Source organism: Mytilus edulis, chromosome 10 (genome assembly GCF_963676685.1).
Source record: "Mytilus edulis chromosome 10, xbMytEdul2.2, whole genome shotgun sequence".
In the NCBI taxonomy this organism is placed as follows: domain Eukaryota; kingdom Metazoa; phylum Mollusca; class Bivalvia; order Mytilida; family Mytilidae; genus Mytilus; species Mytilus edulis.
In genome coordinates this window covers 70,750,529-70,872,475 of record NC_092353.1, presented here as the reverse complement: position 1 = coordinate 70,872,475, position 121,947 = coordinate 70,750,529, and the positions used below count along the sequence as shown (strand labels likewise).

General features: G+C 32.8%; 3 protein-coding genes and 1 long non-coding RNA gene across 16 annotated transcripts; 2 read left to right on the top strand and 2 right to left on the bottom strand.

Annotated features, from left to right (window-relative positions):
• Positions 1-12,386: 12,386 nt before the first annotated feature.
• On the top strand, positions 12,387-24,771 carry LOC139492539 (uncharacterized). The gene is made up of 6 exons (XM_071280702.1): positions 12,387-12,937; positions 14,584-14,684; positions 19,435-19,561; positions 21,357-21,529; positions 23,713-23,794; positions 24,566-24,771. The coding sequence occupies exons 1-6, from the start codon at positions 12,469-12,471 to the stop codon at positions 24,583-24,585; spliced, it is 972 nt and encodes a 323-aa protein (XP_071136803.1). The 5' UTR covers positions 12,387-12,468; the 3' UTR covers positions 24,586-24,771.
• Positions 24,772-26,566: 1,795 nt separating this feature from the next.
• LOC139491792 (uncharacterized) lies at positions 26,567-30,072 on the bottom strand. Its single transcript, XR_011656640.1, has 3 exons — positions 30,001-30,072; positions 27,527-27,629; positions 26,567-27,014 (listed from the first exon to the last, which is right to left on the bottom strand). It is a non-coding gene; the product is annotated as an uncharacterized lncRNA (long non-coding RNA).
• A 14,369-nt stretch (positions 30,073-44,441) lies between these two features.
• On the bottom strand, positions 44,442-85,775 carry LOC139491788 (serine/threonine-protein phosphatase 6 regulatory subunit 3-like). 11 transcript variants are annotated; one of them, XM_071279652.1, is made up of 27 exons: positions 85,488-85,762; positions 82,642-82,709; positions 81,523-81,602; positions 80,787-80,873; positions 79,873-80,059; positions 79,142-79,279; positions 77,522-77,587; positions 73,861-73,955; positions 73,151-73,264; positions 72,540-72,669; positions 71,399-71,557; positions 70,866-70,991; positions 70,220-70,284; positions 68,909-69,027; positions 68,245-68,330; positions 67,712-67,801; positions 66,884-66,981; positions 66,027-66,087; positions 64,593-64,631; positions 63,161-63,309; positions 61,393-61,520; positions 56,154-56,349; positions 55,665-55,750; positions 54,671-54,869; positions 53,725-53,841; positions 49,768-49,893; positions 44,442-46,294 (listed from the first exon to the last, which is right to left on the bottom strand). In XM_071279652.1, the coding sequence occupies exons 2-27, from the start codon at positions 82,699-82,701 to the stop codon at positions 46,231-46,233; spliced, it is 2,865 nt and encodes a 954-aa protein (XP_071135753.1). In that variant the 5' UTR covers positions 82,702-82,709; positions 85,488-85,762; the 3' UTR covers positions 44,442-46,230. The 11 variants fall into 11 exon arrangements, with proteins under 11 accessions (XP_071135753.1, XP_071135755.1, XP_071135757.1 ...); XM_071279654.1 differs by having other exon boundaries at positions 53,725-53,838; XM_071279656.1 differs by having other exon boundaries at positions 63,167-63,309.
• Positions 85,776-85,903: 128 nt separating this feature from the next.
• Positions 85,904-105,936, top strand: LOC139491790 (SIN3-HDAC complex-associated factor-like). Of its 3 annotated transcripts, XR_011656639.1 has the most exons (6): positions 85,904-86,022; positions 87,027-87,287; positions 89,071-89,236; positions 93,761-93,914; positions 97,642-98,694; positions 98,838-104,243. XR_011656639.1 is itself a non-coding variant. In XM_071279664.1 (5 exons), exons 2-5 carry the CDS (start codon positions 87,060-87,062, stop codon positions 97,937-97,939), a joined length of 846 nt encoding a protein of 281 aa, XP_071135765.1. In that variant the 5' UTR covers positions 85,904-86,022; positions 87,027-87,059; the 3' UTR covers positions 97,940-105,936. The 3 variants fall into 3 exon arrangements, 2 of the variants coding, with proteins under 2 accessions (XP_071135765.1, XP_071135766.1); XM_071279664.1 differs by having other exon boundaries at positions 97,642-105,936; XM_071279665.1 differs by lacking the exon at positions 85,904-86,022 and adding an exon at positions 86,379-86,467 and having other exon boundaries at positions 97,642-105,936.
• The last annotated feature ends 16,011 nt before the right edge of the window (positions 105,937-121,947 follow it).

Here is a 121,947-nt window from a genome sequence, read left to right as displayed (position 1 = left end):
CCGGACACATTTTTTAAACTAGATAGCCCAAAGATGATTGTGGCCAAGTTTGGATTAATTTGGCCCAGTAGTTTCAGAGGAGAAGATATTTGTAAAAGATAGCTAAGATTTACGAAAAATGGTTAAAAATTGACTATAAAGGGCAATAACTCCTAAAGGAGTCATTTGACCATTTCGGTCATGTTGACTTATTTGTAAATCTTTCTTTGATGAACATTATTGCTGTTTACACTTTATCTCTATCTATAATAATATTCAAGATAATAACCAAAAACAGCAAAATTTCCTTAAAATTACCAATTCAGGGGCAGCAACCCAACAACGGGTTGTCCGATTCATCTGAAAATTTCAGGGCAGATAGATCTTGACCTGATAAACGTTTTTAGCCATGTCAGATTTGCACTAAATGCTTTGGTTTGTGAGTTATAAGCCAAAATCTACGTTTCACCCCTATGTACTATTTTTAGCCATGGCGGCCATCTTGGGTTGGTTGGCCAGGTCACCGGACACATTTTTTTAAACTACATACCCCAATGATGATTGTGGCCAAGTTTGGTTTAATTTGGCCCAATAGTTTCAGAGGAGAAGATTTTTGTAAAAGTTAACGACGACGGACGACGGACCCCGGACGACGGACGCAAAGTGATGGGAAAAGCTCACTTGGCCCTTGAGCTAAAATTGAACGAAAGACAAGTATGTAACACATAAAAAACGACATTCATTGAATTACATGACTTACCACAGGCACATACATACCGAATAAGGCAGTTGAACATGTAAGCGGGATCACCACCTCAACACAGATCTATTTAGTTCGATATTGGGTCCCGATGGCGTCACTGTTCATGAGTTTTTAGATGTGAAAAGTTGTGGTACGATGATACAAATGTCAACCCGGAGCCTTGAGATAGGAAAACTGCTAAATCTATTGTTTCCGTTCTTTAACTTTAATTTGCCTCAACCAAATGTTTTGAAACTTATTTACTATGCTTATGGTCACAAAACGGTCAAAATTACGCGTATCCTGCATCTATATGTGGAAGTTTACTCATTTTTAATTTTTCACAAGCAGGGGCATCGGTGGTTAATATACATATTCTACATTTATTTCAGTAATCAGCTTATTTACTTCTATTGAATTCTTCTTCAAATAGACTTAACTTGCACATTTTTTTCAGGATCACGGTGCAGTTTGGTAACAGACAGTGATATTTCAAGTTAAATGTGACCAACTTAACAAAGTGTTTCACTAGATTGAGCTCTCTGTCTAAGTGTACTTTAAAGGTTCTTAGCATTGAGTTCAGTTTATTGATATGCCTATACCTTCTGTGTGAATTTTTATGATGTAAAAGCAGACTATCCATACCTACATGTCCATGAAATGAAATCTAAGGTAAAATGACTGAAACATTTTGCATTATCTATCACAACTGGCAGCACACGATGCTACTGAAGCAGTAACTTTTCTTACTTGATATTCACGGAAATTAAAGGATTTAGTTTCATCTGAACCAAACATTCTTAAAAATTGAGAATGGAAATGTGGAATGTGTAAAAGAGACAGTAACCATGTCAAAAGAGCAGAAAGCAGTCAAAGGCCACTAATGGGTCCTCATAGCTGACTATGCGGTATGGGCTTTGCTCATTGTTGAAGGCCGTACGGTGACCTATAGTTGTTAATGTCTGTGTCATTTTGGTCTTTTGTGGATATTTGTTCCACTGGCAATCATACCACATCTTCTTTTTTATATCTTTAACAAAGCGAGAAAATCCCTCGCACAGAGGCGGGCTTCAGATGGCCCTTAACAAAACGTGTACCAGTTCAAACTCCAAATCATAAAATAAACTTACAATTAAAAACATACAAGACTAACAAAAACCAGAGACTCCTGACTTGACGTCAAGGTAATCATACCAAGAGACACATCCAATATGCAAAGGTCAAAAGTCAAAAAGTCATAGTCTGGTCAAGAGATCCTTGTTAAAAAAAACCACAAAGCGGATTTTGATAAAGGGGGATCGTGGTACACAAAACTAACAATATACGCCTGAGTCAGTGACAACTCTACAACAGATGTATCCATCGGATCGCCATCAATGATGGTGATACATGGCTGTGTACATGATGTATATACAACTCGTCTAAACATCAACCCAACAATGTTTGATCTGTAAATTTGCTTTCGCAAATTTTTGGTTCTTCCCTCGCCGGGATTCGAACCCATGCTACTGTGATATCGTGACAGATCTAACATTGTTGGGTTGATGTTTAGACGAGTTGTATATAATATATAAGTGCCTATATATATATATATATATATATATCTAAGAAGATGTGGTACGAGTGCCAATCAAACAGTTAATTCTCCATTTAATTCAAACAAAACATACAAGTTTTACATTGAGGGCAAAGGCATGAAAATACGGATTTTTTGTGTTATTAAATTTGCTGTTACAAAATGTTAAAAATTATTTTGAATTAAGGAATATATCTCCCTCATGCAAAGCTCTGATTTCTTTCACGGATTTGGCTATACTTTTTGGAAATTTTGGATTATAGCTCTACATCTTTTATATAAGCTTTGGATTTTACATATTTTAGCCACGAGCATCACTGAAGAGACATTATTTTTCGAAATGCGCATCTGGTGCAGAAAAATTGGTACCGTTAATGTTATTAAGCTCACATGAAGTTTCTCGTGCCAATAGACTCATCATCTTATGACAATACATCTACATGTCACATATTCAGAAGCAAGGTCAATTGGAAATTATAGTTTGAGGTCAAGGTAATATACCGAGGAACACACTGCAACATGATGACACACCCAACGTGCATACATGTAGGTCATGAGTCAAAAAGTCAAAGTCTGATCAAATGTTCCATGTAAAAGATACACACAACAGTCCTGCACGAAAGCTCATCATGGTACACGTAACAATGTCATGATGCACTACACATGCAAAATATAGAAAACCTAGGGCAGAGACAGAAACACAAGACATATAACTAAACTCAATTGAATGGTACTTGTATATAAGGTCACTACAATTGCCTTCAACAAAGAATATAAACTCTCGCAACAATGCAAAATTAAACCCGTCTTTCACTAAACTTTGAGCAGGATTCTTTGCAATGATTATCTTACCACATATAATTGAGAATCGAGTCGTGCAGTTATGTCAATAAATTAAAACGGTAAGAGTAGACATTAATACACTAAAAACTGGGGTTTACCATTAATTTTTACCCCAACCATATGATAGTACTATGGTAAACTTATGAAAACACATGATACAGTCATGAAATTGAATATTTGAAAAAGTACGACCAGAACAATACAAGACAGAGTTGTAAACAAAAAAAAGTAATGATACATATCGAATTTTTAATCCCAATGCACAAATTTGGAACCGTAGTTTGCATTCAATTTATTTATCTAAAATGTACGCTTGGGTTAAACAATGGAAATTAACACTGTATATTTATATAAACGATCAATCTTGTTAATTCATAAATAAATAAAATAAAATTGTAGTGAATGTATTTTCTTTTTTAATTATATGGTTGTTGACTTATCTATAGTATTAAACGACAAGACCTCATTTTGTGTGTCGCTTCTCTTCTTTCCACGATTAATAAATCACCATGCATCTGTGTTCTATAGGTAACAGGCATAGTCGCATTTGTCATCCATTCTTATGATTATTCAGATTGAGTTATTTTTGGAGAAAATCGACAAAAAAGGAGTCCGGATATTGATTCCGTCATCAGACTGACTTTAAGTCATAGATAAGACTTCCGGTTGAAAACAACCAATCGTATGATAGATAACAAAAATCGAAAAATAAATAAGCCATTCAGAGCGTTCTCCATATCATGGTGTTTATATCGCAAGAACCACAACTATTATATCTCCTTAGAGAGGACAATTATTTTATTCGTTTTATCTACATGTAAACTACGATATGCTACTTTAATATATACATAGGCGGGTTTAGGGGGGGCACAGGGGGCCCGGGCCCTCTTTTTGGGAAAAAATTTTGTTTGCTTATATAGGGAATCACTGAAGCGTGACTGGAGCGGGCCCCCTCTTAGGTCAGTCAAGGGGTCATACCAGTTGTATATATATTAAAATAAGTAAAACATGTGGAAACAATAATGTGTCCATAGTACACAGATGCCACCTCGGCACTATATTTACTAAGTTTCGAGTTGATTGGACTTCAACTTCATCAAAAAGTACCTCGACCAAAAACTTTAACCTGAAGCGGGACAGACGGACGGACGTCACGAACGAACGAACGCACGGATATACAGACTAGAAAACATATTGCACATAAATGGAGCATAAAAATTTATTGTTGAAAGTGAAAGTAGTGATTTTGCAACAATGAAAGTAGGGGAGAGACTTGAGGGAGGCAGGACCTTTTTCGGGACTTCGGGATCGGGTGTTTATAAGCTCGGGATCTGTGGATTAATCAATACGGGATCCGGGAACATATTTTTCGATTTCGGTATTTCGGGATATGAATTTCTTTAAATTCTGCATCTTGGGATTTCATGTTTTTTAGACCGGGATTTCGGGATCAGGACCCCTCCGACCACCCCTCAAATTAGCCTTAGTGTCGGTCTTAGTCATTTATACAAGATTCATATCCTACCATTCGCATGTTAATAAGTCTCTCAGAAGAAAAACCACTGATGGATCCGATCGTCCTAGAAGCATATTTTAGTAGACTAATAACGGTCGATATATAATTAGTTACATTTATTTCATGTTTGAAGCGGTGCAAATTTTTAATTTAATTTGACTTTTACCAAAAGATGCATTGTAGCAAAGGAGAATACTAATTGTGGTCTGAGGCCAGAAACACGAAAACAGTTGAATTTAACAGAAAGGAAACAAATATCGAAATTTGGAAAAAGGGAGAGGGCTTTTGATACCTTTTCTGAAATTCTCCATGATACATAATTATCTTTTACAAACATCATCCTACAACAGTTCACAAGCTGTATATGCCCGCGATTTCGCGGGTGTGTTCTAGTTCTGTTTAAAATAACAAAATGAATACATTTAATTGCGTATCATGTGATTTAAAACTGACAGATACCCGGAAGTCTAAGTTTAAAGTTATAAACCCGGGAATTTTTGAAATCTACATAGTTGACAGTCTACACAGTTATTACACTTTTCCACGTAAGTATGGCTATTTATTTAAGATGAAATGAATAATGGTGTACTCAAGTATATTTAGATTTAAAATAATTACTGATTTATATTTTTCTTCACATATTTTCTGTAAAAACGTCATTTGTTGGATGTCCGCATTTCACGGGGGGGGGGGGGGTCTTTTCCTATATAAAGGTATATACATATGTGCCGCTGGAATGGGTCCCTTTTTTGATCCGTCAAATATATCAATGGGGTGCAATTTTACCGAGGAAATATATCAATAGGTAGTAATTGACCGATTGTGATATATCAATGGGTGATAAATATATGAATGGGTTATGATTTCGCTGTGAAATATATGTATAGGTAGGGATTTCACAATTATTCAATATATGAATGGGGGTGTTTTTAAAATCCCAGCTGCACACCTGTACCCAAAATCCCATGTTGAGACCCCCCCCCCCCCCCCCCCCCCCCCCCCCCCCACCCGTGCCGCATTTGCACCACCCTTTTTTGGGGGGGTAGTTTAAATGCGGACACTAGAAAAGTAAATTTATACCTCATGGAAGTAGTTTCATATGATATGTATAGATGTCAACTTTATCAAATTCTTTACTCATTCAAAAATGTATATATCGTGAAAATAGATACAAACCTTGCACTGTTGATATTTACACTGCACAAATGAAATAAAATTTTCAAGTCAAATACGGAACAGGTTATCAAAAAAGTAATACAAATCCGTACAAATAAGAATGATGGTGATGATGTCACACTATCCATTATACACAATTCGAACCGTGGTGGTTGAATAAGATTGAAATACATTTTTTTTAAATGTACATTGTTGATTTTTTTCTTTCCAGAATGTCTACATGCTCAGAATTGTTCAAACGAGAAATAGGGATACAATCCAATTTGTCAACTTTAATAGCCCGTAACAAATTGAAAGAATGTGTCAAAAATGAATGTTTGTTTGACACTGACCAGACATTCTTACTATGCTTTAAACTGTTCGATTTATCGAGAAATAAATACATCGCAAAGCTTTTAATTGATATAATAGAAGAAGATAAAACCAATGATATCGGAAGTATTGTATGTGTGGCAAGAACACTGGTACGAAGAGGCACATGTTTAATCTCGCAAGCAGAAACAGACCAGTTACAATGTTATGTAGAGACTCTTTTGAAAGATTTATTTTAGAATTACACTTACTAAATGCTTCACTTAATTTATATGCAAGAAAATAAAGTGGCTTTCTATTATCTTTTGTTTTTGTTCTTTTTTTTCAGAATGTTAAGGGTGCAAAAAACTTAGTCAAAAGAATTGAAATATGATATAAGGAGTGTAAAATCGGGGGAAATGTCTGTAACTTTGGACTTTCACGTAAACAACTTCTTACCAGAACTGGAGCACTGGTAAAAAAATTAAAAATAAAAACACCGTTCAAGAACTCAACGCCCGGTTAAGACTGGTGGCAAAGCCTTAAAGAAAGACACCCAGATTTAACAATTAGGAAACCAGAAAAAACAGGTGCCCTACGGTGCCGAATGATGAACCGGAAAAAAGTTGAGGCCTACTTCCAAGACTTAGGATTAATCCTAACACAGAAAAATCTGTTAGAGAAACCAAAAATGATATAGAATATGGATGAGTGCGGAAAATCTTTCGAACACAACCCTGTGAAAGTAGTGGCAGAAAAGGGGGCAAAAAAATGTACCAGGACGCACAAGCGCTATCAGCACACATGTGATGATAGTTGCTTGTGTCAATGCTATGGGGGATAAGATGAGTCATTTGTTGGTTGTTAAAGGTAAAACAGAAAGATCGATATTTGGTTTCAATACACAAGAGGCTCCATCTGGGACCATGTGGGATTACCAGGAAAGTGGGTGGATGGATGATAGGATAGGAGAAAGGTGGTTTAAGGAAATATTTTTGAAACAATGTGGTAACGATCGGCCACAGATTCTAATTTTGGATGGGCACTCCTAACATGAATCATTGGCACTAATACAAGAGGGAATCAAAGAAGATGTAGTTATTTTGTCACTGCCGCCGCACACTACACACTATTTACAGCCACTCGACAGAACTGTATTTGGTCCTTTTAGCAAACAATATGACAGAGCGTGCTCGGCATTTCTATAACAAAATATACTGCACAAAGTGGATAAGTGGACTTTCCCAACTTTGTTCCATACAGCATGGAATTCTGCATTAACAAATGAAAACATCAAAAGCGGATTCCGAGCTTGCGGAATTTACCCCTTCAATCCGCTAGCAATTCCACAGTGTGCTTACCTACCAAGTGAGCCTTCACAATATACTGAACAAAGCAACTCGGTCATGAAATCGACCGAAGCTGAATTGCCGAGCACCTCTGCCTCTGCCTTGGGGACGTCAACGGAAATTGAAGCTATAGAAACAATGGTTCCATCTGGTGATGGACCGGTTTCAAATGTCAACTATAGCCAGATATTACCACTAATTGCCGATATTACTGATAGTCTACAACAGCCTGAAATAGACGACCCGCAACATCTACTAGAGTTAATATTACAAAACAAAATTGAGGTAGTGGCTACTGCAAATGAGGAGGGAGTTGCAGCAGTCTCTGATATGTGGAATGCAGAGGTTACCTCTTTATTTCTACCGTTCAGCAATGTAAGTGAGAATAAAAAACCAACTGAAGTCAAAAAGACAAAGACTGTGTCACACCAATCTCATCGTTTACTGACAAGTGAGGAGGTTGTACAAGAAAAACTGTTGCTTGCCAAAAAAAAAGAAGAAAAAGAAAACAAAAAACTTGAAAACAAACTAAAAAAAGCTGAAAGAGAAATGAAGAAAGTAGAACAAGTATTAAAAAAGAGCATCCAATGTAAAATTAGTAAATGCAAAAAACCCAAGTTGGAATAATTAATATTTGCAACTTACCTGATCAACAAACATTGGACAAAAAAGTTAATAAATGAATTTTTATCCTATACAATATTCTGAAAATGAATATTGTTATTCAAAGTCAATGTTGTTTTATTTTCTTCAAAATTTGGCTGTTTCTGATCGTCTTGTTTTTGTTGTAAAATTACTGATTTCATAGGTGTAAATTTCATTTGGCTGGTACCTTTACAGGTACAGTGATGAATTATTTCATCCATGTAAAGATTTAAAGTTATACTTGTACAAGTAAGGTTTTGATGATTTCAAATTAAGGCTTTTGTGTATTTAGTTAGTTAGACAAGATAGTAGCCTGCATATACCGAAATAAGTCATCATAGGAGCTTTATAGTATGAACTGTAATATTACATATTTTATTCCTGTTTTCGTTTTTGGATCAATATATCATGATAACCTTTTAGTTCATGCAGAAATACCGACAGTTAGTGTGCTAATACAGTGGAATAAATTAGAAAAACAAATTGGATACCGATATTTGTCCAGACAAACTGACAATTTTCAGTTAAAATTATATTCTTGAAGATATGACACTTTTCAAGGTCAAAATATTTTTTTGGGTGTAAAAACTGTCCAACATCATAATTTGAAAGAGACACGGAATTAATATACTACCTGTAAAGGGAATTAAGGCCAAACTATAAGTCGAAAAAAAACAATGCCATTACAAAAAAAAATACCGAAAAACAAACTAGGACAAGCAAGTTAGAACTCTTCAGAACAGCTTAAAAAAACCCACGAAACTCAACAGAAACGATGGGCTTCGATATGTAACATTTATTCTGCTCCACAGGTGACATCCATCGTGCTGTTCTATGTGTATATGAAGATGTGGTATGAGTGGTACTTTCCAAGTAACCCGTTATAAAAGTAAACAATTATAGGTCAAGGTACGGCCTTCAACATGGAGCCTTGTCTCACACCGAACAATAAACTATAAAGGACCCATAAAATACAAGTGTAAAACCATTCAAACGGGAATATATACATTCGGATAAGTTATATAAAGTGATTAGGTAATTGATATCACACATGAGATGATTCTTAATTGACCGTAGTATCTAACCAAAACGCAATACCACAAGGACGATTTTTTAGCCATTTGTATTCCTACAATAGATCATACTTCCCTATTCAAAAGTAGTAACGGTAAAAAAAAAATATAAGGGGGTTGTAACCAAACGACTCCTCCACTAGATCCTCCACTGCACCTCGTGTTCGAGGAACGTGTTTATCAGTACTTTTGAATATGTTGATATTACAATTTTGTCCTTGGAAACCGTTTTTATACGTAATCTCATATCAAAATTGCGTTAGGGCAGTCCCCAAAAAATACAAAAAATACAAAAATAATGAGATCTTTAGTTTATTATTTTATCTAAACTGCAATCGCCATGGATCATGATGAATTGCTGAGATGTGACATGTGGTACAGTAAGTAACAATTATTGCAAGTCACAATTTGCATTAAACTAAAGAATTAGTCATATTTCAGTGTTTATAACAGATGTCCGCATTTGACAGACATGCTGTCCGCATTTATACACCTACTGTCCGCATCAACACTACTCCACATGTTTGCGTTTCCTCACAATTATATACCAACCAATGAAATTAAACGAGCTTTAAATAGCGGAAAATCATCCATTTGCAACCCCTCTAGACTATAGATGCACTTGTACCATCTACATGTCCGCAATTAGCGTAATGGAACTCTCGGTTCTGGGGAATACAGAAACTGTCCGCAATTAGGCATATTTATCTTGTTATAACAACTTAGCTAACTTGTTTTAACGACTTAGCTTACTTGTTTAAACAACTTAGCTAACTCGTTTAAACAACTAAGCTAACTTGTTTAAACGACTTAGCTAACTTGTTTAAACAACTTAGCTAACTTGTTATAACAACTTAGCGAACCTATCTCGTTATAACAACTTAGCTAAGTTGTTTAAACAAGTTAGCTAATGTCGTTTTAACGAGATAGCTAAGTTGTTTAAACGAGTAAGTTAAGTTGTTAAAACAAGTTAGCTAAGTTGTTATAACGAGATAGATGCGCTAAGTTGTTATAACAAGTTAGCTAAGTTGTTATAACGAGTTAAATTAAAAGTCGTTATAAAACGTTAGCTAAGTTGTTTAAACGAGTAAGCTAAGTTGTTTAAACAAGTTAGCTAACGAGTTAGCTAAGTCGTTTAAACAAGTACGGAAGCGTATAGGGGCCTTATATTAGTTAGTTAACAATGCTTAAGAAAACTTAATTAATACAATCACTAACCGGCTTCCGTACTTTATCTATAGAAGAATAAAGTAAAGGTTTTAAGTAATTTGTGATATAACGTTCATTAAATTACAACACACAAAAGACACTAGCATAGCGAACGAGTTGTGATATACGAGTACCATAAGATGGTACCAAAGAATATCACCATCCCAAAAAGGAAAAGTAACAATAGGGAAAGGAAATTAAACCACTTTGTCGTAAATATTGATGTGGAGTTCGTGTAACTGAACATCTAAATCTAAATCGAAAGGACATTTATCATCGTTTCAATATGATTTACATAAAGAAAACTATTCTGGGTAAGTTTCGGCAGTATATTTAGAACAATAGAAAATGATAGTGCGAGTGGGGAATCCGTGTACTTGGGACACATTCTTGTTCTGTATCCTTTATGATAAACAAGAATTTGTCCATTGTACACGAATGTCCGACTCGCATTATCATTTTCTATGTTCAGTGAACCATTAAACTGGGGCCAAACTCTAATTTGGCATTGAAATTAGAAAGATCATATCATTTGGAACATGTGCACTAAGTTTCAAGTTGGTTGGACTTCAACTTCATTAAAAACTACCTTGACCAAAAACTTTAACCTGGAGCGGGACAGACAATCCGTAAAGGAGTAGCAATAAGGCCCTTATTATGCCCATATATAACTGCAAATTTAATCGATTAGGTCCGGTTAGGGCCGATTTTGGCCTCAGATTTCAGGTTCATCTAACGAAAGATTTTGGACACTTTTTAAACACTTAAGTGTCATTTACAATTGATTCGATTAATTTATGTGAAGGATTTCAACTGATTTAGTCATTAAAACCGCTCCGATTCAAGCTTAAATATGATAAATCCATCAAATATGCCAAAAAACGTCACTTTTCAGATGGTTTTTGTAAAAATGAAAGTGGCCGCATCCGTATTCATCCTCAACCTTTATATATGTTATGTATTATCATAAAATACAACTTACATTTCAATATTATGAATGAACACGAACGAATACGGCCACTTTCATTTAAAAACGGAAACCGTCTAAAATTTAACTAAAATGAAAATTTATGAAGATTTCGGTAATTAAGCATTATTTAACGATGCTAGTGCATTGTATTGTCACAAACAGCCCATCTTTATGTAGCAGAAGCATTTTTCTTTCCAATGAATAGCTAAAAGATTACATTTTCACAATTTTGTAAAACTGCTATCTTTTTGGGGCCAAAAAGGGGTCTCACTGAACCTACTCCTTTGTCACACACATTTATAAATTTGTCCAAACTAGACTAAGGGACAAGGTATTGTTCATGAAGTGTGACAATTTATGCACACAGTAATCAATTAAGTCAACGGATTTTCTCCCCAAGACGGGGATTGAAACGGGATCATTTGTGCTAGTAGTACGATGCGCTAATCACCGCTTTCATCGTATGTTTGACTTCTCTTCATTTTTTTGTGTCCATTTTTTTTCCCACTATGGCCCTTGGTTGCTTTGTCACTCAATTCTCCCTCTTTCGCAGTAATAATTACTAAAGCAAGCCAGTCTTTCAACGTCTGTACTTTTTGTTTTTAAAATTTTGTTTTTGATTTTTTTTTCAATTACCTTTTATATCTACATTGAATATTAAGTATTCACTGTAAATATCACTGTATACCAGTTAGAATTCATCAAATCTACAAAATTCAAATTGCAGCATTTAACCAATGTTTGCTTTCAAATAGGAAGTTTAAATATATATCATTAAAATACTTTGTATTTTTAGTGTTGTAGGTCAAAGTGATTAAAAGACACACGTCTCCTGAGGAGATGTCATTTAATAATTGTAATGTAATTTAAGATTTAGTAAGAGTTTATCATAAGAGCAGAATGAAGTTTCATCCAATGACATTATCTTCCTGTAAGATTAGATCAGGAACTTTTTATTCAACGTATTTTGTGCATTATTTTTATTTTGCATTTTTAACTTCTTAACATCATCTATCGTTCACCAGACACATTAAGATTTTTTTATTTTCTAGGTGTATGTAAATTTTAAAATACTAATTTGCATTTGGACGTTTATGAAATGAAAATGAGGATAGTAATGATATTTTCTTTATTAATGTACTTTGTCAACGTTAATGTGTTTGGTACCAATGCACAAAATTCGTTGAATAAGGATATGAAGGAAACGGAAATCGCAGATATACGACTGGACGTTAACGTTATGAAAGAAAACTATCATGACCTACTGAAAAGAGTAATAGATAACGAAAATACAATTGAATTATTAGAAAACGATAAGCAGTATCTCACGCATGAAGTAGAAAACTTAAAAAGACAATTATCATGCGAAACAGAAGTGTTGCATGATATTACTGGAGAGCATCAAAAGGAGCTGAATGAAACAAATTTTGAGTTAAACCACACTTGGTATTCATTCAACAAGATGGTTCATGAACTGAGCTGTAATGTTGATGTGATTGACAATAAGTTCTTGTGTTTGGTAGGGTCCACTTCTCCGCAATCATTTCTGAAATGCATAACAAAAACAGGTAGGTACTTCAGATGTAGTGTCTGAATATCTAAAATATGTGTTACTATAATTCTATGGAAAGTCACATACGGAATAGCTAAATCTAAGGAAACATGTATGTAAATTGACAATCTCACAAATTTATGACAATTTTGCACAGTATCTTTTTTAAAGTTTTTTCTTAGAACACGATATAACTGAAATAATAAAAACAAGACCCTGAAAGAAGGAAACAAAATGTATGGAGTAGACGTAAAAATTGCACACAAAGTTCAGAACGTAATACTTATAGATTATCGAGGGTTATTCGGATGGAATTGCTTTTCTGGGATAAAATCTCATCGTTGTAAAAGCCCTGAGATTATATGTTCTCGAAAAACATCCTCGATCTTTAAGAAGGGTAAATAAAGGCAACAGTAGTATACGGCTAGTTGAAATTTATAAATCGATAGAAAAAAATCCGGGTTACAGACTCAAAATGAGGGAAACGCATCAAATATAAGAGAACTACGACACAACAGAAACACAACATTGAAATGTAACACAAACAAAAACGAACTATAATATAACAATGGCCATTTTTCTGACCTGGTACAGGACATTTTAAGAAAACAAAATGGTGGGTTGAACCTTGTATTGTGGCTAGCCAAACCTCCCACTTTAATGTAGACCAGCTTCAATGTCTGAACATACACATAATGAAATATAAAAATCGATATTTGGGAAGAGATTCCTTAGGTTATGGCATAATAATAATAGAAACTAAATATTGAAATAAAGTTTGTAAAAGAATTTTACTGAAAACATATAGTTTATCTCTACAATCAACAATACAAGAAAATACGTCTTTTGAGAGAGAAAACAATGACTCATTGGATATTATGTTTAGAATACTAACAAATTACATTCGTCTTTCTTACTTTTAAAATTAAATTTATCAAATTTTAAACCTGGTACCTCTTGTTCGTTATTATTCGTATGTATCTCTGTCCTATATTTTCTCCCATTTATTTTTATTGTATTCCTGTCATGTAATGTTGTCATTTTAATGTTATATTTAACATTGCCACTAAAGCGGGAGACTTGGCATGCCACAATACAAGGTTCAACCCACCATTTGTTTTCTTAAAATGTCCTGTACCTAGTCAGAAAATCGCCATTTGTATATTATAGTTCGTTTCTGTGTGTGTTACAATTTAATGTTGTGTTGCTGTTGTGTAGTAGTTCTCTTTTATTTGATGCGTTTCCCTCAGTTTTTAGGTTGTAACACGGATTTGTTTATTTAATTAATCGATTTATGAAATTCTGACAGCTGTACACTACTGTTACTTCTTATATAAAATCTCACCAATCAAGACATCTTTTTTATCTCATGAATAGATTATCTTACCCGTATTTGGCATGACTTTCAACTTTGTTCTTGTTTGGATTTATAACTATTTTGATCTGGGCGTCACTGTTGAGTCTTATGTAGACGAAACGATAAGATAATCTCACCAATCAAAAAATTAATGGCTCGCAGCGTTGTAAGGTTTGTGGAAGAGAATGTCATAAAAACCCGTGTTTGATCAAGAAAATATTTTTTTGGTGAAATACTCCAACTTTATCATTTTATACTGGAATGAACATTTCACACATGCAAAAGTTAAGTTTTGTGTGTTACAGGAGTGGTCAGTGTTTGTACATTTGAAACTAAAGTGGAAGAAAACTGTTTATTCTATAATGATGAAACTGGACTGGACAAAAAGAACTGGAGACGACATTCGGTAAGTTCTGAATAAATCATATGGAAACATTTTAATTGTGTTGTGATGTACGCTATCCAAATAAGATAGCTTTACTCTGTTCAAACATACGAGTAATAAGAAAAACAATTATCTATTAATGACGAGTTCTATTTTTTGGGGGTTTGTTTTCTTTTTTCTATTTTGTAAATGTAAGAAGTTAAGCTAGATAGCTACCAACCCACCATTTTGTACAAAAAATGTCTGTATCAAGTCATGAATATAACATGTTTGTTTAACTCGATTTACGTGTTTGAGCTTTTGATTTTGCCATTTGGTAAAGGACATTCCGATTTAATTCTCCCTTGAGTTTGGAGTTCTTTGCTTATTAAAGCATCTTCCGGCTTATTCAATGTTTGATTTACAGATATATATGAAAAATTGATATTAAATGATCTGGTTGCAGATTTGTCTTATACACTTAGAATAGCTGGAATTCACGTGCTTTTTCGTTCAAACCAGCAACCCTCATCTTGCAACTCTTCACCTTAGACAAAAAGAGGACTACTGGATTCGGCAATTGGGAACTGAGACACCATATGGTTGCAATGACAAAGTTGATGGTATAGGTATCTATCTAGTCCTTCCTGTAACTCCATGAATGTGATGAACATTTTCAACTCTTCTACTCGAAGTATACGCATTCATAGCCGTAGTCATTATATATCACAAACTATCAATGATATCTCTATTAATGACTTGCTGTCATTTATACATTAGCCGTTAGGCATTCATATCACATTCCAACGAAGCTTTAATTCATTCTTTTCTCCTTTCAAAACTTCATTCTCTATTCAATGTATGTTTGGAATTAACTGATCATAGATACCAGGATTAAATTTTGTATTTACGCCAGACGCACGTTTTTTTCTTCAAAAGACCACTGTTAAAAATCCTTATTCAAACCAATACAAACTTACAGATATCATTTCGGACATTGCAAGTCACAGACTTTTCAAACTAGTTCGCATTTGAAAAGATGAAAGATCCTTTCCTAAACTTTCGTCGATTCTGTCAACTTAGGCAATATCCTTCATTATAAGTTAGTTCAGTCGAAAATACATCCCTATTCTAAAGATCAGTCTGTAGCACTCATTTCTTAAACATATACAAAAAATATATTTTCAATTGCAAACACGTTTTGCAGGATCTCAATAAACTTATTGTTTCTGTGTTAGTTCCTCATTCATTTACTATCCAAATGGCCACGTTATAACCGGTGATTTCAACATTGTCTATTTGCTGCGAAATGTGTTAAACAAATGTCTGAAATATTGTGAGCCTAAATCTATCAATTGAAAACACAACTAAAAAATAACTGATGGATTCATTCAATTATCCCAGGCAATGGTTTAACCTAGAAAAAGAAGAGGTAGATACTCTTTCCGAATGGATTAAGGCTGTGAGCTCGTTGATACCAATGAGAATTCAGAAACTGAATGGGTCTATCAATACACATGCTACGTCAATCTTCAAAGACCCAAATGTTACAAAACACTTGTCCTATCTCCATGACAAATATGTTGTTGTCCCCGCCGATAAATCCCCAAACAACATCATTTTTGTGTGTAAATAATTTACATAAACTGCTTGATAAATGAATCTAGTATTAAAATTCACTTGGAAACTCAACATATACTCCACGACACTGACTAAAGAGGATATCCTTGATAAACATAGGTCTGTTCTATGTTCCTTTTGAATTACAACAAAAGATGACGAACTGGATCTTCCATCATTGTATTGGAAACCTAATTTTTTTAGGTGACCTTATAAACAACGGTATATTGCTGAGTCTTCCAAGGGCTCCATGAAACCTCTTTCTAAATTATGAACATCAATTTCACCAGCAATCAAAGCCGGGATTCAAAGTTATTGTAAAACTGCCTATTCTGGAAGTGGCGTAAATCAGATGTGTATTCTTAAAAGTTCAAAAGATCTTTTAGACAACATACAATCTAAGACTCCTGTATTGCAATAGTATTAAAATTTTTACTTTATTACACTTTACAAGCATTCCCTTTTCCAAACTAAAAGACAAATTGAAAGAGTTGGTATTGCTTTGTTTCATAAAATAAAATGGCTAACATAGATACAAGTATCTTGTCGTAGGGAAGGAGAAATCCTACTTTGTAAAAAATCACTCTGATTCAGACTAAAAACATCTCTGAAACTGACATTATCAAGATGATTTCTTGATTGACAACATATTTGTTACGTTTGGAGGATGTGTTTTACCTCAAAATATCGGTATTCCCATTGGGAACAAACTGTGCCCTCCTCTTGCCAACTTCTATTATTATTATGAGGTTGACTTCATACAAGAACTTCTTAGGAAAAAAGAAACGAAGTTAGCAATTGCCTTTAACTTTACTTTTCGTTATATAGATGGTGTTCTCACACCTAATTATTTCAATTTTGCTGACTATGTTGAACGCGTCTATTTCATTGAACTAGAGATAAAGGATTCAACTTATCAGGGATTTCTATACTAATAGTATATAAAGTCCCTGAACAGATACAGATAATTCTACCTCATATCAACATTCCAAAAGCACCTACACACATAGTATATATATATATATATATATATATATATATATATATATATATATATATATATATATATATATATATAAATATCCCAATGGAAACGATATTCCCGGGCTTGTATGTTCTATCATGATTTCATTGATAAAGAGTTGCTGCTTACAAGGAAGCTATGAAACCAAGAGTTCCAAATGGTGAAGCAGATAACCTCTTCATAAATTTTACGGACGCAATCACGAGTTGGTTGAGCGTTACGGAATAGCCGTTTCACAAATGATATCGGATATGTTCCTTATGTCGTAACAACAATCCTGTTCCCTGTCCATGAATGTAACCTACCGAATCAGACTATTTGCCTGGTTTACAATAACATGAGCAACACGACGGAGGTCACATATGGAGCAGGATCTGCTTACCCTTTTGGAGCACATGAGATCACCCCCTGTTTTTCTATAGGGATCGTGTTGCTTAGGCTTTAGTTTTCTATGCTGTGTCGTGTGTTCTATTGTTTGTCTGTTTCTTTTTAGCCATGCGTTGTCAGTTATTCTCGATCTATGAGTTTGAATGTCCTTCTAGTATCTTTCACCCCCCTTCTTTGGACAAATGTTTTCATTAATTTTTCAACTAAGACTTCGATAGTCATCTTCTTATTTTAATTTATTATGAACCGCCTATAGCAGTTAAGGGGCATTCTGTTTTCTATTATATACGCGGCTGCTGCTGTGTCCGATCATCCGTTCGTCCCTTCGTACGTAGTTAAAGTTGTCGTTACAATATATACCAAGTTCATACACAAGTTCATTGTGATGTTACACTTAAAGATTAAATGCCAAACAACGTTTTCGATCCTTATTACACGGGGGGCGTTACATGAAATGGGAAAGCATATTGTCTCTTTGAAATATTTCCCATTTCTTTTCTCAATCTTTTATCAAGTACATTCTTGGGGCTAAGGTTTTTGATAAAGGTAGTTTTACTATGAAGTTGTGGTCTCATTAATTTAACAAGTAAAATTGAGAATGGAAATGGAAATGTGTCAAAGAGACAACAACCCGACCATAGAGCAGACAACCGCCGAAGGCCACCAAAGGGTCTTCAATGCATCGAGAAACTCCTACACCCTGGGGAGTCCTTCCACTGATCCCTAAACAAATATGTATACTAGTTCAGTGATAATGGATGTCGTACTAAACTCCGAATTATACACAAAAAACTAAAATCAAAAAGCATGCAAGACTAATAAAGGCCAGATGCACCTAACTTTGGACAGGCGCAAAATTGCAGAGGGGTTAAACATGTTGTTTTTTTTATATCTCAACACTCCCCCTTTACCTCTAGACAATGTAGAAAAAAACACAACAATACGCACAGTAAAATTCAATTTAAGAGAAGTCCGATGTCATAATATGTAACAAAAGTATCACTCTTATTCATTGGTGTGACAACTGTATGCCAAATTGCGGTTTTAAACTTGATTTTACAGTTCACTTTTTCAGGAAAATTATAGTTTAAAACGGGCATAATATCCTATGCAGGCTTTTATTATGCCATAAGAATTGTTTTATTTCAAATTGATCTTATATTTTTTTTCGCTTGACTATTTGAAAAACGATATTAGATCTAATTGTTTAGAAGGAGGTTTTTACTTTATTATAAAAGAATTATAAGATATATAATGATACAGGTTTAATGTTTCGGTTCATTAAGATGAAAACGATTCTGTAGTCTGAGATTATAACTATCATGAACACCGCCATTATAATTCATTTTGATTGTTGAACATTTCACAATTGTAATTTCAAATTTTCCTGCCGCTAAAAGTAGCACTGTAATTTGGAGCATATTTGCTGATCCTTCCGGAGCATCTGAAATCACCCCCGGTATTAGTGGGGTTCGTGTTGCTCAATTTTATGCTTTCTATGTTACCACGAGGCAAAAAAAAAACGACATGGTAAAAAAGAGAAAGACCAGTTACAAACAGCAGTATACAAAACACAACATACATAACTAAAGACTGAGCAACACGAACCCAATAAAAAAAACGGTGCTCTTGGAGGATGAGTAGATCCGGTTACCCATGTGTCATCCGTACTATTTACAAGGTGATTCCTCAAATTTTCTAATCAAACTTGATTGGGTATGTTTATTATTCTATTTATATCAGGTTGTGTTTGTTTTATAGGGCAGAACATCTTCACGTAATACAGGTCCAAGCAGAGCAAAGGCTGGGAATGACTACATGTATATTGAATCTGGAAGTATGGATTACTTAGAAAATGCTCTTCTTGTCTCAAACATTCTCAAACAAGGTGAGTTGAGTAAAAAAATAGTTAAATAAATAAAGTTCATACAATGCTCAGATCCTCGGTGTTTAATATTTGGGAACTAGAATTAGTTATGTAAACTGTTTGAATGATACTTAAGATTTTACTTAAATTGAGAACTATAGGTTAAAGCAATATCTCATGGTACCAACAATAGGAAAAAAACAATATTTTTTGGTGAATTTGCCTATCGAAATAATAAGTAACGCTTAGACATTTCAAGCAAAGATAGGGATAAAGGAATGTTGCAATCAGAGCTTCACATACAGATATTGCTCCAAGGTGTAGAGTTGCTAGGAAACCCATTTGAATCTATTCACACTACAAATTTGACTCAATGTCGTGGAGGACAAAAGCTTCAACTACAAGGGAGATTTTTGGATAAGGTCACCTTAGAAACAGCAGTGAAAACCCTATAAACGCTGCCTTTAGCATTCCTGAATAACGCGGCGCCATCTTAGTCGTAGGATTAGTAAATGACGTTTAGCTTTACTGGAATTTGTGCACAGAGGCTGAATCGGAGACCCATATGGACTTTGTCAAAAGGCAAGTCGTTATTAAAATGGCAGATTGTTTACGTATATTGTGCACTAATAAATCTTGCTTTTAAAGGAACTGATAGTTAAACATGACTGTTTTGATGACTGATGCATGAAGACTTATATGTGGGACTAAATCATGTCTAACCTACGGACAAATATATGGCTTTTGACGGAAATTTGAATTCTAGTGGTGCATGTGATGGTATGTTTCACTTACATACTGCACCGGCAAATAAGGACGTTCTATGCGCCTTCATTATATTTATTAGCGAAAAATCAATTTGGGATTGGTTAAACAGACAAGAGAGCCGAGCTGTAGTGGTTCATGCATCGGACTACTAACACAAAGGTTCCTGATTCGATCCCCGCTCCGGGAAGAAAATTTCCGGGACTGATTTTTCGGCTCTCCCTTGACACCATTTGCGAGTAGTCATCTCTCTTGCACGTAAAAGACACCTTTGTAGATTTCGAAAAAAAAACAGGCTAATGCTGCAACAAGGCACCACTCGCACCCGTAAAGTGGAAAGGGATTAAAAGACGACCTCATTAAACTGAAAAACTTCATCAGCTTTGTGCTTCATTTGAGGAGAGTAGCAAACAAGTACCACATAACAGAGGTGTATTCGTCCGATTTTGAGTTTTTGAACATTCGTTTTTGTGTGGGTTCTTTGACACTATATATTGCCTATCTAGCATGAAGACCTATATGAGAAATTTGAGTGACATGTTTCTTAGCCATGAGCATAACAAAGTGGGGCGAAAGATACTAGAGGGACATACAAACGCATAGATCGAAAATAAACTGATGACGCCATGGCTGAAAAAGACAGACACAACTTAGAAACTAGACTGAAAAACACGAACCCCATACAAAACTGGGGTGATCTCAGGTGCTCCGAAAGGGTGCTCCTCATGTGGCACTCGTCGTGTAGTACAAACCCGGTAAGAAGTTTAATTCTATAGGTCAAATTCGTGGCAAAGGGACGGGATTGTAGTTAAGACATGAGAATCATAACCGCTGTCATCTGTGAAACGGATATTCGCTAACAGTCAACCAAATCGTGATAGAGTACGTCTGTAGGACTTACTTCACAATAAACACTAGCTGTATCTTTGGTGAGTTTGATATGTATTAGCTTTATATTTCGTATATACAATATCAAAGTTTATTTAGTTTTAGAAAGGCACGAAAGAGGTTATGCCTAAATAAAATGAACTGTATATTTGTTTTGTTACAGATGTCAAGTTGTCTTTGTCTTTTTATTACCACATGTATGGGAGCAGCACAGGGACATTGGAGGTGATAGTTTCTTCTTCGGGAACTAATCAGACCATCTTCACAAGGTCAGGTGATCAAGGCAACCAATGGTATTATAAGAAGCTGTACATTCAGTCTGCAAGTAATTTACAGGTGGGTTGATTTACAAACTTTGATTGTTAATTGGATCGTATATATGTAGGATATCTGAAGAAAATATTGAACTTCTTGTCGGTATATATCATATTTACTTACAGTAAAACATGTGTCTGATCATGGTCATATCGTCTATTCAATTTCTGAAGCACAATGTATTTAAGCTGGTCCTAAAATTTGAGCATACGCTGTTGGTTTTGTTTTAGGAATGTTTGAATGTGAATAAATCACAAAACATAGCTGAATAAGATAACTAAAAATTGCATACTCTTTTAGTGCGATGTTGGTTTAACAGCTTATAAAACTATTCTATAGACTATGAAGAGAAAATTATATGATAAAGAAACAGGATGAGTTTCAATGTGTTAACATGATTTGAACAATTACAAAAAAAAAATAGGTTTTCTTATATGTTCTTATTTAATTGTTTTGATACCAGTTTTCTTCGATACCAATTTGTTTTGAATTTAGATAAAATGTCTATTCTTGGATACCTCATGTCAGTGTATTAACATATTCTGCATACAACATTTTAACATAGAATACTATCCACAAAAGTTCAAATAAAGGGGATGCTAAAATTATAGGTAATTATAGGCAACTGTTCGGTCTTCAACGATAAACACCCATACAGTATAGTCGTTATAAAAGGCCTGACATGAAAAATAAGAAACAATTCAATTTAGAAAACTTAAGACAAAGTCTATAGTTTTACACTTGTTGTTGACCTCTACCCACGAAATTCACGAAATCATTTTCCAAAGAAATAATCCACGGCATTCTAAAAAGTGAACGGAAATGAAGGGTATGAAGATAACAAAGACTGAAGACTCTATTTTATGTAGATAATCGGTTTGTCGTTGGATATATTACAGTTCAGTCAGGAGTCTACTTCGTCAAAATTATCTCCCCATTACGCCAGTTCATTTTCACAATTGTAGAAATGGAAGCCATTGTAGGGATGACGCGCTACCAATATTGCTCTTGGAAACCGATAAATTTATCCACATTGCACCATTACGATCCTTATATGTCAGTTGTATTTTAAAAGACAAATGTATCAACTAGCTAATGAACATCAGTTAATAATCTTGTCTGCATTTATTCAACTTAAAACTATTGTCTAATCGGTTGTCAGGTGGAATTTTCGAAAATTCATAAACATTTAAAAAAATTCTAATTAAATATTTCGTGGAAGGGCAGACTAGATTTTTTTAGTGTATGAAGACTATAAACCCTAGTAATCACACACAAAAAATTTGAATTTTTCGAAGATATGCATTTTCATCATCCAACTTGAAAGACTGTCGTCAAGTACTTTCAGTAAAAAAATAGCTATTCGAACACACCTTCTCTGTTTTTGTGACTCATTAGATAGGTATTTCACTTGACCCATATATTTCATCTTTTAGTACTGTGATTTTTTTGTGTTATAAAGTCAACCTGTAGCTTTAATATATAAAAATGATAGAATCTGAAGCGAGACGATGTATGAAATATGCTTATTTTGTACGATATCAAGACAAAATACTCAACTCAAACACGCCCTATCATAAAAAGGTGCACTCGATTTTCTCTTTTCGATACAATTTACCCATTTTTTTGGAATTTTTTCTTCAGTCACATAATGGAAGGGCAGACACGAAAATTACTGAACTAATAGATTGATATGTTTTCCGTCCGTGGTAATTTTTTCATAAAAATCGGAGGTTATGCATTTTCTTCATCCAACTTGAAAGATACCCATGTCGTCGACTTGATATCTAATTGTTCTGCTTAACTATGTACTAGATAAATTGAAAACTTATGCAAATGGTGTTTTTAAAATAAAACACCTCGTAATTGAGAAGAAAATTGCAATTTTGTTTGTTTCTATTAACTTTTTAAAGTTTTGTCACTATAGTAAACAATACAGTAAACATTTATCGCCTTCTCTAACAAAGAGCTTCGATTCTTTTGTTCTATTTCAACCTGGTTTCCGACTGAGTTGTTTTCCATCGATTGATCATTTATGAAATTTAGATTTTGCCATTTGACAAAGGAACTTCCGTTTGAATTTTCCTTAGAGTTTTGATTTTTTATTACTTTACTTTTTATGTACCATGTAAATATTTAGAATTAACTTTTACTTTGCAATGTTTTTTTAGAAAAAAACATAACCCACATTAGTTTTATTTCAGATTATGTTTAATGCTATTGATGGAAACAGTTCTTATGGAGACATTGCATTGGACAACATTATGTTGTTTGCAGATGAATGTGGTAAGTCAATGGTTGAAGGAATGGCAGGTCCAAACACATGACCTTGTTGATTTTTCTGGTGAAATATGACTAAGACTTCTTTTGAAATAAGTTAGGTATTTTAATCAAAATCATTGATGAGCTGAAATAGCTTTTATATTAAATTCAATGGCAAAGTCAAGTCAACCCATTTATTTACAGACTTTCGTTAGCCAATGAAGCTAATTGTCGACCCAAAATCGTACTATTCGTGTAATATTAGTAACACAGTGTACGTAATACGAGATATATATTGGGTCGGATTATTCCATGTGGTGTTGGAGCGAACCCATTCGGAATTTACTGACACTATATATATATTGTATTATATCACTAGCACACTGTGCAAAGAATTTATCTTACCGACTATCTTAACATGTGGCAATTAGGTTAGTGTCCTATCAAAGTTTTCAAGTCTTAACCATAAAGAACCTACTTCCATTGGCCTATACAAAAACTATTTTAATGTGTTTTCTGAATTTACTTATATCGTTCATCATCAATATCTTCGAACATTACTTTAGGTGTAGTTAATCATATCAAATGTCCAAGGTGAACACGTCAAATTCATGTTCCCGTTTGCATACGTTATCAATAAAAAAACGAAAATGGAAAATGTTGCTTTGTTGCATTTGTATTCATTCCCTTTTTATTGTTTTAGCAAACTGGCAATCCCGGTATAGCCGTGTTTAGTTGACTGCAAGCGACATGCCTTTATACTAATGCATTAATACAATTGATTTGTTTTTTTAGGACCACAAATAATCCCTTAACACTGATGGTGACAGTATTGGTGGAAATCAGAAAGATCTTACTTTATGCAGAAAATGAACAATTGTCTTGGAAACAATAACTTTAATTTTCCTATTGTTTTGAAACAAAATATGTGTTATCTTTAAAATATACTTATCATATTTATCATACTATTTTTTAAATAAATCATTCCCATGTTTACTGAAGCGACAGTTTTCAAAATTGATTATAGTGTCGGTTGTATGTCGCACTTTATATCCGATTCTCTTCCAAAACAAGAGACTTCATAATTCGCCTGTCTTTGAAATGGTTTCAGCATTCCTGATGAAAGTACATCCATAACAGTGCTTCGGATGTATGAATTTATATGCAGCGTTATTTTTGTTTACTATAGCACTGGGTCAATATTGCTGCTATTATCGGACAATATCACACCAGCAGCAATATTGACCCAGAGCTGATCAGTAGTCAGTACTTTCATTCGCAAGTTTTGGTTCTGTGTGATAGATAAGTAAGACATAGCCTCTGGCCTTTGTTAGTCTTGTATTATTTTAATTTTAGTTTCTTGTGTACAATTTGGAAATTAGTATGGCGTTCATTATCACTGGACTAGTATATATTTGTTCAGGGGCCAGCTGAAGGACGCCTCCGGGTGCGGGAATTTCTCGCTACATTGAAGACCTGTTGGTGACCCTCTGCTGTTGTTTTTTATTTGGTCGGGTTGTTGTCTCTTTGACACATTCCCCATTTCCATTCTCAATTTTATCATTTTTGTAAATCTGTGCTCACAAGATCACCTAATTCTTAAATTATTACAAAAAGAGTAGACATTGTGCATCTTTCGTATTTTGGTAGAGAATCGAGTTCTTTTAAACTAGTTGTTTATAAGAATGAAATGTCCTTGGAATTTTCGATTTTTATATACTACTTCAATCCCTTTTCGAATGTTTAGTTTATATGAAAGCGCAAAGTTCCTGTTGAACCTTTTTATTTCGTACCAACGCGAGACTTTTGTAAGTTAGAATAATTAGTTGTTAACATCTTTTTCCCCTCACAAGTATGCAAATCTAACTGACAATCATAAACAAAACTAGAAAAATATATCACTACCATTCAGGCCTAAATGTTATTGAATCTTGTCGTTCGTGGTATTAATACATCAGATATGCAGCGATTACTAGTAGTTGCATGAAGATTCCCACTGATTGTTGAATTATGATTTACGTACTCTCGTTTATAGTGTATGCATATATAAAAGGACGTGGCTACGTGTCTATACATCCAAGTGTTGTTTTCTTTCATAAATATTCAGTAGCATTCAGAATAAACAAATCAGTCGCACACACGACGGAGACAAGACAAAAACAGGAATTTAGAAATTCGGTAATATCCCCAAATTTGCAATGCGTGATCTGCTGAGAAATACTCAAGAGTAGGAGTTCAAATCATCCAAAAAAGTAATAAATCAAAAGGGAGCTGTCTTTCATCAGTTATAGCCGACAATAATGTAAAGTTAGGATGAAATCAATTCAGGAATACTGGAGTAAGTGCACGATTTGAGAAAAGTTGTCCCACGGTAACTCTGGAACGACAAACATGAAAATAAAGACAATAACAAGGAAGTATCCTATATACGTCAGTATGTAAAGTTTAGGGAGAAACCGTATCAGGAATACTTGAGCTAGTTCGCAAATAATCTCTATTCTTTAATTATTGTTTTTTTTCCCCAAATCTGCTCTACTCTATTTTTGGGTTATTTTTTTCGGTAGATTTGGCCCACTATTCTCTCTTCTGTTTAAAAACTCTACCACTGTGACCTATGCATGTTAAATGTCTCGTTCTTCAGATTTTGTTATCAGTTTTGTAATTTGTAATAACGTGTGTGTTGCTTTCTATTGTGTACATGAGACAGTATGTGTCAGTACTAGTGACATACCAGTTAATCACTTTTATCTAATGGCACCCCATCCCACCCCCTTTTTCTATGAAAAACAAAACTAGTTATATCATGAAATTTCGTTTAATAGTTTACTGTACAATATTCATGATCACATATCGGGATCTAAATTTTCATTCCAAGAACTGTTTTTATCTTTTTTATTTCTTGTCAAAATTTGACAAATATCCGCAAACTTGTGATAAAATTCTAAGTCACAGTCCTTAAACCAAAATGAATATAATGCTGAAATCAGTAACACTAATCTGAGGCATAAAGTATTAGTAGATAATAGAGTATTAGCTATCACGTTGCAATCCTATGTTGTCATTTTCCCCGAGTTTGCTATCTATCAAAATTTCGTTACTGTTTATGCCTTTATACTCCGATAATAGACAAAAGTCATCAGCAGAATAACCAAGAACACAGCAGAGAAACTAACACCAACAACAATACCCATCGCCATATCATAAAGTCTCTCTGCCTTTATATCAGGATGACCATAGTAATTCACTGAAATACAAATACATGGTTTATTAATTGATTTTTTTACAACAGGCGCGGATCCAGAGGGGGGGTTCCGGGGGTTGGAACCCCCCCTTTTTTTTGGACGATAAATGCATTTGAATGGGGATATGTAATTGGACCCCCCCCCCCTTTTTGTCCTGGGTTAGGAACCCCCCCCCCCCTTTTTTTAAATTGCTGGATCCGCCCCTGTACAAGGTCTTATATATGCCAGCAATTGATCAAAGATGTATTCTAAAATTAATATGGGAAACACTTGTATGATTACGAATAAGAACAATTCTTACTTTTATTTTGAAAAAGTTTCTTAAATCAATAGTATTGCAACAACGAACTGTTACCGGTCTAACTAACGGACTCGAAAAAACATTTCTCTGTGTATAAAATGGAAAAGAGCGTTTGCATAAATTTCGATGTTTCCTTTTAACTTTGAAACAAGTACATGTATATAGATGATAAGTATTAACACCTGATGATATGAAGAAAGAAAAAGCAATTACCTAATGTATCGTTTGCACATGCTATGTATTCTATCAATACAGAAAACACCAATACAATATATCTTAGCTGCGTGGAAAACTCCATGTTTGCTTCTTCGTCTGCCTGAAATATCGAATTCAAACATGTTATGTTCATTTAAATATAAAGTTGGTGACATTTAAAAAAATACATTGCATTTATGATTCATTATGATCCTTTATTTTGATTGGCTCACAGTAATCTCGCGTCCTTCTGAAATTAACATTCATTACACAATGAAATGTAACATTCATGATGACACGATGTTTCACAATAAAGTGCACGGTAAACTAACGAAAAACTGGAAGCATTCAAATTTTAAATAAAATAGCAACAGATCTAGACTGTAGATCTATAATCATAATGATGCAAGCATGTGTTATGTATATATGTTCCAGACCATATGAGTATTTGGACCGTACGCGTACGGACCGAACCGTATACGTATATTCGTACGGTCCGACCATACGCGTACGGTCCAGCTTAACATCCATGTTTATTAATTAGGGATCATATGGGTTAAATTTAAACAAACATTTATCACAATCTTTAGTTTTAGTTATACAAATTTGTATTATTACAATTAGATGTGTAAAGTGAATAAGCGAGCAAATGAAATTTAACATTTATTCAAGCCTAGTTAATATCACATTTCATATTAGTCTAGTCTTATCTACATGTATTTCATATCCTATTTATTTATTTTTTTTGCTTTTTCGGTGGTAGGTGTTAGTTTTTTTGTTAACCATGCACTATTATGTTTTCGTCATTATCGAATTATGTAAATTGATATTTTTGTAAGGACAGGAGGGGACGATACAAATTATGTCAATAGTTACTTCTGCACAAAGAAATATGTACTAAATAAATAATCTTTATTGCAAAATTACACGCATAAAGGTCAAGCAATACAAACAAACAACTATAGTACACATTTTAAATACAATGCAACACAATGTATTATTGTATGAGTCTTGTATAGCAATATAATATTTCCCACAGAAAGTAACCAAAAGTGAGCTTGCAATGAATTCGACAAAATTTTAGTTTAAACCAATTTTAACATTCAAACACTGTTTAGAGTATATGGTAGGTACTAGAAGGTGACCGTGTATTACTATATTAAACTGTTTCGGTGGTTCGTGATTGTAAATAGTACTAAGCAAGTGTGCACATGCTGAAATATCTCGCCTTCTTTACTAATCATTGATATTGTGTTGATAGTTCTTAATAAAAAGCTATATTACAACTGTTACATAAACTTAACATTAACCAAGAAAACTAAACATTGACCAATGAACCATGAAATTGAGGTCAAGGTCAGATGAACCATGCCTGGCAGGCATGTACTGCTAACAATTTTTCCATTTTCCACAAAGTATGAAGCATCCAGGTCTTCCATCTTCTAAAATATAAAGCTTTTAAGAAGTTAGCTAACGCCGCCGCCGCCGCCGAATCACTATCCATATGTCGAGCTTTCTGCGACAAAAGTCGCAGGCTCGACACGAACATGTTCGCTTATAAGAGTGTGGGGAGCCTCAGTTTAACAAAAACTTGAAAATTGGCATTTGCTGCTTCTTCGTTAAGCACACAGCTTTCCCGATTAGGAGCCGACTCATTCGGCAATCCTCGGTAGAATCCGCTAGATGAGGATACGGAATCGGCCGAGTTGAGACGAATGGGAGCCGACTGGCCAGTTCGGAGTCAGGACGTTTTCTTCCTATGTTTATGCAAATGGATCAGAAATGTTATTTTTTTATGTTTTGATTCAGATGTGAGGACATGTGACGTGTGCAGTAATTGTATAAATAAGAATATGTCAATACACAGGCACAGACGCATAAGACGTTCTGTTAATAGTAATATTTATATATTATATGGAAACTATTCTTCCCATTGCCAATGTTTTACTATTGACAGAAAGTTTAGTGCCTGTGGTCCAAAGTAAACGGATGCCCCACACGCACTATTCATTGTATATGTTTAGTTGACTGTGAAATTGTGTTCAAATCTCTAATTTGGCAATAAAATTAGAAGGATGATATCATAAGGAACATCATGTGTATCGTCTAAGTTGTTTGACTGCAACTAAATCTACCTTGATCAAAATGACAAAAACTTTAGCGGACAGACGGATATACGTACAAACGAACGAACGCACAGTTTCCCAGACCTAAAAACAAAATTTTCCTATGTGGGGCATAAAAATCTGAATAATCAATCCATATGATATGATGAACTTTATCGAAACTCTATTTGAAGAATCTTGTATGTGTATTTCATTTTGCAAATGGCGTGAATGACGGGATTGGAAAAATTAATGAATGGAGGCGAAAAAGAAGATAACGTTTGGTGCAGTCGTCAGGACGTTGAGACCGTATGTTTGGTGTGCCCCAGACTATACATAAATACAATCAGTATGCAGTTGTTGATGAACAGTTCTAATCGTACATACACTATCCTGATTTATCTGATAAAAGTTTTAACCTGGGTTGGAGCTCGTCTGTTTACGTTAATATGACGTCACAGTAAAGTTATTTAAGGTTTGTGTTGATTGTTCACCACTGAAACCAAAGAAAATTTAACCAATACCCAAAGTCAATTCAAGTACGCACTTTATTTTGAAACAGATGTATATTTTGAGTTACACAAAATATACACCACACTAAAAAAAAGCATTCTCTGGATCTTCAATTGAAAAAAAAATATCAGCTAATTTAAGAAATAATTCATGGAAGCTTAAACTCAATAATGAGCCAGTACTTGTGCGTTACGTAGGTGCTGGTAATGTCTATTTACAATAAAAGATAAAAGATGAAAAATAAAAAAAATCGGTGCATGCTGTACAATTGATGCAGGATAAAAACAAGATGTGTTAAAGTGACACGAATGGCCCCGTCTCAAAGTGTTGAAAAATGTGCAATTTCAATAACACATGTGGACCGCACAAACATAATGGTAATTTTACATATAAAAAATCAGCTCAAAATCTGGAGGCGTATAGAAAAAAGTCTTTATAACTGACTTTCAACAATTTTCAAAATTATAAACCCTTCATTTTAGAAAAAAATAAGTGGAGCAGAATGAAAATTAAACTTGATCTGTAACTCATCATGGTTAGCTCACATACCAAAAATCAGCCCAATATCTGAAGGCGTTTAGAAAAAAAGTCCGTATTTAACTGTGATTTTCAAAAAATTATCAAAGTCAAAAGCCCTAAATTACAGCAAAAATTATCGGAGCGAAACGAAACTTAACTTGATCTGTAACTCATCATGAGTAACTCACATATAAAAATTCAGCCCAATATCTGAAAGCGTTTAGAAAAAAAGTCCTTAAAACAGTGATTTTCAACAATTTGTCAAAGTCCATAGCCCGTAATTTTCGGCAAAAATTAGCGGAGCGGAACAAAACTTAAACTTGATCTGTAACTCGTCATGGTTAGCACACATACCAAAAATCAGCCCAATATCTGAAGGGGTTTAGAAACTGAAAACTCCGTATAATGGTATGTTGCGGAATGACGGAATGACGGAATTTCGGAATGACGGACAAGGGTAAACTATATGGCACCGACAACATCGTCAACAAGTATATGCATGACTTTTTTTTACATGTACATCTCTATTGTGCCTGTTATTCTCTATTAGTTATATTTAAGCAATACTTTAGTCTTATTCTCTATTCTTTATTTGTTTGGCTTATATTTTTTTCTACTTTTTTTAGCCCTTTAGTCTGCATGCCGCTCATTTTGCCCATTATTGTCAGTCTATTCCGTAATATATCATACATTTATTAATCTGAATCTGACAATACCAAGATGCTTGTTTTCTTGATTGACAACATATGTGTTACGTTCGGAGGACGTGTTTTTCAACAGACTGTCGGCATTCCAATGGGAACCAATTATATGTCCCTCTTCTTGCCGACTTGTTTATTTTTATTATTATGAGGCTGACTTCATACAGGAACTTCTTAGGACGAAAGATAAGAAGTTAGCATTATCCTTTAACTTTAATTTCCGCTATATAGATGATGTTCTCTCACTAAATAATTCAAAATTTGGTGACTATGTTGAACGCATCTATCCAATCGAACTAGAGATAAAGGATACAACAGATACAGTTCAGTCTGCCTCATATATTGACTTACATCTAGAAATTGACAATGAGGGTCGGTTGAAAACAAAACTTAACGACAAAAGAGATGATTTCAGCTTTCCAATTGTGAACTTTCCATTTCTATGTTACAACATCCCAGCAGCACCTGCATACGGGGTATATATATCTTCCAATTGATACATTATTCCCGTGCTTGTATTTCCTATCATGATTTTCTTGATAGAGAGTTGCTGCTCACAGAAGCTATTAAACCAAGAGTCAAAATGGTGAAGTTGAAATCATCCCTTCGTTAATTTTACGGACGCCATCACGAGTTGGTTGACATTTATGGAATAACCGTTTCACAGATGATATCGGATATGTTTCTGCACGTCCCCTTCCCTTTCATGAATGTGACCTACCGAGTTAGAGTATTTACCGGATTTGTTATAACATGAGCAACACGGCGAGTGCCACATGTGGAGCAAATTCTGCTTACCCTTTCGAAGCACCTGAGATCACCCCAAGTTTTTGGTGGGGGTTCGTGTTGCTTATTCTTTAGTTTTATATGTTTTTTCATGTGTACTATTGTTTGTATGTTTGACTTTTTCATTTTTAGCCATGGCGTTGTCAGTTTATTTTCGATTTATGAGTTTAACTGTCCCTCTGGTATCTTTCGTCCCTCTTTTATTAACAATTGCTAAAAGTAATTAGCCATCAAAGTGATTATTAAGTAATTGAAAATGAATAAGTACAAGCATAAAATCTTGGTATATCAACCAGTGGATAAAAAGGGATCGTAGGGTTTTCTAGACCCCTCCCCTTTTGCGGAAAATTTCGGTGATAATTTAGGGAGTCAATGAAGCATGACTGGAGCTGGCCCCTGCTTATGGAGTCAGTGGCCCCCCTCGTGAAAATTTCAGAATCCGCCACTGTGTTTTGATGCAGATACTATTTATTGATATCAGTGTGTTAATTTTCATTTTAATGTTTCTACTACCCTTTTATAGCTGACTGTGCGGTATGGGCTTTGCTCATTGTTAAAGGCCGTACGGTGACCTATAGTTGTTCATTTTCTTTCAGTAATTTTTGAAAGGTAGCTCAGTGAAAGTGTTTATGAGTGATTGTCTGAAAACTGGAAAGTCCCACCTTTTTAAGCATAAAAATCATAACACGGAAACATTAAATCTGAAATTTATAAAAATTGAAAGGGAGCATACGTCAATAGATATAAACAATTCAACAAAATCTCATTCAAGTTGATGGAAGCATTTTAGAGTTATTGTCCAAAAACGGGAAAATCCCCCCTTTTTAAGGATAAAGCTTCATAACATGGAAACGGGAACTTACGTCAATAGAAGGGAAATCAGCAACCTCAAACTGATTTCTTGTATCAAAGATCCGAGCAGGACTCCATGCTATATATAGCAAGGCGGTATCCTTCTTCATTCTTTTCGTGAATATTGACCATTAGTTTTTTGGGATCTCCGTTTCCAGGAACCAAGGATTTGTATAGTAAGATTATACAAATCCTTGCTGGAACCACTAGTGTTATTGGTTTGAGATATCATCTTTGAAGCTTTTAATTATTGATAATCTCTGAAATCATATTAGGGAATTTGTAGAATAATAATTAAAACAAGAAGTAATTGTAACAGGATGCTGTTACGAAGTCTCCCAAACAAAGCTCCGATAACTCCCCATTCATATGGTCCCATGTTCATTTGATTTGATTTTTTGTCCCATACAAGAATATATATGGCTTACGAGTAGGGATCTCCACCATTTACAAGTTTTCAAACAGGAGGGGGTGGTGGTGACCCCCAGGGACTTTACCTACATTTCATTTGATTTGTTTTATTGTCCCCTACAAGAAAATATATGGTTTAGGGGTGGGGATCTGGACGGTTTACAAGATAATAGTACATTCTCAAATTGAACGGGGTGGGGGTAACCCCCAGGAACTTCCATCTAATTTCATGTGATTCGTTTTATTGTCCCATACAAGAATATATATGGTTTAGGGGTGGGGATCTGGACCGTTTTCAAGTTTTCAAACAAGAGGGGTTGGGGTGACCCCCTAGGGACTTCCCTTTTATTTCATCTGATTTGTTTGGTTGTCCCCTACAAGAATATATATGGTTTAGGGGTGGGGATCTGGACCATTTACAAGTTTTCAAACAAGAGGGGGTGGGGTGACCCCCTATGGACTTCCCATTTATTTCATTTGATTTGTTTTATTGTCCCCTACAAGAATATATATGGTTTAGGGGTGGGGATCTGGACCATTTACAAGTTTTCAAACAAGAGGGGGTGGGGTGACCCCCTAGGGACTTCTCATTTATTTCATTTGATTTGTTTTATTGTCCCCTACAAGAATATATATGGTTTAGGGGTGGGGATCTGGACCGTTTACAAGTTTTCCAACAAGAGGGGGTGGGGTGACCCCCTAGGGACTTCCCTTTTATTTCATTTGATTTGTTTTATTGTCCCCTACAAGAATATATATGGTTTAGGGGTGGGGATCTGGACCGTTTACAAGATAATAGCACATTCTCAATTTGAAGGGGGTGGGAATGACCCCCCAGGGCATCCCCCTATATTTCATGTGATTTATTTTATTGTCCTATAATCATTTCTGAAGACTGCATGTATCTATCACTTATAGTTTTCAAGTTATATTCATTTAAAAAATTTTGAAAATAAAATCCCATAGGGTTCTATAGTAAAACCCTCCCTGCTTTCTACCCCCCAAAACACCCCTTAATAGACCCCAATGCACAAACGAAAGATTGATGGCTCACCTAGACATATTAGTCTACCATTTTATGAAATCCTAAGTCAATCTGACAAGCGGTTTTGGAGAAACGCTGCGGACAAGTTCATTTTTTAAAGCGGCGGAAGAAGAAGAAGAATAACTAGATTTGTAATTGCTAGCAATAACGGATGGCACCCTCGTCCCCCCCATTGCCAGGCGAGCGGCAGCCATTTTGGAAATTCCAAAGTCAAAGAGTGCATTTACACCTGCAAATTATCATTGTTGCAAAATTTCATTAAATTTGGACCATTTTGAAATTTTGGACAATTTTGCTGTTTCCATGGATACGGCGGCCATTTTGGAAATTCCAACTTCAAAATGCTACTCCGCACATGTCAGCTACTATTCCTGTAAAGTTTCATCCAGTTTGCAGCACTTAATTTTTTTTGGAAATTTTGAACATTTGTGCTGCAACCATGGTTACAGTAGATAATTCCAAAATTCTAAAAGCAGACATCTCATTGCCACATGTCATGTTATATATCAATACAGTTTCATTTACTTTGGTGCACTACTCTCTGAGAAAATGCTGATTTTATGCATTTTTCCATAGGGTCAATGCAAAACTTGGCCCCAGTTTCCATGACAACGGCGGCCATTTTGAACTATCCAAATATTGTCTTGACATCTTGGCATACTGGAGAACATTTTCATAAAGTTTCATCCAGTTGGATCTTATAACGAAAGAGTTAGAATTTTTGATATTTTAGCTGTTTCCATGGTAACGGCAGCCATTTTGAAAATTCCAAAGTGAAACTGGAAATCAGCACATGCCAGTTGACATTCCTGTGGAGTTTCTTCCAGTTTGGAACACTTTGATTTTTTTCGCATTTGTGCTGTTTCCATGGAAACGGCGGCCATTTTTTACCATTCCATAGCAAGGTGCACAACTTCACATGGGGGTCCTCATTATAGAAGAGTTTCATCAACATTGGTCCATTGGATTCCAAGAACTCGCGCGGACAAAATTTGTGCAAGAAAAATAATAAGAAAAAAAAGAAACGTAGAATAACAGTATGTCACCCCAACTCCGTTGAGGGTGCCATAACTAGATTTGTAATTGCTAGCAATAACGGATGGCACCCTCGTCCCCCCATTGCCAGGAATAAGGCAGCCATTTTGAAATTTCCAAAGTCAAAGAGCGTATCTACACATGGAAATTATGATTTTTGTAAAGTTTTATTAAGTTTGGAGCATTTTGAAATTTTTGACATTTTAGTCATTTCCATGGTTACGGCGGCCATTTTGAAATTTCTAACTCCAAAATGCAATTCTGCCCATGCCAGTTATCATTTCTGTAAAGTTTCATCTAGTTTGCAGCATTATGAATTTTTTGAAATTTTTTATATTTCTACTGTTTCCATGGTTACAGTAGATAATTCCAAAATTCTAAAAGCAGGCATCTCATTGCCATATGTCATGTTATATATCAATACAGTTTAATTGATCTCTATGCATTATTCTTAAAGAAAATGCAACTTTTATGTATTTGTCCATAGGCTCAATGTTAAACATTTGCCCTGTTTCCATGACAATGGCGGCCATTTTGGAATTTCTAAATATTGTCTTGACATCTAGGCATACCAAGGAACATTTCCATAAAGTTTCATCCAGCTAGGTCTTATAATGAAAGATTTAGAATTTTGAAATTTTTTCACTTTTTTGCAGTTTCCATGGAAACGGCGGCCATTTAAAAAAATTCCAGAGTCAGATGCACAACTTCACATGGGGGTCCTCATTATGTTATAGTTCCAACATTATTGGATCACTCAATTCTTAGAAACACGATGGACAAAATGTGTGGAAGAATAATAAAAATAAGAAAAAAAAGAAACGTAGAATAACAATACGTCACCCCAACTCCGTTGAGGGTGCCATAATAAAAATAATAAGAACTGAGCAAAAACAATAAGTCTCCAAACTTTGTTTGGGAGACTTAATTATCAGTGATTATATAAAATCACTGGTCATTTTCAGGGAATCTATATAATCACTAATGATTTTAGTGATTCTACATAATCCCTGAAAAATCAGGGATTCTACATAATCCCTGATTATACAAATTCACTGTAACATGTATAAGGTGTAGTCGATGTCAGTCTGATATGGATCATCTGATCTTAATTTCATGACATCTTTAGTGTGGCGTACATTTTGGCTTAACTAGTCGTTTGTTGATGTGTTACATATTTGTTTTTCGTTTATTTTTTGTACATAAATTAGGCCGTTAATTTTCTCCTTTGAATAGTTTTACATTTGTCATTTCGGGGCCTTTTACAGGTGACTTTGCGGTATGATATTTGCTCATTGTTGAAGGCCATACGGTGACCTATAGTTGTTAGTTTCTGTGTCTTTTGGTCTCTTGTGGAGAGTTGTCTCATTGGCAATCATACATTTTCTTTTTAATATAGTATACATATTTGTTTAGGGGCCAACTAAATCCCGACCATTCTCAATTTTTCCAATCTTTGCAGTTTTCTTGATTACTCCTAGACCCATTTCTCAGATAGAATGACTAACTTTTCCATCGATCTGGAATCATTTGGCAGTTGACGTGATTTATTTCACGGGTCAGTGATCAACTTTTTAGATTTTACCATTAGGTCTCTTTCTCTGCTACTATAAATAAAAAGTCAACTACTCTTTTATAATGACAAAATAAATGCACCACATTCATTAATTTCTTTTGAGTTAAAATTTCCATTGCATGCAACTTTTTTAAAAAATATTGAAATGAGTCACAATTTTTACACATTTAATCAAAGTCTGTGAAAATGAGATTTTTTTTTTATTTCAATTTTAGACATCTCAAAAACCCTTGATATTTTCTAAATCAAATTATTGTAAAATAAACTAATTTCACACGCCATTTACCACTGCAGTGAACATTCTCTGTAAACTATGCGTTGATTAAAATGCTATATAAGAATAAGATAAGATGTGGTGCTTTGTGTTATTAAGTATATACTTGGTTTATAGGAAGCTGTTCATATTGACTTGACATTATTTTCATGGTTTATTGTCAGCAGTTAATGATTAGATTTTTCCAGTACCATGAGTAATTAAACACATTTAAATGGTAGTCAGTTATGTGGGCTCTGCTCTGCAGTAAATAGCGTGTGGCATACAATTTGCATCTTTACTATAAGATATGGGGTTGTCAATGGATACAAAGTTTTTGACCTTGACATTTGACCTAGGAAGTTGTACATGTACTATGACACACCAACTGGTGTTGTTTAATATACATTTCAAGGTATTCAATATAAAGTGGACACAATCTTTACCATAAGATATGAGGTTGTCAACTGAAACAAAAGTTTCTGACCTCGACCTTTGACCTAGGAAGTTGTATACATTGACACACCCTCTGGTATTGGTGAATATACATGTCAAGTAAAATTTATAACGGTTCTTACAATATAGAGTGGACACAATCTTTACCATTTACCAATGTACAAACATTATGACACACCCTCTGGTGTTGGTCAATATACATGTCAAGTAGAAAGTATGAAATTATAACGGTTCTCTATATAAAATGTGGACACATTTGGTACGGACAAACAGACTGATCACTATAGCAAAACCAACCACTAGGTGGGGACCCTAACAAGTATACTATATGGGCTTATTGAAAGATTTTAAGATATACTTAACTGTTGGACAGGTTTCACCTGACCTTGACCTTGAGCTCATTTTTATTATTGAATGGTCATTGGTAAACAAACTTTAATGTTAGGTCTGTTTCTAAAATATCAATAGTTAACTATTAAGGTGGATATAATCATTGTTAGTTGTAGATGATTGCCTAACAATTAGTTCTTTTACTTCTATCAATATTAGTTATTGAAAAACCTTTTTGAGCAAGCTCACACACCTACAGCCCCACATTGTCACTGGGCAAACAGAAACAAAATTTTTTTTAGTGGTAATAAGCATATATACATTTGATTAAATTTAGTTGAGACCGACTTAAGTTAGAGAATGGAAACAAAAACAATCAGCAATTTTCCATTTGTAAAGGGGCATAACCCTAGCATGGTAATCAAAGTGCTTGTAAGCACTGAATGGTAAATATTGCTTTAATTTATCAGTGGAAAGTAAAATTGAATATTGCATTGTATCAAGCATTGTGAATTTTGGTTAAAGTTGATTCAACTACCATTCTGGACAAAGAAAGATAACTCTAATTTTAAAGAAGATTTTTAAAATGACATAAATTATATTTTTAGAACAGTTTTTTTTCCTTTTGTAAAAGGGTTGAAATGTAAAAGTGATGCTACCAAAATTCAAACTTGACCTGTGTTTTCTGGTAAAAAGCATTCTGTAGATTTTTTTAAATATTCGGTTGAGGCAAACTAAAGTTAGAAAACGGAAACCAATATTGGGACTACAGACAGACAGACAAGGGTAAAATTTAATGCTTCTTCTGCTACGACACCGGCATAAAAATTGATTCATAATTTCCTGTTGATTTGCACATCTACATACCAGTATTATTTACCAAGTTTCATGTAATTCTGTTGTGTGGTTTCAGAGGAGTTGCGATAACAACATGACTGAAGGACAGACTGGGGGGTCAACACATTATACCTTACCTATATTTATTGTGCCAGTTTACAGTGTGAAGTTTAAAATAAAGATGATCAAATTCACATGCCAATGTAGGTGAACTCTAGATTATACCTTTTCTCCAGTATTAAATAAATGGTTTCAAACATGCCAAAAGTTAGTATAACTTTCTCCTATTTTCAGCATGCAGGTTTTACATAATAAAAGAAGAATGTGATGAACACTCCCTCTCGAGCTTCAAACAAACCAAAATGGGTAGGGCGGACAGACAGATAGATGGTCAAGGGTAACACTTAATGTCCTGGGGTTGAAGTCATAAAACTTTGCTTAGTGCTTGGAGCACAAAAATCATGATTATGGAGTCTGAGTACAAATAAATGACTCGAAATATTTCTGACTTCAAGGCCTGGTCTCATACAGCAAGGGCATAAAAATACAACAAGACTTTGTTTTAAGTAATTCTTTTCATCAATTTTAATATAATATTTATATTACATATACAGTTTGATGGACCTCTCTATGATTGGGACATACTATATCTACACTCATTTAAAAACCTTGGAATTGCATATACCAAAGTGGGACCTGCTCCCGTATGTTAAAACATTAACAAATTAAAAACTGGCCCTATGTACATCATAAATTCCAAATTAGGAATGTCAACATAAAATTATTAAAAATTATATCATCTATTCAAATGCAGGGCAAGTGTTAATCCAAGTTGGCATAAGGAAAAGATTATCATCCATCAAAGGAACGATTGCATTGCAAACTTGAATTCAGAGAATACACTATTGAAATTCTTTTTACTTCATTAAAATTGAAAATTTCAAATCTGATCAATTTATTTTCAAACATTTTAATTTTTACAATCAACATTATTTTTTTACATTGAAGTATTTTTAATAAAAAACAGTGCATGGTTTTTATTTAACAAGTAAATTTTCACAATATTTGTTAATACACATGTTTCAATAAGTCATATACAAATAATTTTAAGATAGAGGATGTGTGGTTTTTTTTTAAAGATTAGATAGTTGAAAATCTTCCCCTTAAATTTAAATTGGTATTAACATTTACATTTTTATTCATTTCAACAACTAATCAACTCATACTTTGAAATAGAAAAATTTAACAAAATCGACAATTATTTGTTTAATATGAAATTTGATTATCTTTAAAAGCAGTTTCATAATTTGCATATATTTTTGTATACAAACATATTCTCTGAGGTACCTTTTTGTTATATTTTTTACCTGAATATATTTTCCAGCAAAGATAATAATTTAACAAAACATTTTGTCTCCTGTTCAAAAAAGGATAATCTTTTTTTTTATTTTTTTATCAATTATGAATAATCCTAAGAAAAATATTTTCCAATTCTAATTCCCTTTAACAAAATTACAGAGGAACAAATTGATTATCTCCCTTTAACACAATGGACCAAAGGGAGATAATTGTCTTAATTCATGTAAGTGAGGGAGTCCCTGTCTAATACATTTCAGTAAAATATTTATTTACAAAAAAAGAAAGAATGGTCTATATAAATCCAAGAAAATGAGACAGAATTTGAAGACTTTTAAAAACAAAGAGAGAAAGGTAAACATCTAGAAAAAGGTTGCCCACTTTTGAAGCAGTGGTGAGGTCTTGTGCATCATGTGAATATCAATGCTTTAACAGAATATAACATTTACTATAATGCTTGGCATATGGCATTCCGAACACAATGAACACCTTTTGTCATTATAAAAATACATAAAAATATGATTGGGTTGAAGAAATGTACAACTTAGTGTTGTGTAATACCCTGCCTGGTCAATAATATATATACAACAGACCACATAAAGAAATTTAAATCAAATTACTTAATTCATCGTGCATTTGTTCACACATTCTAGTTATGAACAACTGATATATGAAGATATGCTGTAGTGTCATTTGTAAGAGAACATTTTAGAATGGACATAAAGCGTTAGCTTCAAAGCAAAATTCAAGGTTTGAGGTAAATCAGTTATGTAATTTTTGTAGAAGTCAGTTTCATGATTGGTTTTAAAGCTTTAATGTGGTTTAGAATGAAAATAATCTGTGTTATTCAGAAGCTTAGAATATATTTATGAACATGGCCATCACAAGCGTACAAATGATTTCAAAAGATTATGTTTCTTATCACAAGTCACCTTTTTAAAAGCCTTTTCTTGCATGTTAAAATCAAATTTTGTATCAAAGAAGATACCAAGGAACAATCAAATATCAAAAGATGAATACATGGTGAAAACACTCTAACCAAGAAATAAGACATAAAAATAAAACAAAACTCTACACAAAAAACTAAAGATTTGAAATTTTATCTAAACAATTTTTTTCCAAATTCTTTGAATAATGACTATACATGGCACTATCAAAAACAAATATGAAATAAATGAAGAATGTGTTCATCGAACTTACATGATGCCCCAGCTTGCATATAATGGTATAACAGGACTTTATTCAAGAAAATTAAAAGTGATGCCAGCAAAGTTCTGACTTGATCTGAGTTTTGTGGTAATAAGCATTATGTGTAAGTTGACATTTAGTTGAAGCAAATTAAAGTTAGAGAAATCAAAATTTATTTCGGTAATAAGGACAGAGAAGGATTTCACTACATTTCCCCTCCATCACAACTGGGGTATAAAAAGACCAATCCAAATGATTTTCAGTTTTTCCTTTGTATTTTAGATGTGTGAAGTCCATTTAGTATTTGTATGACAAAACCAGAATTTCCTAATGACAAAACAACAGAAAATCAGGACATTAAATCCTGTCTTTATGTGGTCTGATATTAACAACAGAAAATCAGGACATTAAATCCTGTCTTTATGTCGTCTGATATTAACAACAGAAAATCAGGACATTAAATCCTGTCTTTATGTGGTCTGATATTAACAACAGAAAATCAGGACATTAAATCCTGTCTTTATGTCGTCTGATATTAACAACAGAAAATCAGGACATTAAATCCTGTCTTTATGTGGTCTGATATTAACAACAGAAAATCAGGACATTAAATCCTTTCTTTATGTGGTCTGATATTTTGTGTTTTCTACATGTATATTCTCAATCATAAATATATACAATTAATTCTCTTCATAGCACTATAAAATATCAAATATAAACACAATTTCACAATGTGATGCAACAAGCAACTCAATATGTGTTCAGATTTTCCACTCTAGTATACACTTTAAACAACATTACCATAACATAATCTTTACTAATCCCTTAATACCTCAAGGTAGCATTTTACCATTAAAATAATGTTCTAAATGTGCAGTAGAAATAACATTTAATAAAATGCTACTGTGATTTTTTTCAGGACAATATTAGTTTATTGAAATATGTTTCTTTTCTGAAATAGCCATTTTGGTACCAATACCAATGTCTGCATTTTAATATGCATTGATTTTATTTCAAGGAGATTGATTTCTTTTCTACAATAATTATTGATGTTCTGGTTAGTAATGGGGTGGGTGTCTGTTATTTTGATTCTTATGGACAAACATTGCAGAAAATTTGGTTCAAGCATTAATGCATTGGTGTTTTATACGTAAACTAAAGTAGAACTTTTGACAGAATTAACACAACTTTTATCTCAATCTCAGCTTCCAAGTTCTCTCCACATGTTTTTTTTTTATTCTCTCTCTCCTTTTCTGCTTGTTTAATTACCAAATAAATAATTGTTTTTAATGGTTGTATCATTTTTGCTGCTAATATTTGACACAAACAGCATAAACAATTAAGAAATTTTGTGAAATCACAATTCACCGGTTCTCCTAAAGGAATGATTTTATATCCAGACTAGTATCATATAAGAATGAGTGTTGCTATAGAAACGGTTAACATCTGAGATATAATACTGATAATATCTTAAATATTTTCGCTGGCAAACATACAGAGGCAAGACATTCTAATATCTCAATGTTTTCATTTGCTTCTCATTTCACAGAAATCTTACAATTAGAATTTTGTAATTTACACTGAAATACTTAGTAATAAACAGTATTTTCATTGTGTGAAAAGAGTCACGGATCTTTAATACCTTTATAAAACTAATCACAGTTTTTGTTATTGTTTTGTTTTATAATTGTCTACAATTTCAAAAAAGCCTGAGATTACACAAAAATTATATGAATATAAGTTATCCCATCATTTCATTTTTATCCCACTGAAAAAATATTCACAAATATCAATATAATCGAAAAAAACAAGAAAGCACATACAATAACCAATTGCCAAGAAGTATTTTTTTTTTTTTTGGTTCCAAAATTTCTAATATGTGTCATCAAGATATTTTTAAATCACATTGTAGACTTCCAAAGTGAGCACACTTAAATACGTTTAGCCATAGATTTAGAGTAGACAATACCAGATACGAAGTATTTAAATGCATTCAGGCTTAAATGTTTAAATGAAGAGTAACTGCTTCTATTTAAAGTCTTATTTCTTGACTGTACAATATTTAATTAAATATCTAATTCAAATGCAAATTATTTTTTACAAATTCTAAGAATCACAAAAGCCAGTAATCAATCAGTTTTTTTAAGTTATTTTCCTTTTGATCAAAGGGGGATAATTTGTTTCTGAAAATAATTATCTCCCTTTGATAACATAGGATTATATTTTTTCGTTCAAGACCTTGTTCTTTCCATCAACCAGAGTAATGACCTAGAAATTCATTATTTTAACCTTTGAACTTGAACATAATTTCCTATTTAAATATTGTCTGTTGTGAATTAAATTATTATGCACATACAAAAATATATAAGTTGTTCCTGCAAAAAATCATAGGGATACGATGCCTGCATTTTGTAATACATTGATGAATTGTCTGTTTACATAAATTGATTTAAATGGGGTATAAACACTTTCACACCAGTGTCCATTCTAGTTCATATTTCACACTAACTTTCTCAACAAAAAAATGGTCCAATAAATAAGAAATTATCATCCACACATCAAAATCAACAAAATTAACACAATTTCAACAAAACTGTTAACTTCTATATAATGTTTATAACTAAATTAAAAAGCTGTCAATTGAGAAAAAATGTAAAATATCACTTTCTGAGCAATATTGAAACCCAATGAAGTTAAACCTAATATTAGTTTTATTTCCTTAGATTTCAATTGCTGCAAATCACAATATACCATACAGGCATGAATTTATATCAAATATGGTTTTTAAGAATTTCCCTAGATTTTGAAAAAAATATATAAGAAAATACATTTATAGCAATATTCATCTCTTTTTCTGAGTCAAATGTCTGATATGAAAAAAAAAGAAACATTTAACCGTCAGCATCTCTTTAAACAGTTAAATGTGAATCTTTTCTTTAAGTTTTGTTTTTAAAAATAAAGTACAAACCAAACCGATATATTGTTTATTAGTTATAAAGTTATCACAGTTGCCAACACATCCTAATCCATCAGAGGATCAAATCCTGTACAAACAAACAAACAAACAACAGTGAAACCAAAATATTCTCACTCAAGGCTAGAAACATTTATTTCTTAGCTTTAATTATTTTCATGGCATACTATATTATAACTAAACCATTCTCCTTTTCAGTGGCGGATCCAGAAATTTTCATAAGTGGGGGCCCACTGACTGACCTAAGAGGGGGCCCGCTCCAGTCACGATTTAGTGATTCCCTATATAAGCAACCAAATTTTTTCCCAAAAAAGGGGCCCCCCCCCCCCCTAAATCCGCCTCTGCTTTTTAACCTAATTCAATATTTACTGACAGGTCTGTCATTAAATCAAAAAGGAAGAAACTATTGTTTGAACTCTAGTAAAAAGGAACATATATCACTATTTTGAAATGGCATGAAAACTGTCAACAACCAAAGCATGTTCATCATTACTGTAAACACAACACATTTGAATGTCATGACCTATCATTATAATTCTACAAGTTGGCAACTATGATATACATTTTGATAACAACATTTGAGAAAAATCACATTTTAGTCCACTTAGAAAACATTGAGCTAACACTTTTGATTTTAGCTGTATATGTCATACATGTATTCATCAGTAAAAAAATCTATTCTACAGACTAGCAGCTTTAAAAGATAGAAGTTTAAAGAACATCTCGCAATAGAGATTTCTTACAGAAAAATATAATTAAAACATTTTTTTTCTCTTATTTGAAATCCACTTTTTTTATTTTCCCTACCCTAAACCATGCATATGATATAGAAAAAATAAATCTGATTTTTTTTTTAAAAGAATGATCCCTCAACACAGAATTTAAGTAAATATGAAGTAGTTTCCTCAATAAAATTTTCACCTCTGCAATTTTTTTTTTTTCGTTCTCTTTAAAATGAACCGTTAAACATCTTTAGAACATACCATCTTGCGAGACACATGGTTCACAGATGATTTATTTATATAAAAAAAATTCATTACAGATAATCGTGAAAAAAGGTTGGACTAAAAACAAAATATACTCTAGTTTAAATCAGTTATTTACTAGAATTATAAAATTATTGCTGTACAATTAATGTTTCTAGTATTAACAACGACTTTTCACAGTACATGATTGTCCTAGCAGGGGCAAATGACTTCCAATTAAGTACTGAATAACTATTTTTTTAGTTTTCCCAGGACTTTTTGATATTAAAATGTTAATGACAGGCCAATTACACATTTCATTTTATTTTATTTATATAAGAAAGTAAAATTACCCCTGCAAAAAGGACCAAGTACTTATAACAAGATTGTGCTGCAAATTAAGTCGTGTGACCTCATTTGAATCTAAACAACAGTAAAACTGGAATAACAGTAACCTAATTTGCAGCTTAAAACAACAAAATATTCCAGTACACAGAGAGAAAACAAATCTCTCAATGGTGCATTCAACTTGCATATAAAAAATGACGTGAACTATTTAAAATTTCTCCATGCAGAGTGACAACAACCAATCATTAGTACTTGATAGTCAAAATAAATATATAAAATTGATAGTAATGATCGGCTGGCGTCATGGCAGGTCCCAGGGTTATCGCATCACAGTTTCTCACCATCGTTAGCAAGTTTTATTTTGGCGATGGACGTTTTCAGCACCACCTTTTAATGATGTAAAATACTGCAGGTTGCTGTCAGTTTTAAGGCTTAAGTTAATCACAGACAACGATTACACCAGAACGTATCCTCATACAGGTCCGTTCGCTACAGGATTAATTACACTATCAGTCTTTTCTTCTTTGGTATCAGAACTGAAATTGCAAAAAAACAAATTAAACCAATCATGAATTTAAACCCAGAAAGTAATATTGTCTTTGACAAGTATTAAAAGTTATCATCTACATTCAAATTTTATTTTTTTATTAAAAAAAATCACAATCATAACAATATTTATACAAGGATCAATAAACCCTTTAAATTTTTTAAAGTTGATCAGCAAAAACAGTTTATTTGATTTCAGGACAACCCTTGATACCAAAATGCCATTACTGATTGCTTTAATAGATTTTGAGACGGACCTTACTTAAGTGAAGGCCCTCTCATGCATCACAAGACTGTTGGTAGACAGACAGCTCACGTTTTAGTGTGTGCCATATCTACAAACTTCAAGAGACTGTTAGGTAGACTCGCCAATCCATATTTTAGTATGTGCCTTACCTATAATCTTCAAGACAGTTTGGTGGACTGTTGAGAAAGACTATATTTTAGTGTGTGTCGTTATGTTCCAGAAATTTAGGTGAACTTGACAGACTTTTTTATAGTGTGTGCCTTACCTACAATCTTCAAGGTAGTTTGGTAGACTAACAGACCACAGTTTAGTGTATGCCTTACCTACAATCTTCAAGGCAGTTTGGTAGACTAACAGACCACAGTTTAGTGTATGCCTTACCTACAATCTTCAAGTTCAGTTTAAACATATTTATCTATAGTGGATTGGGAAACAAGTTTTGCAACTTATATTAATCCCTTTCCACTTTGCGGGTGCAAGTGCTGCCTTGTAGCGGCATTAGCCTACTCTTTTTTGAAATCTACAAGGATATCTTTAACGTGCAAGAGATATGGCTCTCTCTTAACACAGGTCAGCCATTTATCGTCCCCTTCCGACAGACTATCATCGTTTCCTCAAGACCATACTCGCAAATGATGTCAAGGGAGAGCCGAAAATTGAGTTCCTGAAATTTTCATCCCAAACGGGAATCGAACCAGGAACCTTTGAGTTAGTAGTAAAATGCACAAACCAATACACCATGGCTCTCAAGACAGTTTGGTAGACTAACAGACCACATTTTAGTTTGTGCCTTACTAACAATTTTTAAAGACTATCAGGACCACATTTTAGTCTGTGCCTTACCTACAATCTTACAGACTGATAGACCACATTACAGTATGTGCCTTCATAGAATCTTCAAGCGACAGTTTGACTACATTTTAGTGTGTGCTTTACCAACAATCTTAAAGACTGACGGACAAGATTATAGTATGAACCCTACCTAGAATCTTCAAGAGACAGTTTGGTAGACTAACAGACCCCACTTTAGTGTGTGCCTTACTAACATTTTTAAAGACTATCAGGACCACATTTTAGTGTATACCTTACCTAGAATCTTCAAGAGACAGTTGGGTAGACTGACGGACCACATTTAAGTATGTACCCTACCTAGAATCTTCAAGAGACAGTTTGGTAGATTGACAGACCACATTTAAGTATGTACCCTACCTAGAATCTTCAAGAGACAGTTTGGTAGACTGACGGACAAGATTATAGTATGTACCCTACCTAGAATCTTCAAGAGACAGTTTGGTAGACTGACAGACCACATTTAAGTATTTACCCTACCTAGAATCTTCAAGAGACAGTTTGGTAGACTGACAGACCACATTTAAGTATGTACCCTACCTAGAATCTTCAAGAGACAGTTTGGTAGATTGACAGACCACATTTTAGTGTATACCCTACCTAGATTCTTCAAGAGACAGTTTGGTAGACTGACAGACCACATTTTAGTGTATACCCTACCTAGAATCTTCAAGAGACAGTTTGGTAGACTGACGGACAAGATTATAGTATGTACCCTACCTAGAATCTTCAAGAGACAGTTTGGTAGCCTGACAGACCACATTTAAGTATTTACCCTACCTAGAATCTTCAAGAGACAGTTTGGTAGACTGACAGACCACATTTAAGTACAGTCGACTCTCGTTATGTCGAAGTCAGCCGGACCAGAGAAATATTTCGAGATACACGTAGTTCGACTCAAACGAACACCGGATGTTCGACAATCTAAGGGACACAACTCTTGCTTAGCTTGGTAAAGCTAAAATAAATCCGGGTAAATATGTCAAGGGGATCGATATTCTAGTATCAGATCGATATATTTGTATGTCACAGTCTTTTATTATTATGATGATAATATGGCTTTTCCAAGAGAGTAATTTCCAATCGATAGTTTCGTTATTCGGGTCGGTTATAGCTGACAAAATTGTTTATTTTCGGATACAAGAGATTTAAGAAAATTTTGATTTCTATTCATTTTGTTTTATCTCACTCTTTCTTTTCAAAAGAAAATATAACAAGATTAAAGACGCCGTTTGAGTAGTTTTTAGGTGATCATCAACGGAAGCCATAATCCTCACTTTATACACATCCAAGCTCATTTATAGTGTAAATCACAAATTAATTGTTTTGTAAACATTTTAAATACCTTTTCATGAACATTAACAATGTATCACTAATTATTTGTCAAAATTCTTCAAAAGATAATCTTAAGTAAACACTCATGGAAATTGCATGTCATAAATCAATACAGTGGTCAGTGACCGGACATTTAATTACATGTGTATTGTCAGATTAACTATTCAATCCATTTAAATCCCGGAGGTCATGTTTTGACATATGTGTATTAGTTCGAGATAAAAAATGAATTTTGAATGCTTTTGTTAACCTTGGGACCGTTAATTTAGTTCGACTCAACCGAAATTTCGACTCATCCAATTTCGACTCATCAGGATCGAATTACATACTTTTGTATGGAATAAAGTTCGGGACCACGTGAAAACTTCGACTCATCCGAAATTTCGAGTCAACCGAGTTCGAGACAACGAGAGTTAACTGTATGTACCCTACCTAGAATCTTCAAGAGACAGTTTGGTAGACTGACGGACAAGATTATAGTATGTACCCTACCTAGAATCTTCAAGAGACAGTTTGGTAGACTGACAGACCACATTTAAGTATTTACCCTACCTAGAATCTTCAAGAGACAGTTTGGTAGACTGACAGACCACATTTAAGTATGTACCCTACCTAGAATCTTCAAGAGACAGTTTGGTAGATTGACAGACCACATTTTAGTGTATACCCTACCTAGAATCTTCAAGAGACAGTTTGGTAGACTGACGGACCACATTTTAGTGTATACCCTACCTAGAATCTTCAAGAGACAGTTTGGTAGACTGACGGACAAGATTATAGTATGTACCCTACCTAGAATCTTCAAGAGACAGTTTGGTAGATTGACAGACCACATTTAAGTATTTACCCTACCTAGAATCTTCAAGAGACAGTTTGGTAGACTGACAGACCACATTTAAGTATGTACCCTACCTAGAATCTTCAAGAGACAGTTTGGTAGATTGACAGACCACATTTTAGTGTATACCCTACCTAGAATCTTCAAGAGACAGTTTGGTAGACTGACGGACCACATTTTAGTGTATACCTTACCTAGAATCTTCAAGAGACAGTTTGGTAGACTCAGTTGATGGACCATTAACCTCTATCTCAACTACATGTTGAACACCATCTTCTATAACTTTGTCTGTCTTTAATAATCCTGATGATGCTAAAAAGCTACAATTACAAAATTTGAAATATTCTGTGATTTCTTAATATCAATTAGTTTTATACTATAATAAAAAGTTGAGTTAAAAATCTAATATGTCAAATTAATCTTGTCCCTTTCTGTTACAATGGCTTTTTTTTGGTGTAAGATTATTAATTCAAAATAAAGTGTCTGTATGTTAATATCATAGGCAATTTCTAACTACTGTCAGAGAAAATAAAAGATTAATAATACAAAACCTGTAAATTCTGTATAAAACAAGAGTGCTCAAGCTGAATTGTCTCGCAAGATAAAACATCAATTCATTTAAAAAATTCTCTTCATTTTAATACTGCAATGGTTATCAAATTTTTATGGTTTACAAAATGAATAGCTGATGAAGTTAAATATGTTGTTATTCTCAGCCTTACCGTCTTTTCTTTGATTTTGAATTTTTTATGAGGTTTGGTCAATAGCAAAATATTGGTTAATTTTCCTAGATTAGTTAAAAAATAACAGTGTTACAAATATCGAAAATAATTCTATTACATTGCAGAGATCATAAAATGTGAATTCAATGTTTTTGATGTCTACAAATTTTAGTGAATTTCTACAGTAAAGGTGAAACACAAATATTAACAAAATACAAATTTCCTACAAGCTTTCATATGCAATAATTTCAAAAACCTGAAAATTCTGAGTATTACAATATTTCTTAAATTCATTATATTGGATAGAAAACATAATAATTAGGAGATGACTGTATTGTATTTTAAGCTCCGACGGCATTAATTGGGGATTTGATGGTTGCAAATTAAGTTTACTGGCGCTGCAGTAGCGGAGACAGTAAACGGGTATTTGCGCCCATCAAATCCCCAATTGATGCCGCCGGAGATTAGAATACAATATTGTTATCTCCATTCTAATGAAACTGACAGAAAACAACATTAAAACATGTAATTAAAACCTGTCATATGCAGTCTGCGCCTACGCGTACGTCCCATAGCATCAATTGTCAATTGACGCCATGTAAAAAAGTGACATTATCCAATCAAAATGAACGTTACAAACGTTGTTGCATTAGAATCCACAGTAGTAGTTCTGAACCATTACGTTCCCTCATTTACATTGGTATTAAAGAAATACTGGATGAGGTTACTATAATAAAAGGTGATGGTAAATTTAATTCTATTCTCTGTTGATCCATATAAAACAAACCCAAGAATGGCAAGATTTTGAATCCATTAGACAATGTTAGATGCAACTTAAAAAAAAAGAGTGTGTTTATCCAATTCATTTATGTGTTGTATTTTGTTTTGAACTTAGAAATGTATCAGCACTGATGAAAGAAAGATGTGTAGACAAAGCCCACATCTAGTATACTAATATTTAACCTTGATGACTTTAAACATACAAATGGTCCATTTCTCAAGCTTCCCATGTATAGAGGAATCCAAAAGACATGTTTAAGTGTATAAATAAAAGGAAAATCTCCAAAACCAAGCTGTCCATCTAAAACTCCCAGTTCTATGCTAGCACAAACTTTTCATATTTCACACCTTTGAAAGTACTTTTTTGGCAAATAAAATCCTGTTAAGAATTGCAATACAAACTACATTGACACAAATGGCTCTTTTAACCATTAAAATCACATTTTGTATGCTTGATTCTACTAGGCATGTACCAGAGAGATTTTTTTTTATTTTTATTTTAAGACACAACTCACAATTAACAGATAGATGCAAGTGATAGCAGTAACTAACTATACACTATTTGGCCCAGGTGAATTAAAAGCTTGAAAAACAATTGTACAACAGCAAAAATAATATAACCTAAACTGAAAAATGAATGTTATATACATTCATTGTTTTTTGGCAGCAAAATGCTGTCAAGTAATTGACTGTGCTCACTTAAGCTGTCTGAAAATCATAAAATAATTTTAATATCTAATATGTAAATTCCGTTCACTGGTTTAGAAAGTTTCAGGTCACTTGTTTACAAGAGTTACAAATTGAAAGTTGTTGATGGTTTTGGATGGGTTATGAATATAAAGTCAGGTCACTGGTTTAGAAATATTTTATCTATACAAAACCTCCACTGGTTAAGGAGATATACATATAAAACATGTGGAACAAAAATAAACAAAACTACAATCACTATTCACCTTGCGTCACTAAATAAAAGTCTGACAACAAATATATTTATATACACATCAAACAAAATATATATGTATACGTATAAATAAAGCCATGCACCATGGATATGCCACAAGACTCACTTAAAGTTATCATTAAGTTCAGCCTCAACTTGAGTCGAATCACACCTTTAATTAGGAAATATAAAAAATTTCAAATGTTTTCAGCATTCTTACAGCAAGTACCAACCCAAATGTAAATTGTTTATTTTTGGTTGTTTAAATTCCTGATTTCAATTTCCAAAATGACTCCTGAGTTTTTTGTCGTCCTTGACCTAGATCTTCCATCACAAAATTAAATTTGAGAATGGGAACAAAGTAAGAATTTAAAATAAAATCAGTCTTACATTTTTGATGTGGTTCATCAGTGTTTCTAGTTTTTTTATATAGATTAGACTAGACTAGATTGGTTGTCCCATTTGAATGGTTTTACACTAGTCATTTTGAAGACTGTACTATTACCTATAATGGATTTTCTTTTACAAATTGTTACTTGGATGGAAGCAATAATTGAACTGAATGAAACAGTATTCATTATAATCATTGTGAAACACAATCTCCTTCAGGCTTTTGTGTTTTAGTAAACTTACCATATAAACAATCAGTTTTATTGTTTGAAGTATTCTTACAATGTTCCATTCCAAACTATGCACCAGATTACAGACAATTTCATTGAGTGTGTAGCCAAAGGTAATATCTTTGGTTCGCCTGCTTGTTAGCTGATCCGTGAAGTCATTGTTAGGTTAAATAAGTAAACTACCCTACTTTAAGAAGACTAGTCCAACAGAAAACCAATCTATCTGTCTGTTGGACTGTGCTAATTTCGAAAGGAGGTAGTATACCTTACCTAATAATGACTTCACGGTTCAGCTAACAAGCAATCTAACCAAAGATATTACCTTTCGCTACACACTCAATGAAATTGGCTGTAATTTGAAAGAACTTTTTGATGTTTCTAATTCATTTATTGCTGAAGGTTGTTAAAAGAACGTTATAAAAGTGTTCAAGACCAATAATCCTAATGGATGTCAAATCTTTCTTTTACTACTCTACTGTTTAAAATCGTGCATGATTTATCATAAAAAAAATAGTGTGCCCTATATGTGCACAGATGCAATTAGTCAAAAGCATTGGCAAGAAAATCTACATGTGATGCATTTGTGTTATAATTCTTGTTATAAATGTTAAAACTTGAATAAATAGTATATTTATGAATACGCTCTTAACTATAACTTTCCTTTACTCTAATCATGACTTTTAGCCATGTCAAATTATTTTTGTGTGGGAAATTACTTATTTTTCCAAGAAACAGAATAACCACCCTCTGTACTTTTAATGACAGTCCATTTTTTTTTACTGTTATATTTTCCTAAAGTTCTCTCTAACATTTTAACTCGAAAATTAAAAAGCTTTCAGTAAAATATGGTTATTCATTAGATTATAACTGGTGACAGATGAATTAAAAATAAAACAATTTTAAAGTTTTGAAACCAAAAGCTGATTGTCTCAAGAAAATGAAATGATTATTTTCTACATGAGCAATTTATCATAAGCTACAAGTTTTTCTAAGACTCATAAATGATTTCTGATGTACTGAAAAATTAAACTAGTGAAAAAAATTGAGTCAAACTTTTCTTAATGTTGAAGTCAACATATATATTCGTACCTATCATTTTTGCTGTCTGGATTACATGAACTAGATATTTCCTCTGTTGTTTTTTCTGTCGTTTCTGAGGTCGGTTCAGGAGGTGCTGTAGAACTTGATGGCTCTTCAGCTTCACTACTGTAAAAAAAAATATTGATTAATTTTTGGTGTTAAATACCCCCCCCCCAAGAACTATTGGTTTAATCTAAATATTTAATTTATTGGTGGAGAAAGCAAGAGTACACCAAGCATACAGAGGTTAACTAAAAATCCTGAGAGATAATCCTTTGTTTAAGTGTATTTCAAGTTTATAAACAAGAAGTTTATTATCCATGTTATATGGAACATTGTTGTTTGACCATGGTACTGTCTTCCTTCAAATTTCTGTTACTGATTGACTCAATGGTTCATGGTAGGCTATATCAACTCTCATACAATGATTTCTGGAATTATCCTCTCAAACAAAATCAAAACAATTTTTGTATATCAAATAAAAATTTAAAGCAATTTCTTGTATATCAAATAAAACTTTCACATTTGACCAAATTGAGAAACACTTTTGTCTATAGTATATTACAGTTTTTTTTACAATCACTGTAGTAATTGCAGCAATTTAAAACCTAATGTCAACAGTAACTTCATACATAATGTCAGTTGTCCCTTGTACAAAGGGTTTCCTTCATACACAGGTTTGACTTAAGTTGACATTATGACTTACAGAGTTACCTACCCTGATTTGGGGTTGCTATCCTCTGATTCCTGAGAGGATGAGGGAGTAGTATCAGATGATTCCTTACAGAGTTACCTACCCTGATTTGGGGTTGCTATCCTGTGATTCCTGAGAGGATGAGGGAGTAGTATCGGATGATACCTAACAGAGTTACCTACCCTGATTTGGGGATGCTATCCTGTGATTCCTGAGAGGATGAGAATGTAGTATCGGATGATACCTTACAGAGTTACCTACCCTGATTTGGGGTTGCTATCCTGTGATTCCTGAGAGGATGAGGGAGTAGTATCGGATGATATGGCGATTTCTTCAGATGTTGACGGACTGACGTCTTCTGAAGAGGATACTTCTTCCTGTTGTATGTCTTCTGACGATTTATCTCCCTCGACAGTGTCTATAGAGGTCAACAGAAGGTCAGCAGGAGAGGTCTTAGCCACTGTAAATAAAATCAATAATGCTTCAGGTAAAGTTGACCCTAGGACAGCTTTCGCTTTTTCTTTGACTCTACCGTTAAAAGATAATACATCAGATATTTAGTAAGAACCTCTTAAATACTGTTAGCCAAGTAAGAAGTAGATTTGATACGGTCACAACATGGCGCCCTATTTCTAGATATAATTTCAAATAAAGCTTTATTGACCATTTAGTATTATCACACTAAATCATCACTAAAATGATTACTGGATTGGAATAGTCTCTTTGTTAATAATTAACAAATTTCTGTGTTCTTTCACTGACTTCACACAGAACAACTTGTGATTTTTCTGCTAAGTTTTGGAGAGTGTTAGTTTAGTGCTGTGTTTTGGAGTGTTAGTTTAGTGCTGTGTTTTGGAGAGTGTTAGTTTAGTGCTGTGTTTTGGAGAGTGTTAGTTTAGTGCTGTGTTTTGGAGAGTGTTAGTTTAGTGCTGTGTTTTAGAGAGTGTTAGTTTAGTGCTGTGTTTTGGAGAGTGTTAGTTTAGTTTTGGAGAGTGTTAGTTTAGTGCTGTGTTTTGTACTGTTGTTTGTCTTTTGCTTGTTTTTGATTTTTTGCATTTAAATTGTCAGTTTGTCTGCAGCTTACGATTAAATTCCTTTCTTTGGGAGAGAAGAGCAAGCTTCCCGATCTTTTCCCAAGATAAAACAAATGCACAAAATTAAATTCTATCATTATCATGAATTACAATTAAATTGAAATACTTCAACTAAACAAAGCCTTGAAATTTATTTGTCTTCATTTTTTCTTCACACTTACAGTAAGCAGCTGTTCTTGAATTTGCTTCTGTCACGTCTGTTGTATCCATAGCAACAGGTGAACTACTTCTAGGCCCAGGATCCGTCCTACAATGGAGAAAATATTTTATATGAGGAGATGTAAATTTAGACGCAATATTTAACTTTATATGCATTCCATTTGAAATTTATCTTGAATTGGGGTACCCGAGCTATATCGTGTATAATTGTTAGACGGAAATGTATCAGAAATATTGTCCACCCCCTGCATATATTATTTAAAATTCTTTCCACAACATTGTTTCCCCTCATTTATGATGTATCTATCATTATTACAACTATTTATTTACACTACCACTCATTATTTCCGAATCTACACTTAATAAATATGAAAAGAACAATTATATTTTCAAACATGCAAGACTTGATCCTGACAATTGAAGCTTGACATCTTCATTATAACTAAATAGAAAATTATAAAATATTAAAAAAATTAATTGTCAATTCTAACCTGGCTAAATCTGAAATACTGCTAAAATCGGCCCATTTCTCTTCTTCTTCTTCGTTTGTTGGTACTTTCCCTGTAAAATCTGCCCACTTTTCTTGTTGGCTGTCAGCTGAACTTGTTTGAGTTGAACTCCAAGGTGAGGTATCCATAGCAACAGGTGTTCCCTCCATCGGAGCTTCCTCAAAGTTGGCTGTCCAAGCTTAAAAAAATAATAATTGGGGATGAAGCTGATAATTAAGAAATGGTAAATGCCAAAACAAGTTTTGCATCAAACAACAATGTATTGTCAACTGTAGGCAAAGAAGTTGATTCATAAAATCTAATAAAGTTTTCGATTTTAATAAACTAATGACACAGAAATATGTCTTGCCTGCATGAAATAATATGTCTTGCCTGTAAGAAATAATATGTCTTGCCTGTAAGAAATTTTGATAGCAAAAGGCAAATGTTGAAATTATAATATGTCTTGCCCGTCAGAAATTTTGATAGCAAAAGGCAAATGTTGAAATTAAAATAGCAATACTGTATTAAAACATGTATAATTTGCAAATATTCAAAGTCAATGAATCATGACTGAAGGTACAAATAATAACCCCTAAATTAAGACATGGAAATGAGAAATTCAAATGCTTAAACATCTGGATACCAAATACCAATGATTTATCATTACTTGTTCCACTTAAACAGAGATTATCGTTAACTTGAACATCTAAACTAAGTAAAGTTTTAAAGTCAATAGACCACATGACTTAGGGGATTGGGCCAAATAATCTTCATGGAAATGAGAAGTACCAGACACTGCTGATGTCACCAGAAACTACTTACCTAAGTGTTGTTTTTTTTAAATTTGTCAAGACAAGACAATAAAATAAGGACAATTTCATAAACATATCTGTGAAATAAAATTAGAATTGCTCGAACAATTTCAAGAATTTCATTTATCTAGGTCTTAAAAATTATACTACATCAAACATGTTTAAACTAATTTCTTACCAATAACTATCTTTGGAATCACTTAAATATCTTTAAATAGAACCTTACAATTCCATTAATAACAAAATAATTCTACCACAGAAGTATTATCTTGACCCTGATGTACAGTACTTTACAGAAATATTATCTTGACCCTGATGTACAGTACTTTACAGAAATATTTTCTTGACCCTGATGTACAGTATTTTACAGCAGTATTGTCTTGCCCTGATGTACAGTACTTTACAGAAATATTATCTTGACCCTGATGTACAGTACTTTACAGGAGTATTATCTTGACCCTGATGTACAGTACTTTACAGAAGTATTGTCTTGACCCTGATGTACAGTACTTTACAGGAGTATTATCTTGACCCTGATGTACAGTACTTTACAGAAGTATTGTCTTGACCCTGATGTACAGTACTTTACAGAAGTATTGTCTTGACCCTGATGTACAGTACTTTACAGAAGTATTATCTTGACCCTGATGTACAGTACTTTACAGGAGTATTATCTTGACCCTGATGTACAGTACTTTACAGAAGTATTGTCTTGACCCTGATGTACAGTACTTTACAGAAGTATTATCTTGACCCTGATGTACAGTACTTTACAGAAGTATTATCTTGACCCTGATGTACAGTACTTTAGAGAAGTATTGTCTTGACCCTGATGTACAGTACTTTACAGAAGTATTGTCTTGACCCTGATGTACAGTACTTTACAGGAGTATTATCTTGACCCTGATGTACAGTACTTTACAGAAGTATTATCTTGACCCTGATGTACAGTACTTTAGAGAAGTATTGTCTTGACCCTGATGTACAGTACTTTACAGAAGTATTGTCTTGACCCTGATGTACAGTACTTTACAGAAGTATTATCTTGACCCTGATGTACAGTACTTTAGAGAAGTATTATCTTGACCCTGATGTACAGTACTTTACAGAAGTATTATCTTGACCCTGATGTACAGTACTTTACAGAAGGATTGTCTTGACCCTGATGTACAGTACTTTACAGAAGTATTGTCTTGACCCTGATGTACAGTACTTTACAGAAGTATTATCTTGACCCTGATGTACAGTACTTTACAGAAGGATTGTCTTGACCCTGATGTACAGTATTTTACAGAAGTATTGTCTTGAATCTGATGTACAGTATTTTACAGAAGTATTATCTTGACCCTGATGTACAGTACTTTAGAGAAGTATTATCTTGACCCTGATGTACAGTATTTTACAGAAGTATTGTCTTGACCCTGATGTACAGTACTTTACAGAAGTATTGTCTTGACCCTGATGTACAGACTTTACAGAAGTATTATCTTGACCCTGATGTACAGTATTTTACAGAAGTATTGTCTTGACCCTGATGTACAGTACTTTACAGAAGTATTATCTTGACCCTGATGTACAGTACTTTACAGAAGTATTGTCTTGACCCTGATGTACAGTACTTTACAGAAATATTATCTTGACCCTGATGTACAGTACTTTACAGAAGTATTATCTTGACCCTGATGTACAGTACTTTACAGAAGTATTATCTTGACCCTGATGTACAGTACTTTACAGAAGTATTGTCTTGACCCTGATGTACAGTACTTTACAGAAGTATTGTCTTGACCCTGATGTACAGTACTTTACAGAAGTATTGTCTTGACCCTGATGTACAGTACTTTACAGAAGTATTGTGTTGACCCTGATGTACAGTATTTTACAGAAGTATTGTGTTGACCCTGATGTACAGTATTTTACAGAAGTATTATCTTGACCCTGATGTACAGTACTTTACAGAAGTATTGTCTTGACCCTGATGTACAGTACTTTACAGAAGTATTGTCTTGACCCTGATGTACAGTACTTTACAGAAGTGTTATCTTGACCCTGATGTACAGTATTTTACAGAAGTATTGTCTTGACCCTGATGTACAGTACTTTACAGAAGTATTATCTTGACCCTGATGTACAGTACTTTACAGGAGTATTATCTTGACCCTGATGTACAGTACTTTACAGAAGTATTGTCTTGACCCTGATGTACAGTACTTTACAGAAGTATTATCTTGACCCTGATGTACAGTACTTTACAGAAGTATTATCTTGACCCTGATGTACAGTACTTTAGAGAAGTATTGTCTTGACCCTGATGTACAGTACTTTACAGAAGTATTGTCTTGACCCTGATGTACAGTACTTTACAGGAGTATTATCTTGACCCTGATGTACAGTACTTTACAGAAGTATTATCTTGACCCTGATGTACAGTACTTTAGAGAAGTATTGTCTTGACCCTGATGTACAGTACTTTACAGAAGTATTGTCTTGACCCTGATGTACAGTACTTTACAGAAGTATTATCTTGACCCTGATGTACAGTACTTTAGAGAAGTATTATCTTGACCCTGATGTACAGTACTTTACAGAAGTATTATCTTGACCCTGATGTACAGTACTTTACAGAAGGATTGTCTTGACCCTGATGTACAGTACTTTACAGAAGTATTGTCTTGACCCTGATGTACAGTACTTTACAGAAGTATTATCTTGACCCTGATGTACAGTACTTTACAGAAGGATTGTCTTGACCCTGATGTACAGTATTTTACAGAAGTATTGTCTTGACCCTGATGTACAGTATTTTACAGAAGTATTATCTTGACCCTGATGTACAGTACTTTAGAGAAGTATTATCTTGACCCTGATGTACAGTATTTTACAGAAGTATTGTCTTGACCCTGATGTACAGTACTTTACAGAAGTATTGTCTTGACCCTGATGTACAGACTTTACAGAAGTATTATCTTGACCCTGATGTACAGTATTTTACAGAAGTATTGTCTTGACCCTGATGTACAGTACTTTACAGAAGTATTATCTTGACCCTGATGTACAGTACTTTACAGAAGTATTGTCTTGACCCTGATGTACAGTACTTTACAGAAATATTATCTTGACCCTGATGTACAGTACTTTACAGAAGTATTATCTTGACCCTGATGTACAGTACTTTACAGAAGTATTATCTTGACCCTGATGTACAGTACTTTACAGAAGTATTGTCTTGACCCTGATGTACAGTACTTTACAGAAGTATTGTCTTGACCCTGATGTACAGTACTTTACAGAAGTATTGTCTTGACCCTGATGTACAGTACTTTACAGAAGTATTGTGTTGACCCTGATGTACAGTATTTTACAGAAGTATTGTGTTGACCCTGATGTACAGTATTTTACAGAAGTATTATCTTGACCCTGATGTACAGTACTTTACAGAAGTATTGTCTTGACCCTGATGTACAGTACTTTACAGAAGTATTGTCTTGACCCTGATGTACAGTACTTTACAGAAGTGTTATCTTGACCCTGATGTACAGTATTTTACAGAAGTATTGTCTTGACCCTGATGTACAGTACTTTACAGAAGTATTATCTTGACCCTGATGTACAGTACTTTACAGAAGTGTTATCTTGACCCTGATGTACAGTACTTTACAGAAGTGTTATCTTGACCCTGATGTACAGTATTTTACAGAAGTATTGTCTTGACCCTGATGTACAGTACTTTACAGAAGTATTGTCTTGACCCTTTACAGAAGTATTATCTTGACCCTGATGTACAGTACTTTACAGAAGTATTGTCTTGACCCTGATGTACAGTATTTTACAGAAGTATTGTCTTGACCCTGATGTACAGTATTTTACAGAAGTATTATCTTGACCCTGATGTACAGTACTTTACAGGAGTATTATCTTGACCCTGATGTACAGTACTTTACAGAAGTATTATCTTGACCCTGATGTACAGTACTTTACAGAAGTGTTATCTTGACCCTGATGTACAGTATTTTACAGAAGTATTGTCTTGACCCTGATGTACAGTATTTTACAGAAGTATTATCTTGACCCTGATGTACAGTACTTTACAGGAGTATTATCTTGACCCTGATGTACAGTACTTTACAGAAGTATTATCTTGACCCTGATGTACAGTACTTTACAGGAGTATTATCTTGACCCTGATGTACAGTACTTTACAGGAGTATTATCTTGACCCTGATGTACAGTACTTTACAGAAGTATCACTTTAAACTTGCTGTACATTCTGTTCACAATTCTAATAGGGAAAAGTTCCTTCAAGTTTTCAGACAAGTCTACAACTTACAAGGGAACATTCCATCAAATTTTCACAGGTATTTCTACGAGGGAAATCTTCATTCATATTTCACTGATAATTTTGTTTACGATTTAACCATGACACTTACCATCATTAGCATCAACATCCATATTTTCACTGGTAGGTTGCTGTACAATTTTACGAGGAGAGTCCAGCTCTTCCTCACTGTCGGTACTGGTATCACTAGAATCATCCTCGACGGTCTCAGCCATTCTTCTGTTAATATTAAATAAGTCATTTCTATTTAACAGTTTTTCTTCAAATAAATCATTTCTCTTAAAGATTAAAAAAAAATGCTTCTTCTTTGAATCCTTCTAAACATTTCATTTGCTTGAGACAGGTCTTTCATTACAAAGCTTTTACTACTGAAGGATATTCACCTTTTTTCTTGGAACAAAAGTTCAACTTACACAGGGTCATTTAGATAAATTTCACTGTTATATGTTGCAGGTAGACTTTTATACAGCTGTTTAACATTTAAAAATAATCTTATGAAAATTTTCATAATTAAGTTTACTGTAAAAGGGTAAAATTATAAAATTATGGATGTAAAAATTATTCTGTATACAAAGGGTACAAAACAAGAATCACAAAAAAATCCTTTAAAGTTATGCCTTCACAACCTTCATTAAATATATTCTAGATTTCAAAATAACTGAAAGCCATTAATATACACAACATTATTGACTGATAAGCCTCTATGTTATATATGCGACAATTCCATTACAGTTTTAAATACTAATCGTCTAAATAAGATTTCATGCCTTTTTTCTACATATCTAGAAGCTAAAACACTAATCTTATCTCTTAAAGATAACGATATTTCACAACAAAGATTGATTGCTTGAACGTGTTTGTAAAATTAAATCCTTACTCTACCTCTCTCTTTCTCATGATAAATATATATAATAAATACTTTTTAAACTGAAATGCTCACTTAAATCTTTCAAAAGAGTTGATTTTAAAGATAGCATGTATTCAGTTATGTACATTTATCAACATAGAACAAATTTCTCATTTCCAATCACTGAATTTTTTTAATAACAAGCAGGGGAGGCTACTCATGCAGGTTTATCACAACTTGATATAAAGCACATCTAAGGTTATAAAATGCAGTGTAAATTGTTTTTAACCAGAGAAAGACCATCAAGAATATAATTCACATTGTGAATCAAATTATATTAATTGAATTGAAATATATATTTACAGCTCTCCTATAAAAGTATGCAAATCAAACCTTTGATCAACTTCCTTGCTGTTTGTTTTGATGTTTGTAAACAACAGGTAGGTAGTCTGTTTCAGTCTGTTTATTACCAATGTCATTTTAACTGATCGGGCGGAGCTTATGTTTTAATTTGCATAAGGACAGTCTATTTGAAGATATGTGTGATTAGGATGATTGCCATTATAATTATTACTGATTTCTAATCACCTATCAGTGTCATCAAAGGAATTTACAAAAGAATAACTGGACATTTCATTGATGAGTTTATCCTAAAACACCTATCTATAGATGGAATGGTTTATTATGAATGAAACGGTTATTCTCCGCCAAGTCAAGTGAAATAAATTGAGTAATACTATATACTGAAATTTGGACAGTTAACATTAACTTCATTTCAAGTTAATTTTTATTGTTCGATCAAATCCCAGTATATATAAAACAGACTGAAACTCTGCCTACCTATTGTTTGCAAACATTCAAGCAAACATAGCAAGCAAGTTGATCAACGGTTTGCTCCGTAATAAAACAAAGAAAGAATAAGCCATACAAATAATTACATAATTTGACGATAAAGTGACTGAGGTTAAAAACAATTACACGAAGCCACAAACCTGCTACGACATCAACTTACCCTGACCTTTTAGGTTGCTGTTGTTGTTGTTGAGCCTGCGGTGAAAACGTGATCTCTTTCTCCTCCCAGATATCCTCATCACTGTCATTATCGTCAAACTGCTGAATACGTTCATTGCATGCTTGTTCGAACATCGATACGCTCTGCTGCTGAAAAAAGTGACCATTTTAAACAAAGATATTGGAAAAAACACAATTTTTTCGAGATAATTGAAGTGTAATTGGCTGAATAAATCTAAAGCTGAATCCCAGACTTGTATGTCAAGTTTGTTAGTCAGCAGCCTAGTTTAAACACTAATAACTTCTTGAAAAATGTGTTTAAATCTAAAAATTCTAAGCCCAGCTATTTGTTTTTCTTTTCCTTTAATATCCACATTTTAGGACCACAAATTCCAATAGTGTGTATCACTCATGAATGTATCACTGTGATATCATTGGTTTCAAATCAGTTTCGTCAACATGGTCCATTAAAGTGTTAACCATGTGTGGAAATTCCAACAGACAAATCTTGTTCAAGTATTTGTAAATATGCAAAGCATATAATTAATTAAAAATGGACATGATGGATGGGCGTTGCAATACAATTTTAATTTTCATAAAAATCAATGATCGACAAATAATGAGGACCAATTTAAGATAAAAAAAATCTTTTCTGATGTAATTCTTAAAGACTTTTTAATGAAGAATCAAACATTAATTAACCTCTAACAAGTAAAATTATAACACCAAAACATGTGACATTGGAGACTTAAGTTATGATCATTTTTCACTGATTTTTTTATAATCAAAGATCACAAGATCTATCTTATTTTCAAAGTTATGCAGTTCTTTTTGTATTCTGTGAATGAAATAAGTGAAATAAATCCAAAAGAAATGCCATCTGTAACAGTGAGGAATACCAATACCAACACGACAAAATTTCTGTCAGATGAATTTCATTTTCAATGCAACTCCGTAACATAAGTTTCATCAATTTATTGATAAAATGTCTGTTTTAGGAATCATGCAAAATATATACAACCCTTTCATTCATGCAGAATTTCCAAAACCATTTAGAAAAGTTTTAGGTAGATAATTCAGTTATTTTAAAAATTGTACCTTGAATTTATTTATGTATTTTTGAACATCTGACATGTAACATGCAGTTTATAGTATTAAGAGAGAGAAAACATCACAACATCACCATTAAATAAGGATATCGCCCAGTGGAACCACTGACTAACAAACTTGCATAGTGACGCATAATGATATGATACAATCAATTTTGACAAGTGTCTTACACTTAAATGGGTAAATGTGAGACACTTGTTAGCAGTTCAAGGTTACACAGATCATTGTTTGTTTTTGTAGAATACTTCAAAATGAAATAAAAACTGAATAATCTATCTGAGAATGAACTATTAATGAAAATCAACATGAAAAGAACCTCTTACTTCATTTTCTTCAAATTTACCCATGACGTCTTCAAATGCCTTTAAAATACAATTAATTATTATTGCCTTTAAAATACAATTAATAAAAAATAATAATCTTCCTGCACAAAGAAATGCATATTATCAGATTTTATTCATGGAAATACTTTTTATCTTGATATACCACGTGAATATTTGTGTGCACACCTAAGTGTAAACTCTACATAATTATCTTGATCCCTATATATGTTGTGTGTGTCTCTACACTCATTTCAATACTGTGTATAATTTGAGTGCATGTGTAAATAATAATCTTACAGTCGCTATATTTTCTATTCTTGATCACTTGCCTGTATGTTGTGTGTGTGTATCTACATTCATTTCAATACTGTGTATGTTTTGAGTGCATGTGTAAATTATAATCTTACAGCCAATATATTTTATTTTCTTGATCACTAGCCTGTATGCTGTTAGTGTATCTAGATACATTTCAATACTGTGTATATTTTGAGTGCATGTGTAAATCATAATCTTTTAGCCTATATTTTTTTCTATTCTGTATAAGTGCATGTGTAGTTATACTCCCATTAGCCTGTATGTGAGAGATGTATTGCAATAATATTTACTTACAATGATATTAACAGCCTGTATACATAATTTTGTGTAAATAAATAAATGTTGAATAAAATTCTCCTTTGTTGTGATTGTACATGTATATATGAGTGTAATACTGCATTGTATCACTAGCCTGATTGTTTTTAATAGTGAACATATATAATCTACTTTTTTTCAAAACATTGTATGTGTACATGTGTGTGTCAGGGCACTAAGCTCTGTATCGTGCCTATATTTGTATTACTGACCTGTATGCTTTGTGTACATGTGTTTTTATATACATGTAGAAGTTAATTCAACATTCAGTTTTGAAGGCAAGGGAGTCTTTTTCAGCCCATAACCCTATTAAAATTTTATCTATATGATTTGTAGGGAAACCTCAAGTGAATCATGTTATTTTTAGAAATTCTGCATGATTTTAAATAATTTCTTTGGGAATGGAGCCTATATTGTCAGCCCAGAATTGCAATAATATTAATTCCTGACATGCTTCATATCTGTTGACTGTTTATTTGTGCGTCTATGATTACTGTACTGGACCGTAATCCCATTTATCCTGCAAGTCCATTCATTTAATTAATCACAAAATACACTTACAGCTGATTTCAACCAGTGTGTAGGCAAAGGTAAACTATCCTCCTTTAAGACTAGTCCGACAGATAACTAATCTATCTGTCTGTTGGACTAGGCTACTTTGAAAGGAGGGTAGTATACCTAACCTAATAATGACTTAAAGGTTCAGCTAAAAAGCAAGCTTTCCCAAAATATTACCTTTGGGTATGTTTTTGTGTACATTTGTGTATGTACATATATTTGTACGTTTCAGTATTGTGTACTTACATCTGTATCACTAGCCTGTATGTTGAAATCTATACTTGATATTCGTTCATTAAAAGAGGAACTGAAAATAGAATTACATCAAAAACTTTATTGAAATTCAGAAGAAAAAAAGTGAGAAAATGAAAAAAATGTTTAGCTTTAACATTAACTTCCAATTACTACATTGTACACTTGTCAAAGTCATATTTCACGGAAACCTACACATTATAATTTTCCATTGAGGGTTATTTCACAAGTTATCATAAGTAAGGGTTTGATGGTACTAAATCAATGTTCAATGCATAATCAGGCCATAAACAAGAATAGGTTTGTTTGCCCAAACCCTACCTACCCAGAAAAAAGCTGCCTACTCAAATTCTTTTATTGTCCTGATTTGAAGAAGTTTTTTTTATCAGATAGGCATGAAGACTAATGAACATCCAATACTTCAATTTCTTTAAAAAAAAAAAAAAGAAGAAGAAAATGCCTACCTACCTACCCACTGTCTCAACCTTGGGTAGGGTTTGGGCAAACCAAAATATTTTTAATTGTGGCCTCATGACAAGATAATTAAACAATAAATAAAAAAAGCTGAATTAAATTGAATGATGGTCAAGAAATTTGGATTGCTATGTAAAAAGAGGCCGTTAGAGAAAGCAGATGATTTGCATTAAGAAGTTTTACAACAAGAAATGGCCACCGTTCTATGCTAAATAATATATTCCCATTCATTCTTCCAGGTATCAGAAAACAAGAATTCTTTACCAGGGAACAAAGGCAGTCTTACTAGACTGCCGTTAGCTATTAAAAAATTGTTTGAAAAATCGTAGTGTCATGAATGTTGGATGTGTTCAAACTTAAATTGAATTGAAGCTTACTCTATCTTATCATCTTGTTCCACAAATTCTTCATCGTTAAAACCAAATGTATCTATAAAATTACTAGTCATTTGTTGTAGTTGATGTTCTGAGAATGCCTGAAAAATAGAGAAATAAGTATAAACAAACTGGTACAATTTCAAAGTCTTTCTTATAACCACAAGATGTAATATTTTAAGAAATCTGTCTATGTTTTTTTTTATTGAATCATTCTCCGCCTTTACTTCGTATTTTGTTCTTATGTTTTATATCTTATTTCATGTAACCCTATATATCTATGTATTATGCAACTCCAGAATATTTTGAACAAGTTCTTATTATTGGTGCATATAAAGTTATTATTATTTTGTCTATGAATCCTGTGTTAAGCTGTATTGCTCTTCGAACACTGATGACAATTTGTAACTGGGACTCACACCCATAGAAAATTATTAACATCCAGTGGTATTTCAAAACAAGAACACGTGATATTGAATGTGAAACTAGCATTGTACTAGAAAGACATTTTTTTTCCATTTTCGACAAACATACTAAAAGATTCAATTCCTATCTGCCATTTTTAGGTGACATGCAAAAAGCAGCCAAATGAAGGATTAATACATATATTCAAATACAGTTCCCAGAACATACAGAGAGACTGCAAATAGAAAGATCTTCACACATATCAATTATTTAAATACCTCTTTAAATCTCAATACATTTGAACAGTTGAGAGGGAATATGTATAAGGTTTGAATGTTTTTATGTTTCTATCAAATCTTAGCTCTGTACACTGTATAACTGTCTTACTACTTATCTTCTGATATATAAGGGCTAAGTTAATATTACCTGTTGTAATGCTGCATCAGCTGGGAATGGAAGGTCTCTAAAGTCAGCATCATCATCCTCACTACTGGAGGCTAAATTGTGACCACTTATCTGAAAAAATAATCCCAATAATCACCTTTATTGATTATGACTAATATATCTTCATGGGTTTATAACAGCAATAGAAATTAAAATCTTAAAGTGAATATTGAGCCAATATTTCTGGTAGCCAATTGTTATATGATTTAGCAACAAGAATGTGCCCACAGTACACGAATGCCCTACTCGCACTATCATTTACTATGTTCAGTTGACCAAGAAATTGGGGTCAAAAATCTAATTTGGCATTTGAATTAGAAAGAGCATATCATAGGGAACATGTCTACTAAGTTTCAAGTTGATTGGACTTCAACTTTATCAAAAACGACCTTGACCAAAAACTTTAACCTAAAACTCGCACTATCATTTTCAAAGTTCAGTATACAGTAAAAAAATCTAATTTGGCTTTTAAATTAAAAAGATCATATCATAGGGAACATGTTTTAAATACTCACCAATTCTACTGCATTCCTTTTGTTTATATCTAATAGAGCACCTGTTACAAAGGATTCCCATTTTTCTTTATATTCCTCTGGAGTTTCTACAACATACAAATTGTACGATTAGGGTCATGTTATGCTCCTTACTGATCAATATTGTTAATCTGTACTAAATAACTATTCAAACACTGGATATTTTGCTTCAATTGAACCAAGCTAAATTTATCAATACATGAAAAAGTATATGTATATTGCCATACAATGGTGATTTTGTTTTGCCTTCCCATTTCTACAATCCTCAAAGGTTTCAGACAGATATCTGCCACACCTTACATACTATTCAAACACTGGATATTTTGCTTCAATTGAACCAAGCTAAATTTATCAATACATGAAAAAGTATATGTATATTGCCATACAATGGTGATTTTGTTTTGCCTTCCCATTTCTACAATTCTCAAAGGTTTCGGACAGATATCTGTCACACCTTACACATATTTATATATATGCAGTAGGAAAATTAGCTATCATAATACTGTAACCAACACAAATATATAATCTTGAAATATTGACAGGCAATGATTAACATTGTTTATACAGAGAGACATGGATATATACTTAATTCTCTAATAACACTAAATACACTAAATACAAGAAAAACTATTACACATATACTCACCACTTATATATTCTTTAACTAGTTCACAATTTTCCCCCTTTTCCACAACAGCAACAATTTCATTGGCTATTTTAGTCAGATGACCCATGTAGCCTCGTCTTCTACCCTTGTCTCGACTTCTACAAAAGACAAGTAACATTTTTTATTCCTTAACAAACAAGGTCATTCTTTTATTTAAGGAATGATTTAATATTTTTTCTGTCTATGAAGAAATAACATAAAAAATGTGGTGCACACAGAATAACGTGTGTAGCGGGTTGTTTAACAGTGTGCACCACATTTTTTATGTTATTTCGAATAGACAGAAAAAATATTAGACATTTCTTATAAGGGCTATTCCAGAAAAAAATGTATGGGGGGGTTGGAAGGCACATCATATTAATAATACATGGGTGATGGGTATCAGAGCAACTTTTCACACTATAATGCACTATAAGTCTCAATTACAATTGTATGGGTGGCAGGTGCTGACAAAAAGTGCCTTCCAACCCCCCCACACATTTTTTTCTGGAATAGCCCTAATTTAATTCTATATTCCATTTTAAACTGTAGAAAATCATGAAAAACGTTGATGACGTCACGGTCACATGACTAAATTATGTCTATGGGCTCATAACAAAATAACGTCAGCCAATCAGAAGACGTGTTACATCCAAAATTAAATTATTTATCTATATCATTACAATACATCTTGTTCATGTGTGTATAATTTTGATATTAAATATACTGTATGGCAAATGCTAGTGAACACTGGGTGACTTTTTAGGAGTTACATTTTAAGGAATTACAGTACCTGATTCTACTATCAAGTTCAATAGCCATGTCTGGCAGTTAACCATAGAATAGATGTCCATTCATCGTGTTTACTTAATGCAGGTAGAATAAAATTACCAGCGGACATCATAATTGACATCATTGTTGAACTCATATGAAATGTTTTAATGTTATACTTCACCTTGGAGGATGAAAAAGACGACTTGTGAGTCTACATGTTTTATAAAGTCATAAAAAACTGTAGTTTTGTGTCTAAAACAGTATTAAAATGAGATAAGTTTCAAACATACAACTATGATAAAATTTTAAACAGGTAAATTTGGATCTGGAAGCAAGTCTTTTTTTTTCGTTATCCAGGAAATCCAAAGAAGGAGGGATTTATTTCACATGGCCTTAACATCACATTTCTGACACACTGTACATATATTCAAGAAAAAGTAATTAGTTTAATATTAATCTCTTTCCAATCTGACTACAGTATTATCCAATGCTTTTTCTCTCTCTCAATTTGACAAAATATTTTACAATAAAACTTACTGTTGCTGATCATTTTCTTCCCAAACATCTATTATTTTTTGTAATATATTAAATTCTGCAAATAACTGAAAACAAACAAAATAATTCAAATAATATTTTTTTCTCCATAATATTTTGACTCATGAAATGTCCCATTTTTTCGTCGATTTAAAAAAAAAGTTTTTCAAGTTCAAAATAAACAATTAAATTCGATTTTATTTCATTAAATATAAATACAATTTGCTGATTAAATGTCAGAGCTGACCTTAACTTTTCCACAGATTTTAATATGCAAATGACAATATCTAAGGCCATAAAAAAGAATAGGTTTGTTTGCCCAAACCCTACCTACCCAGAAAAAAGCTGCCTGCTCAAATTCTTTTATTGTCCTGATTTGAAGAAGTTTTTTTTATCAGATAGGCATGAAGACTAATGAACATCCAATACTTCAATTTCTTTAAAAAAAAAAAAAAAAAAAAAGGAAGAAGAAAATGCCTACCTACCTACCTACCCACTGTCTCAACCTTGGGTAGGGTTTGGGCAAACCAAAATATTTTTAATTGTGGCCTAAGTTTTAAAATACAAGTCTGAGTACTCAAAACATAAAAATTGCACATAACAAAAGTCCCATGACGAAAAGTCACATACATACTGAAGTGACACTTACTTGTGCTAATAAAGGGTGCTCTTTTTTACCCTCCACTTCCACAGGAGAATTATAGAGTATTGTATTTACACATTGTGTTACATGTACATGTACAAAATTATTCCAAACATACTGAAAAAATAAATCCTGAAAAGACAAAGAAGAAAAAGTTTACAAAAGACTTAAGTTTAAAAAAGAAATAACATGTTACACTTGAGTTAATAACGTTATGATTGGAAAACTTCAAAAAAATGTCAGTATATATTCCTGATACAACAGGGGTAAATTCAAAGTTGTTTTTTTTACCCAATTGGAACTTGAATAACATCAGTGAAAATTATCTGTATTACATAAAATGATTGTTTTGACAAATAGATGAAAGGATAAATTGACACATGAACAGAGGAGCAAGAGAATACAACAAAACACCCTTTCTATGTGTAGACGTATAACAAGTATTCCACTAAATTTACTGCTTTTGAGTTACATACAGATCTCTGAATTTTGTATTTTATTATAAACTTTAGAATACAATCTGAGTTAAAGATACTTACAAATAAAACACCAATGGTCCCTAAATTTGCTAATTCTATGTTGACAGAATGTGTATTGGTTAAAACTAAAGCTGAAACTAATCTGGCAATCTGTAACCGTGTGTTTCCTAAAGGAGGTTCTAAAGTGCCTATAGTTGTTGGCATTGAAGTGAAGCGTTGCTGAAATACATGTTATAATTTTTGCATATTATTAAGAAAATTTTACATAGGACAAAATTGAGTCTGAAAGAATTGTTATTATGAAAACAGTATTCACAACTATGTTTCGTCAGAAAATAGAACTTTTGTTAAATGGTGCCCTTTGACTTGAAATAATGTTACATTTGTTAAATCAAGCAATATCTGTCTGTTAGTAGGTGATATGGTAACTTTATTAAAGGCAAATTAAACTTGGCCTTTCGGCAAGGTTATTGCATTTACACTTTACATACTGTACACAACTAATTTCAGTGAGTTATTTATCTTTGAGATTTTCACAAGTAGAAACATAACACAAATTTAAATTGTTGCAAATATGTAAAACTTTGATCTTTCCTTATCAAATTAGGGCTTTTCCAGAAAAAAATGTATGGGGGTGTTGGAAGGCAGTGTTTGTCAGCACCCGCCACCCAGACAATTGTAATTGAGAATTATAGTGCATTATAGTGTGAAAAGTTGCTCTGATACCCATCACCCATGTATTATTAATATAATGTGCCTTCCAACCCCCCCATACATTTTTTTCTGGAATAGCCCTTACATCAAACAATTTGAAATTCACGAAATTAAATGGCTGCAAATTGGGCTAGTAAGGATTAAATGCAAAATAAAGTATCCACGGAAATAACTTGGTTTACAGTAAAAGCTTGGCTTCCAGACATGGGCTCAACATTTCTTTCCGAATAGTCTAGCCTTTTTCTTAGGGCTATTCCAGAAAAAAATGTATGGAGCGGTTGGAAGGCACATTATATTAATAATACATAGGTGATGGGTATCAGAGCAACTTTTCACACTATAATGCACTATAATTCTCAATTACAATTGTCTGGGTGGCGGGTGCTGACAAAAACTGCCTTCCAACCCCCCCATACATTTTTTTCTGGAATAGCCCTTGGTACAAAATAATCATAAATCTGCTAGATCTACTGCTAGCTTGACTAACCTGAGGAGGTTCCACCAATAAATTATGAAAATCTTTTAACCTAGGAGTGACTGCTAATAAAACATTGCTAACACCTTGTGCTAAACGATCTGTGTCTATGGAAGCAAGGTGCTCTTGTGAACCTTCAGGGCTGAAATTGAAACATGGAAATTAATTTCATGAAAACCGGAAGTACAAAATACAGCAACTGATTTAACGAATCAAAAAGTTATCAGATTCATCAAAAGCACAATCAAAATAATAACAATCAAAATAATATGAGAAGATGAAAAATTCATACGACGTTGCTATTTTGATCAGCTAAGGAATTATAAAGTTCTATGCAACATTTGGTGTTGATGACCGATCTTTGATGCTCTCAGTTGAATTTGTTCAGAATTTTCTATTTCTTTCTAATATAATTGAGTTCTTTTAACTCTGTAAGACAACTTCATCTATTTTTTGTGAGCTTGTAGTTATAGGCTTCTGTCTCATTAAATTTGACCAAAATCTCAAATTACTTTGTTTTTTTTCGTTACAATAAATGTCCCAACAGGAACTTAAGCATGGCCAACAAAAACTAACGTCTTCCTTATTCTTACTAACATGACTGACAGATCTGTTAAACTCACCTTTGTTTCCTAAATTCTAACAGTGTTTGTATCACAGAAAGACCATTAACTATAACAGATTCGTTCTTGTCTTGACCTAACATATTAGTTAATAATTTAGCTACAGTTTCCTCCCTGAAATAAAAGATCATTAAAATATTAGGTTCTGAAAAAAAAAACACCCTGAAAAATATATAAATAATTAAAGATATAAACGATGTCAATGACTACATTGTGAACAAATAAATGAATTTAACAGCAGCACTTAATTTAAGTTATTTTAGTGTGCTTTTAAGTAAGTAATTTGTTTGTTATAGTGACTTTCAAACAAGAAAACAATGAAAAATCTATAAAATATAGTATGTGTTGTGTTGCTACAGAAATAATAATTACTATTGGTGTTTTTTGTTCATTTTTCACTGAAGTGTAACTACCACTCTACTTTTTCTCATACTATAAATAAGCAGCTTGGTAATTTGGAAAAAAACAGAAGCAAGCTCATTTAAAATTGACTTCTGTCTTTTCTTCAAAAATATCTACACAAACAATTTTGCTACTATTTGATTTACAACTTAATTATATCATTACAGACCTTGTGTAGTCAGTTATTATTTTTTTCCATTTTTCAAAAGTTACACCATATTCAAAGTGCTTTAAAAGGATATCAGGAATATTTAAATGGAACAAGACTGAAAACACCAGTCCAATTTTTTTCTGTTTTATACACTTACTGTTCTACTGTTGACAGGAGTGGATTTTCTTGATTCAGTTGCTCACGACCTAATCTCACAATATCACATAATGATTGTGCACTGTTACAATGTACCTGTAATTAGTAAAAAGAACCAGTTGTATTGAAAATGTTATAGCATAGAACAATGATACAGTAAACAGGACAGGAATAAAATTTACAAGAATATGCATGTCAAATGCTTGTTGAAATTATATTTTGCTAGCACATATAATTTTGGGAGTTAAATTAGGATAAACCAATTTACTTCACACTTGAAACCGTAATAAATATTTGTATCAAGAAGCACATTTAACACTGGAATATAATATGAGGGTCTGGATGTGGGGTCTGTTATTCTGTAATCATTTAATTTTCACCCCTTTTTTCTCTAATCTTCAAAAAATTAACCCCTTTTTTCTCTAATCTTCCAAAAATTAGACCATGCATTTCTCTAATCTTTATTTTTTTTGCCTATCATTCTCTAATCTTAATTTTTTAAGGGCATTATTCTTTAATCATTTAACCCCATCCAAATCATAATATGTAAACCTATCCACATTTGTTATGTACATGCAATCCATTTGATGATGTTGGTTGTTGTCTGCAATATTTGATTGTCTGTTTTATGATTTTAGCATTTTCTGACATTTCAGTTTTCCATCTTGAATTGTTTCACATTTTTTCATGACAGCCTTTTATACCTTACGATACAGACTAAGTTATGCTCATTGTGGAAGGTAGTAATGGTGATCAATAGTTGCTTAACCCAATGCCATTAGTAGATAGTAGTCCCATTGACAATTCACAATATTACCAGATCTACTTATTTAAATCTGCGAATCAATGCAAATTTTACATGAAAAAATATTTGCTTGTTTATAAAATCTCAAATACTGTGGATTCCCTAATATTTTAAGGATGTACTTAGGTGAGGTTAGGTGAAAATTAATAAATTAAGAAGTTAAAATTGATACTTTAAGCCGGTAGAGCATCAACTAAGGATAAAAATAAGTTAAAAATATTGATATGTCATGGACCTCCTTTTCGAGATATTTGAGATTTAAAATATGGCGGGAAAAGGCTGACTCTGACTTTTACCTTATATTTGCATTGGTATTATTAGGTCTCAAAACAAAAGAAAGAAAATTAAGAATCGTCTAAAATTTTGGTAAATGCCTTTCATGAGCTATTAAGTCTTATATGAAACAAGGTGCTCCGCAGGGCACAGCTTTATACGACCGCAGAGGTCGAACCCTGAACAGTTGGGGCAAGTATGGACAAAACATTCAAGCGTGATACAGCTCTGAATTTGGATTGTGATCAAATTTTTGACATTACGTGGGTTTTTTTTACACAAAACAAATGTCAAGATTTTACAAATCAATTAAGGATTTCTTCTTCAAACTTTTTAAATCTAAAATTAAATAGTTGACACAGCATAGGTTTCTGACACAGAAGGAATGTGGTTTAATGAACTTAAAAGTTTTTTTTGCCTTTGAGCAATTCACTATGCTGTTGAATATTAATCCTCTCAAAAAAATGTTTGAAGAAATTTTCTTTTTATTTATGAAATCTGAAATGAGAAAAATTTAAACCCTCCCCCCTTTTTTTTCACATCCCCGTTTCCCTTTTTTCAAAACTGATATCAATTCAAATTTCTAATGGAGTTTGCAACAATAACTACTCTTTTAAATACATCATAAAATATTAAAATGTAAAATAAAAAGCTTGTTATCACTGAATGGTAAAGATTGGTTGGTAGTAAAAGTGAATATACATTGTTTATTGTATAAAACAATAAAAAAAACTTCATCAGCAACATTTTATATTGGCAAATTTCCAATGAAGTTATTTACATAAAGTTATTGGCAAATAAAAATAGAAAATGACATCATAGTCATGTCTGGCAAATGTCCAACATACATTATCTAAAAACATTTTAGATAAGATAAGGAACAAAAGCTTCATCAGCAACATTTTATATTGGCAAATTTCCAATGAAGTTATTCACATAAAGTTATTGGCAAATAAAAATAGAAAATGACATCATAGTCATGTCTGGCAAATTTCCAACATATATTATCAACTACTATTCTATACAAAGAAAGATAACTCCAATTGAAAATTAATTGCTATTGCACAATATTGTGCAATTAGATATTTCTTGCTATTGTGCAATACTGTGCAATTGAAAATTTCTTGCTATTGCACAATACTTGATAAGGAATCCTGATTTGGACCATCTTGAAAACTGGGCCCATAATCAAAAATCAAAGTACATATTTAGATAAAGCATATCAAATAAGCCCAAGAATTTAATTTTTGTTAAAATCAAACTTAGTTTAATTTTGGACCCTTTGGACCTTAATGTAGACCAATTTGAAAACTAGACCAAAAATTAAGAATCTACATACACAGTTAGATTTGGCATATCAAAGAACCCATTTATTCAATTTTTGATGAAATCAAACAAAGTTTAATTTTGGACCCCCCATTTGGACCAACTTGAAAACTAGGCCAATAATTAAAAATCTAAGTACATTTTTAAATTCAGCATATCAAAGAACCCCAAGGATTCAATTTTTGTTAAAATCAAACTTAGTTTAATTTTGGACCCTTTGGACCTTAATGTAGACCAATTTGAAAACGGGACCAAAAATTAAGAATCTACATACATAGTTAGATTCGGCATATCAAAGAACCCCAATTATTCAATTTTTGATGAAATCACACAAAGTTAAATTTTGGACCCTTTGGGCCCCTTATTCCTAAACTGTTCAGACCAAAACTCCAAAAATCAAACCCAACCTTCCTTTTATGGTCATAAACCTTGTGTTTAAATTTCATAGATTTCTATTTACTTATACTAAAGTTATGGTGCAAAAAATAATGCTTATTTGGGCCCTTTTTTGGCCCCTAATTCCTAAACTGTTGGAACCAAAACTCCCAAAATCAATCCCAACCTTCCTTTTGTGGTCATAAACCTTGTGTCAAAATTTCATAGATTTCTATTCACTTAAACTAAAGTTATAGTGCGAAAACCAAGAAAATGCTTATTTGGGCCCTTTTTGGCCCCTAATTCCTAAAATGTTGGGACCAAAACTCCCAAAATCAATCCCAACCTTCCTTTTGTTGTCATAAACCTTGTGTTAAAATTTCATTGATTTCTATTCACTTTTACTAAAGTTAGAGTGCGAAAACTAAAAGTATTCGGACGCCGACGACGCCGACGACGCCAACGTGATAGCAATATACGACGAAAATTTTTTCAAATTTTGCGGTCGTATAAAAATAAATGAGTGTTATGGGGCAAAATATTTTACATTGTATTGTATGGAAAAACACCAAGGAGTCCGAACATTTGACACGAATTCCAAAACCTCACCTATCCTTAAGAAATTAACTTAAATGAGGATTTCATGGTTATATAAAAATTTTTGTTTGATTTAAGAATTTCAACAAAATAAATTTTGGCTCTGGTGAATATGCCTCATTGGCAATCATTTCATCTCCTTTCTTTATATGAAATCAAGTACCCACAATTGATATTTCTCTTCACATCAACATCAATAAGTCCTCAGGAAATACTTAAAACTAAAAAGTTATATCTAATTCTAGAGTAAATTTTTCTAATTTAAAAAATCCAGATTTTTTTGTACCTCCTCATCTTCTCCAACTACAAGGCAGTCAACCAGTCGTTCTACTATCTGTTTCTCATTTAACCACTGAAAAATAACATATCATATCAAATAATTTACCAATGATTAATGGCAATCACTGAGAGTTAAATATCTACAAGTGAGTACAAGAGTAACATTATGTTACATATAAGATACAAGTAACAAGTCACAATTTGTCTTTTAACCACTCAAATGCATCATTTTACAAATTCGATATTTTTCCTCTTGTTAAAATTCCGATGCAAAAACCTATGATGATCATTATCTTGGTTTAACTTAAAAGTTGTGATCACAAAATCAGATCAAGTTATAGCACGCCATGTTATTCAAAGTTATCCACACTCAACAGACATTGACAATAATTTAATACTCAGTTGGTAAAACAAAATTCCAAAGTATCAACAACAGAAAATGAACATGTAGATAAAAAAAAGTTGCTTACATTTTTAAGATTAAAACATGCCATTAAGGTGGTACCCAACACTTTGACTCAAATAAATGTGGCTCGTTTAATTTTCATAAAATTTTGTCAAAGTATTCACTTTGACACTTTAACAAAAATGTAGAAATTAAAATTTTTTTGAACCAACCGTTTTGTCAGAAAAATTACACTGGTTATATAGCAATTTGTCAAACACCAATTTTGATCATTGAGAAGCTTAATATTCCTTTTACAACACAACGTAATTAAAACGTTTAGTTGACTTTACAGAGTTATCTCCCTGTAGTGTTAGGTACCACCTTAATACTGATGCTGTGTTATACATATAATATACAAAGTGAGTTCCATATAGAAGATTGTCCAAATTAACAAGTTCACTGTGTTATACAAAACAATTTTTCTTGGAGTTCGGTATTTTTGTTATTTTGCTTTTTATTACAAAGTCAATTTTTTATGTCATGTCTTCAATATTCACTACAGCTAGACTCCTTGGCCTACTTCGATTCCTCCAACTCGGGTTAGTAGAGTCTATCAAGTTTACTCGACTGACAACCGAACACCCTGAGTTTGACCTTTTGAACCTACCCGAGTTAACTCGACATCAACCCTGGGTCGGGGCAGGTTTAGTCGAGTTTCAAGATGGCGTCAAGTTGTTGCAACAAATAAAAGTGATACAAATAAACTGGTATTTGACAAAATACAGCCGAAGAATAAGGCTGACGTGGCGAATTTATTATTGCTGGTATTTTGGAATCAACAAATATTGTTATTTTGTTTATCAACTGTCGGTAATGTTATACATAAAACAGAAATATTTTTTTTTTCTGAACAATTTTTTTCTCAACCGTTTATTACTCACTAACAAACTATTTTGCAAAAGCACACAGGATCAGGACTTTTTTTCTGAAACACAACCTGTTTTTTAGTTGTTATTTTAATACTCAGTTAAAAATAATTTTTCACATCCTTTACTCGATAGAAGAGTTTTGACTTCGATTTGGAAAGGTTGCGCACATGCGCATTAACACTGATCTTTTAACTCGAGTTAACCCGAGTTGGACGAATCGAAGTAGGCCCTTAATCAAGTCCATCCATTTTTGTTTCATACAAAATAAACAATTCGATTATATTATCCATTAATGACAATTATAGCCTACCTCGACAACAGCTCTTTTAAGCTCAATCCACTCTATACAAGTCAACAACCGTAATAACAAGTCCATTATTGCTGATGTACCAATGTGGTGAAGAAGTTGTCCTATAAAATCTTCTCGTGACTTTAAAAATTCAAAAATCTGGAAAAAAAGAAACTTCTTCAGAAGTTATTCCAAAGGTCTGCAAATTTTGAAAACATTCTTGAATCATAGGATAGACCCAAATTCTATGTGTATAAGGCCATAACTATTAGCTTATTAGTGTTTAATTATCTGGAAAACTATATTTTTTTTAAATTGACTCTTAAACTTGTATTAAGCCTTTAAGGTGATCATGGTAACTCTTGAAAGACCATAAGGGCAGTCCTTCATATTAACAATCATCATGTAATATTAAATATGATAAAACATATATCATCTTTTTTTTAAAAAGCTTAACCCAGATTTAATTAGAAATTTTTACAAAGTCTTTCATTATTGCAATGGGTTCAGTCTCATTCTTCATGTAGACAGCATAGTTTGTATTCTGCATTTCCTTTCCTGAAAGTGCACTGGGGTTGAGAGGAAGTTTAAATCAGCACCCTCTACCCAGACATATGTAAATGAGAATCTTAGGGCAACATAGTGTGAAAAGTTGGTCTGATACCCTTCACCCATGTATTAGTAATAAAAAGTGCACTCCCCCTTGCCTTCTCCACATTTTTTTCTGAAATAGCCCCAAGAGAAAATCTTACCATTTCACTTTTCCTAGTGATTAGTAATCCCATTACTTTACTGAAGAAGCTGGCTAACAATGGGTTGAGAGGTTTCTCTCCCTCTAAAAAGCTATACAGTTTGATGACTAATTCTTCTGTTCCGGCCAAAGCATCTGTTATCTGTTGGACGTCAGAGGTCAACAGTTCACATGCTGTATTTGGAAATCTGTTGAAAAGAAAATTTATACAAATTCAGTACAAGTGTCACATGGAACAAATAATTCATAAAGCAAGCTGGAAAATCATATTATTCAGAGCTTATCCAATGTGTATAGGTTAAAGTGTGTGTGAATTCCCTTGTCTTGCATATGTGACACCAATACCAGTTCTCAGATGCAGTTGATTTTATAAATATGCAAGCATATAGTAGCCACTGTTGGATCTAAATATGTCTGACTATACATTAGAAATTTGCTGACTGATGGCTTGAAGGTGATCTATATTTATGACAGTTAGTCATTTTAATTTTGTTGGAAAGTTCTCACTGACAATCATGCCTCAGCTCATTATAAACTAATATCTAATGTCCTTACAGTATACACAAGTGGTGTCAGTAAAATCCTATTAAATGTCAGTCTTGCTTTCATAAGAGTTGATATTCAATCACTGTGACAAGTGATTGCAATCTAAACTAAGTGAGGAACATTTTTTTTTTAGCTTCCTGTTGAAGGCCTCACTTTTGGATGAAAAAGGGCCATAAAAGTGATGTTTCTTTGCTTCTTGTGTTTTTTGTGTGCATAAAATGATTTGCCATCATCAAAACTCTAAACTAAGAGTGATTTTTAACCTGTATATAATTTCTCACCAATCTCTTCACCTGTAGATACATTTCTTATTACCAATCTACTCACCTGTATTTAGTATTTTACATTTCTAATTACCAATCTACTCACCTGTATTTACATTTCTCATCTTCCTCATCCTCTGGCTCTACAGTTATCATTTTAACCATACAGTCCATGTTTTCTGGTGTTATAATACTGAAAGTAGATTGGATGTTTTATGTTAAAAAATTTCATAAAGAGGGTACCTAAAACTTTTACATAAATAGATTTGGCTGTTTAATTTTAAGTTTTAACAAAAATTTAACTTTGACCTGTTTACAAAAAAAAACAAAAAAAATCTAGAAATAATTTGGTTAGCTTTATAGCAGTTTGACAAACACTGATTTTGATCGTTGAAAAGCTTGAGTTCTCCTTAATTTTTAATAGAGTGTGATTAAAATACTCAGCTGATTTTTAAGAGCTTACTCCTTCAGCTGATCTGTACCCCCTTAAGAGTGATAATTTTAAAACATTTTCAAACTTAAATTGCATTACATCAACATGCAAATTCAGAGAGTCCATGCAATGGGCTGTTCCATGAACAACAACATTTGATGGAAATACACTTATAAATCTGAACTTTGGTCGGCTGTCAAAGGAGAAACAGTCCTAATGAAATACTGATCAATTATCAAATTATTATAAAACATGCAATCTTAAATGTTAAGTCAGCTGGAATACAAGTCCCCTAGATAATTTATGTATATTGTTATTTGGAAAAGCTGAAATCTTTTTTGTAAATATTCTTGTACACTGTTTTGCAAGTACTTTACTATTCATCATGAACTATTGTTACAACACTTACAAATCAATAAGCTTTTTATTCTGTGCCTTGCATTCCTGTAGTATATCATTTTCATCCATTAATTCTTGAAGGGTGACATCCTGTAAAATAAACCATCATTCTCCTGACTTCAAATATCGAAATCAAACAGTCAAAACACACCTACACTAGTGTATACAAAGGGGTATGTAAATAAAAGTTGCATATTGGTAGAGTACAAACAAGAATGTGTCCATAGTACACAGATGCCCCACTCTCACTATCATTTTCTCTGTTTAGTGAACCGTGAAATTGGGGCAAAAAATCTAATTTGGCATTTAAATTAGAAAGATCATATCATAGGGAACATGTTCACTAAGTTTTAAGTTGATTGGACTTCAACTTCATCAAAAACTACCATGACCAAAAACTTTAACCTGAAGCAGGACATACGGAGGGACAAACAAACAAATTGACTAACAGACCCACAGACCAGAAAACATATTAAATGCCCCTCTACTATCGTAGGTTGGGGTATAAAAATAAAGAATCAATGATGTACAGTGGAGTCCCCAGTGTCTACGTGGCCGGTGATATGCAAATAAAATCTTTCTATAAATTAATTGCTTTAGTATTCCGAATGGACAGAAAAGATTAAAATTGATCATTTCAAGAGTAAATTTTAAATTACCATCCAATGATTAATCACATTTAGCCAATTTCCATTGCCAAATTATATTTTCAGATAAAGTTGGTTTCATTAAAGTCAAAATTAAATCAAATAGATCTAAATTTTGCTCTGCATTCTTGGCATTCTGTTTGGTTCAAATTCAACTACATTTCGTACTTTAAAATCTTTCCTTAATTCAAATAACCCATTTTCATAAGACTATTAATGCAAGCGAAAAATCACCAGAAGAACTCTAAAAACAGTGGTTTCCCTAATTTTGGACACACATTACACAAGAGCTTAAGGGTGAAACCATACATGCAGAAAATTTTATGAAATAAGTTAGTGATGAATTTGTTCACATAATATTATATTATCTTATTATTAGTTTTATCATTAAATAAAGTGAAGTCATAAGACTTTATGTGCGCGGATACACAGAACTGCACCATAATGTTTTCTAAAAATTTACAATATTGATTGAGACTTACCTCCTTTCCAAGCAAGGTATCAATCTTTGAAGTTGTGATAAGATTAAACTTCCAAAACATCTTGTTATCTGGAAAAGAAAGATTCAGTTAAGATTCTGATATGTTATATAGTTATGGCTGATACAACTACAAGCTATAATTCAAAGTTCAAAATTAACAAGAATGTGTCCAAAGTACATGGATGCCCAACTCACACTATCAATTTCCATGTTCAGTGGACCGTGAAATTGAGGTCAAAAGTCTAATTTGGCTTTTAAATAAGGCCATATCATAAGCAACAAGTGTACTAAGTTTCAAGTTGATTGGACTTCAGCTTCAACAAAAACTACCTTGACCAAAACTTTAACCTGAAACAGGACAGACGAACGAACAGACGAACAGAAGGATGCACAGACAAACAGACGGTCACAGACCAGAAAACATAATGCCCCTCTACTATAGTAGGTGGGGCATAAAAATAAAAAATAAAGGAACTTTATAACTTCAGTAGTCATATCTCCTTATTTTTATATGTCAGTAACATACCCACAAATGTGTTTATCATCAGATGGAGAACGAATTGTGGACAGATGGCTACTTATGAAATTTTTCTGGATTGATATAAATTTGATTTGATTTTTTGGTGTTTTAACTCCACTTATAAGCACCGTATTTAGGCTATTTTGTGGCAGCCAGTTTTTATATTTTTTTTAAAAATAATCGTTATATGCTTTAGCTTATAGAAAGTGCCATATTTTTTTTTAATTTATAGGATTCTGGCCTGTAGATTCAAGTTCATCATGAAGACTAAATAGCACCAAGGTGCATGTTTCACACCACTCCGCCATGAAAATCACTTTAAATGGTTTAAAAATAATAATTTCTGAGTACTAAAACTTTAATCAGAAAACAAAGGCCAAATGATTTGAAAAACTACCAAACATTGATATATCAAAACACAATGACTCTTTTTGTCTATATGAACCAGTCTATCAATTGGACCAGCTGAAAAGTGAAATGTATTATAATAAAAATGATTTCATTTTGGCAATTAGAACTGAAACGTCATACAGTTTAAGGGACTTGTAAGTACATCTAGGTTGTTCAAATACTGTCTTTACCACTGACATACAACATCACAGGCGATCTATATCATCTACATTGCACAATGACCCATCAGCACATCATACCTGTCAACCTCTGGAAATGAAAAGTCAGGTCATGACCTGCATTGAGAAAAAAAATCTCAGGTCATAACGCGTACGACATTTTGCGGGCTCAATTGAAGAACAAAAATATGTTTATATATAATTATATAGTCAATATGTATATGAAACAGTTAGAACATGTATACAAGTTTATTTCAGACTATTGTTATATTCCATAGTAGCAGACTTGGCATTCTTTAAAAGAACTGCACTTGGTTTCAGTTCATAGCAATGCAAATATGTATTCATTTTACAAGAAAGAAGAGCACACAGTGTATCCTTATTAAGATCAGCCCTAAACTCTGTAGCTATTTTCTTTACTAAAGAAAATGCCCTCTCACTGTCTGCATTGCTGTTTGGCAAAACCAGTAATGTTTTAGCAAGTTTTGACAAAACAAAAAATCTTGGCTTGTTTTCAACTACCACTTTGTTATTTTCAACTGAAAGGGCCCTCTTTACTATTTGGGTGGTTTTAGTTTTTCAACAGGAATAACCTGAAGCTATTTCACTGTCAGAGAACATTAATTTACACGGTACGTAGCTCAGGTAAACAGTCCTACATTTTGACTTTTGGTTACATTGAAAAAGACCGATAAAACCGAAGGTCGTATTACTTCTAAATACCGGAAACAATTCCGGTCAGAAATCCGGGTGAAACGGGTAATGTTAGAAATTCCCGGGACCCGCCGGGTAAAGAAAAACTCCCGGGTGAGAGGTGAAAATAACGGGTGTCACCCGCAAAAAACGGGTGAGTTGACAGGTATGGCACATTGCCTATAACATTGTTCAAGTTTGATTTCTGTAAGCGGTTATTAATAAATTTGAATTTCTGTATTAAAAATGAAAAATTTATGTTTCATCTACTTGGTAAAAATAAAAATTGTCAAAGAAAGTGAGTATGGTGACCAACAGGGCGATTTCGTTTTCGATGGTAGGGCACAACAAAGTGATGAACACAAAAGCTATATTGTCCCCCCAGTTGCCTGCTAGCGTAAGCCCTAGGTACATCATTACATTACTGCTATTTGTCCGCCATAACTGGATATCACACAGGTTCCCGTAAAAATTTTGACCGTCATAAAAACAAAATAAGTGACGCCACAATGGAAAAGAGATTGTTGTTGACGTCAAAAGTTCAAGCAGCTGACCTGGGATTAGCAATAAGGTGTATACACCTTATCGCTATTTGTCCGCCATTACTGGATATTACACAGGTTCCCGTAAAAATTTGACATCACAAAACAAAATATCTGACGCCACAATGGAAAAGTGATTGTTGAATGCGTCAAAAGTTCAAGCAGCCGGGTCAGCCGGGATTAGCGATAAGGTGTATAGGCTATAGCCATGTTTTCACATTCCAAACATTCAAAACCATGTTTTGCCCTCAAAATATTTTGACTAGATTCTGCAGACAGCTTGAAATAAAACATGCTATTTTGCACAGATTTCAGTATTTGTGTCTTATTATCACGACAGGACATAATTGAAGGCATTGTATACCCACAGTGGTCACAGACTCATGACACTGCTAAAACCTATGGGAATTGAAAGTACTGTACGCAAACACGCTCGACAGTGAAATTAGCAATATTTACGTGGACTTAGCATGAAGTAAGAGTGTTAGCTATATAACGATAAAGCATAAATTTGTTTATTAACCTTTGGAGAAGACTGTGGTTTATTTTATCAAATGTAAACACGGAGAAACTTCTTCAATATCAAATGTACTCCACGGGTTTCTTGGTTCATTTCCAATTTTTCATGTTGAGGGATTCATGACATCAAATGCAATTAGTTAAATATGATTCTATGGGTTGGGTTTTGCAATAATTAATAGTCAGATCATTGAATAACCAATAAATATATGATATTTATCATGTCAGGCGGGAACGAGTACTTCTCAAAATGGCGACGCTGAATATCCCATAATCAATTTTCTGCGTTCTCACGAGAAATTTGTATGATTTTTATTTTTTATTCTATTACCACAAAATGAAATTTTATTAATAATTAAATAGCAAAATTATACTTTAAATGATTTAGTTTTTTTATTATCAAGCACCTGCGCTGTTGTCATAATAAATTTGAATACGCATGCGCGTTCATTGATGTTCCACTTCAGGCGATCATCTGAAAAATCTGTAGTTTACAAACGGACAGAAAAAGTCTTTCAGCTCTGAAAAAAATTATTCCGGTAAGAATTTTTGAGTTAAACTTTGTTTAATAGACATTTATTTATAATTTTCGTTGAAAATTGTGAGCTGTTACATTCTCTATTTTTCAAAAAACGTTATTACATGACCAATGGCATATCACTTGTTACCGGTGTGTAAGGAGCGGTTTCTCAATTTTTACATTTTTTAAGAAAAAACTAACTGTGACAGTTGTCAAATTTGAAAGTTTATGATTTGTTTTATATTAAGGATTAATTTTAAGATTTAATTTTTATTTCCTGTTTTGAAATTAAAGATTTTTGGTGAAAAACTGTGCACATGTATGTACACGATGAACTTGATCTGGGCGATCTGGGCCTGCGCCAATCATAAATTCCTTTGTTCCAAAATAGGAAAACGCTGTGAAGCGTAACCTTGTCCAAACGGTCATTGACACAATTACCCAGAGCGGCCTATTGATTGGTGGTATGTCGATTTATCATATATGTAGAAAGCGGACGTTCACCATAATCAGAATAACCATTGATTAGGCAAAAGAAAATATGTTATAAAATAGGAATTGAAGGAATTTATTGATTTGTGAGAATGACATTTATATTGATAAAACACTAATAGTAAATTTAAGTACAAAGGGGTTAAGTGGAGTGAACTATTATATAATAAAAGGACTTTTTAATTTATGTTCATCAGTATAGGACAAGGATTTGTATAACATTATCAAGAAATTACTATACAAATCCTTGTTAAAGATTTTTTTTTTTTAATCACAATCAGTAAATAATATAATTTGTAACATATACATACATTTATAAGAATAGTTGAGATAAATTAAAACGTAAGTTTATTTTTGAATTACAGAGGGCTGTATTTTATATGTTTGGGATACATTTGGTGATTTTAAAGATATATTACACTTATCAAGTTATGTGAACTGTCAGGCTGAATAGTACAGTTTGTCTGATTACTGTGGCAATCATAACATCCTTATTTTTATATTTATTAATGAAAGTTATGTTTTTTTCAGATTTAAAAATAACGAATACATATACAAGGAAAGATGTTCAGTTTTCATAAACCCAAGATTTATAGGAGCAATAACGGCTGTTGTATATGCCGAGCAAAATCATCAAGTTCTCGCTTTACTGACAGCAAGCGATATGAATGTGACTTTGAAAATTGCTTTAGAATTAAAGAAAGACGTGCTGGTGAAATATGTAATGCATGTGTACTTTTGGTGAAAAGGTGGAAAAAGCTCCCCTCTGGAACTAACAGACATTGGCATCATGTAAGTTTATATTTTTGACTTTTAATTAGATAAAACAAATTGATTTTAGAGAGATTAAAATTAGGGCAGTATCTGCAAGCTATTGATTTTTCAAAAAAATAGTTTATATCAGAATAGTGATTATTTTAATATTGGATAGCTAATTTTTGCGCTGTGTAAATATTTGTCATAGTTTAAATTCCATAGATTACACACAGGGACTGATCAATGTGTGTGTCAGAAGTAGGTCATGTTACCTGACATAGTATGTACTCTCAAGACAGGTCTTAATACATATGTATTGACCTTCAGTATCTCAATGATTGATCTTGTGGTGTACCAGAAAAGATGGGTTATCCAAAAATAGATATTTTATAAAATTTATAAAGTAAAGAAAAAAATGTTAAAAAAACCAAGGTACAAGATATATTTGAAATAAAGTTACCTGGGGCAGTGATTGAATAATTAATTTGAAAAAAAATACCATATTATTAAGTTGTGAAATGTGTGTAATTTTTCAAAAGGGGGATCAGATATAATTGTTTTCATAGTGTTAGATAATATCTGAAACCAATTATCATCAATTTTCTGATGACATATATCAGATATTTGTAAGATGGGGACATTTTCCTTTATAACTACTGACAATATTTGTGTTATTTATTACCCTCTAGAGGGTATAAAGATTCCTCAAAAAACATGTTGACATGCAGTGAATGTTAGCTATAGAAGTTAGACAGGCTCATCCTGTTAATCAACTCTGTGTAATCAATGTCATAAAATGAAATCTGATTATGTTAATAGGTCAAGTCTGTGTTACTTCCTTATATGTAATGAGGCTGTAACTAAAATTTGAGCTAGACGGATTTAATTTCTAATATAAATAAAAAATATATACAATGTTTGTTTAATTGATACCTAGACTTATTTGGAACTAATACATACATAATTATTTATTGCCAGCATTGGTCCAAGTTCTTATGTAATATTACATTATTAAGCATTCCTATAGAAAGGTCATATATAAATAATTACACAAGTTAAATTGAAATTAGTTTTACTTGTAATATTTCTTTCTTGGGGCTTACAAAAAAAAAACTTACAATTGAGGAACCATTAAAGTTAAATGACAATATTTCTCTGTTCCCCTATCAGGTTTATTAGAGAAATAAACACTTGCTTTCCCACCATAATATTGAACTTTGTATGAAGGCTAAACAAGCACCTGCCTGTTTAAGTGTAGTGTCCTTATAAAATATGTGCATTTTAATCTGAGTTTTAAAGTATTAAACTAGGTCATTGACTGCTTTAAACCGTCTACTGCACTCTGAAAATTTAAAGAATAGGAGGTTGACTATATTATCAAATATCTTTCTATGAGAAACTGTGTGTAATCCAAGGTCTATATATTTTTTTTGTTCATGTAATAGTTAGCTCATTTTTAGACAACATTATGTTTTTTTAGTGTTTTTGAAAAAAAAACCTGTTTAAAATCAATAAAGAACTCAACTAGATTCAGACAGACTCATTTTCTCAAACTGTCATGGCTTTTGTCACATATATAGTATGAAAACTCATCTGAAGCATGTATACAATATTTTGATAATTTGAATTACTATTTTCATTTATATGTTGTTTTAATATTATAATTGTCTGTATTTGGATCACACCAGTATTGTGCTCTTTCCAATAAATATTGAATTGTTAAATGCTGGAAAAGAAAATTATTTTTATTATTAAATTAAGATGAGTTATTGTTTATCCTAAATAGTATTGAAATATATGTTTTTTTCCTCGTTGACAGGTTGTAGATGCCAGAGCTGGACCAGGAATAAAATCAACGACCAAATTAAAAAGTAAACAACAGCTGAGTCCCACAATGGGGAAATACAAGTCTCCACTCAAAACAAGGAAATCTCTTTACAACACACCTTCATCAAGTCCTACATCCTTCTTTGATGAATCTTCAAGTAAGGAGACATATTTATATTATGTTGTGTAAAAATTGTTTAGCTCGATCTTAATCATGGAATTATAGGTCAGTCTTCACAATAAGCTTTTAATCAACAGGCCAAAAGATGAACTTTACGAAAATTTCCGTTAGATTCTGTTTTATTCATGTACAATATTGAATTTTAAGTGACGATCAGAGATAATTTGCAAATAAGATTTAATTCTCAATAACATTTATTTTTTTAATTTTTGTATAGGAATGCATATGGCATATATGGAAAATTTTATCTTGTTATGCTTACTGTACACTTATCATACATCTTCTTTTATTCATACATGTGTATATATGTAGTGAATAAGAAATAATAAGGTGTGATAATTTTAGATTATGAGAGACTTTTTGGAAAGCATTTGCTCACAACTGTTGCAATGTCCAACATGTGGCACGCTTTTCCATTAAATACTGTAATTTGATAGCAGTATATTTTTACATCAGTCTGTTGAATCTGCCTACATATATCTATTTAGTCAGTTTCTAGCTCAGTGTGTCAGTAGCCTTAAGTCTGCACTTGTAGCATTTAAATATTGATAGCCTAGAAAGATGGTAACTTGATACTTGTTGTTAGCATTCAAATAAAACCTTTTATATAACATAGATGATAAGGTCATTGATCACTATGCATTTCTTTATTCTTCTGGTATTTAAACAATAAGGGGTACCATAAAGGGTTATTGTTCCATTGATGGCAAATTCCAAAGAATCGATTTTTGTAATGGACAATAAATTTGTTGTGGAAGAAAGAAAATTTGATTTAAATGCAAAATAATTTTAGTGAAAAATAGTTTCTGAAACTATTGATAAAATGACTAGCTTTACAACTGTTCATCTGCCATTTAATGAGAGTCCTTTTAAGGAAATGAATGTAATGGATAAATGTTGTATAACTTTTTTGCAATAAAACTACCCACATCTCTGCATGGGAGTGTGTTCAGTAGGGGGTGGATGATTACTGGATTAATTTAATTGTATAAACATTGCATATGATATTAGGATAATCATTAAGGGATTTATGGAGGCAGCTGAGTCAATATGACCTAATTAAATCAGGACTCTCTATCAGGGTAATCATTAACATCTGTCACTGTTTGGACTAAGCATCTGTTTTATTCAGGAAATCAGATATAATCTTGTTATAGCTGATTCTATGTGATGTCATGGTCAGTTAGGCCATTGATTTTTGATTTATTTTGTTCTGTGTGTAATGGTAATTGTTTCAAAGAACTTCTGCTCTCTCCTTACATCACCATTTTGTCAAACACCTCTCTTGGGTCATAAAAACTGAAAAAGAAAGTGGACACCTTACACCATCATTGAGTAAAGAAGAGGGCCTTTCTTCTGGATTAAAGTTAAGTGACACATTTACATATGATGTCTGCTTAAGCCATTATTAAGTCAGGAAAGTGGCACTATCTTATAGTTCATTTCTGTGTGTGTTGCATTGTCGTTTGGTTTTTTGTTGCACTTAAGTATTTCTGTTCCTCTTATATTTGATGTGTTTCCCTCAGTGTTCGTTTGTAACCCAGATTTTTTTTCTCTCAATCTATTTATGACTTTCGAACAGCAGTATACTACTGTTGCCTTGATATACACCAGCCAGTCAAAAACAAGTAGGTCATGACCAGAAAATGTTACCGTTTTGGAAGCCATGCCTTAGGCCCCATAGCCACACTTAATTTTGAACACTGACTTTATCATTTTTGACTGGTAAATTAAGTATTGCCCTAAATGTTTAATTTACATCTTTGGTATGATTTAACTTCTTAAGACACTAAAAATCTTATCTTCAAATGACATACATGTGTTCATTCAAACAATATTAAGGTCAGTGCAGTACAGTAATTTTTAATGACGTCTATTTTAATCAGGAAATATTTTTTATGCTACCTATATCCTGCAGTACATGTTGTCTCTCAGCTAGGTCAAAAGAAAAAAAATTGAACAAAGAGATGCTTATCCTCTCTTTGGGGGGTTGGAAACAAAGAATAAGAAAATTTTAATTTCATATAATTATTTGTCTTTTTAAAAACAATGTAGTAAATTTCATTGCATTTCGTGGGTCCTTACCCCTTTATTCATAAATCAAAAGATTTTTTATTTGTAAAAGAGGACAGTCAATCAATGCAGTTAGTGTTCTAACTGAGAAAACCGAGTTCACAAAAGAATGCAGGTTATTATTGATACAAGTGTCAGCTTTAGAAATTACATGTGTATTGAAATCTTGACCCAGAAATGTCATTTGTAGAATACTTGTATATTGAATTATGAGTATTGACATGGACTAGATATTGAGTAAATAACTGTCCTCTTAAGAATACTTGTATATTAAAATCAGGGTATTGACCTAGAAGGGGTGTCCTGACATGACAAATTGATTGGTATATTTGAACAGTATTAGTGAAGAATATTATGAATATGATGGTATTGATGGGTTCACTCATTTAACCTTTCTACTATCCCAGTCTCAACTTAGACTCAGTCAAATTCCAAAGGTCTTGATTCCATACTCATAGATCTGCATCAAGTTAAATGGTTAATAATTTCTGGGCTTTTGTTTTTGTTTTATTATCAACATATGATATTCATGTCCATTATAATATTGTCCCCCTCTACATAGAATGTGCTAAATATATATATTTGATATTCAAGTTGAAAGCCAAGCCATGACAGTCGTGAGTACCTACATCAAAAACCTACAAATTAACTTGGCCTAAATCATTCATTATCTACACCAGGATCTGACCTTGTATGTCTTGTTAACACTGCATCCATTGGGCTAGATATACAATACTGATGGCCACAGAGGAGAATGGAATGCACATCTGACATTATTTAAAATATTTTATGCAAATGACCTGAGTTAAGCACAACATGATTGGAATATATTATAAATAGATTTTCTACATCACTTCCTCCCTGGTATGGTTATTGATTTAGTTACATCATGTCAGTAATTTAATAAGTAGTGTATTTTTTAATAAATTTCTTTGAAGCATTTGAAGTGTGCATATGTTTTCATTATCTCTGACTGAGAGAGAGATAGGCATCCTCTACTGGTTAAGCATTCAGAAGCTGGATGTGTCATCTGGATTTTTATAAAAAGAAAAATGTATTTAGTGCTGTAATATTGATTGAAATAATGCTATTAATAAGTTTTAGGTTACTATTTGCTTAATTAATGAAATAGAATGGCAGAACTAATTGGTATTGATAGATGCAATTGATCAAAGATAAGAAATGAATCAATTTCAGATCACTGTACTCATAATAACATTAGGTTACTGTTATTTAAATGATGTTTAGATCGGCAGCCAGCAAGTCTTTCAAGTGCAGTAGGTGACATTTTTTTCATAGAAAAGTATGATATCAAGCAATATAGGGAGCTTTTTTTATGTGCAGGTACAATTGCATGTACAAATAATCTGGAACCTGTGATCCATAAGCTACTGTAACTTAACAAGGATCATAGCAATTCAACTGGTTTGAAACAAATGATTTCTACCCTGGTGTTCAAAGGTCCATGATGTTTCACAAAGTCTGTAACACAATCTGAATTAAATGTCCCAAGGACTCCCCATCTGTAAAGTCACCTTGATGATATGTTATTGGGTCTCACTGGCCACAGTGGCTTGTTTTTGTGGTTAACATATATTTCTGATTACTCATAGTTTGTAAGTGATGTTGTTTTGAGTCAGCACATTTTGAAAATTAATTAATGAATATTTACAGATATAGGAATTTGGTTTATTAGTTTTAAATTGAACCTGTTGCCTAGGAAATATGTATATAAAAATAATTTTAGCTGAGAATATTATGTAAAAGGCCCTTATTTTTTGGTTAATTGTTTTAACAAAAAACAATTTGAAGGGACCATAAATTGTCACTTAGGAGATAACGATATTGTATTTTAAGCTCCGACGGCATCAATTGGGGATTTTATGGTCGCAAATTAAGTTTACTGGCGACGCGTTAGCAGAGACAGTAAACGGGTATTTGCGACCATCAAATCCCAAATTGATGCCGTCGGAGCTTAAAATACAATATCGTTATCTCCATTCTAATGAAACTGATAGAAAACAACGTTAAAACATGTATATAAAATCTGTCATATGCCGTCTGCGCTTGCGCGTACGTCCCATAGCATCAATTGTTAATTGATGCCATGTAAGAAAGTGACGTTATCCAATCAAAATGAACGTTACAAACGTTGTTGCATTAGAATCACTGATTATGTCCTGAATTTTGATGACCATTGACATAGAATAAGACTAAAATTTAAAAGTTAACATCCATTTATTTATTGTACAGACAATTTTCTCCTCTTGTAAATTGTATACATGTTCAATGTTGACCAGTTACCTCAAGAAATGTTTTGTTTGGTTTGGTTGCTGTCTCATTGATGTACACCTCATATCTCTATATTCATGTAAGTATATCTCCCATCAAAAGTTGAGAACCAATATGTTTTATTTACAAATTACAGTAAATGAAGATAGTTGTGATAAAGATATGTTTAGTGACAGTGAAGAATCAGAAGAAGAAATCACAGTTCCTACTCTACAGAAACCAAATAAACAGAAGAGAAAGTCAACCGATCCCAGAATTAGTCCCTTCTTAGATCTCACCTACTGGAAAAAGTAAGTAATAAACCCATGTATAAGACAAAAACAGCCCAAACCTGTTAACCCAAATAAAATCCTGTCTCATAATCACCTTCTTATTGCAAGTACTGTAAACATCATAGAGTAGTGAAATACAGAGATTGAATTATTAGAATTACAAAATAGTTGAATTCTAGTTCCTACGGATACTACAGAAATTAAGTACCTACATGTTAAAACATTCCCCAGTTCCATTCTCAATTTTATTACAACAATTGTTTTGGTCTTAAATTTACACTTCCCAACCAAATAGTATGCAAGAGAAAATTATCATTTCTTAAAAGAAGGGATTACTATTAGATTTGGGACTTGGTTACTTATAAGAACTATGAAAAAAATATGCTGACACAAAGACCATGGATTTTCCTTTAATAAAAAATCTTATACAGAAAGTAAAAGTATTCCATGTATCACTGGCACATACTTAGAATCAGGAAAAAAGGGTCTTTAACTATAGTTTGAGCAAATAACTCGCATAATACATGTAGTATTAGTCACCTAATTCAAATTCAATTACATCATGTTAATTTTTGAACCAGGAATTTATCAGGGTGACATCACAAATAAAATCAATAATACAGATAAACAAATTATCAGTACTTAGGTGGGGTTAATGGTTCAATAACATTGTGTTGCACTAAGAAATGCAGTTATTCCCCTAGTGTGGGTATATTCACCTTGAAAAAACATTTTTGCACTGAGTTTTTGTCCTTGGCTACCAAAAAATCAATAAACTCAACTGAAGTTCAATAGCCTCAAGTCAGATCTAATTAACTTATTTTTGGTTAATAGATAGATGAGCTTGATGAATAGTTTTAGATTCTCAATAGAAAAACTACACTCAGCATTAAAAGAACTCTATTACTTTCCATGTACAGTAAAACCTCAGTATATACAAACTTGAGTAAATTGAAAAAAACAGACTATGATGAATGCTTCTTTATACAGTACATTTATTGTTAGTTTAATATTTAGCCTCTATAGATCTAATACCAGCAAAATCCATGACATAGAATAGGTTTAGTCTGCTTTACTACCTACCCAAAAATGTTCTAATTTCCCTAACATTCTATGAGGGGGGATGGACCTTTATTGGGACTCCGTAATCAGGTGTTTTTAAGCTCAGGATTTCGTGATTGATCCTTTTAGGATCTGAGAATTCTTTTATCGCATGTCTGGATTTAAATTTCTTTAAAGTCTGGACCTCAGGATTTCATGTTTTTAAGCCCGGGAATTAGGGATCAGGACCCCTCTGATTCTCCCCCCCCCTTTTTCTATGAAAATTTTAACTCATAAAGTACATGTCTAGTCGAAGTACATTTCATTATAGATCTATGTGGCATATTTGAAAAAAAAATTCATCTGATCTATCTAGAGGTCTACCCTATATTTTACTGCCATGTAATTATAATTATACAGAAAACACATATTTAGTTTTTGGGTTTTTTATTTGGCCTAAATAAGATATTACACTTTAAGGTTACCTGATCATTGCATGATAAAAAGACATTTCGAGTGTTATAATTGCATTCATGTCTCATTTGTATATGATTACATGTTAATGACTTAAGTTGTAGTACAAAACTGTCAGTCATTTTGACATCTCTGTAAAATATATATGTCAAATCATCAACTGATATTAAGTATTGAAGGTGACACTGTCATTTTTTTTTAAGACAAAAGATTTTTTTTGGTTGATTAGAGGTTAAAAGGGGGAGGTTTCTATATTCGGATCCAAATGCTTGTGTGGTCACGAATTTACATTTGTCCTTGACCTTTCATAACAAAACATCAGGAAATTTACATGCATGTACTATCAGGTGCAAGTGATTATTTTCATCTTTGAAAAAGATTGAAAGAAATGTGGATAATGCAGTTTAAAACAGTATGATTTTAATACTAGATTGAATGTGTTTAAAATAGTAAAGTCTGAACTTTTTATTTTGGGTGGGGTGGTAAAAATGTAGATAGAAAGTAAATCTTCATAGGCATTCTTGTCTGTTAAGTGTGGTGAGGTCAGGTTATAAATTATTTATGGTTACAGTAGGGGTCACACTTCAGTGAATGTTTGAGTGTCAATTTGATTGTCCTTCTACAAGTGTGGGAATAATAAATACCAAGCATCTTAACCAGGTGAGTTGCCACGCCCACTCACAGATTTAAATCATCAGGCCTTTTATCCTTAAGCAAATTTATACTTCAAAGTGTGATTGTTAACTGGTTGAAATCAGGGCACTTGACAAATTTCACTTGAAAAAAATCATTGTTCAGATTATTTCACTGAAATTTACATTGAATAAACTTTTTATGTAAATTGCACTGAAATTAATAACAATGATTTCTGTTTTGCGAGTTGTGACACATATTACAGGCATACACCCACATCATCTATAGTTTATCATGAATGAGTATACACTTGTGTACTGTATTCTATTTTTATATGTATGAAATATTATTTATTGCCCTGGTGGTGGTAGACATGTTACATTATGTCAAATTGAGGGGAAAAAGGGGTTGAATTTGAGAGAAACAAACTATTTTAGTTATAATAAGTGTTGGAACACTGAGCAGATATATATAGGGATTTCCTTTAGAGTATGACTAAGAGAAAGTTGGGCAAATTTTTCTGATTTTTGGTATTTAATCAGTCTATAGAAAAATGGAAAAAAAGTTTTGTCATGTTTATGGGTCGTAATTTTTTTTTAATGTCAGTTATTTCATATTTGTCTAAAGTGTAGTACCCTTTATAATATTATCAAATTCTGAAACTTATGTAAGTTGTAAACTTCTGCAATTAAGTCCTCATCATTTAATACTCTCACTATATGAAACTATTACATTGTATTATACTATTATGTGGTATGGAGTGCACAATATATTGATTCATCTGAAGACATAACAATTTTATGGCATTTTATAAGTTTTATCACAGGAATATTAGAATATTCTATGTCTGATCTAAGGGAAAGTATTTAACAATAAAGTGTAGGTGTAGTCTTTATCTTTTATCATGTGGTTAAATATAAATTGATATAGCACATTGTTGAGAAAAAGCCTCATCCCTAGGCAAGTGTTATGAACGTGCTCCTCAATGAAGATGCAGTACAAACAAAATTTGTTTTGCTTTGCTTTTTTGTGATACATTTATTTTAAGACAAGCTATTTGTCCCATATATGAATTTCCACAAGGTATACTAGGAAGTCAGCAACTATCAATCAATTGTTCATTGTAAAAATTAGTCCACACTTGAAGCAAGGGTGCCAGACTTTTGAAGCAACAGGATAGTTAGATATTTGTTATTTTCCTCATTTTATTTTTAAACTTTCTGCTTTCTATCTATTTCACTTTCAACTCTTTGGAGCAATGCGGGAGGGTGGCCTGTATCGTTTTAGTACCTTTAAGGCGACTTAAGGTTTGCACTCCGGCCGTCTGCCTGCCTGTCCATCTGTCAGTCTGTCAAATATTTTCCAGACTTTTTTTCTTCATGCTAGAAGATATTGATTAGATATTTAGTTTATTGTTTTATCATGACAAGTTACAGATCAATTTCTAATTTTGTACTGGTCTGAAGATTGTGTGCAGAGTTATGGTCCTTGTCACTAATTAATTAAATTGTTCACCAGAAAGGTCCAATTAACATGATTAAAAGTCAACATTTGGTGAATTCATTATTAATTATAATCTAATGTTTTACAATTTCAGAACTCAAGTTTGTTGTGGAATCATATTCAAAGGTATGAATGGTGAAGTATTAGTTGACCCTCAGTTATTACAGCCGTGTTGCACGTGTACGAAGGGAAGTAAGTCACGACCAGCAGAATTACGTAGAAGTCAATCAACTGATGATACTGAGAGCACAACGAGTAGCAATAGTTACTCAGACATGGACAGTATATCAGAAAATAGTCCACCAGATCTGACGCTGGCGACATTTCCTTGTACTGACTCGTCGGCAGTTAGTTCATTTACACAGCCACCGCCCCTGGCGTTAGAATGTTAAAAGGTTGAGTGTACTTTTGAATGATTCTTGCCAGTATAAATGAGTGCTGTGTTAATTCAGTCTAGTCAGAAGAGACAATTGTAAGGATTTTTGTGGAACTTAGGAAAGGAGGTTAAATGAAATGAGATGGATTTACTTCTTGGAAAGCATGTGTATGATGAAAATATTTTCTCTGAGCAACAGGTAGTGCATACTGCGCTTTATTTATTTAATAATTTTTTTAATTCAAATTTCAGGAAAAAATTTGGCATTTCTTGAACAAATAGAAAATACTCTATAATTATAAATTTGTATCATAGTTCAAAGTTAAGAACACCTTGTAGGGGTTTATAAGTACATTTGAAGATAACATCTATGCAAAAAGTATTAGTTGATACTTTTCTAATGATGTGTTACTTTATTCGTATACCTATTTAAGAAATTGTATAAATAATTGGCCAGTGTTTTGTACAGAATTTTATTTACAATTTATTCATCTGTATCATAAGTACATTTTGTTGATATGTATGCATATTATTTTCTGTTATTTTATATCAATTCTTCATTGAAAAAGACAATTGATGTACAATCAATCTTCTATTTATTTCGTGTAATTGTTTAGAAAATGATCTTTCTTAAATTTTCAAAGCTGCAAAGAAAAAAAAATACTTGTAGTTTTAACCTTTGACTCTATTAACTCAATGGGTTTATTTTTTTAAAGAACAATAATGATTAGGTTGATGGTCAGTTTTATGTTCTACCTCAGTTTGTCAGTGGTGGATCCAGGGGGGGGGGGGGGAGGTTCCAGGGGTTGGAACCCCCCCTTTTTTTTTTTTTGGCCGATCAATATGAATGGGAGCATATAGTTGGAACCCCCCCCTTTACTCTGGGTTGGATCCGCCACTGGTTTGTGCAATAGTTTTATGTATCTGTGGTAACAACAGTTTATAGTATCCATGGTAACACTGGAATAACACGAATAGCCTGGATTACATGAGCTTTGTTTGATGAATGGTGTGTTAGTAGAAATAGCTCATTTGTATAATGTTTGATTTCAAAAGTTTCAATTTTGCAGCATTTTCTTGCCTTCAAAAGGGAAGTTTTTGTATGACTTTTGCAATAAATCTTCATGTACCAAGTACAAAATGCATTATGGAATATTTGTGGATTAAGATTTGAAAATTTGTTGAGATAGAATAATTGAATTTTGAATTTTAAATGATAGGATTAACCGTGTGTGTTAAATGTTTTTTAAATCATCCCATTCATCAATTTGAAATTCTCATAAGTTTTTACTGCCGTGGGAGATTTTTTTACTTATATATCAGCGTGATGAAAAAGTGTAAAATAATAATTGACCTTGATAATAGGTGTCCTACATAGTGAGATACTTAATATTTCATGAATACTCAGGACTTTACATAAATGTTCAAAACAATTCAAAGTCATTTTGCAACTTGGTCATGTTTTTGGGGATGAGTGTAATTTATTGTATGATCGTGAGGGCGAGAGCAGGAGAGCAATCAAGTTGTTCTATTTATAGATGTGACAATATTTGAGTGACATGCACCATAGAATACACTTGTAGAATAGACAGGGGAAAAAGATGGTACTAAAATTGCATCTGGTAACATGATTTGGATACTAACTTTTGCAGTTAGTCTCAACAGAGAGAAACATAAGTCTGAAATATGTTATCTGATGTTTAGAGAAGTCTGTCACATAAAGAGAATGGTAGTTGTATCTGCAGCCAAATTGATTCAAACAGGATTGAAAATTGATTTAAAAGTTCAAATGCAGGAGATACAATTGTTTAATCTATTACTCAGGGAATTTCAATTATTGGAAAATAAGAAACATGGTCAAAAATGGAGATTTAACGAGACTAGACATCTAAACAATTTTTGTGATGAATTTCCAATAGAGGGAAAGCATTCCTTAAATTGGCAAGTGACTTTTTTCTGGGTACTTAAAACAAGCAATTGATGGGTTATTTAGATCAACGAACAAAACAAGCCATCCTAATTCCTTATATTGTGATAAATTTCTCTCGCTGTGTTCCAATAACAGTCTTCCAGGGGTACACAAAATGGTGCATACATGTTGAACTGTAAAAAAGTAGTGTTTTTATTTAAATAATTGTATTATTGTAGAATTTTATTTGACTTTGTCAATTTGTTATGAAATGTGACTTAAAATATATAATGTGAGTAAATGTTTTCTAGAATTTACTGTTTGTGTTACTGTAGATGTGATTTGCTGAAAACTATCAAATCAGTAGGTTGAAGATAAATACATTTTAAAATTTTGACTGACAAATCCAATATGCAGCAAAAACAGAAGAACATTAGTATATATAAGGTTTGCCTACAATATATTAAATACACATCTACCTATATAATGTTAAAGTATGGGAAATCAAAGATACTGGTCAGTAAACCTACTTTAATATTTAATAAAAGATCAGATATGAATTGTTAATACATATGAATCATTGTCTTTTAAAACCATTTTAACTTGTAAATAGTCATTTATTTATTAAACTATTATGTTAGATCTGTTACTTAATTTAAAATATGTTATTGTTGCTAAGAATTTTAAATCTTTATTTAATTTTTTACTTGATATATTTGCAGTTGTAAGATGTACAATGTATATTAGATTAGACAGTAGTATAATGCCCTGTTTTATGTCGATGCAATATAGATATTTTTGTTCCACAGGTTTTTATCTTGTCAGTCTTCTATCCAATTGTTGTCCATTCCGTAGACTTTTCAATAGAACTTTCTAGATCTGTATTCAAAGCATATGTACCATGGTAAGAGACCATTGGATCTCTGAATTCACCAGACTATAAAAGTAGTGCCATGACACCAGACATTTTCTTTTTTGGGACTAAGAGATTTCTGCTCAAAGTTTTAGAACCACAGCAAGTTAAATTTTCTATACAGATTATTTTTTTTATGTATTTTTCTGTATAAACTAGTCATTAGTAACCCAGCAAAAAAAAACCAGTACATTAAAATCAGGACCTGGAACTAGGCTAAGGGTCTTTTTAAAATTGTCAGAATATTTTTCATTCAGATTGAGGACAGATATAAACAATGTTTTTTCATGTCCATTTTTAACTGAACAAGATCATTGAGAATAGTGAAGTATTTCTTTAACTATCAGTATAAACGTGATCATGATATTATGAATCTGTCCAGCCTTTGATCTGAAGGTATGAAACACAATGACTTTTAAGGGTCTCTCAGCTGAACAGAACTAAACTACAGCTTCGATTTTAAAAAGAATTTACTTAATATCCATGAATGACTTTCATAGCAGAAAACACCAGCAGACAATTAATCCATCCTGAGATTTGGTTCTAGAAGATGATCCTTTATCATGTTTATTAACCTGAAAGGTTGAGACTCGATTCCAAACGTATTGGTTCACAAAGGTTCATGAAAGGTTGAATTCCATAGCCTTGAATGTCATTGATCAAAAGCAATAATAATTCATTCAAACTTTTTATTCTGATAATCCTTTAACCCCTTAGAAAAAAATATGTATATGTATGTATACTTAAAAGTTCAGTGGCCTGTAGCAGTTGTTGACATTAAATGTAAATTCTCTGTGTATATATATATCTTTAATCCCAGTATGTTCACCGGTGAATGGGAAATTATCCACCTAATTGTTTTCTTTCTTTTCTTATAAATGATCAAAGTGGAATGGTCAGACCGGTGTTCTGTTGAGATAGTTAATTATTTATTAAATTATTAATGTTACCAAATATTTAATGGTGTAGAGATCTCAGTGTGTTGATGTTACAACTGTAGTCCTATATTGTTAGTACATTTTTTTTTACCTCCGTGTTGAATGTAAATATTATATACACACATTGTAGCAGACTAGGTTTCAAAAAATGTTTCCCTAGCAACCAACCAATTTATTACTTTTATTCTGAAATAGTATTTTGAAGATTCAGATTTACCATGAAAGAATTAGACTTAGGTAGTACCTAACACTACAGGGAGATAACTCTGTAAAGTCAGCTAAACGTTTTGATTACGTTGTGTTGTAAATGGAATATTAAGCTTCTCAATGATCAAAATTGGTGTTTGTCAAACTGCTATATAACCAGTGAAATTTTTCTGACAAAACAGTTGGTTCAAAATTTTTGAAATTTTTTTTTTTTTTTTTAAGAGTCAAAGTAAATACTTTGTCAAAATTTTATGAAAATTAAACGAGCCAAATTAATTTTAGTGAAAGAGTTGGGTACCACCGTAGACATTTGGTTTGTGATAAGTAAAATTTGTTTTAGACCTAGTCAGCAATCTATAATTTGTTATAAAATAAAAGATATATGGGCATGACAGAAATAGTTCTTTGATAAGACTCCAGTCTAATTTTAGACAATAAATTGGGTTAACAGCTAATTTTTAAAACTGTTTAAAATCATTTTATGTAATTGTATTTACAAAGGATATTAACAAGAAATTAAAGTAACATAAATCTATATATTTCCTCCTTAATAGTAAATCTATGTTAACTAAAAGTCAGAATTGAATAATAAGCTCACAAAATGTGGTAATGTCATGGTTCATTTATAGAGAATACCAGATAAATGACTAAATTATTCTAAGCAACAATTCAGTTATTAAGTTCATTGTTTGACAACAAAAGAAATTAACCACTTATAAAGGTCATTGGTCTATTTATAGAAATGCTCCAAGGTATTTATTGTTCTATTAAATGGCAAAGACCCTTTGGTTCATTTTCCCTGGAAAAAATAACAGGGAAAACTTCCCAGTGGAAAAAACTTAATTAGTATGGTACACTGACACTAAAAACCTTATAATTTCGATGGAGAAAACTCCTTCATTTCATCCTTAAATGGATGAATTGACTGTTTATAAGTTATGAAATTCAAATTTTAATGCAAAAACCATTAAATCTCAGTTGTAATGAATAATTTTTGGTTTACTAAAATATGACAATAAAATTAAACTCAACAAATATGAACTATCTAACCAAAGTTTAGTGAGGCTTTTCAAAAATGCTTTTGAAAGAGTCCAAAGTGGATTCCCACAGTACATAATTTGAATGATTCGTTAATGGCAAATAGGGCACCATTTTTAAATTAGCCTCATTATGAAAATAAAGTCTGCTACGCTGTGTGTTTTGTTGGTGTAAGGATACAAGGTGGTGTTGTACATAGTCTGTTGTTGTTACTATATATAGATATACCTCAACTGGATGATGTTTCCCTGTGATCACATCAACAGGCCATACACACTTTATTTTGGGCTTTCAGTCCTACTAAGATTTTTATCCTGCTAAACGATATTAAACAAAAATTACCAGATCCCAACCTGAAATTTAAGAGGGGACAATTTATTTATTCGTCTATGGCCATCATTCTCTTATGAATACAAACGTTATACCTTTACAAGACATAAAGTTTATTCTTGTTAGTGTGGCCAGGAACAGTGATAGGTTATCAAATTAATCTTTTGAAGAAAAAGAAAAAAGAAGAGTTTTTCAGATTGTTCAAGGTTATTTAAGTTTCAGAGTTTAAAATTTAAGGTCTCGAGGAAAACCTAGGCACTACTTTTCTCCCTCTCACCTCCAGCCTAATTCCTTGTTTTAAAGCTATCTATTAAGGTAGCATGTTATTCCTTTGTGTGGTCTGTTGATGAAACTTGTTCAATGGTTTGGTCTGTTAATTAAAAAGTAGACTCCACATATTTTTGTTATTTATAGAAAAATTGTCACAAATTTAGACGGGTATTATTTTTAAAACATAGTAAACAAGCAACAGAATATAGACATAAACATAATTTCATTATATGAATACATAGAATATATATACCTATAGTTTTGGACTCAAATTGATAGGAAAATAAGTTTGATGATATTTTTTCACTGCATGTAGATCTGATGTATGTAATTTCTTATCTTTGTTTTGATATTGTATTTTAGGTTTTCGTCTGTGTAGGATTTGTATTAATGTACACTTTCCTATCTTAGACAAACTTGTCTCTCAGTAACAGAATCCTTTTGGTAAGGTACCAGTTTATTGTCATTGTTTAAAAAAGGAAGTACGATTATTTGAATCTCTATGATAAAAATTTATATTGATATACATATAAGTAAGAATGTATCTTATATATATTATGAATTGTTAAAAACAAGATATGAACTGGTACCATCACTGCTGTAAAAATGTTGAGTAAATCAACTGTAGAAATTTTACTTCCTGTTCAAAATGGGAATGATTTATTTGTAATTTATTTGTGTTAAGTTGTCACATTGTCAACAAAAATGACATTTTTATATCAATGTTTTATTTAAGAATTATCATCAATAGAAAGGTTTTTGTTGAATCTCTGATAATTATTCCATCCATTTATTGGCCAGTATATATCTTCATTAGAAAATACTCCATCATTCAGTCATTCATAACAATAACACATTGTATAAAATCAATACTTTTGATATGGTAAAAAATGAATCAGATTTATTACTTCTAGCATGGGGCAATTTAACCTAATTCCACTGTCTGTATGTTAAGGTCTATTGACACAGAGACTTTCCAGAAGAACAGATTATATTTGGCAATTAACCTAAATAATATATCATCACAAACTTGTACAGTGGCTCATATGGTTCCTACTTTAGTTTGTGAGTTTTAATTCAACTGGGTGGCCAGTGGCCCAGATTTTAAGTCAATTTTAGTTCAGTACATTACTGATAATAAAAGCTTTTGAAAAAAATGTTTCATCTGTTAAATCTTGAGTAATGTTTACACTTTTGTGTTCAAATAGATCTCTTTGTTACCACACAAAGGAATGGCTCAAGTGTAATTTTTACCTAAATAATTTGCTTTACTAAAATACCTGTCTGCTCATTTTATACCTAAAAAAACTCAAATACATATGACCATGAGATCCAATTATTACTTTGAATTAGAATTTAAAGAAAACTGCCAAAGTTCATAAGACTACATATATATTTTTTATTTATCATTCCAAAATACAGACACTGCCAAAATTGCATCTAATTTTCCTTCATGGATCATTTACTGTGTAACAGTTAAGCACAATCAGAATTGAGTCAGCAGCTGGCTAAGCCATCATCATCACCCCCAATGTCCTCTTAGGACATTCACCTTATTGATCAGCTACACAACAGTGTTGATCCAAAGATCTAATTAAGGAATGAAAGAAGAATAGAAATGAGATTTTTTTCCAGTGTGAGCGAAAGGTTACTGCATGCTTTATCATTAAGAATTAATAATCATATTGACATGTTTTCATTAGGTTTAGAACAATTTAACTAACATGCAAAAAAACAATGCAAAGTTATGAATGATTGGTCGAAATTAATCACATGATTATATATGTGTTAATAAGTAAATAGTGTGTATTCATTATTATTTGTGGATTTTGTATGAAGAGGGAAACTAACAAAATAAGTATGCCAACATGTGAAATTTAGCATAAAATCATGTAATTTAGAAACAGTTTTCTTAACTCACAAAAAATTACTTCAAGGATAAATTTCAGGATTTTTTTTAGGGATGTGATCTAAGATAAAATTACTAAAGCATTTTTAAGTGCAGATTGATATCTTATGATTATCATTTTAAATCAATATTAGATCTACTGCTGCTTGTCTTACTGGTATCCATGTCAAACTGGTACCCACAAAATATAATGAGTTTACAATATAAGTTCATTTTTAATTCTGAAGAATCTCTAGGTGAATGTCTGACTGATAAGGTTTATGCAATATATAATTTACATTTAAACCAAAATGGATGGATTTTTATTCTTTTCAAGAGAAATTGAACATTTTTATATGATATCATACTTTCATTTCATTTTAAAAACCATTGTGTACATGAACAAAGTGAAAGTAGAGTTTGAAACATTCCTGTAGATTTTTAAATGTCAAATTTCAAACTTTCATTTTACAGACTCGTCCAGTTTTCTACGTTTAAATAAATACAGAGAAATGATGAATTTTGTGTTTTACTTGTTTTTGTGCCAAGAATGTACCAGCCAACCCCTGTGATTACTTTTGAAGGGATTTTTGATTGAAGGGAAAGACAATTTATGACTAAAGATATATCATACACCTTGAAATACTGCCAGCCATTTTATTTTGATTCATGAATGAAAATTGGGAAATTTATCATGCAAAAGACATGCGAAAATCCAAACTAGATTCTTATGTCTAAAAGCTGAGCTTATATCCAAAATGTTTTTAGGATATTCATTGAAAAAAATAAGATATATATTTATCAATGAGACAACATCCCAACAACCTGATATAACCATGAAAGACATCAACAGTTCAATATATCAGAAAACAACAATATAAAACTGTCTATCACATATGTCAAGCTCTAAAGTGCCCAGAGCCCAGATAAGTGAAGAATACATTTTTAACAGATTTTTTAAAAACTGCCATCAATAAACTTTATTTACAAAAAGTACCAAGACATATAAAAAGAACCCTAGATAGGCCAGGCACATGGTCATATTTTCGTGTTGAACTATTTGTTTGGAGTACTCAACACTCACCTCCATAGTGGAAACAAAAGGCATTTAAGAAAAAGTGGTTCAGAAATTGCTATCTACTAAAATAAATTGTTACAGTCTTCACTTAACCCATAGTATTAGGCCATGATAATTGTTAATATAATACATGTATATGTGATGGAAGTCGAAATATTGGTCAATTGGTTTTTATGCCCCACCTACGATAGTAGAGGGGCATTATGTTTTCTGGTCTGTGCGTCCGTTCGTCCGTCTGTTCGTTCGTTCGTTCGTTCGTCTGTTCGTTCGTCCGTCTGTCCCGCTTCAGGTTAAAGTTTTTGGTCAAGGTAGTTTTTGATGAAGTTGAAGTCCAATCAACTTGAAACTTAGTACACATGTTCCTTATGATATGATCTTTCTAATTTAAATGCCAAATTAGAGTTTTGACCCCAATTTTACGGTTCACTGATAGAAAATGATAGTGCAAATTTCAGGTTAAAGTTTTTGGCTTCAGGTTAAAGTTTTTGGTCAAGGTAGTTTTTGATGAAGTTGAAGTCCAATCAACTTGAAACTTAGTATACATGTGCCCTATGATATGATCTTTCTAATTTAAATGCCAAATTAGAGTTTTGACCCCAATTTTACGGTTCACTGAACATAGAAAATGATAGTGCAAATTTCAGGTTAAAGTTTTTGGTCAAGGTAGTTTTTGATGAAGTTGAAGTCCAATCAACTTGAAACTTAGTATACATGTGCCCTATGATATGATCTTTCTAATTTAAATGCCAAATGAGAGTTTTGACCCCAATTTTACGGTTCACTGAACATAGAAAATGATAGTGCAAATTTCAGGTTAAAGTTTTTGGCTTCAGGTTAAAGTTTTTGGTCAAGGTAGTTTTTGATGAAGTTGAAGTCCAATCAACTTGAAACTTAGTACACATGTTCCTTATGATATGATCTTTCTAATTTAAATGCCAAATTAGAGTTTTGACCCCAATTTTACGGTTCACTGATAGAAAATGATAGTGCAAATTTCAGGTTAAAGTTTTTGGCTTCAGGTTAAAGTTTTTGGTCAAGGTAGTTTTTGATGAAGTTGAAGTCCAATCAACTTGAAACTTAGTACACATGTTCCTTATGATATGATCTTTCTAATTTAAATGCCAAATTAGAGTTTTGACATAGGACTCTATGGGAAATGCATACAAAAGTCTTCTTCTAGAGAACCACTGAATTGAATGAAACATAGCATGAATGTTCTTTTCCTTATGAGGTGCTGGCCAAGTGTTGTTACTTTGTTTTTAAGCCAAATTTTATCTTTTTTTACTTGATTTCAAAAACCCAAGTAGAGTCAGATGAGCGATACAGGCTCTTCAGAGCCTCTAGTTTTTTTCACGAAGTCAATCATAGTAAAGATATCAACTAAAACATCAAATGGAGCTGTACAAAATGCTTGTACTATCCATTCTGCATCGGTTGGAATGATTCGATGTATTAACTTTCCAAATCATTGTGCTAGGCCTATAAGATTGCAACTCCCCCTAGCAAAAATGGCTTTCTATTGGGTTTTTTTCTTTTCTTTTCTAGGCCTTTTGATACTTGTGGTCTCCAATGTTTTAGGTTTCATACTTTATGGAGGACAGTTAGGTCATCAAAGAAACAAGACCACGGGTAGTTGTCTCAGAAAAAAAATGTCCGGCTGTGTATAGTGCTCTGAATTTCCAAGGTTTTGTATGGTAACCTTGGTATTGTAAAAATGTTCAATATATTAATCGTTAAAGTTATGCTAGGGACTGTATTGAACTCGCAGTGACAGGAGTGCTTTTGATCACTGCGACTTTCATGAAGATATACAATAAATGTGCTCTTTTTATTTTTTGCTTTTTTTTTCATTTTTTTGTGTCTTGAGTTGATTCCCTCGTATCTTTTCGATTTGATAGAAGCATGTGTTGAAAAGTAACATTAAAGAGATGTGTTATGCTCGTCATTTTTTCCTTTTCGAATAAGAAATCTCTCTGATCGGTTATGTATGCTTGTAAATCCACAGTCCAACGTCAACATCAAGGATGTAAATAACTAATATTTTAATCTTTGTCAACACAGAGCCTGTGACGTCCAGTAGCGGGCACTAAAATTGTCTGAATTATTCAGTTAGTTGATAAACAGGATGAGTATGTTATTTGACGTCAAGGCGAAAGAAAGCTCATTTCCCGTTTATCTTAGTAGTGTTAAATTATTAAATTTGAACAGGAAGTTATGTATTTGCATGATCATCCTTTGGTTATGCTATTCAAATGCATTCAGTGATTAAAAAATATATATTCAATCATGCAGTTTTCAATGAACACATTTCGTCATATTTGCATGGTTGATTGAAAATTTGAATTGTCTCAGAGGGAAAAAAAGACTATGCCAGAGATGCGATATATATTGCAGGATAAAGAACACTTTTAGGTTGTAAAATTAATGAAAAATTAAGGTATCATATATTTCAATGATATCCATAACAATGGCCGGGATTGTATTGTTCTATCAGAAAAAGGAAACGAACTAGTATACTTCAAATCCATCTCCTCCATTTCTGTGCCTGGGTATAAATCACCTATAAAACTTTGTCTTACATTACCAATTGGAACTAAAGACAGAAGAATTTCGAATATAGGCAAATGTCATTTTATATAAAGCGCAAATGTCCATTTAAAAAATATTTGCATGACCTTTTATTGTAAGTCACAAATTTATGATATAGCAATAAAGACTTGATTTAATTGTAAATTCGCCATTATTCATTGGGCCTTATACAATATTAATCGGAGATATATACGAATACAAAATTTAGTTTCACAAAAACATGCTTCTACAAAATACCTAACAAAAATTAACAACCCAATTTTTATTTGTGAATGTACAATTGAGATTTCAACAATCTTCATAACCACTTAAATTATGGATATAGTAAAACGGATTTAGACCTCCGGCTAGATGTTTAGTTATGTAACCTGACATTGTTACAGGTTTTCTTGACCTATTAATCGTTTCACCTAGGTGAAAAGGGGTTTAATCGCGAAGTTGTAGTTGGACTCTGAACTCCTTCCTCCAAGAATCCACGAGTGGTCGACTATCCATATGCATGATAATCTGAGAAGTCTATATATGGATAGTCGACAGGCCCATAGCCAGGATCTTAAAAAAAGGGGGGTGTTCGATACAATCATATTCAAAATTAACAGTTACAATTCAAACGGAATGTCGACTTTAACAGTGCTTATTAGTTTTCATTGAAAGGGTTTTGGGTTCATACGAACCCCCTGCATGACTACAGATGTGGTTGACCTCCCAATGGAGATAAACAAAAGCCGGTATTTAAACGGTTTACTTTGGATTTGATAGGCTATTGGCTGTATATAACATTGCTTTATGTGATGAATTTATCCCAACAGTAGCTTTGGTTGCCTTCGGCTGTTGTCTGCTCTTTGGTCGGTTAAATTGTTGTCTCTTTGACACATTCCCTATTTCCATTCTAAATTTTATTGATCAGTCGAACTCATTTTAATAAATATAGCGGGAAATGCATAGTCTAGCATAACAGAGACTAAATACTGGAATACGCCAATGAGACATCAAACCAACATGCACCACAGGGGCTTGTTTAGTGGGTCAGACCAAGGATTTGTATAGTAAGACAATTGTATTACTATACAAATCCTTGGTCAGACGAGGTTTGACAGTAAAACCTCGTCTGACCCACTAAACAAGCCCCTGTGCATGCACAAAGAAACCTAAAGACATTTAAAAATTAACACCCGTTCATCAATAGTATATATATATATGCAAGAGCCTTTATTAATTTACAGTATCGAGTCTAAAAAAAAATGAATTTTAAACATAGCTTTTGAAATTATGCAAGCCTAGGCGATTTTTTTAAACTATTTCCCCCCATGATTGAACATACGAAGAATCCATCAGATGGTTTATAATTGTGTATTATGTATACACGGTCATAATGTTTTCAATAAGTTGAATGACACACTATTGTTTACTAGTACAAGTGATACAGACTCTGACGTGTTGTTGACGAGAAAAAGTGCGTCATATTTTCTTCTTTGGTCCTTGAAAAAAACATAATTGTTTGAGTATTGATCTTGTCTATCAACAAGTGCAGAAGCAGACGATCGATTTTAATTCATTAAAGTAAAAAAAAATCATGCGCTGCGACGATACACTCAAACTGCTTACGTACGCGAAATGTTTCATTTTACAGAAAAAAGTGCCACGTAATTTACATTTTACTTATGAAGGATTTTTAATAATAGTATTAAGGTTTAAGACATGCAGACGATAGACATAAGACGGAATGTTAAAAATTGTGCCAAGGGCTTATGATTGTTGACTTACTATTGTAGGCGGATGAATGAAGTCAACATATGACGTAGGTTTTTAATCGGATTCCTATTGGTTACGCTCTAACATTTCATGAATGAAACGTGGGAAAGTAAATACGATTGCCCAAATAAGGAAAGTCTGTAGTACTATCGTAGTAGGCACACATTGACGTTGGCTGACGAAGTGGCTAGCAATGGCAGCAACAACCAAAATGGGTCGTGTAATTAACCCACTTTGTAGGCACCAATTTTCGTTTCGGGATATAATATAGGATTGGTAGTTACTGCTTCATATATATTCTTCATGGCACACTTACGATTGATTGAATGCTTAGGTTTTCTGTTAAACGTACAATGGTAAACAATTTATTTAAGTTCAAAATATTCAAACATGAGAAAATATGTGGTATGATTGTCAATGACAACTCTCCACCAGACACCAAATGCCATACAACTATGGGTCACCGTACGGCCTTCAACAATGAACAAAACCCATAAGCACAACGTGGCCTACTTTGATAACTATAACTTAATATTGCTCGTTTGTTTATTTGATAATTTTATTTTTCAAGTAGCAACATCAGTACTGTTTGATTTTTTTTTATATATATCAGATACACTAGTTGTGCAATTAGTGTTGTATCAGCCAACCGTGATGATATCAGTTACGGTTGCCGTGTGAAAAGCTTCAGTATCAAACCCCTAATCTGTATGACGTCACTAAATCGATATCAGCCACGGTTACACCCTTAAAAGTATAGATCAGTATATATTTTATTTCACGTGAAAAACATCTAAATGAGTTAATTATACTTGAGGTAATTGTATACTATAAAATGTATATGAAGTGGCTTTTTCAATACCACACTCTGTATCAACCCTCAACCTATATATTATCCCTCGAACAGAGATTTTGGGATAATATTGGTGTCTCTGGTTGATACAGGCATGATATCGAAAACGCCATATATGATATTCTCAATGTATTGTAGGTATCATAAAAGAACAGTACATAGATTGATTGTAAGGTGTACATGTCTGTCTGGCAGTGTTCCTCTGACCTTGACATGTTTTACTAACCATTGATTTTATGTTGATAGTCCTAATTATAAAGCTTTACTACAAGTAACACATACACTATTAAATCATGATCAAAGAAAATGAGGCCGAGGTCAGATAAACCAAACGAGAAATACATGTACACCTTACAATCATAAAATACACCAAATATAGTTGATCCATTACTTATAATTTCAAAGAAACAAAATTAACAAAGAAACTAAACATTGACCAATGAACCATGTAAATAACGGTCAAGGTCAGATGAACCATGCATGTCAGACGACATACATGTTCAACGAAGTTAAAATCCTTCCATACAACGCATACAATTGACTTATTGCTTATAATTTATAAAGAACATACCAAAAACAAACAAAACTATACACTAATCAATGAACCGTGAAAATGATGTCAAGGTCAAATAAAACCAGCGAGACTGACATGCTGCGATGCACATCATAAAATATTCCCATACAATCAAGCAATGTATTAAATATATTTGACCTATTGCTAATATAGTATCCAAGAAACAAAATTAACCATGACAACTTAACATTGACCAATGAAGTATGAAATGAGGTCAAGGTCAGATGATACCTTTCAGACAAACATATACACCTTAAAATCCTCCCATACAACAAACAAAATTGACCTATTGCTTATAGATTAGGAAAAAAAGTCCAAAACAAACAAAACTTAACACTGAGCAATGAACCGTGAAAATGATGTCAAGGTCAAATAAACTGTGACCTGTGAGACTGACATGTACATCATAAAATATCCCCTTACACCAAATATAGTAGACCTATTGCAATATAGCGTATAAGAAAAAAATACCTATACACAAAATCTTAACTTTGACAATCAAACCATGAAAATGCGGTCAAGGTCAGATGACACCTGCCGATTGGACATATTATGTACCTTACATTCATTCATTCCCTTCACCAAACACAATATAATATAATATGCTTACAGTATCTGACATATGAACTTGACCACAAAAATTCAACTTTGTTCACTGATCCATGAAAAGATGTCGAGGTCAAATGAAAAACTGTCTGAAAGGCATGAAGACCTTACGATGTACGCACATAGCAAATAAAGTTATCATGTTACTCATAATATGAAAGAAATCAACATTACAAAAAATCTTTACTTTACTCCCAAAAGCGAGACATATAGCGATCAATCGGTCGACGTCGCCAACAAATACTAGTATTCACTCTGCAAATCATGTAAATCCTGTTTATCTGTATTTTACTTCTAAATGGACCTAGTTTTGCTGTCGGTTAATATTACATTCACTCTGTGGTTATAGGTTAATTTTTTAAATAACTTTCTTTGATTTGTACCAAACTTTGACAGAATACAATTGTGAAAGGAAATAGGGAGTGTGTCAAAGCGACAACAACCCCACCATAGAGCAGACAGCAGCAGAAGGCCACCTTTGGGTCATCAATGTAGCGAGATACTCCTGCACCCGTAGGCGTCTTTCAGCTGGCCCCTTACAAAATATGTATACTAGTACAGTGATAATGGACGTCATACTAAACTCCGAATTATACATAGGAAACTAAAATTAAAAATCATACAAGACTAACAAAGGCCAGAGGTTCCTGACTTGGGACAGGCGCAAAATTGCGGCAGGGTTAAACATGTTTATGAGATCTCAACCCTCCCCTACACCCCTAGCCAATGTAGAAAAGTAAACGCATAACAATACGCACATTAAAATTCAGTTCAAGAGTCCGAGTCCGATGTTAGAAGATGTAAAAAAAAAGAAAATAGATAAATAAAATGACAATAATACATAAATAAAAACAGACTACTAGCAGTTAACTGACATGCCAGCTCCAGACCTCAATTAAACTGATTGAAAGATTATGTCTTCATCATATGAATATCAGGCACAATCCCTCCCGTTAGGGTTTAGTATCATACTATCATAAAATATACGAGAAGAAAATAACCCGTGTCATGCCAACAACTGTTTTTTAAATCAATGTGTTTAGTTCCGATGCAAAGACCCTTTACGTGAATCAATATTAAAGCCAAAATATGCAATCTTTAATGACCTAACAACAGTATCACGTTCTTGTTCTATATCCCTTCTTCATAAGTCTGTTTAAAGGTTTTGTAAGCTTTTGAGGTGAAAACTGACATTTTTGTGCTTTGTTTATGATCAAAAGCTAGTATTTAGAAGGAAATTTGAAAATGTATTTCCTGTTTTTACGTATATTACTTATAAATGAACTTAGTTTTTCTTCCAGTTAACATTACACACAGTCTGCTGTCGTAGTTTTTTAAAAACTTTTATAAACTTGGACAGAAGCTTCATAACGTGAACCAAAACATAGAATACTTTTTTTTTTATATTTTCCCCCCTTTTTTGTCGGCCTGTGACTTACAGCAAAGGTAGGCAGACCCTTACGATTTTTTCCCCAAGTAGCCACTGAACTATGAAAATAGGGTTAGGGACAATAGACATATGACAGACGGAAACTCCATAACATAAGACATCTATACACAATATATGAAGCATCCAGGTCTTCCACCTTCTGAAATATAAAGCTTAAACCTTTTAAAAAGTTAGCTAACGCCGTGCCACTGGATCACGATCCCTATGTCGAACTTTTCTGCAACACAAGTCGCAGTCTCGGCAAAAACGATAAATCGACAACAACATATAATTCTAAAGACTGAGCAACACAAAGGTAAAGGTAGTGCTGTAAATAATCAGTCCCGCTCTCTTTTTTCATCTCGGTCATCGAAACAATTAAAAATAAGTTTAAAAAAGATCTCAACTCTTTAAAATCGGTATAACACATGATATCAAAACATTGGTGCAACAAAACGTAGACAATACCGCATCAGGAATATCCCCGTCCTTTTCGCTTAAATTGCCACTGTGCTTACATTATTTGTTTTTTCATTCCTTGTTATTGCTATAAAAGGATACCTTAGGCTTCTAAATAATTGTTTTTCATTTGAACTAAATGTTTCGTGTTTGTGAATAGCTTGTGTTTAGTCAACCTGTAGTTGACCACATCTTTGTCCTTAGGTTTTATCTATAGTTGATAGTTGTCTCAATTATTGCAATCACGTGACATATCCAACAATGTACAGTGCCGATGAAGCCAGAAATGACCTGAATTGACATTTATTTTACATTCCCTATTTCCATTACAACACCAGGTATACAACTGAAATATTCAGCGACTACTATTTTACCAAAAAACTTATTTAACGCGTAAAAAGATTCGTAAGTCGTAATTCTTTTACTTACCATCAATATTTAATAAAAAGAGGATAGGGTACAATTAGGAAAGGATGAAACCGTATGCCAAACCAATTGTTCTGAAAGCCCTTGGCAAGATAGTTTGGTTTAATAATTTTGCATGTTCTGTTTATTTTTTCACGGGTTTTACCTTTACCTTTTGCTTTAGCTATATGGTAGGTTCGACAAAGAGTCTTTATTACCATAGAAAAACGTCTTCATGTGTTAATGCTTACGCTTGCCTTGAGGTCGGTTACAATCTAAGGTGCATGGTCCTCGACGCTATTCCCTAATGTATTTGCCTTAGTGAGATTAGCATCTACATCATCGTATAATTACATTACAAAGAAGTTGCATATGATTTCGTAATGTCGATTCGATCGCCGAGGCATTTCAAAAATAAAGTTTCATATCCGTATACAATGTAATATCTATGACTGAATCCGTATCAGTGTTAAACAATGTACAGAAACCCAAGCGAGCAACTGTTAACTCGTAAAGTTAGTATACATTGGGAAATGTTATGATATGAATATTGCTTGCTGCTTTTTGTAATCTTTCAAGTGTTGAAGTATTGAATGCGCACATTTGCAGTTTGAAGCTCTTCCGCGCTTCATACAAATTGTACGCCTTTAACCCCTATAAAATTACAAAAAAAATTTAATTAATACACGGCGAAGTCTTTACAATAGCTATGAAGCATCGTTCTGGATGTTAAGCTGGAAAATCGATCGACCTTGCTGATGACTGACCGGTTATGAACTCTGGATGCCGAGATGTAGGTTATCTGCGGTCAAACAGGAAAGGCCAGTGGCCGAGTGACCAGCTTGTATTTTAGATGTGCATTGAATCGTACGAAAAACGCAATTCTAAAATTGATTTATACAGGCTTAGTTACGCTATTGTTGATCACTTTCCAGTATAACGGTAAAGCTCATAGTCTATTGCAGTTTAATAGCTACAGATTAAAACTTAAGGCAATTTTGAACACTAATGCAAAGGAAAAGGAATAGTTGCCCATATAGGTCAAAATCAATTGAAATTTGACGTGGAATTTTAATATTATATATATACTTTTTGCTTTTCATACATCCACGAAATTAAAAATTATTTTGGTGAATATGTGATATTTTGTATCGAAAGATATTCTTAACCAGCTATTATTTGGTATCTTGTTGAAAAAACATAGCTTCACGTCCGATAGTATATTTATTTTGGTTATAAATGTCCCTCTCACTAATATTCGAAAAAAATACAAGTCCTTGAAATTTTCCAAAATCTTTTAAAATTGCATTATTGAGAAATCAGACCTATCACCGGGTTTGACCTAACATGAAGAACAAGACACGTGCCGCATAGGGAGCGGGATCTGCTTGTAGCCTTCCGTAGCACCTGTGATTAAACCCATACATTTTGTTTTCTGTGTTGTGTTTTGTGCATTGTTATCTGTCTATTCGTCATTTTTTTTTGTCATGGCATTGTCAGTTTTTTGTTCGACTTATTATGAGTTTGAATATCCTTTTGGTATTTTTCAAATCTATTTTTAGGCTTTCAAATGATAAGATTTGATTGATGAAGCATGACATTGTACACATGCGAAGCGGTATACACTGTTATTTCAGTTAAGCTTACTCGACCTTTTAAATATCAACACAACAATTTTAATCTGCAAAGGAGTAGGCCTAGTTAGATCCCATTTTGGCCCCAAAATATAGCAGTTTTACAAAATTGTTAAAATGTAAACTTTTACTAATAGAAAGTAGAATGCTTCTGCTATATAAATATGGGCTGTTTTTGACAAAACAATGCACATATATCGGGTACTAGCATCATTAAGGCAAGCTAAATTACTAAAATTTTCATAATTTTAACATTTTAATTAAATTTTCGACGGTTCCCGTCTTACATGAAAGTGGCCGCATTTGTGTTCATTCTTAATATTGAAATGTAAGTTGTATTTGATGATAATACATAACATATATAAAGGTTGAGGATGAACACGGACGCGGCCACATTCATTTTTTACAAAAACCATCTGAAAAGTGACATATTTTGGCAAACTTTATATATTTTTCATATTTAAGCTACAATCGGAGCGTTTTTAATGAATAAATCAGTTTAAATCTTTTACATAAACTAATTGAATCAACTGAAATAGACACTTTCGTCTGATGAACCTCAGTGAAATTGAGGCCAAAATCGGCCCTTACTGGACCTACTCCTTTGCGGAAGCAACTTTTCGTTCTTTCCTCTCCGGGATTCGAAGTCATGCAATTGGAATATCATAACAACACCGCCTGCACTGTGTCCAGTTCCCTAGACCATTCTGACATCTAGACAACACAAATCAGCAATGGTGGCCTAATGTTACATTTCTTCTTAAATATAGAGTTGTGACACCAGTATATGATATATTAGGCATGAAGATGGAATTGATTGCAGGTTAGCTAAATTATCTGTCGTAAAGGATCATAAGATGCAGTCCCTGAAATAATAAAAGTTCGTATAATCCTTTGAATTTGAATCTAATCATGGTAAATCAGTGATAATTTTTACCTGTCATCATCTGCTTTAAAATATTACAAACTATCATAAATATTTATTTAAATGCGGTAAGGGAAATAGTTATTTGTAAAACTAATGCTGTAGTAGTCCTATAATATAAGACTCTGAAGGTTCATGTCATTTACATTCAACGTTTTTTATCGGATATTTTTTTTTTCACTATCAATGTTGAACCTCCGAGTCTTATAAAATTTGCACTTTTTTTCTCGTAGCAAAAATTTAATTTAATAATCCACTGCCAAAACAAATAAAACTGTTGGGAACAACCTAAATATGAACGAAAGTAACTTCTTACCGCATTAATAGTTTAAAATAATGTTCTTAATCCATCACTTTTATCCTCAGTTGACAAACAATTTGTGCCGATTCTTTATTTTAAGGATTTCGTGAACGAAACGAATTTGACGATAATATTTATAATCAGTATAGTACAACATACGGAAACACGACCAATTACTGTAATAGTGTCATTCAATTATTGAGATAACCATAAACAGTGGTGAGAGAATACGAATGGGGTTAACAGAATAGAGAACAATCGACAAAAAACATAAAGAATAGAAAAATATGGGTTCTATTTTATTTATTTTTTAAACTTGATTATATGCCCCCTCTCCCCCAAAAAAACGGTATAAGTATATTGTTTACAGTTGAAAAGAACAATGTCCAAAATACAGTTATAATGTATCAACAAACCGATTATCATTCACAAAAATATCTCTAAAAGTTGTTAATTAAGCACCAACAGAATTTTAAATCATGGGCGAGTTATGAGAGCGGCCGAGGTTATAAATGTCTTTGGAAATATGAGTTCACGTAACGGAGGCGTGCGAGTCAACTTCACCAAATAAATGTTCTCTAGTCAATAGAACGGGCGATGCGATGAATTTCTTTCGAAAAACGAGTTCAAATGTTCATGAAATCTGCTAGCTGCTAACGGTATGAAGGTGCAATGTTCCATGAGAGTGCATCAATGTTAGAGCGAGCGTGGCAATACATGATTTTCCAAGTACAGGTTCATAAATAAAACAGAGGTGACCTACATGTATTCTCATTCACCAAATGTTCTTTAGTAAGTTGTTAAGCAACACAAGATATAAATTTCAAGTTGTGAGAGCGGGCGATACATGTCCTTCAAAATATGAGTTCATACAACGGATTGAGCAAGCCAGTTATCTTTTCCAAGCTGTTAAGAATGAACATAAATCAATTGCGAGTTGGGAGAGCGGGCGATGCGATGATCCTTCAAAATACGAGTGAATACAACAGTGAGCGAGCCAATTATCATTCAGCAAAAGTTCTCTTGTTCAAGTTGTTAAGCATCAGCAGAAATTAATTGCGGATGAGTAGATAAATATCTTTCAAAATACGAGTTCATACAACGGGAGTGAGCGAGCCAATTCTCATTCATCTAACGTTTTCTTGTATGTATCAATAGAACTAAATAATAATATTTGTATTGCAAAAATCGAGTTGTTACAAAAAATAATAGCAAGTTGTTAGAGACGAAAGTTCAAGAAAGAATGCAATTTTAATCTCTCAGTGTTTGTAGAAACTCTTCAACACTAAATTTGCTCCTTTCTTGACAAGTACATTGTTTTAACACTCTGCACAACATTTACAGGAAGGACACTGACAGTGCTGCAAATCGGATCCTTCGCCTTTCTTTGTATCTGATGTATCTTCTATGAAGTTGTCTACGGTCAATGAATTTACAATTTAACGTGTGATACAAGTGCTGGTTCTTTTTAATATAATATCGCTTATACATTTGCCGGTGGTTTTAAGAGACAAAGTGAAGTTATCATAATATAATAAAACTGAATCCATCCCTAGCGCACCTGCCAGCTTCTTGCCAATAGGGCAAAACTGATTTTGGACATTTAATATTTAAAATTTTCATGCATATGTTGATCTCGCAAATTTTACCATTGTTTTGTTGTGTGATGTCTCATTAAAGGGCTTAACATATTAATATTGTTTGAATATGACAGGAAGAAAATAGCTTTTTGGAAATAGTACATGAAGTCGTTTAAAATAACAAAAGAAAGGGAAAAGTGGCCACCAGATTAACAGCACAATAAACATGAAAGATATTGTAATGCACAAATGCAAATTCATATTGGTTTGCGTAATTCCTGTAATATTCATATCATATAAATCACTTTTTAAATACAAAAGACTTATAGAATCACATTTTACCGTTTATTGATTGCCATTTGACCCGGGGCAGACAGACTCTGCATATGACCGTTGAGCTATGCATTAACTGTATAACTATATATAGATAAATATTGTATTATTATGTGAATCTTTTTTTTTACAAAGCTTGGATAGAAGTTAAAACATACAAAGCAAGCAAGCCGACCAAAGCTCTACTCTACACGCATTATGAAATTAGCCCTAATCTAAATTGTAAGGAGATGTGGTATGAAAGCCAATGAGACAAAAGAATTTTACATTAACAAGAGTTTAAATGAAGTTGATGCAAGCAATTTATACCATTTTGCCTTCCGCGAGAGGAAAAAAACTGCCGTTATGACCATCATGAAAAAAAACCCGCTGTAATATGGCAAAGCCCAACATGAATAAAAATCTGTAAAGCAAGAAAATATAGAAAGCCAACTACCTTATTCATGTATGTAATGGTTGTCACCATTTCCAGCTTTGACTATTATTTTCATGAAACAGCCAAGTTATTTTCAATAACTCTTTGGAGAAATATTCACCGTGTAATTCCTGTTATTATCGGGACATAATATTCATTTATACAATCATCCCTTACCTTTTTATGAATACTAAATCGTCGCCTCTTAAGTGTTAAGAAACATAAGATGATAAGCTTCCTTTTCTATTGGTAAGTAAATTAGAATTAATTTACATCATTTCATCATTTATTATCATCTTAAAGTCAAAACATTTGTAAGGATAATGACATAAGTTTACTTAAAATTGCCGTAAACATTATCAAATTGTCGTTCAAAGTTCCCACAAAAATTGGTTGGGAATCCATGACGAGAAAATGGATGGTTGTTATAAGACTCTGAGGTTCAACATTGATAGTAAAAAACAAATATTCGATAAAAAACGTTGAATGTAAATGACATGAACCTTCAGAGTCTTATATTATAGGACTAATGCTGTAGTTGATCTATAGGATGCTAAAAGGCCGAAATCATCGGTATTGCCGAGCTGGCTAGTTGAAATATTTCTTGAGATTTTATGTCAAACGATATTTTATTCAGTTATTTACATGATCTTACATGGAGTGTTTGTCCCCCAACCCCACACGCACAAACATAATTATAGGTTGTATTAATTCTTTATGGCAAGCCGTTATACTATTTAACGTTTTTATCTTCAATTAAGTCGTTGAAGATATCACCTAAACTTTATAAGATATCTTATATTAAAACATAGCATAGGTAAAATCTCTTTGTTCTTACTGTACTATATTCTGAATATTGCATAGCTATAAAGTGTGCATTAACTACCTCAGATATATTGCACAGTTCAACAGTACCCTTACCTTTAGGGGCGAACCCTGGATTTTAAAAAGGGTTCTATAAAATTAAAAAAATGTCACCGAGTATAGCGAGAAACTAAAAACATTCTTTTACGATTTTATGCTAAAACATGTTTTTTAATCAAAGGGTGGGACATAACATAATTTATAAAAATTTGTGAACAATTTAATTAACAATCTTAAATCAGTGTTTCAAAGTCAATTAATTATAATAAATAATTATTTTTTTTGTAACTTCTGCCAAAAAAAAATGTTTTTTAGAATATCCAAATAAAGAAAATCTTATTTATATTTAGTTTTGTGCTCAATGGAATTTATTACGACTATTTAGATATGTAAATAATTGAGGATGGAAATGGGGAATCTGTTAACGCGACAACAACCAAAGAGCCTTTTCAGTAACAATTTTAGAATCGAACTTAATGAGGATCTTATTTTAGTTTGTATCGAAACAGCATCTCCTTTTAAGCATAATATTGAGGGAAAGAAAAGCAATTAGTCTATACTCAATTACCCTTTCAGTTATGATTTTTCATACACCAATTTTTACGATTTAAAAATACACCAAACGGTATTTAAACTGTAGGAGATGTAGGTTATAAAAAGACAGAAATCAAACAACAAAAACCAACGAAGAACATCTAGAGCACAACATAAAGTATAGTTTTCAGCAATAGATA

Bases quoted from the DNA above. Each gene is read 5' to 3' on its own strand.
- LOC139492539 (XM_071280702.1), top strand. From the start codon at position 12,469: ATGAAAATGAGGATAGTAATGATATTTTCTTTATTAATGTACTTTGTC. The intron at 14,685-19,434 runs GTAAGTTCTGAA...TTTGTTTTATAG, and splicing joins AGAACTGGAGACGACATTCG to GGCAGAACATCTTCACGTAA. The intron at 23,795-24,565 runs GTAAGTCAATGG...TTGTTTTTTTAG, and splicing joins GTTGTTTGCAGATGAATGTG to GACCACAAATAATCCCTTAA.
- LOC139491788 (XM_071279652.1), bottom strand. From the start codon at position 82,701: ATGTTTTGGAAGTTTAATCTTATCACAACTTCAAAGATTGATACCTTG. The intron at 72,670-73,150 runs GTGAGTTTAACA...TTTCAATTTCAG, and splicing joins TTAGAATTTAGGAAACAAAG to CCCTGAAGGTTCACAAGAGC. The intron at 63,310-64,592 runs GTAAGAGGTTCT...CACTTTTTTCAG, and splicing joins GTAAATTTGAAGAAAATGAA to CAGCAGAGCGTATCGATGTT.
- LOC139491790 (XM_071279664.1), top strand. From the start codon at position 87,060: ATGTTCAGTTTTCATAAACCCAAGATTTATAGGAGCAATAACGGCTGT. The intron at 87,288-89,070 runs GTAAGTTTATAT...CCTCGTTGACAG, and splicing joins CTAACAGACATTGGCATCAT to GTTGTAGATGCCAGAGCTGG. The intron at 93,915-97,641 runs GTAAGTAATAAA...TTACAATTTCAG, and splicing joins GATCTCACCTACTGGAAAAA to AACTCAAGTTTGTTGTGGAA.